This window comes from Cupressus sempervirens, chromosome 9 (assembly GCF_028749045.1).
Source record: "Cupressus sempervirens isolate cs-2001-9-10 chromosome 9, ASM2874904v1, whole genome shotgun sequence".
In the NCBI taxonomy this organism is placed as follows: Eukaryota; Viridiplantae; Streptophyta; class Pinopsida; order Cupressales; family Cupressaceae; genus Cupressus; species Cupressus sempervirens.
Genome location: NC_143126.1, coordinates 341,861,503 through 342,005,681, shown reverse-complemented (window position 1 = coordinate 342,005,681; position 144,179 = coordinate 341,861,503).

Genomic DNA, 144,179 nt, shown 5'->3' with positions numbered 1-144,179 from the left:
TAATGGTGGCTCCATTTGTCATACAGATAGCCTGCTCATTTGATCAATGGTGACTAAGTGCCAATCAATGCTATCAAGTACAGGGACCCAATTTATAGTTTGATATAATTTGAAAAGGTTAACATTTTAACTGGTGGCAAAAAGAATGTTTGCCACAACAAATACACCCTATGCAATTTTAAACTTTACAATATCAATGTCATGCCTTGCCGAGTTTGTGAGGAGGTTTGGTATATAACATGAAGGATTCACAATATGAGGGATATTAAAAAGCAAGAGTGAGCCTATCCTTTTGGAAATGAAAATATAATGGCAACGATATACACGTTAGGGCTCCACCATCCCATAGATAGGGAAATTATGCAACAATATCTTATAATAGATGATTTAACCATGTGTTTCGAGGAAATGGCTACTTGATAAGATGGAACGCTCACATGAGTATGATCTCTAATGCTTGATTCTCTCCTTTATTTCTTTATTGCATATGAGGCAACATTTCTTGAAATTAGAGGAAACACTTACATATCAAACATCTAATGATTGAAATTAACAAAACAACTTTAAAATGAAACCAATCCTCAAATATCTTATCAACTTGCCAGAATCAGTCGGGCCCCAAAGTGGGTTCGACTAAAAAAAATCATTTTCGAACAACTAACACTTCAAACTGGCTTGTTGAATATCTGGTATAGATCAAAATTGAACTTGATCATTGAATTATCAATTTACAAGTCATTTTGCCTCTTTTTGCAAATTGGCAACTTCGTGCCAAGTAGTCCTTTGATTGGCTTTAAAAACTGAACAAAACACTTAATCGGGCTCTAAAATCAAAACTCAATGATTCTTTGTTCTGAATTCTTGCACCCTATTGGATCTCATCTCATGATTAATTCTCAATAAAAATATATTAACTATTGAAGTTTCTCATTTAAAATTGTGTGCAATCAAACATATTAGAAAACAATAAATTGTGTTCAAATTTGGCTTTGAAAACAGGTCAAACTGGCACTTGGGGGAATAAAAATTGGGGAATTGGTTAATTTTCATGAGGACAATATAAATCTAGGATTTTGGCTCATGAAAAATAACTAGGCATGTTTGAAGAGCCATCAAAATGGGCTACTTAGATTTGCAGAACGAAAAATACTGGCAGAAAAGTGGTTTTTGCAAACAGAATGAACCTGGGAAAGTGTGTAGACAAATTCATCAAGACTTGCAAACTGACAGACTTAAATAATTTTGAGAGTAAAACACAATGGTACAATCCATTTAATCTCACTAATCATGGATTTAGAGATATGACATCATGAACAGGGGTACCAACCAATCTACATTTTATGGCACCAGTAAAACTTTACAACTTGCATTTGGAATCACGTCCAAAAATTAATCAAATGGATTTATCATAAGCTCAAAATTGAAACACACCAAGTCTCTAACCTCTAGAATGTAATGCAAAAGGAATTTAATCATTATGGTCAACTAGGTCAAAGTTATAATAAGTCAAATAGGACCTCCTAGAATTTTGAACAATTTGTATCAATACAACAACAATAAATGACCAACTTTGAGGGATTCGAAACCTAATAAAAAATTATCAAAATGACTCAAAATATAAAACATAGGTTCTCTGATATGGATACTAAACACTCCCAAACTGGTGAGTCATGAAACATAGTTGGGTGCAAGATATTCAATTGCAAACAAGGCCTCCTATCACTATTTGACCCTAAGGCAAAAATGTAGATTTGGACATTACTCAAAACGAAATTTCACAAAATGACTCAGAATGTCAATTTATCTTCATGGGATGAGTAGATATACTAAATGAAATATGTTAGAAACATTAAACACCAATAGATAACCAAATACACATGCATCAAAAAGCGCTTATAGGGCTTGGTTTTTTGAATGGTACTCAAAATCAAGGCTTCAATTTTGAGCCCCAACAAAACGTAAATGACCCACTCCCACCATGCTAAGGAGATAGTCTCAAGTCCCATATGAATATCAATGCCAAAAGTCAAACCAACATTGAGGACAAGGAAAACCTGATAGCAATCTATCTCGAAGGTACCAAAACATAAATGACATCTAAAACCAGAGGCAACAAAGACACGTAGGAAATCTACTATGTAAGTGGACAAGTGTCATCGCATGAGTCAACTCTAAGGTTACCTTGGTAGCTTTGTTGGACTTTGGCCCCCTAGTGAATCTATGCAGCATCAGTATCCTTTTGTACAAACAAGGCATACTAATGAGGCAAGGTCACAACCAAGCATCCTAACTTATGCTAGCACTCGAGACATGGGTGAGAAAAAACACTAACTCTATTTAATTCATTTTAAACTCATTTAATGAAATGTTATCACTTATTAAAATAACCTAAAATGAGTTACCAAGGTAGCCTCTTTAGGGCTCCGGCCTCCATTGTAAGCCACTTTTCAATAAACATAAAGACAACCTACCCTAAGCTTAAAATAGTAGAAGGTCTCATAAGATCATAATAACACACATTAGTTCTTAAAAAAAAAATTGGAAAGCACCAAAAGATAATTGATCGAAACTCATAGATTTCACCAATACAATCACCATATATAAAAAGTGATCCATAACTCAAAGATCACAATACAAAACCATGACATCACAAAATAATAACTCCCAGGACTTTGGTAGAAAACCAAAATTGGTTACCACTCTAAGTCAACCTAAGCCCAAAACAAAGTAAAACATACATCATAGCAAGTGTAGTTTCATAATTTCGTTTGGTTTTGAAAACATGTGATTTTGATTTAAAACAAAGTTCCCATTTTTGTTCTTCAAGTAACAGATTTGTTAAGTTTTTCGAATGAATACATAAATATTTCTTTTGAAATAAAATAAATAAATAACACTTTATAAAACAAAAACATAAATTTAAATATTTTATTAATAATTTAATAATGTGGGTCCTGAGATGCTTCGTGATGGAGCAACACATTGTGCACATTTGTGAGCACGTGTCTACAACACATGATAGACAGAAGAAGTATGTTGATGCTTAGAGGATGGATAAAAAAAATTTAGTGGGTGAGAAATTTTTCTTGAGAGTGTCTCCACAAAAGAGTCTGATCCATCATGGAAAGGGTCTGAAGCTAGCACCTTGTTTTGTAAGGCCATTTGAGATTTTGGAGAGGATAGGTCTAGGTGCCTACTGTCTTGCATTATTGCCCAACTTAACTCATGTTCATGATGTTTTCCATGTTTCTATTCATAGACAATATATTCTTAATGTGATACATGTTCTTGATTAGAATGTGTTACAGGTGGAGGATAGGAAACTAGCTTTGGAGCCGATGTGCATTCTATAGTAGTGGGATTTGACCCTCAAGGGTCAAACCATAGAGTAGATAAGGGTCCAATGGGACCATATTGATGAGTGATTAGCTACTTGGGAGGATGCATCTAGTTTATAGGATTTATACCCCTATTTGTTTATAGGCTTCCAGAAGTAAGCTTAAGTCTAGGTAGGGTGGATATAGTGCCTACCCCTAGCTTACTTTTCATATTATATTGCTGAATTCTTTTAGGCTAGCTTTATGGTTATGTTTGATGATTAGTGGTACTTGATTACTCAATTTATTGGATATTATTTCATACTCAATTGATTTATGTGATGAGTTACTTGGTACTCATTTATTCATGTATACATGATTATTATTTCGATGATGATTCTTGCATACAGTGATTTTAGTTATTTCATGATGATAGTTAGATGGATGATTTATATGCAGTTTCTATGGATATTTACCCCATACTTGCATGTGTATGGTGTACATGTACGTTTTACTTTATGTATGATGTTTTTGATATGGTTGAGGGAGGGAGTTGTAGTCACCTACTAGTTGGGATCTACACGATGCATCACTCCCTATCATTGCTTGTTTAAATTAAGTTATATGTGTATGTACATGCTCAAATTTTATGCAGATTGTAGGTACCAGGCATCGACTTCCTTGAATTGCTAGGATGAGTGTGACCTGTCGCAGTATCTAAATGGTAAAAGAGGGGAGATAATTCTTGAGTCCAAATTCTAACTTTAATCCAATTGTCCTAGAAAGTAGGACAAGTATGTGAGTTTAACCCTTCCAAATTCATCAAGTGATGTGAATTTGTGATTTTGACCCTTGAGTTTGATCTAGTACTTCATTCTTTATAATGGGTTTTCTTATTTAGTTTTGTGGGTCTGTTGTGATTTTTAGTAACAATTAAATCAAATTAAAAGAGTATTAAATGATTTAATTTAATGAAAATTTTATAAAAAAAATTCAATATTTAATTAATTGAGAAATTAATTAAATAAAAGAATTAAATTTAAAGATTTAATTAAAGTTCTAATTTTGGTGTAATTATATTTATTTAATTTAATAATAATTTATTTATGAGTCTCATTTTTATAATAAACTCTAAATATTATTATTAATTAAATTAATAAATATTCTATTCAAGATGTCTTATGATTTAATAAGAGAGAGAATAAATTAATTTTTATATAGTTTATTTTAATTAAAATGTAAAAGTTTGCACATGAAATTAAAATAAGATAAAATAATTAAGAAAAAGGTTTTGTGTGATTGCAAAACTGAAACCCTAAAGGGAGAAAGCTCTTTATTAAAAAATTAGAGCTCATTTCTCCACACGCAAGTTTGGAGGAGCCAATTTCTGAGAAAGAGGATTTTCGAAAGGATGTGATTTTTTCTTGCGAGCTCTGAGCTTCCAATCATTTAGGATCAAATCAAGGTAGGATCTTGTTGAGTTTTATGCAATAAATTCCTCTTTGAAATCGTTCTGTCTTCTCGATGTTTGAATGGATTTTTTTTTAGAATTTTAAGTTGGGTTGAAACCCTTGTGTTGAACTTTATCATTTTTGGAAACATTTTTGAATAAATTTGATATAGAAAATCCTTGTTTGATTGTTTGGATTTGAGATGGGGTTTGAAAAGGAATATAAAAAATTAAATCTTACAATTTGATAGTTTTGTATTCGTTTTTCGATTAGATCTATGTTGAAAAAGTTGTAAAAATATATATTAATAAAAATTACCATAGTAAATAATTACAGTGATAAATTTTATCATAATATAGAATTTACACTGTCAGGTAATTGGAATTTTTGTATGAAATGGGGAGCTTCATTTTTATTTTTTTTATATTATAAAAAAATAATATTAAAAATAGGGGGCTAGTTTTTTTTATGTTAAAAACAATATTGTGAAGAGGGAGATTGGGGCCATAACCTCCCTGTCCCCTCTCCCATGCTACTCCACAACTCGGGTGCGAAGGTAGCCAAGACTGCCAACAATCGTAGCTACTATGACAACAAAGATGATGGGCTATAAATGTATGAAGTTAAATTTTTTTTAATTATTAATTAAATTTTAATATAATTTGTTTTATTTATAGTCATTAATTAAAATAAAATGATATAAGTAATATTAAATAATTAGTATTATATTATTAAGTAGTAATTATTATTAATAAATTAATATTATTTTATGAATAATTAATAGTTACTATTTTAATAATTAATAATGGTTATTTAATTCTAATAATACTTATTAATCATACTTAGTTTAAATAATTATAAGCTTTGGAAATTGATTATAGTTTTAATTCAATTTAGCATAATTTATTATTTATTTTAAATCTAAAATTGATTTACTTAAATGATCTTTCATCTTAGAGGGAACTTGTAAACATCTGTAAATGAACTTTTAGGGGTATATTTTAAAATGAAGTATGAAAACTAAAAACCAATTGTGAAAATTGAACCTTTGAGTTTTTTTTTCAAAACCACGCGAATTATGAAACTACATTTGTTGTGATGTACGTTATTAATTTGTGTTGGATTTGGGTTTGACTTAGTATGTTGACTAGTCAGGATGTTTACCAAAGGCCTAGGAGTTATTATTTTATGATGTCATGTGATGTTATGGTTTTGTGATGTGATATTTGAGTTATGGATCAAGTTCTATATGGTATTATGGTTATTATTTGGTCACAATCTTTTATACCCAACCATGGTGATGTATTCATGTATTTGTAAGATGAGCTTTGATCAATTGTTTGTTAGTGTTTTCAATTGTTTGTTAGTGTTTTCCAGTTGCTTGTATAGAATTGAGGTGAATGTTATGTTTTTCTTCGTGTAACCTTTAAGTTTTCAATCAATTATCTTTTGATGCTTTCCAATTGCTCATATAGAACTGAGGTGTTTATTGTGACTTTCTTGTTGTAACCTTTGAGTTTTTGATTGGTTAATTTTTTGGTGCTTTCCAATTGCTTGTATAGGACTAAGGTGATTATTGTGATTTATCTATAGGTGCTTTCCAGTCATTGCATAGGACTAAGGTGAATATTGTGATTTGTCCTTAGGTGTTTTCTAGTTTCTTATAAAGGACTAAGGTGAAATCATGATTTTATGAGTTGTACTTTTTATGAGCTTAGGGTAGGTAACCTATGTGTATGCTGGGAAGTGGCTTGCAATGGAGGTTGGAGCCCTAAAGAGGTTGCCTGGGTAACCTATTGCAAGTTATTTTAATAAGTGATCAAATTTCATTAAATGCATTTAAAATGAATTAATAAGAGTCGGTGTATTTCCTCACCCATGCCTTGAGTGCTAGTACAAGCTAGGATGGGAGTAGAGAGGATACTTGGTTGTGATCTTGCTTCATTGGTACACCTTGTCTATATGAAAGGATATTGATGTCACATAGAGAAACTAGGAGGCCAGAGTCTAGAGAGGCTACCAAGGTTACCTTACAGTTGTCTCATGTGATGACACTTTCCCACTTACATAGTAGAATTCCTACGTGTCTTTGTTGCCTCTGGGTTTAGATGTTTTTGTGTCTTGGTTCCTTTGAGATATATTGCTATTAGGTTTTCCTTGACCTAGATGTTGGTTATGACTTGTGAATTGATATCCATTTGGGACTTGAGACTATCTCATTAACATTGTGGGAGTGGGCCATTTAAGGTCCACGAGGTCAAGTGGTAGTGTTTGAGATCCAACAACTAGATTTCATTGCTAGACGTACTTGTGCATTTGTTCCTTTCATTTTGATCTTGTGCTTTTGATGGATGGTAATATTCTATTATACTATACTTTATTATCAGAGATCTTATGAGATGATGCATTTGCTTATGTTGTATATTCTTTAAGCTTTTCATATCCTATGACTTGTATAGTGGATGATTATGCATTCTAGTTATGAGAGTAATGTTTCTAGATTAGATTGTGTGAGTTTGTTTTAGCATCAACGTTTTGGATCATACTACATGATCCATCATCAGGATGAGAGAACATCACTTTTCATATTCTGATATTGTAGGTGATGCAAAAATTGGTTCTTTTGGTAGTATTGAGCTATAAGGGATTATAGATTGTAATCAGGTTGTAATCACTGGATCATAATAATATTGGACTTGCTGTTTGGTAGGCATAGCCTAGGGATTAGGTGAACCACATTAAATCTTGGTTTCTTGTGTTCCTTTGTATGTGATCTATTATTTTCTAATATTGGTTATATTTGCATGTAATTGTTATTTATGTCCATGGTTTAATCCTATCATCTACATCTACCCATCTAACATTGTAGTGAAAGGAAATAACTAAAAGCAACATCATAGTGTACTAAAACAACATCGTAATGAACTAAACAACCAAACTAAGTACGTGGTTCCTCCCAAATGTAATAGCATCATAAGACCATTGTGGGTCCTAGCCATCCCCCACATGTAACATTCCAAACTATTGACCAAATCATCGAAGCTATCTTATGAGGACACCACTTCTAAAATAAGGAAATCTAACATGTTAGAAGTAAAGCATAATATAATCCTACAAATCAAACTCATCATCTAACATATGCTAAATATCATAAAGTAGGAATGTGTTGATTAAAACTATCATCATCTCATCTAACATGATAACTAAGCATTCCAATGAAAGCATAAATCACAAGAAAGCATACTCCAGAACTAGAAGTACTAAGTGAAAACATCTAGCAATGTCATACTGGAATAAAAAACTATCTTTGTACACTGGTCCTGAGCAGTGGTGAAGGTAGCTAAACCTCCCAACCATGTGGAACCTGTAGGTCCACTCCCATTGTACTGATAAATATAATAAAATTTGGGTTTGGACATCATATACAAAAAAAAACCAACATAACAATGTGAAACCCCGAACCCACATCCTAAAATAGGGAAAATGTTCATACCCAACCAACTGGGCATAACTAGGAAACAAAAATGGAGGGGAACACTAGTTCACAACCTCCTAACAAATTGCTACCACAAATAAAAGCTAAAATGAAGTAGAAACAAAAAATGGGAAAGCCTTACCTAATAGCCAAAAGGGCTAAAATAGAAAACAACTAGGTAAAATAAATAACCCACAGATAGTGTCAAAAATGATGGCAAAGCAAGGTCTTCCTGAGCTGGATCCAATGAGTCTGTCATCATGAAGATCCCACACCTATAGCTCTCATAATGAACAAAAGACCAATCCTTTAGAAAAGGATTTCAGAAAAAGTTATCCAATTTCTAAATTGAAAAATTGAAAAGTGAGGAATTAAATTACTCTTTTCATACTTATTCACTTTTTGAGTGAATAATCGATAAGGACAAATAGCCAATTAGACTAGCTAAACTCTGAATCCACCCAAAGAAAAATAGGCTATTCCTAGAAATAGGAATTCATCTATGGTAAAGCTACTCATCTACTACCTGCAAAGCATCCCAATCAAGAACATGCATCACATCCAGAATATACTACCTCAAAATATAAATATGAAAAATATCATGGATGCATGATAGGATAGGTGGCAATGCTAGTCGATAAGAAATAGGATCAATCCTCTCAAGGATCTCAAATGGTCTAACAAAATGTGGTGCCAACTTAGAGCCTTTCCCATAACGGATGGGGTTCTTCCTTGGCCGCACTCTCAAAAAAACCCTAACACCAATAGAAAAGTAATGATCCAACCAATGGGCATCTGTATACTTCTTCCTATCCTGAGCAGTAACCAAATGCTCCCTAATATGAACAACCTGCTGCTCCATATCTTAAAGTATCTCTGGACCCAAAAGAACTTGGTCCTCTAAATGATCCCAACTCAAAGGGGTATTGTTAGGAATAAGGTGCCTCAACCTTGGATAATTCCTATTCTTATTATTTGTTTTGTAATATGTATTTCTTGCAAATAATGTTGATGTGTCGGCATCTTGAATTGTGTATAAGGAGATCATTGCTAAAACAGTTATGACATATTCCTATGACACGTAAGAGCCATGTTAGGAAGATTCAATGATAGGTGAAGATATGTGGCAACTGGTAAATTTGAGTACTATACACTCTACCCAAATAGTAAAACCCTAATACGATTACCTTTGGGAGTAACCCTAAAGTGAAGTGCATGTTATAAGAATTTTTAGGGTTGCAAAGAGGATGTATGCAAAAAAGTGTATTGTTGGTACTGTGAGTTGCTACTGGAGTCTTCTGTTGTCGCTCTTGAACTTGCATTGCAAGTGTATTGTAACCTTGTGTTGAAGATAATACATTGTGCAAGTTTTGGAGGGGTGGGGTTGTTTTACCGAAAGGTTTTTCCCACTGGAAAATCTTTGTGTTATGTGTTTCTTTCTCTATCTATTTTCTTTATGCTTGGTTTGCTGAAATATTATTGTTTACATGATATTGAATCTATAAGTGTAAAATATTTTAATAGGATTTGCACCATACTTCTCTTAAGAGATTAGTGTAGGAAGCTATTTTCGCACCTAAGTTTCCTTACAAGTGGTATCAGCGCCTGATCAACTTTTGATCCTATTTTTTGGGTAGGGTTTTTTGAGCTAATCTCAAGTTGAGTGGGAGTCTTGTGCAAAGCATCCCGAATCTTATTTGCAGATTGAGATGGCGAGTTCATCATATGGAAGAATGGAGGTGGAGAAATTTAATGGCACTAATTTCGAGTTGTGGAAACTCAAGATGGAAGACATGTTGGAAGATCATGACCTATGGGAAGTGACTTCAAATGCTACAAGACCAGCAACTATAGCTCAAGTAGATTGGGATATCAAAGACCATAAAGCCAAGGGTCTCATAAGACTCTGTTTAACTGATGTAGTTCTTCTGAATATTCTAGATGAGAAAACCACATACAGTTTGTGGGAAAGACTTGGGGCCATGTATTAGGCCAAATATTTGGTGAACAAGTTGTTCCTAAGGAATATGTTGTACTCTCTACGAATGGAGGAAGGTGGATCCTTAACAGATCATTTAAATGCATTTAATCAGTTGGCTACACAGTTGACATCAGTTGGTGTCAAGTTAGAGGAGGAGGATCGTTGCTACACACTTTTGTGTTCTTTATCGGATTCATGGGACCATCTTGTGATGGCTCTTGGATGCACATTAGTCACTTTCAAAATGGATGATGTGGTGTCTTAGCTGCTATCAGAGGAGATGTAGAGAAATGCTTCCATTTTAGAAAAAGAAGCCCTTGCTATTCGTGGGAGATCCATGGAAAGAGGGAAGAAAAATGACAATAAGTCTAACAATGAGGGTAGATCCAAATCTCATGGGAAGTCAAAGACTTCCAATAAGTCTAAGGAAAAATGTTGGAACTATGATAAACCTGGGCACTTCCATAAAGATTACAAAGAGCCAAAGAAGAAGAAGAAGAAAGGTTCAGATTTAGCTTCAGAAAGATCTCAAGAAGATGGTGATGCATTCATCATAGCTTTGGCAACCCATGCATTTGATAATGTGTGGTTGGTTGACTCAGGTGAATATTTTCACATGACCTCTCATTGAAACTGGTTCTCAAAATATGAAGAGTTCGATGGTGGAAAGGTGTACTTGGGTGATGATTCTCACCTAAAGATAGTTGGACGCAAAAGGGTCACTATCAAATTTCCTGATGGACGAGTAAAGGGAATCAATGGAGTTATGCACATTCTAGGTTTGGCATGAAACCTATTATCTATAAGTATGCTGAATGATGTAGGTGTGCAAGTTATTTTTTTGAAAGAAGGATGCAAGATGATGGGAGGATTGATAGTGCTTGCAAGGGGTACTAGGAGAGGTACCTTATTTCAGCTAGATGCATGTATTCCTCTATGTAATAGTTTTTCATCCTCACCATCTGAATGAGTAGTGAAGAATACTATGGTTATTGGTTATGATGGCAATGCAAACACTTTGGAAGGTAAGCTTCCTGCAGAAAAGACAATGTTGTGACATTTCAGATTTGGTCACATTGGTGAAAAGGGTCTCAGAATCCTAAAAAATAAAAATCTCGTTGAGGGGTTAAATGATTGCAATCTTGAGTTCAACTTTTGTGAACACTGTGTCTATGGTAAACAAAATCGTGTTCAGTTTTACTCTAGTTCTCACAAATCTTCTAATGTTTTGGATCTTATTCATTCTGATGTATTTGGTCCTCTAAAAGTTCCTTCAATCTTCAAGTCTATATTTTTTGTATCTTTTATAGATGATTACAGTAGAAGGACATGGATTTATTTCCTTAAAAGTAAGACACAAATATTTAGTCAATTTGAGGAATTTAAAGCCCTTGTAGAGAATTAGACTAGTAAGAAGATTAAGTGTGTGAGAACTGACAATGGTGGTGAGTTTTGCTCAGCAAAGTTTGAACAATTTTTTTAAAAATAAGGTATCAAGAGGCATAAGACAACTCCTTATACCCTAGAGTAGAATGGAGTTGCAGAGAGAATGAATAGGACACTGATGGAGAAGGCTAGGAGTATGCTTAGTCGAGCTGGTTTAGAACAAAATTTTTGGGCCGAAGCTGTGGCCACTGCTTGTTATCTGGTTAACAGATCTCCTACATCAACCCTTGTTGGTAAGACACCCATGGAGGTGTGGTCTAGTAAGAAGCCTTGAATTAGACATCTTCATGTTTTTGGTTGTGAAGCTTATGCACATGTTCCAAAGGAGAAAAGATCTAAGTTGGAAAACAAAGCTGTTAAATGTATTTTTATCGGATACAGTGCTAGTGTGAAAGGATACAAGCTTTGTGATCCTGTGATTAGTAAGGTGTTGTATAGTAGAAATGTTATTTTTAGAGAGCTAAAATCTTCTCCTATTGTGCTACAACCAAATGAAAAAGAAAAGAAAAAAGATGTTGTTCAGTTGCCTCCTACCCCTGAGAAGACTGAACAGAGAGACCATGTTGGGTCTAATGATGAGGAGAGCTCTAGCAGCTCTGATAGTTTAGAAGAAGAGGAAGAACAACCTCAACCACAGCCCTTGAGGAGATCCATGAGAGAAAGAAAGCAACCAAAAAGGTTTGGTTATTCTATGTTAGATTCTAGTTGTGCTTTTGCTTTGATTACTAACACTAATGAGCCTAGATCTGTGAAAGAGACTTTGGGGATGGAAGATGCAGGATCCTGGATTGAGGCTATGGATGATGAGATGGTCTCATTAGAGAAAAACAAAACTTGGGACCTTGTACCTTTTCCTAAAGGGAGGAAATCTATTGGCTGTAAATGGGTGTTCAAGAAGAAATTTTGTGCAAATGGCAGTGTTGAAAGGTACAAAGCTAGATTGGTTGCAAAGGGGTATTCACAGGTAGAGGGAATAGATTATGGTGAAATATTCTCTCCTGTTGTAAAGTTGACATCCATTAGATTTCTATTATCCCTTGCTGCATTATATGATTTAGAGATAGAACAGATGGATGTGAAGAAAACTTTCCTTCATGGTGATTTGGAGGAAGAGATTTTTATGTCACAGCCTGAGCACTACATTGTTAAAGGTAAAGAATCCTTTGTTTGCAGATTAAAGAAATATCTATATGGTTTGAAGCAATCTCCTAGGATGTGGTACCTTAAGTTTTATTCCTTTGTGTTGTCAATTGGATTTGTAAGATCGAAATTAGATCATTGTGTTTATTTCATAGTTGAAAATGATCACCTTCTTATTGTTGCATTATATGTTGATGATATGTTGCTGTTTGGGAAGGGTAAGGGTATGATTTCTGATTTTAAATCTCAGTTGTCAGCACAGTTTGAGATGAAAGATCTTGGGGCAGCTAGCTACATCTTAGGTATGGAAATCAGTAGAGATAGGTCTAACATAAAACTTTGGTTGAGTTAGAATAAGTATGTGAAGTCTGTGTTGGACAGGTTCAACATGGCAGATTGTAGCCCACTATGTGTTCTTATTTTCGTGGGAACAAAGTTATCTATAGATGATTGTCCAAAATCTCCTAGTGAGGTGGAGGACATGAGTAGAGTACCTTATGTGAGTGCAATTGGCAGTCTTATGTATGCTATGGTCTGTACTAGACAAGACATTGCCCAAGCAATGGGAGTCCTGAGTTGGTTTATGGCTAATCTTGGACGGGTACATTGGGATGTAGTTAAGTGTGTATTTAGATATTTGAGGGGTACATCAGATTACTCCATATGTTATAATGGTAACTCTTCTGGATTTCCGCATTCAGTTTGTATTCATGGGTTTGTTGATTTAGATTGGGCAGGTGATATTGATCGTAGGAGATCCACCAATGCTTATGTGTTCACTATGTTTGGTGGTGCCATCAGTTGGATGAGCAAGTGACAACCTGTGGTTGCTTTATCCACTATAGAAGTTGAGTACATGGATGTTACTCATGCTTTTAAGAAAGCCATTTGGCTTAAGAGATTGTGTTTTGATGTTGGTGTTGATGTAGAACAAATTACTATTTGGTGTGATAGTCAGAGTGCTATTTTCCTTGTAAAGAATCCAACTTTCCATGCTAGAACAAAGAACATTGATGTGCAGTTTCACTTTGTGAGAGATATGGTGGAAGATGGAAAGGTAAATTTGGAGAAGGTAGATACTGCGAAGAATGTTGCAGATGCATTAATGAAACCAGTGAGCACTAAGAAGTTCAGATGGTGTTTAGAGTCTATGGGTCTTTTGGCCTATTGCGGTTAGTTCCTGTTATGTTCTTGTTGCTCTTACAAGGTGTTCGACAAGTGGGAGAATGTTAGGAATAAGGTGTCTCAACCTTGGATAATTCCTATTCTTATTATTTGTTTTGTAATATGTATTTTTTGCAAATAATGTTGATGTGTCAGCATCTTGAATTGTGTATAAGGAGATCATTGCTAAAACGGTTATGATGGATTCCTATGACATGTAAGAGCTATGTTAAGAAGATTCAATGATAGGTGAAGACATGTGGCAACTGATAAATTCAAGTAAAAACCTAATACAGTTGCCTTTGGGAGTAACCCTAAAGTGAAGCACATGTTATAAGCATTTTTAGGGTTGCGAAGAGGATCTATGCGAAAAAGTGTATTGTTGGTACTGTGAGTTGCTACTGGAGTCTTCTATTTCCAGTGTTGAAATTGCATTGCAAGTGTATTGTAACCTTGTGTTGAAGATAATACATTGTGTAGGTTTTGGAGGGGTGGGGTTGTTTTACTGAAAGGTTTTTCCCACCGGAAAATCTTTGTGTTATGTGTTTCTTTCTCTATCTATTTTCTTTATGCTTGGTTTGCTGAAATATTGTTGTTTACAAGACATTGAATCTGTAAGTGTAAAAGATTTTAATAGGATTTGCACCATACTTCTCTTAAGATATTAGTGTAGGAAGCTATTTCCGCACCTGAGTTTCCTTACAGGTATATTACTGTCTACTGTACAAGGCTTGAAAAGATGAAATGCCAAGAGAACTATGATACTTATTATTGTATGCAAACTCAAAAAGGTATAGATAGTCCTCCCACTTCACCTACCTATCCATAACATGCATGCAAAGCATGTCCTCTAGAACTTGATTCACTCTCTTAGTCTAACCATTGGTCTCTGGGTGATAAGTCAAACTAAAATTGAGTTGTGTGCATGAAGCATGCTAGAGAGATGTCCACAGTACAGAAGTAAACACTAGATCTCTATCCAAAATAATCTGATGTGGAATCCCATACAAAGATACAATATCCTCCAGGAATACATGCACTATAGAAGAAGTTGTATAGGATGCTCTCATGGGTGAAAAATGTGCTACCTTGGACAACTTTTCTACTACCACCATGATAAAATCATGCCTCCATGATGACATAGGCAACCCTGTGATAAAATCAATAGATATCATATCCTACTTCCACTTAGGAATGGTATGCGGTTGCAAAAGACCTGCTAGATGCTGATGCTCTACCTTCACTCTCTAGCACTCAAGACATTAAGCAACAAAATCAACATCATCATGCCTCATCCCTATCCAAAAGTATAGTTGTTTAAGATCAACATGCATCTTCTTGACACCCGGATGTGAAAAATATGGTACATGATGTGCTTCCAAAAAAACCAAGATATGAAGATCACCAGATGTGGGTACATAGATACACCCCATGTGTCACAGTAGCCCATTAGACTCAAGCATATAACTTGAAAATCTCCCCTCAAGGGTACATCTAGACTTGATCTCTACCCTCACCTCCTGATACCAAGTGTCACTAGGAAAAGCCTCCAAGATACAGCCTTGCAAATCCACTCCTAATGACATCATTGATACCTCATGTCATCTCCTACTCAAGGCATCTACGATGATGTTCTCCTTCCTTTTAATGTAATGAACATTAAAGTCATATTCACAGAAGAACTCCATCCAACAACATTTACGTGCATTCAGGTTTGGTAGAGTAAAGATATACTACAAGCTCCTATGATCACTATGTAACTCAAACTTGTGTCCCAAAAGAAAATGCATCTAATGGAAAATGGCATGCACCACGACTGCGAGTTCCAAATCATGAGTGGGGTAGTTAAGCTCATGGTCCTTGAGTTTCCTAGACTCATATGCAATCACTCAACCATCTTGCATCAACACCACACCCATGACTTCCAAAAAAGTATTTGTGCAAACCATGAAATCATCTACAGGATTGGGCATTGCAAGGACTGGTGCACTAGTCAAACATTATTTAAGAGCATTAAATGTTGGCTCACAATTATCCAAACAAACATACTTCTTCCCTTTCTATTGAAGAGAAGTGATGGGATGCACTACTCATGAGAAGTCCTTCAGAAAGCGATGATAGTAACCTACCAATCGCATAAAACTATGAACTTCTTAGACACTAGTGGGTACCAACCAATTCATAATAGCTCAAATTTTCTTTGGACCCACTACAATACCATTGCCAGTGATGATATGTCCCAAATACTTCACCTTTGACTGGTAGAATCCACACTTACTCAAGTTGCCATACAACTGATGGTCTCTCAAGCACTACAAGACCTGACATAAATGGACTTCATGCTCCTCCATAGTCTTTGAATAGATCAATATTTTATCCAAGAAAATAATGACACACTGATCAAGGTAAGTGAAAAATACTCCATTCATCAAACTCATAAATATTGATGGCACATTGGTCAACCCAAAGGGTACAAACATATAATACCCATAACATGTATGAAAAGTTGTTCAATGAATGCCAGCCTCCTGGATATGAAGCTAATGGTATCTTGAATTAAGATCAATCTTTGAGAATAATCATACTCCCTTTATCTAATTGAACAAGTCATCTATCCTTGGCAAAGTATATTAGTTCTTCAATGTTACCTTATTCAATTATCGGTAGTCAATACATAAACGCAAAGATCCATCCTTCTTCTTTATGAAGATGACTGGTGCACCCCATGGGGATACACTAGGATGAATATGGCCCTTCGCCAACAATTCCTCTAACTACAATCTGAGCTCACTCAACTCCTTAGTAGTCATGTGGTAAGTAGCTTGTGAAATCAGCTCCCCTCGTGGTACAAGATTAATCCAAAAATCAATGTCACGTTGCATTGGCATACAGGTATCTCATTAGGAAACACATCTGCATAGTCACGAAGGAGTGGGTGATCATCAAGTGTCATTATATGGCTCTCAACTTCCTTAAGATCACTGACACATACAAGAAATAACTAAAAACCCTTCCATACACTATGCTTCAGCTGATTAGCTAAGATCATTTGAAGTGAGACTGGTCTCTAAACTCCCAAAAGTTCCACCAGCCCACTTATGTCACCAACACATTATATTGACTAATGGTGGCAATCTATGTTTTCCTAATGGCTGGCCAACCAATCCATGCCCAACATAATGCCATACAATCCTAGAGGTAGGATACGAAGATCCATTGTGTTGGTGAAGGTTCCTAGATTCAAACTATAATAGTTAACCAAAGAATCTACAACCACTTTGGAACTCGTGGCTAACTCAACCTGCCACCTATCGACCTAATGTGTTGCCACTAGCCCACATTACTAAACAAGAGATGGTAAAATAAAAGAATTTTAAGCACTAGAGTCAAACGAAACTAAAGTTGAAATTCCATGCAATGTACTTGTAGCCTCGACTATCATACGTTGATGCTCAACTTGATGATTATCAACCACTGCAAAGACTCGATGATTCCTTCTAGCATCTCCTACTATAGGTTCAAATCTAGCTGCACTCTTACTAGGTCATGTAGATGGTTCAACAACACACTCAAAATATCTACGGCTGGGATGACCAAAAGAATAATAGTTTTCCATGAAGCTGGAACCTATTCCATGATCACCTTGAGTAGCACTAGGATAAGATGCACTACCCTTGCTAGAGTTTTACAAAACACTCTAAGGAGGATGATCCTACTAAGATTTTTGTCCTTGGTTCTGGTCACCTCCCTTCTTCCCTAAGTCACCTGAAGATTGTCCACCCTTGGGCCAATATCTTGTTTGATTAGCCTGACATTTACCACCCTAAGAAGTTGTTGATTGGCTCTAGCCCTTCCTTGAGGACTAAGAATACTGTGCATCCTACCCTAAAGGTCATGCACTTTGGTTTTGAGAACTAGATTTACTATTGAACCTCGTGGTCATATTTCTCTCTATGATCTATTCCTTCTCCATGGAAAGTTCAAGTGTCCTTGGTTAATTAGCACATACATCCCCAATGATAGAGTCCCTAAGGCCCCTAAAAAAATGTTGAGTGATGAGCACCTCATCATGCCTATAGTTGGAGTACCACTTCAACCCAAGGAACTTCTTCTCACATTGATCTACTATCATAAAGCCTTGCTTAAGTTGATGAAGTTCATCAATGCGAGCCTCATGGTATTGTGGCAATAGGAATTTCTCCCTAAACCTCTCCTCAAAGATCTCCCAGGTGAGATCTACAACATCAATATGAATCATATCACTCTTTGAATCCCACCAAATAGAACAATGTTCTCTTAGCTACATGATAGTGCAATGGGCCTTTACATTGCTCCTATAAGGTAGTAAGGAGAAACAATGCCCCAAATCAAGTAACCAGGTCTTTGCCTTGAGTCCTATCCCCTAGCCATCAAATTGTGATGGTTTTGACCTCTAAAGTTCTCATATCATTTTAATCTAAGTGAAATAATCATTGTCATTATGACCCCAGATTATCCATCGATGCCTTCTACCACCAGGTAGCATATGAGAACATTCCCTTTCATTCTCTTCCTCTCTATGCTCTAAATAATGGGAGTCTCCATGATGAGATCCCTCTTCCTGATTATGATTTGTTGGTGCCCCTCTACACTAGGGCCAAACCAAGCAAGAATCTCCTGAAGCACTAGAATTAATGCCCCAGTGCCATTCTAATAGTTATCATTACCCTATTCTCCCTCTCCACCCTGACATTCCTCTTCCTAATGTTCTTCTTGAACAAATCATTAGCTACCACCCTGACTACCAGGACTTCGTGCAAGAGGCATCACTGTGAAAGCAATAAGGTAAGGTCAGAACAAATGAGTCACAAGCATAAGAGTCACAACAAGACATCAAAATAATAAATAGTAACTAACAATATGCATACAAAAAATAAAACCATACTAGAAGAATAACACAAAGATCCCAATGTTGCAACATGGGCTCTGATACCAGATGTAATGCCTCACCTAGAGATCCCTAGAACAAGGATACAATGCAAGACAAGATTTAAAAAATGATAATTTACAAGTATGAGTATACACAACAATGTCATATAGGGATTACAAAGATCACAATGGAAGACTTAATGACAATCCTGGCAACCAACGAATCTCCAAATGGCACTACCCAAACTGACACACACACAAATAAAAAATAAAAACCCAAAACAATAACAACACAAAGAATCTAAGATCTATCAAAGAATGGAAAATTTAGTAAACCCAAAGGGTACTTAAAACACCAACATTTGATCCCTAAAAACTAGAGGAGATACCCCCTATTTTTTGTGTGAGGACCAACAATAGATAGAAATCTTGCATAAGGAAGTGCAATAAGCCATGTGAGAACATACCTTTTGCATGAGGAAGTACTTGGCCTAGCAGCCAAAGTACCCTAACATTGGTGTGGGGTTTCATCAAGAAAGTGCCAAAAGCCACATGGGAAAACCCAACACACCACACAAACTTTCACATTCTCACGGGACAATGTACAATTTTGTGCGAGAATCCAAAAATAGCACACCAAAAGACAAAAAGGTAAAAAGCTAAGAAATAAAGTTCCTCAACATGGGGGAGTACTAAATCCATATTTTGAGGCATAGACACTTGAAAATAGTAACTATTTAACAGATATGCATCTAACCATCTAACATCGTAGTGAAGGGAAATAACTAAAAGCAACATCACAGTGTACTAAAACAACATCAGAATAAACTAAACAACCAAACTAAGTACATAGTTCCTCCTAACCATAATAGCATCATAAGACCATTGTGGGTCCTAGTCATCCCCCCATGTAACATCCCAAACTACTGACCAGATCATCGAAGCTATTTTATGAGGATGTCACTACTAAATGTGGAACAACATAAGAATAAGGAAATCTAACATGCTACAAGTAAAGCATAAGATAATCCTACAAATCAGACTCATCATCTAATATATGATAAATATCATAAAGTAAGAATGCATCAATTAAAACTATCATCATCTAACATGATAACCAAGCATTCCAATGAAAGCATAAATCACAAGGAATCATACTTCAGAACCTAAAGTACCAAGTGAAAACATCTAGCAATGGTCATACTGGAATAAAGAACCATCCCTATACACTAGTCCCCAGTAGTGGTAAAGGTAGTTGCACCTCCCAATCACGTAGAACTTGTAGGTCCACTCTCATCATACTAATGGAGATAATGATATAACCACAAACACACATAAAGAAAACATCCATGACTAACACTCATGCTAGACAGTATGATGACCAAAACCAAGAACATAGACAATGCATAAACTACAGGTCGTAGTTAGACACTCAAAGTGCTACTATGTAGGGACTGACATCATGAAGAGTCACTTGGCATCCAAATGCCCAAGCTTGGAACTATGAGGATTCAACTTCCTAATGAAAGGCTCTCACACTGAAGCATTTTATTATCTCAAGTTTTATTACTACCCAATGTTTTATTTAGTTATCACTTACTTAAAACTTTCTCTGTCAACCCTTTGGGAAATGGTCACTAGGCTGTGAAATAGAATTCCCCTCCATATGCTACCCTACCCTACCCATGCTCATCTAATGATGAGTGCACATAAGAATGCATATTCCTAACCCAACCCCAAATGATCATAACTCCATCAAAGTATAAATGAGAGATTAGGCCTCATAAGTTACTTGATAGTGTACGCGTGTGTACCCATGTGTGGTACACCACCATCATGAAGATCATAACATAAGGACTAGATGAGAACACAAGAAAAATATCACTCAATTGAAATAGCTTGGGAGGATGAATGTGGCATGCATCCCAATGCAACATAAAAGTGTAATAATGGTCCAACTAACATCCGAATGGATGATCTAGGTCCATGACCAACATCATGCCAAGGAAACTTGAGAAATTAGGATAGCAAATAAAATGAGGTAAAAACCCACAAAACTAGAAAAATATGAAACTAAAACCCATTTGGTCTTAGGGCACAAAAGCCTCAAAAATCCAATAAAATTTGGGTTTGGACACCGTATGCAAAAATGGCCAACATAATGACATGAAACCCCAAACCAACATCTTGAAAACATGGAAAATATTCATACCCGACCAACTGGGTAGAACCAACAACCAAAAATGAAGGGGAACACTAGTTCTCAGCCTCTTAGCAAACTACTACTAGAAATAGAAGCTAAGACAAAGCAAAAACAAGAAAAGGGGAAAGCCCTACTTGATAGCCAAAAGGGCTAAAATAGAAAACAATAAGGTAAAATAAATATTTTGCAAATACTGCTAAAAATGATGGCAAAGCAAGGTCTCCCTGAACTGGATCAAATGAGTCCATCCTCGAGAAGATCTCATGCCTATAGCTCTCACAACAAGTAGAAGACCAATCCTTGAGAAAAGGATTTCAGAAAAAGTTTTCCAATTTCTAAATTACAAAATTGAAAAGTGAGGAATTAAATTCCTCTTTCCATACTTATTCACTTTTCAAGTGAATAATCGATTAGGGAAAATAGCTAGTTAGACTAGCTAAACTCTAAATCCACCCCAAAAAAAAAAAAAGTTATTCGTAGAAATAGGAATTCATCTATGGTTGAGCTACTAGAAATTAAATTAAATAAATATTAAATCCCAAAAACCCAAAATCACAGAAATTTCCTTAACAACTTTCGCGATAATGCAAACCTCTAAATGCACAGATATGCTCACTAGTCTAATTGCATAATGTAGATGAGTTCAGATTTAATAATCACTGAAAGGTTTAATTTAAATAATTAATTAAGGATACATCAACCATACAAGGATGACATTGGTAAAATATGAATAGCTAAATCACTAACTCTATGTGCCACTACTAGGGATATAAATCCTGCATAGTAAAACACACAATCAAATGCAATTCCATATAATATCATAATCGAATTAATAAATGCATTAAACACTTAATGAACCATTTATTCAATTTATACCTAAATAATCAATTTTACATCACTCACGTTTGCATAAAGCATAATGAAACACAAATGAAGTAAATCACCATAGCATAAATCCACATAAAACTAAAATACCAGATAACTAGATATCATCATAATCCTACTATTATCTCCAAATGACATCAACATGAAAATATAATAAATTGAACAACATAGTAGTATGGCCTCTATCATACTGAAATCAAAGTATAGCATCTAACCATTAGGTCATCTCAAAGTAAAAATAATAAGAGTATCAAGTATCTCACAAATCAAAATAACAAGGTACAAACTACAAACACGAGAGGCTCTACAGGTCATCATACTTGTATGCCATATGATATGCAATTTTCCTCAACCTCACTTATGAGAGCTAAAGTTGAAGTCTAGAATTAACTAGACTAATTTTTATAGCTTGTCAATATCAAGCAACATGTTTTTAAGGGAAATTCAAAAATAAAAAGTGATTTAAAAATCTTAACAAGATGTCCAATTCTCTAAAGAGTAGTTTCAAATGGTCAAGCACACTACAATATTTCCACGAACACTTCCTTTATCTGCACCAAATGGTACTATGCAATGAAGAAGTTTCCATAAACTTTTGCAAGCTATATCATATCCTAAGAATTCCTAAATCTAGTCCTCTATGGTTAATACTTGAATGTTCAATACTTATATCATCATATCATTAGCATCACATTCAAAATTGTTCCTATAGATAAAATTTGATGTTTGTAACTAGTAATTAGAAAAATCCACTCATAAGGAGAAACACATCAAATTCATAACATACTAAGGAAAATCCAACCCATAAGGTGAAACCCAATTGATCTCATAAGACACTAAACAATCAAGACAACTTTATAGTCCAATACATAGTTGAGATGGATTATGAAAGCTCCAATTGAACCCAAATTCGGTGAGAAAGATTCCTAGGCATAGAATTATAATCTTGAATGAATTAAAGAGTTTATAAATAAGGTAATTCTTTGAAAAATTAAAAGAATCTATAAAAGTATATTAAAAAAGGGGAAACAAGTAATACATACTTGAAAATATCAAACCTGTAATATAAAAATCCATTTATGGGATTAACAAGGAGTGATAAAGGTAGCACGACATTTCTCACACTAAAAAACTCATTTGTGGTCTAGAGTCAAGCATGTTAATGTGTTCACAATCCACAAGTATCAATGCATATATCTTGTCGAGTCTAAATAGCTAATGCATCACCAGTTCTTATATTATCTGTACACATGATCTCTGCATGCAAGGGCTTGTCTGACTATTGACAATTTCATCCTCAAATGGATGAATCATCATAAGCATAGCAATTTTTGAATGCAAAAGGAAAAGAGATAGGTGGATGAAAGGGGGTGGTATAGTAGTTATAGTGGTACATATATTGTAATGTCAAAATATACAAGTTTGTTGTATTTGTTCATTTATTACTAACCAAAGTAAAAAAAAAGAAATTAGCACTATAACCTTATACCTATAGAAATACACAATACAAACTTATTAGTAGCTATCAAGTGGGGAACAATATTTTTCTTATTATTTTATTTTGGGATTGATTGTGTAGTAGTATTTTAACATCAACATTTCAAATCATATTACATGATCCATCATTAGGATGCATGAGAGAAAAGGAGCTGAAAATACATATTACAGACCAATAGATGACTAAATGACAAGGAGCGAGAGAGAAAGAGATAGATAAAGTGGACACAAAGACCAAGGTAGACAAGAGAATTTTTTAAAAAATTATAAAACTGAAGAAAAAAACACATGACATAAACTAGCCCCAAAAAAAAACTAAAAACAACCCAAAAGATATAAATAATAATAACTAAAAGAGAAACAAAACCTAAAATGATGTATTCCTTTATATATATATATATATATATATATATATATATATATATATATATATATATAACAAACATTCTCTAGTTTAGTGCTTTCATCTCCAATTTCAGGGCATTCACAGGCAAGATTCTTCTTTACAATTTTGCATATAATCCCTCATTTCTCTATGTGTGTAGAGTTTGAAGACTATGTTTTAGACAAGCTAGCTATAGTCACATCATGTTTACTCTCACCTACATTGATAAATCATTTTTTTTTAAAGAAAATAATTCCATGTGTGATCATCTTATAATTAAGTTGGGGAAATGTCCTAAGTTCATACAATGTAGCACAAGACTTACCACAAAAGTTGTAATCACCAAGACCAAGACCATCACCTATATATTTTTCTAATCCTCTATTTTTTAATACACTGACTAGAATAAGAAGCAATTGTATTTAGAAAACCAAGGTTACTACTACCTCATAGAATAATTTTGATGAGACATAGAGAGATCCATGTTGCTCTGTAAATTTTCCATTTGCGCTCCTTTCTCCTTTAAGTAGAAATTATAAAGCATTAATTAGAAGATTAACAGGGCCTAAAGTAAATTAATGGTGGATCCAACACAACCATCAACACTTAAGCTAATTCACTATACTTGCCCATCTAGACTAGACTTATGAGATGATGATATCTAAACTCTAGTTAATATAAAAGAAGCTAGATTCATCTTGAGTGTCCCTTAAGATTGTATCATTCACAATGATACAAAGCTTGAAAATATTCTCCTAGACAATGAATTTTCCCCAAAACTGGCTGATTTTGGGATGACAAAGCCATTGGTAGAGATTTTAGTTAGCTCCTTACAATAATGAGAGTGATAAGGGATTACTTGGCTCTAGAGTGGCTATCAAGTCTTCTAATCACTCCCAAGGTTGATGTGTATAATTACAGTAGGACTCTCTTGGAAATTAATTTTGGTTGTAGAAATATGGACATGAGTGTTCAAGATTCAAAAAAAGTGTTATTTTCCCTCATGGAATGCAACTCAACTTTACTAGGGAAATATAGTAAACATTATGGAGGAGGTTATTGTACTTGCAAAGGAGGTAGTTATAGAAGAGGAGAGAAGAGCTACTATTGTAGGGTTACTATGCATTGAGGAGGATATGATTAGTAGGGCCACCTTTTCACATGAATATTAGGAGCCCCTATTTTAACTAGATGCTCGGACCAAAAAATAAAGCATGCTCCACTATCAAAAAATAAGTAGGTGATAGCAATGAGCAGCCCCTTTTTTCTAACAATCTAAGTTGTTAAAGTTTCTATAAAATTATAAAATAAATGACAATTATAGAACTAGTAAAAAGAAAATAAGCACACTCTAGTTATCCACCCATACTAACCTCATGAAAAAACTTATGGCTATTGACATCATAAAATTCATGTGTTTTGTATATCTATAGCTCATATGCTCTTTGTATTCTGCATAAGGAAAAGTATTCATAGATGGGTTTGTGTGAATACATTTCCTTTTTCAACAATCCTAGTGATTAAGATGCATGGACAAAGCTACACAGGCAACACATCTCACTTGCATGGAGGAGAAGTAGCCCTAATCACCAACTAACATATTTGTACTTCTCATAGGAATGATAAACCCAATGCTTTAGTAGTCTCCCACATCATGCCAAAAGACACTAGAAACAACTCTAACCTAAACACTGCTTCTTTGGTTTTTGCCTCTTCTCCTATATTGAATATGATGAAATTGTTGTTCTAGCCAGAAGAGATGTGTTAGGGTTCAAATTGAATTGTCTCATGATAAAAAATGTGTATCTTCTTCCATTTAAAAAGAAGAGAGATTAAAAGTGGATATTGCAAGAGGACATTGAAGTTATCGAACTAATCACTAAGCAGAAGATTAATCATTGGCTATGTTGAATCCCTAAGCAAGAGTTATATGCTATGAGAGAAACTCAAAAAAAAGTTAAAGCCACTATTAAATCAAGATTTCAACATAGATTAGCTACATGAGAGGCCCAATACCACTATATAAAATAAAAGTAAGGGGGTTCAATAAACAACCTAATTTTCCTAGTGTCATTTTTCAACAAGAATCATTTGTATTTGGTCCAAGTACATGGTATTAATTGTCTATTCTTGAGTTCTCACAAGCTAGCATAATATTTGTATCTTGCATAAGACTAGACATGTCTATAAACCTGTATGTTTGATCATTTCTTGATACCATAAAATCAATAAGGTTATTGCTATAGACATAGTAATTGAAAAATATTAACACTGGATTTATAACTATTCTCTACCAGTGAGCTTCATCCAGGAAGATTTAGTAATTAATGAGCTAACAATACACTTTTACTCAGTGCTCTAATGCACACAAAACCTTAGGGCTCATTTGACTACAAGTATATGAATACTTATTTTGGGTTTATTATTCTGGGAATAGAAAATGGAATACATATTCCTCTTCTCTGTTTGGTTCACCCAGAATTTGATAGGGAATATGTTTATTCTATGTTTGGTTGTGCAAAATGTGAATTAGAATAAGATTGTTTTTTTTTTTTTTTTTTTAAATATTTTTTCCATTTTACATTTTAATGAGTTGGTTTTTTTAAAAAATTAAGTTTTTTTTTTTTCATTTTTTTGAGTAAAGTTAAATTATGGGGATTTTGCTTTTTAAATTAGACATAATCATGAACAGGAATAGAAATTAAAATAGCCATGAAACTGGTAGAATTTATTCATCATTTTATATAGAATTAGTCACCACAATATGATCATAAACAAGTTCCAAACAACAAATTAGTCAAATCATTATTAAATATGTCTACAATTTCTATACAAAATCATAATTTAAATTACAGTGTACAATAGTTGCTTTGAATTTTAACTGTAATTATGCATATGGTCCCAATAGACTAGTAAGATTAAAACAATTATAATGCACAACACACCTAGAAGAAACATGTTTTCACTCTCCCAAACCTTGCACAACTTGCAATCATTACTTTCATGTGCTCTAGATTTAGCTATGGTAGATGTGGTTGGGACATCATCAATCCACTAAAAGAAACTACAACCACTATACCCTGCAATACCAAATCTAAATCAGTGATTTCGGTAATAATTAGTTGTTACATAAAATGTAACCATACAAAAAAAAATTAGTAATAACCTTTCTTCTATTTGGACAATAGAAGAATTTACGTTCTAGATTATTTGTTGTGTGTGAGGTCTTCATTACTACAAGGCCAACACCACACTCACACATTGGTAAATTTAAATCCATCAACCCATTGACATAATATATAGATGGAGCATGAAAAATATACAAAGTGAACATTTCAATAGATGCAGAGAAGAATTATAAAAGAATACGTGTACAAGCCATGCATTTATTTTGTGGTCTTCTATAATAACTTGATAGTATTAGGGGTAGGAGTTTGCATTGGCAATAAAAAGTTACAATCAATTGAAACTTGAAATATGTAGTTCATAGAATACTATCTCAAAAAGTGTGCTTTCTAATTTAAACCATGTTTAGAAAGGAAGATATAAATACTATGTCATAATGATATGTTTGAATCATGTTGTATTGATATATTTAAACCATGTTTAGAAAGAAAGATATAAATACTATTATTCTCAATAACCACAAAACTTGATATAAATTCCAAAATCTCTTGTTAATGTAGTTAAATTTTTTCCTTATATGATATCTTGTAGTAAAATCTATCACACCAATAATAACAACCAAATCAAGAATAATTGAAACATAAAGAATAACTAAACCTAGTCCCCTAAATAGGGGAACTAATCTAATAAAATTACTTCTTAAAGCCACTTTGTGCTCATCACTTTGCTTCAAAGGGTTCAAGAGAAAGGTATAGAGCTAAACCCTCCAATGCAAACCTCAGACTTCAAACCAACGTGAACCCAAAATAATATCAAAATGATGTCTTACTCTTCACCAAATTTCATTGCACTACTCCACCTCGCTTCACTCACACAACTCCAGTTCTTTTTTCTAAGATCCCATTTCTACTACCTTACTTTCTTTCACATCAAACTCACCTAAAATCCTTATAAACACTTTCCTCCAATCCAAGATAGATTTTGACATCTATTTCACACATTCAAGAAATTAAGCATAACGTTATGGTGATATGTTGGGTTTGCTGAAGCCTTTTACATTGTATGAGAAATTTGATATTGCTTTGAAGAATTACAACATTAGACTATTGTAAAAGGTATTACATTTTCTACTATATTTATCACCATGTTTCCACCCCATTGATTCAAAAACTATTTGGTCTCAGATAGAAGGTGGCACACAAGTCTCCATATTCATATAGCATGTCAACTAGTAGACACAATAATACACTCTGCTCCATTAGGTACAACTATGGAAGACTACAGTGAGAATTTTTATATACTCTTCTAAGAATTTACCCACCACTAGTTGGGAAGGATATATAAAAAGAAACATCTTCATTACTAACTCAACTTGAGACTCACAACCGTACATCTTATCTAGGAACTTTTTAAAAAATTGCATTGGATTTAAATATCAGATAGTCAAATTAACTCTTCTGATCCATTCAATAGAATCTTTTGAAATGAAATTTAACTTCAAAAAATGCCCTTTTCATCCAACTTAATTCATAGAAAGTTGACTACCTTGACTTGAAATAAATAATGACTAGTTGGTCAGTGTCTATCTAATTTTGCATAGAAGAAATAGATAGGTTGGATCTCTTTACTAACGTTTGCTAGTGATGGGACACTATTTATTCCCAAATTTGGATAGATCCCATAGTAAAAAAGGAGACAAGGAATTAATTGGAGTTTATATATAGGTTATATGCCCAAGATAAGCTAATAAGACCTTGCATATTTTTAGAGAAAGCAACTAATAGTATATTTAGTGTTTAAGTTTAGCCACCTATCAACTCTACTTTCGTATTTAGACAATATTAATACCATTTTTTTTTCCTATGGGTATGATAAATTTTATTCATAATCTTGGGAGAGAAGTAGTGAGCTTGTGAAGCTTGAATAGCCAGAATCTAGGGGTTGTACAAATAAATGCATAAAATCAAAATGAGAATAAAAATGACATAATACATGCATAATATCAAAGTTCACCATATCATCCACAAAAATTTTGGTTTACAATTGATGAATCATATACAACTTCAAAGATAGATGTTCAAATAGAGTAACCAACAATTTACTTAATGAAAGGAAAATCCAACAATAAAAATTGTCAATGCAAGTAAAAATAACAAATATTGTCAAAATATATAGTCCTCCCAAACCCTTCATGCTATTTCATCTCAAAAACTTCTCCAATCATCTCTATCTCACTGGGTCATCCTATAAGTGTCAAGAATTGGCACATTTATCACATTACGATCATCTTCCTCTTCAATTTTCACATTAGGTTGAACATTATCCTCTATCATAATGAAATTGTGTAGTATGCAAAATGCTAACATGATCTATATTTATAGTATAAGATGTCACATGTCTCAAGATAGGAAAATGTTGCTTCAAAATACCAAATGTGCACTCAATCACATTCCTAAGAGAGGAGTGTCAGTGGTTAAATACCTCATGTGAATTGTTGATTAGGTTTTCTCTAGAAAAATCTTTTAAGTGGTATCACACACATCGATAAAGGACAAGAAATCTAGGAACATTTGGATAGCCAACATCAACTAAATAGAATTTTTTATGCAAAGGAAAAATAAGTTATAGATTGGAAATAACATAAAACTATCATTTACAATAATGACTATATAATCATAAAAGAACATGATTTAATATACCAGAGAGAACTAGTAGTGGATCTTCTCTTGACAAATTTGAAGCAATAACATAACTATCTACAAATTACCATTTCCAACCAGCAATGTATTGAAGCTTGTAGTCAAACAAATAGACATCCATTACATTATGTGATAGGTTTCCTTTTCTATCACAATATTTTTCTTGGTTGTCCACATCAATGGTAACTGGTATATGGGTTCCATCGATTGCTCCAATACAATCCCAATATAAGAGATATTATTGTCAAATGCTTAGCAATAGACTAAAGCAACAAAATACATTTCATTATGATATTTACCTTGAAGTATGGATCAAAACGGTCCTTCCCAATAATTTCTAGAGGAGTAGCTCGAGAAGGGGGAACAAAGTATCTGGTATGGAGTGATACAATAGCCTTCAAGACCTTGTGGAAGTAGTGACTAAGTGTCTCTCGTAAGTGACCAAAGCTATGACCAATCTTACGATTTCTTAGATTATGGCCAAGGGTATGGAGGAACATGACTAGTTGTTCTTCCAGTTTCATGTTTGTATCTTTAATGCTCCCTTTCTCCCTTAAAATATTGGCAAGTTTGAAGAAAGATCCTCTACTCATGCATATTTGGTCATGGAAATTAGTCTCACTAGAACATATAATACATTTATAGAAAGGACATGCGTCTCTTTTTCTCTTATGTCTATGTATTCTAGTATCTTTAGTTGATGCTACTATGAATATTGCTTGGGTGACAAGCAAAATAGCAAGTGCACACAAGAGCGTGATCTTCATAACAATGTTGCTTTGAACTTCTATATCATTAACAAGATACATTGAATGATCAAGGAGGAAAAATGGTGTTGTCACTACTATCAAGAATCAAGGAGACATTGGTCAATTTTTCAATTTTCTTTACTTTCTTGTTTCTTACAATTTCTTTATAGTTTTAATTTCTTAAAAAGTATAGAAAAAATTAGGTACCATTTAATTTTTTTGAATGTTTGGTAATGATTGATATTTACATAGAATCTTCAAGCAAAATATCAAAGAAAAACATAGCGGAAAGGAGTGGCTCTGGTGGTGAGAAGACCTAAGCCAATGTAAAGACTAATAGGGCCAAATTTCTGGAAAAAATGACATTTCAATATGATTGGTATATTCTTAGCCTAGGTGAGTGTCAATATCATGTATGCTATTTCTTGCTAAAAAGTCAATGTTTATCACCTCATTTGGGTTCTTGTGTTCTTGAATAGCAACAAGATTGAAATCTAAATGAACATATGTAAAAGATTGAAACTTCACAAAAAGACACTATTTCTTATCATACATTTGATTTCCCTTACCACTCATTATACTTGTATGATACTAATATGTAAAGGAAAATTCTCATACAATTTATTTCCCTTGTGTATTCCATTTCTAGATGGATGATATTAGATATTTCACTAGTCTTTTCCATTTCTCGTATTGGAGATATTAGACATTCAAACCCACAAAAAAACATTTGATAAACCATAGGGAGTGGGCACATTACCATCATCTAAGTGTGGGGTGGGTGATAGAACTTTTTCTTATTGCATATTTATGTCATGTTGTGAATTTATTTGTATCATATATTATTCTTTCCCTCTTGGTGGGTTATAAACTTTTCTCCTTACCTCTTTATGTCATGTTGTACATGAATTTTTTGTATTTTTATACTATTCTCTCCCAATGCATGGTTTTAGTTTGATTGTGTGATACATCTGATCAATATGTATGGATAAGCATTCATAGGAAAAGTTCTCCAAATAAATCCAACCAGAAAAGGAAAGCAAAGATGGATATAACTCAATAATGTATCGACAATGGATCTGGCCAAGCAAGTAGGCACCTTTTTAGTGTTGATAATTTATTCCACTACGATGTAGGAGAAAGGCAAAGAATGCCAAGAAAAGATAAAGAGATATGTTTCCATAATCTAGATCTCCATTTTCCCCTTTTATATTATGTTGTACACTAACTTTGATTCTTAGTTTTCTATCATCACTAAATAATTATGGAAAGTCCATTGTTGAAGCATACATGAATTCCTTGACCTCTCCCTTAAGATCCTAATAGTATTTATTAATTTTACTATTAATGTTTCAACAATTATAATTACCTCATTATCATAGGAGCCTCTATTATGTATCTCCTAGAGTTTTTCTTCAAGTTTATCCCTCAACCTTTTGTTCTTGAATAGCAATAAGATTCTTTGAATGGGTAATCTAGAATTTTACTAACTAGACCATCAAGCTAGTAAACCTCTTTTGAAGTACTCTATATAACAAAAAGTGAAACCTTAAAAGCTCGATTTCAATAGGAGAAATGAAAGTAAAGGAACATTGTTAGTTGAGCCATATACTAATGATTAGACATATTCAAGAATTAGAGCACACCTCTGCTACACTTAATAAGGATTTCAAATATTATCAAATCCTCTATGACTTTTCCTTCTAAAATATAGTGTCTTTGTTCATGTATACATAATAGGACTTTCACACACACACACACACACACACACACACACACACACACACACACACACACACACACACACACACACACATATGCAATTTATTTCTTGATTATTGTTGCATAAGATTTATAGTCATGGACTAAAGTAAAGCTTTACAAATCACTATAGGATTCAGATCTAATGTGAGGTCTTCTAAACCATGTTGGAAAGTAAAGTCCACCACTATAAATGAGAGGGGGGTGAATCAGTTATAAAACTATTATAACAATTATCAATCTTATTAATCCTTAACCATATGAGAAATATAATCAACAACCATAGCAAGATACTCATACACAATAACACTAGATATGTTAACTAGGGAAACCCTTGATCAAAGGAAAACCTTGGTGGGGATGGTACCCACAAAATGATGTATTAATATAAATGTTCCTTGTTAGAGGATGGACCCTATTAGGAGTCAATGAAATACATTCAGTACATATTAATCCCTATTAGGAGACTTTGAATCCCTGCTAGGAGTTGTAGAAGGCAGATAGACCCACTGTCCAAACAACTTTAGGGGCAAGATCACTGAACTCATTGTCCAACTAATCTTCATATTATTCCTTATAGAATAATATAAATGAATTGTACTTGTACTTCCTCTTCCTATATCCTATCAATTAGACTTCTCTTCTCCTTTTGATCTTGATATTAGATCACTAACTTCACATCCAATAATCCCTTAGACTACATACTCGCATTTACCAAATACTCTACTCTTGTTTGCACAATCTGCATACTTGATCCTTATCAAATCCATGCCTTACCAAAAGGAAAATAACATTCCTTTATACTTTTTCCTCAAAAAAATTCCTTGATTTGGCCTTGAGGCTTGCCAAATTAATTATAATAGGACCTCATTAAGATGAATAATTAATTTATAATTACACAACATCATCGGTTCATAGTCTTTACAATTTCTCACATTTGCGACACTAGACCTTGCACACTCATTAATGTCATCATTAGACTATCTTCTATTACTATCTATCCTTGCATATCATGATTCCATCTCAATAAAGAGATGCAAATCAATCATTAGAAACTACTTCTTAGATACCTTCTCTGTATACTACTCTCTGTAAAACAAGCATATCTTTTGCATGTCTTCAATTACTTCATGTGCACTTAACCTCATCATCAGGACATAGTGTAGAACATGTCCTTAACTGTGCTTGACCTAATCATCAATTATTTGTCTATACGACCTCATTCTCTATCTGCTACTTAGCCAATCTTTACAAAAATACTGCTATGTTGACATCAATGACAAACATAGTCATGGATGCAACATGTTAATCACATTAAAAATATCCCACGTGCTCTTAAAATTCTTAGGATACTCCCCCAAAGGAATACCATCAGTATTCACACTAACAAACCAATCTTCACTTTAATAGGCCATTACATATCTCTTGAAAAAATAATGCATGTATATAAAATACTTGTTTATAATGTCCCTTGTTCTTCTCTAAACAAGAAAGAAAGTAAAAACACACAAAGCTCTTATCAATCTTGTTACAGAAATGACATTGGTGGCCAGGTTAACAAAACCAGATAATCAACCGAGAAAATTTTGACATTTCTCAGCTACAATGTTGATATGGTATCAACCCAATTCCTAAGTTAGTTTATAGATATGAAATCTCCCACCATTAATGGAGTGGAAGATATAATGGGCATGAAATCTTCCATTAATTGAGCAATGGAAGGAAAATGGGTATGAAATGCAAAGAAAACTTACTTTATCTGAAGGTGTATAAGGCTATGAAAGGAGCAAAAATAATCCTTTGGGATGGCCTAACCAAAGCAAAGAGAGGGTTAAAGTAGAGCACGAGAGGTCTTTAATTATAAACTTTTGGAAGAAGCAAGGACTAGAAAAATTAAATATATTAAAGACCTTATTTGGTGGCAAATTAGAGTTTAACATGTAAGGAGAGCTTCTTTAACCATTTTAATTCACATAAAATGTTACATGCATTTCCTTGAATTGCTCCTACTAAATTCAATGTTAAAAAATAAATTAATGGTTCAAGATTCTCCTCAAATCACCTCAAATAAATTATTGATTTGTGAATGTACAACCCATACAAAGCCAGATTTAAAGCTCACAAAAAGATTGGCCTTGTTCATAATCCAGAGGAAGTGAAGAGAGTACAACAAGAGTTGGATGGAATAGTTGGTTTGGATCAAAAGGTGGAAGATTTTTTTTTTTAATCATTTTTCGTATTAGACATGATACACAAAATTACCTCACATGATAAAACTTCTAATATGAAAAATAAATTAAAATTTGGTAGATTGAATTAGTGAAAATAACACAACCCTAAATGGAAATTTTAGTTGCAAAAATGAACTGGTACAATGGATATGAATAGTACAAACAAAAATAACAATACAATTGGCATTGCCTACAATAACAATTGACCCTAGACGCGAACTCTACGGGGCTAGGTACTACGATAAAAACTCTTGCTCCTCTTGCAATTTCTCCTACTCAAGCTTCTAGGTCTATCATGTTGACTTATGCGATAGCTTTGGCTTCAGCTAAGGCTACTCATGCCCAAGCTACTTCATCCCATGCTTCTTAGGCTTCCACTCTTAGTGCCCTTTGCCCTCCTGTTGTGGTTGTTGTAGCTTGGGTGGTTGGTCCTACGCCCAGTGCTCTAGTTGTTTGTGTTGTGGAGGTTTCTCCTAATCAATCTGCCCTCTCTTATGCTATTATTTTTTATTTTAGGGGTTTTGGCCCTCTCTTTTAGATTTTCATTCTTGGATTTTCAAATATTGGGAACCAATCATTTTGGATGTAGTTTAGATTTACCCTATTGCAAGGGGTTTTTTTATTGTGAAATTTTGTAATGCTAATGACAAAAATGCCATCTTGTGTCATATTTTATCTTGGGATCAAAGGTTCCCCCTAATGGCCAAACCTTGGTTTCTGACATTTCATTTGATTACTAAAACATTTAATAAGATTATGCTTTGGGTGTGGTTGCTAAATCTTCCCCTTCACTTTTGGCTGGATTCAGACCTAGAGGCAACTGGGGATTCCCTTGGAGATTTCTTATTGGTTGATTTAGTTTCTTCCAATGTCTATAGGATAAAATATTCTCACATCTTGGTGGAGATGGATACTTCCAAGGGGCTCCTAGCAATGTTGAAGTTGGCTTCGCCAAATGGTTCTTGGACTTAGCTTCTTGATTATGAGGGCATTACTTTCAGATGTAGGAAATACCATAAGACCAACCATCTTGTTGTGTGATGCTCCTCTAACAAGATTAGATCGAAGAAATCACCTTCTTGGTGGTTGGGGGTTTTGGATGATCACTATATGGTTTAGAAATTATCCACAAAGGTGGATGGATCGGATAGCTCTTCTCATATTGATCTCACTTTGGCTGAGGATTTTGTTGTTATTTTTGATGATCTGAATGTTGTCCCTACAATAGATTTAAATTAGAATGTTGTTTTTGACTCATTGTCTATTGATGTCTCTATTGATTTGACTACTATCCCTTTGACAGCTTTGGTTCATAATGTTGATGTTGTCCCTTTTTCTGTTGTTGACTCTATCCAAAATATTGTTGCTGCTGCTTCTCCTATTGTAGGGGTTTTTGGGGTTAGTGGGGATTGGCAAAAGGATACTGGGAAGGTGGACGATGATTGCACATTAGTTAAAGGAAAAAAAGGCAAATCCTCTAAACCTTCATTTGATATGTCTTTACATTCTCAAAAGACTGAACCAAAATGTAAATATTGATGGTATGTGGCTTCTTGGGCTATTTACCCTCTTGTTGGAAACTTTGGTGTGTCCCTCTTTTTTGTTGGGTAGTTTTCCATGGTTTTTTTAAGATCCTTATTGATATATCTTTCTTGTCCTTTGTAAAAGGTCTCAGGTCCTTTCAAAACCTATTTTTTATTTAATCAAAAAAATAAAAACAAAAATGTTGCAACAAAATTTACATCCAAATGGCTTAAAACAATAATAGTCTACCTTTGTCTTTACCCCACCTCTAAATATCTGCCTCTACTTTAACACTATAATAAAAGTAGAACCCTACACCAAAAAAGTAGAATGAAAGTGGCAATGTATATATGAACACTACAATGAAGTGTAGAATGAAAGCAACAATGATATCTTTTTGGAACCCTACACCAAAAAATATTTCTAAAACCCTACATCAAAAAAGAAAAATGAAAGTGACAATGATATATCAGAGCACTGCAATGAAATAAGGAACCCTACAATCAATTAAGATGTGACTACTCCACACTTGGTAAACTTGGAGGATGAAAGCAAATTTCCTTCACATGCTACCAAAGAATGGACGTGATAATACAATGAGCAGCAAACATAAACTTGAGGACATGGACTCAATATTTTATTTTTTGTAACAAAGCAAAAGTGGAATAAGAATAAGTGTTCCAATTCCACCTATTTAGGTGGAATTGCATATGCTCATTTTTGGGAAAAATTGGAATACTTATTCCTATTATATTCCTATTCACAATTCAAAGTTGTTACACCCAAAAAAATAATAAGGATGCCTATTCCAATGGTATTTCCATTTCCAAATGTGCCCTTAATTGATCCAACTGATATTTTTTGCATTTATACGATCATGAAAAAATTCCAAAATCTACATTATGGTGTTTGAATAAAATGGGAAGAGATTGGTAGAGAGAAATTTCATGTTCCTCTATTCCAAATAAAAATACACTATAAATCACTATTTTATTAACACCTTGATTCATAATAATCACGTGGTATCCTAATGTTTGTATTGGTACAAACTAAAAGTAAAACAATTTAGCAACAATCTACAATTCAAGTAATAGTTCCCACACAAGAAGATCTTAATTTGTTTCATGATGACACTAGTAAAATTTAACCATCTCAGCATTTTCATGAGTCAACACAACGCTAGACTTTTTTATGAAACACTTAACATGTGAAGATAGCTAAGGGAAAAATAAATTTGAGCTATGCTAGCATGGCCTACTGGTCAGATTATTGTAGAAAATGAATATGCATAGCAGTGTGAACTATGAAGAAGAATGGAGCTTTAAGTGTGCACTAATTGCTATTGTCTTTAAGGAGTGTAGCTCGTGAGTTTTAATTTTCCTTTGTTCATGGTTTCTAATTTTGAGACTAAAACTTCCAAAGACAGAGAGAAACTTGATTCTTTGGTCAAACACTCAATAATATTTAAGGGAGTGACATATTCTAAAAGGAAAACATTTGCAACCAATAGGTAGAAACAACATACTCATTTTTTCATGAAACAATCACTACCTCATCAAAAAGTAACATCTAAAAATATCATTCTTAAATGCAACACAATGGAATGAAAGAGGACAAGAACACAATAGGAAATAACCTAGAAAACTTGCTAGCAAACAACCTGTGTAGATCTTGACTTTGCCTGTGATTCCAACTTCCAATTTTCCAACCCCCAACTCCCAATTTTCCAATATTTTTCCTAAAATTATCCAAAATAGAATTCTTAAAAGAAAATTATTCTTCCTTCTACATTCTTAGAAGTTTCAAACTACCCCTAAAAGGCATGTGAGAAATGGAGTTAAAATTTCCTATTAAAAGGCTACTATTCCATCTCCTAACCATTTCTTCATTGAGATTAAAGTGAAAATTGTTTTTCATAATGGTCTTTCATGTGCAAGATATAGAAAAAGACACCTATCATTTTCTTTATAAAATAATAGTGATGTGCTTTCATCTATTTCAATTATTAGATTTGTATACCATTTCATAGTATCTACTACCATTAGCAATCAGATGAAAATAATTAATTGTTCTTGGGACTAGTTTATCATTCACATTTGTATATGTAGTATTTTGCATTCATTTTTTCTAGATACTTTAATTAAATTTCACAATCCACCTTATGAACTAGATCATCAATATACTTTAAATGATAATTTGTACATTTGCATTAAAAACAAGGCTCAACTATCATTAAATCAAACTTGATATGCAAGTGAGTGGTGTATGTAACCAAATCATCCAAGTCCAACCTTATTGAGAAGCTAGTCATCTCTTCCTTAGTCACACTCTTGTATTCAACCCTATGAAAAAACTCAAACACTCAACAACATTTCACAAAGTCAATATTTGTATAATGTCATGATCTATCAAATATAATATCACATGTACAAATTAATAACATCATATATCAATGAAACATCAACATAACCATCATAACATGCATCAAATTATCATGTCATCATATCATTGTGTCAGATAGTCCAACTCAAGATTAATTTACATCATTAGTATCATTTAACAATAATCCTCAAATAAATTCAAATTTCCTAACATATCAACTCAAAGTTAAACCATAAGCACTAGCACAAAAGTAGTCAGTTGTTGCAAAATCCTAAAAATAAAAATGTCCAAGGTTGAGACATGAAATCCTTCCCCACTAGGAAAAGACATCAACCTGATGTTGAATAAACACAACAAAAAAGAGCTCATCTTCATAATATATACATATTAGTAAAACATGATAAAAATATCTATGTAAAAAAATGTGAGATGGATTGATACATATCATCTGCATCCTCCCAAGTGGCATTGTTGATAGAGAACTAGTCCCACTAGACCTTGTACTACAAAACCTCCCTATAGCATATCTAGATGGTGTGCTAATTAATGAGGTGGTTAGGTTGCACCAACACTACCCCTCTATCCTAAAGGAAAATCATGAAAATCAAAGATGTGAGACATCAAGATGATAGGGTTTATTATTGATACATGAAAGACATTATAGATATGGACCAAAGCAGGTGGTAGATCAAGTTGATAAGCCAGAAAATTATGTCATCCTCATGTCACTATCAAATATAATGGTCTTAGGTACACCATGTGATATTAAAATCTCCTGTACAAATTTCTTGGCTAAGGGAAAGGATCCATCTTGCAAACTACCAATAATGAAATTTACGATTTTGTTAACTTATCAACCACTACTAGAATAACATCATGTATTTTTTTATTAAGAGGTAACCCCTAGATGAAATCCATAATGATGAATTCCCATTTTTATGCTCATATGTCATGTGGGTAGAGTAATCTGGCTAGGTGAACATGCTTAACATTGACTTGTTGGCATTCTAAACATTGGGCTATGTAAGTTGAGACATCACACTTCAACCTTGGCCAAAAATACAGTGGTTTCATATCGACAATCATTTTGGTTACCCCTAGATGACTTGAAAAGGGGAGTATGATGTATCTCCATGATTACTAACTTCCTCAGCCCTTCTTAGTTGGAAATATATATTTGTCCCTAGTCTCTTAAAAGGCCATCAATATCAAAGTTATAACTATTATAATGGCAGTCTAGTGGGTCAGTGTGCAAACTTGCGTTGGCCATCTTGAAATGGTCATCACTTGTAAGTGTTGATCTCAGATTGGTTTTGACTAGTGAGTGTCTATACACTTAAGTCATTCTCTTAGTTCATGTCAAACAAGTAGTAGATGTCAAGCACAACATGTATAAGATAGAGCATGTCGAGTCCACAATGAGTATCGAGTCACTCATGTGCCAAGTTACTCAAATGCCAAGAAAATAGTATATGTCGAGTGATGCAGAAGCTAAGTAAGAAGTGCATGTTGAGTCATTCAGATGTTCAGTCATTCAGATGTTGAGTCATAGTATATGCCAAGCATCAGAGACAAAGTATACCCACAAGCAAAAATCAAGAAAAAATGCCCCATGCCCCCAGTCTTCTAGTCAATGACATCCTTGAAAGACTATTAGGGATGGAACATATAGTAGAGAAATCATCATAGACAACACACAAAGTAGAGAAAGATCAACATAGCTCAGTCGTTTAAATGTTTAGGTGTGTGTGTGTGTGAGTCACTTGGCCATTTCTTCAAGACTTGATCCTGATAGTGAAAAATATTGTGACATCGAAGATCGTAGGTAAACTATCTGAAAAGTGTTGAAAAACATTTGATGTCAAGGTGGGGGAAGTGTTGAGAAACACTATTTTGTGAGTTGTCAAAAAAACCCTAATGCACAAGAATACCTCAATAGGCTAAGTAGCTATGCCCCTGAGACAAGGATAAGAAACAATTCCAAGCTAGGAAATGTGTAGTGAAATGGATGATTGAGACTGATAGACATAGCTACAAGGGTTTCAAGTAGTGCACGTTTCTAGGTTTTCACCACTTGAAAGATTTTTTTCAGGACTTTTTTCAATTTTTTTATATTTTTTTTATTTTTGATTTTTTTGGTGATACATCAAAGCGCCTATTGCTATGTTTTCACTAAGATGATCATTTTTTCAGGACATTTTTTGATTTTTAGGATTTTTTTAGCATCATATATGATTTTTTTTGGATTTTTTAGAATAATTTAGAGATCACTAGTTCTCAAGCAATATCACATCATTTTCTCCCAATGTCTAGCAAGGTATAGGACACGATGGAGAAACAAGATGATGGATAAGTAAAGATTCATAAGAAAGGAACATGAAGCAAGTGAAAGTGATCCTCAAGAACTGACTCCTCAAGAGTACCCAAGCTAGGGAAAGAGGTGAAATAGTCATATGAAGCATGTTTTGGATAGGCAGTGAAAGTAATGAGAAAGATAGCAATGAAGCCAACAAGTGAGATAGCATGAAGTGTGTAGTCCAAAAGAGTAGCCATGTCAATAGACCTATGAGAACCATGTTTTATTTATTATGATCAAGACCAAGGGGTCAACTAGATAGCATAGTGATGGGATAGAGCAATAAAAGTAAAGCTCAAGATGGAGGCTATGAGGGAATGAGAAAGCACAAATAGAGAATCTCATGGATAAAATAGCCAATCTGCAAAGATAGCTTAACATTGTGAAGATCAAAGAGAGAAGAGGGGATAGATGGATGATGGAAGAATTACGCATGATGACTTTTTGCCAGGTTTTCATCATGGTACTTATCCAAGGTGCCAAAAGAAGTAGTTTTCACTATAGGATAAATTTATTTCTCTTTACTTTTGCTACCAAGGTGCCACAAGAAGTAGTTTTCACCAAGGCACATTTTCACTTTTTTGTTTTTGTTTTTTCTCTTTTTCTTTTTCTTTTTTGAATTTTTAGAAAGAGCTCAAGTTTTTTAAATGTACATAGTGCTCCTATAGGAAAGATAATTCATGATAAGCCAAGACCATAGAAAGGTATGCTCAAAGATGTTGATAGGGTGATGAAAGAGAAATGGTAGTAGGAAGAGTATATGGAGGATAAGAGTTCATGTATAGAAAGTAAGTGTAAGCTTTAGAGGATTTCATGAGGGTAGCTAAAATATTGGACAAGATCAACATTGACACACACCTTGAAGGGTATTGGAACAATTAAGGAATCATGGATGAAATAGCTTGAGATTTAGATGTATGAGGTGGTAGAAGAGATTTGGAAAAAAGTGGAGTGGAAGGCTTTGGAATATTTTTAGGAAGATTTTTGGAAGAAGATGGAATCGAAGCCTTTGGAAGCTTGAATGTCAACTTTGAAGTATTTTCAATATTCAAGTCTTCTAAAAGAGACTTGGGAATCCTTATAGCTTTAGATTTTCCTTTGGATACTTCAAAACACATTTCTTCAATAATGGGTTTAGGAACCCATATTTTCTTTGATTTAGCTTTTTTAATAGTGGACCTTTGTAGTCTCTTTTGTGCATTCTCCTTCTTAGCATTCACATGTCGATTAGATGGGACATAGTGATCTTTATGTTTCAATGGATTCTTATGTTTATTCTCACTTCCAAAGGAATTGGGATTTGTGGATGAATAAGGATGATATGATTGGTTTAGATGTATAGATGGGTCAATAGTCATCAAAGATGAGTGTCTTTGTTGATCTTGAGGTATTATAGGAGAGCTAGGGAATGAGCTAGGAGTGAATGTAGGAGACGGAGGAACATAAGGCCCCATTATGGATGGAAGGTTTGAATGATTTAGCTTAGATGGATAAGGACAAAGGATAGATTTAGAAGATGCAAAGGGATAGTGGGAAGGGATATCAACATCTTTAGAGTGAGCAACATGGTCAAAGCCATCAATAGACTCATGAGTACCTTTGATAGGAACAATAGTTTTAATAGAAGCACTTGAAGTTTGAGCACAATTTTGAAGTGGATGTGGAGAAGTAGAACATGAGGGGATACTTTGATCTTGACAAGTAGCTTTGGATAGCATATGAAGAGAACTTTTCTCTTAATTTTCAGTAAGCTGAAGGGAGATAATGGAAGTGTTATCTTCATTATACTTAGGAGGTGGACAAGATATAGGATATGGAGGGGAAAAATATTGAAAGAGATGAAAGGGTGCTTGATCTTGATCTTTCTTGACATTTATAGCTTTTTCTTTTTGAGAGTCCTCTTGAAATGGAGCCACTTCTAAGGAAAAGGGAGAATGAAGAGTGAATGGAATATTGCTTGGATTATGCATAGTAGTGCATGAAGGTTGAGGATGTTTAGGATTAGTAGCATGGAAAAGGTTTGCAGCCAAGTGAAGGTTAGCTTGAGTTTCTTTTAGAGGTAGCCCTTGAGGATACACGTAGTCAATGTGGAAAGCATTAGGTTCTTTATTTGATGGAGGCATGTTGGAAAGCTTTGAAGTGTTAGGAGATGCATGAGTGTTGGAAGAAGTGGAGGTATCAAGGAAACCATCACTAGACATAGGTTCATTAATATGATCTTTCTCAAGAAAAGTATCCTCATCACATGAATCATTAGAGGTATCAATAATTCCATTATCAATAAGATCTTGGATTTTATGTTTTAGCTTAATGCAATCTGAAGTACTATTCTCATTATGTTGATGATAAGCACAATAGATATCCAAGAATGGGTTTCCATATGAGCTAGACTTAGGTAACATGATGACCTTATTGCCAAGAAGTTTTTGCAAAGTGTCATCATAAGAATGTTCCAAGGGAGTAAAAGTCCTCTCAAAAATATGTCTAGGATTTTGTTGTTGTTTCTCAAGTGAATAACATGCATCCATGTCTTCATCATATTGGTCAAAGATAGGTTCTTCATGAAAACTTGGCATAGGATCAAAGGAGGTATCACTTTCTTTCTCTCTACGGAGGTATTTAGATCTAGAAGATGAAGACATTTGATGGCTTGGAGTAGAATATGCAGACCTAGAAGAAGAGGATGACCTTAAAGAAGGTGACTCGCATGTAAAGACCTTAAGGAAGATTCATGTAGTGATGCAATCTTCTCCTCTAACCTTTTCTCAAGTTTAAACTTCATTTATGTCATGTGCTTAGAGAGATGAAGGGAAGAAAGATCATTTGTCTCTTCTAGTTCTTTGTATTACACATATAGATCTTGAAACTCTTTAGTGACATGGAGGATATCATGATCATCTAGATTTGTTTTAAGTTTGGTAGCACAAGGTTTAGATCCCATAGTTTTAGATGCAAAGCCAAGCATAAAAGAGCCTAGGAGATAACTTGATGTTGAAACTATAGGAGGTAGAGTGTTCACTTGCCAAGATAGTAGAGAGAGATTAAAGTGACTTGTCAAAAAATATGTCCAAGAAACTTACAACATGAATGACTCAAGTCAATAGCTAGGCAAGATGCCCAAATAGCCAAATAGATAGAGCAAGCAGGGTCACAAGTGAACAACTTTCCCAACCCAAGAGTGTAGTCAAGAAATCAAGGTAACCATTTTAGCAAAAGGATAACTAGCAAGCATGCATAGACCATGAAGACAAAAAAACCAAGAGCACTAAGACCAAAGAGCCACTTTAAGCATGTTTAAGAACTAAAGACATAACAAATCACAGCCAAATGATGAAATCCCCCTTAGTAAGTAACACAAGAAAATGGTTGCACTTGAAATTTTGACTTGGTCGACAAAGTTTGACCATAATTGATAGCATAGAAAATTTGATGTTCAAAAGCAATTTATTTCCAAGCAAGATAATGACACATGGAGTATTCTTCAAACAATCAAGCAAGGGACAAAGCAACCTTGCATGATACAAGCATATGTGAGGTCTCAAAAGAAATCTCTAGAGCAATCATCATGTGTATGTTCAAAATATTTTCATAGGTCTAGCACATTTGAGAACACATCAAGCAATATCTACCTAAAGGACATGGTTCATTACTCAACAACTTGGCCCACGCTTGATGCTCCTTTGCCTCACACCAAGTGGTTGCCCACAAGAGATATTGGCTTTATCATAGAAATGCAATAAGCACAACCAAGGGAACACATATGGTGAGTTTAAATCTTGGGGTGATTCGGGTAGTCCACTAGGATCGATCCTTGCACTAAGAAGTTGAGCAGCTAAAAAAGGTAGTTACTAACTTAGGGTGTTTAGATAGGGCTTCCATTCATAGTTTCCTATTGCTCCCAATTATGAGACACCTCACCTTACAATGAGTAACCAATCTTGTGACCACAAGAGTACCTTAAGCATTCTTGCCTAGCGATCTCCCTATGGTCAAAATCCCATAAGCGATCACACTAGGAAAAGAAAAACACTACATCTATCAAAGTTTTGTGTCCTTGGTAGCCTTGATTTTATAGTGGGTTGGAAGAGCCAAGTAATCAGCTTGTCCCCACTTGGGTTGTTCCTCTCAGGTTGTCCGAGAGCAGGCCCGCTAAAGGATCCTAACTACACAAAGAGTGGATCAAATTTTGGAAGTCAAGATTTCTGATTCACCACAAGGGTGAAGAGCATACTCTCCTATTCCAATCATTTTCTCCCAAACACACCAAGAAGATTCAGTTGCCTCTTACTCTTGAAACCAAATGGTAAGTCAAGATTTCTGATTCACCACAAGGGTGAAGAGCATACTCTCCTATCACCAAAAGATCCCAATTGTAAGTTTTAATGTGCCTAAAAATAAACAAGTAGTATGTGTCACACATGTAAAAGTAAAGAACAAGAAAAATTGAATTTTTATGCATTGTGCAGCCCTACAAACAATCATTAGTAGCCCTTGTGCATTTGAAGCTTTGACATGCACTTTTTTTATGCAATGTTTCAAAAAAATTTCACAAGGATGGCAACTTGCAATCACAACTTGTTAGCACCACAATTTAGTATGAAATAACATAAAATACTGCAATAAAAAGTGGTTAGTTGCCTCAAATATCCAAGTTATCTTCCAATCAAGTGTATGCAAAGAAAGTGCAAACTAATCACAAATGCTCTCATTTTTACTCTTTGCTTTTGACCTAGTCAACAAGATTAGAATTTTTTGCTATGATTTTTGATCCAAAAATAGAAATGAAAAGAAGAGACCCCTACTAAAAATCTGAGACATTTCCAAAAAATGCAAGAAATTCAAAAAAATCTTTTCATTTGTGCCCTAGGGACCCATTTTGTCAAAATAGGTCAGATTTATCAAAGCGGGTTTTTGATCCCTAATACAACCTCAAAAGTCAAAACACAAAGAAAGTACCCTCCTTAGAATTAAAAAAAAATTCTGAAAATGTAAGTTTTTCTGAAAAATACATTGATTTGCGATCATAAATGACTTTTTATAAAAAAAATAAAGAAAAAATCATAAGTTTTGCAAATCACGTCAAAATGCTCTGAAAATTGGACTGAGACATGTTGGACACATACCCAACCTACAAAAAAATTTCAAAACCAAACTCCAAGTGGTTTAAAAGATATGATCAAATCTTTAAACCAACTAGATTTTTGGCCTTCAAACCAATCTACTTATGGGTTGGCCTTAAAACTAAAGTGATAATTCTACAAAAGCTCTTGATTAGATCCAATATTCTACTGTAAAAAAACTAGAGATAAGAAATGAAAGAAAATGGAGATAGAAACTTGATTCATGCCCCATGGTGGGCACCAAAAATGTACACTAGAAATGTGTCACACTCTAAACCATTCTATCCCAACAATTCCATGAGTTGGAATGCTTGGATGCCGGCTTAGAGCTCCCTATCCACAGAGTGCAAGAGGCTAGTATTCAAGCATGAAGGCTCTTAGCTAAGCCTTAGAAATGTGCTTCTTGCTAGTAAACCATGCAACGAGAGGTTCTTTGAGACAAGAGAAAGAGTACAAATATCTCAAGGAATCCCTCAAGTATGCAATGCAAGATGAAAGACTAAACTAGAATGGAGATGCAAGATGCAGCTATGCTAGAATATGAATGAGAGTGTTACAATACCATTATATAAACTATGTGAAATAGATTATTGCAAGAAAATAACTAAACTAGCATGTAAGTATGAATCTAAACTAATGTGCAATGGTAATGAGAGAATGAGATCATAAATGAGAAGTTCTCCACAAAGCTCCAAAGAAACTTGTTAGAAAACCTACAACATAGCAATACTCAAAAGATGGATGCTTTGAGGGGGAAAGCTCTCTCCCTTTTAAAGTCGTACAGATGGTAGAGATCAAGATGGAGATGGTGGATGATCAATAGTGGAATTTGAAAAGAGGAGTGATCCATGTGCACACACAAGTCAACCAATAGAATATAAGTTGACTTGTCATATAAGACAAAAGTCACAAAGCCTTTTCTTTTAATTGCAAAATAGAAAAAGGACTTTATGTGTGCACTTTAAGTGGGTTAGAAGAATGGGGTGTTTTATTTAATTAAAAGGGGACATGTTCTTTTAATCAAATAATGAACTTAGGATAGCATATTCAAACTATAGGTTATAATCAAATAAATTGATTATTAGCAATTTGGTCTAGGCAAATGATTAAATTAATTTAGCCAAAATGTTGAAAAGGGGGCTAATAGTCTATTTCACATAGTTTAAATAATGGTATTATAATACTCTCATTCATATTCTAGCATAGCTACATTTTACATTCTCATCTTAGCTTAGTTTCCATACTTGCATTGCATTCTTGAGGAACTCCTTGAGACATTTGCATTCTTGCATCTTGTCTTTGGAACCTCCCATTGCATGGTTTACTAGCAAGAAGAGTATTCCTAAGGCTTAGCTTAGAGCCCTTGAACTTGAAATACACTCTCTTGCACTCCGTGGATAGGGAGCTCTAAGTCGGCATCCATGCATTCCAAACTCATAGAATTGTTTGGATAGAAGGGTTTAGAGTGGGACACTTTTGAGTGTATATTTTTGATGCCCACCGTGGGGCATGAATCAAGTTTCTAGCTCTGTTTGCTTTCATTTCTTATCTCTGGTTTTTTTACAGCAGAATATTGGATCTAATCAAGTGCTTTTGTAGAATTGCATTACAAAATTAGTTAAAGGAGAATAGAGGAAGGAAATAGTAAACAAAAAAGAGACATTTGATCAAGAAGGATTAAGAATACATCAGTTTAGAGGTGATCTGTCATCAAGCAACAAAGTGCTAACTGTAGGATCAATGTTGAGACATTCTAATAGGTGAATCAGTTAAATCTCATAATAGAGTAGTCCTAACAAGCTATATTGAAATCCTCTAACAAGTTGCTTACTTTATTGTGAGTCAAAGTCCTTTAACAAGGTACACTTTTAACAGGGTGTTGAAATCCTTTAACAGGGTGAGACCTAACAGTCTTTGTAAGCCTTTAATAGGGCAAACCTTTCATAGGGTAGATCATGTCTCATGATAAAATATTGTAATCTTCATTGGATACACTTTATTACTGTAGTAGTGAAGATTTGTGGGTGTCATCCCCACCCCCGTTTTACCTTCTCATTGGAGGGTTTCTAGGTAATCATATCTAGTGTCATACATGTGTGAATGCTTACTTGTTTACATGAATTAGATGTACATGATTTACATGGTATTTTAGTTTACTTATTGAGTGTATGAGATGGATGTGTGGTGAATGTTTTAAGGGTCAAAGTTTAAAATACTAATTCACCCCCCCGCAGAAGTTTACCTTTCTTATTGTAATTCCAACAATTGTTATTAGAGCTTTGTTCTCTAAAAGAGAAGCTTTGCAACTTTGAGGAAAGATCTTGAAAATGGAATTCTACAATTTCAAAAATATCATTGAGAATTAGGGAATTGAAATACAACTCATTCTACATCAATTGAATGAAGCAAGAGAAGACTTTAAAAAATCTTTAAAGAGAAGGAAATTGCTATTGAGGAGAATGACACACAATACAGAGAGATGGACACTACTAAGCTATTTGCTAATGGAGACTCAAATGAATTTGATGCAGTAGTTGCAAATCTAATGGAAAAGAATAGAGCCCGAGCTAAAGAAATAAGAAATCTCTAGTTAGAGTAAGAATCACAAGCCATACTACTATGTGAGGTGACTAAACAGAAAAAGAAAGCAATGGAAGACAAAGCCATGATTGAAGATGACAAAATAATTTTCACCAATAGACTAGAAGATAAATCATCAAAGCTAATTAGGATTGCTAATATGCAATTGGATACTTTGAGTCAAATGATGTATGGCAACTATGAATTGAATGTCAAGGACATTGAGATAACAACATTGAAGTTGTAGAATGAGCAATTGAATAATGACCTAAAAAGGGAAAAGGAAGTTATTGAAAGTCTTAACAAACCAAATGAAGCCATCAAATACATTGAACAATTAATGACATCCCCAATACCTAATAATGATACATCTAGACTAGGATACACAAGTACCGAAGAAGGAGAGTCATCCAAAAGTGCTAAAGAAAGGAGAAACAAAGGTAAGAATTCTAAACCTACTTGTCATAATTTTTGTAAGAAAGGACGTACTACTAATATGTGTAGCAGCAAGATTGCAAATTAGAATGTTAAGCATAAGAGCATGTCACTATCATAAGTGCAACAAACAAGGTCATCAAACACATGAATGTAGAACTAAGATCATGCACACTCAAAGATTTGAAGGATATTGTTATAACTATCAAAATTATGGGCATAGAGCTTTTAAGTGCAAATCCAAACTCATGTGGTCATCAGATAGGCAAACAAAGATAAAGAATAATGGAAACTCAACTAGGATTATAATACAAGGTACAATTGTCACTATTGTCAAGAGTATGGACATGTTCCTAAGAATTGTATTAGAAGACACTTCAAAAGTGACTACAAAAGGTTGTTGAGTCAAACCACATGTTTTAGTTGTTTGAAGATTGGTCACATCAGTCGATATTGTCCAATAAGGTCAAAGGCACCAAGTTGTGAGTTCAATAAAGGTAAAGGAAAAGGCAAGGAATATATTGAAAATGTTAGAAATGAAATGAACAAGACATGAAAGAAAAAGGAGGATTGTAGCACATTAAGTGGAGAAGCGATCACTTCACCCAATGGGTCAGGTGATCACACCTCATCAAACTAAGCAATCAAGAGGTATGTGGGATTGATTTCCAAAAGTTATATCGTACATTAGTTCCAAAGAATTTAGTTCTAAAAAGTTTACATAAGCATGAACAAAGATGCAAGATGTTATTAGGAATCAAAGAAAAACCTTTAAGTTTTTCATGTTATTGCCGAGCATGAAAAGTTTCCTATGAATTCTAAGTGAAACGCTAGAGGATGCCGAGCTAACACACTGACTAGTTGCTGTCGAGATTGTAATGGTTTCTAAATGACTAATGGATGCTGAGTGAGCCAAAAATTAGTTGATGCCGAGCTTACAGCTGTGTAAGCACTCAAAATTCATTGTAGTACTTCAAAGGGTTATTTGATCAATTTCTACTCATTTAACATCATTCAAAATTGAGAGAGAGCAAGAAGAGCTAGGGGCAATCTAGAAATCCATCTGAAGCATTTGTAGGAGATCTGAAAAATGATTTGACACCATTTCATCAAATTTTGCAAGGTATTTATCATGTGCTAAGCTACACTGTTTCTAATTTTGTAAACCTTAGTTTTGTAAAATGGTGTCTAGTTTTTTGAAGGCAAAAGAAGTAGAAGGAAAAGAGGTTTTGAATGTTCAATTGGTTAGCAACAAAGTAAAATAATCTATTTTCAAAGCCATACTAGACATTACATACAAACAAGATCCCTTTGGTGCGCTATTTATGATACCACCAAAAATTTTAATGATTCAAGATGTCAGAAAGTGTTACAATTGTAAAATTGGCAGTATTGGTGACATGGAAATAAGAGAAGCATATAGAAAACTTTTTGAAAATGGTGTGTTAAGGGAAGAATTTAAGATTGTAGAAAAGAAAGGGTTAAATTGTGCCCCAGATTTTGCTAATGTTTTCAAAACTAAATGGATCGGGATTGTTTTGGGTAGGATTCATGATAGTTCACTGTGGTTAGATAATGGGCCAATCATAATTACAAAGAGAATAATCCATAGGGTGATAGGGTATCCAACCCTAGATCAGCCAAAGACTATGAGGAGTGAGTCTAAAGAAGTTATTGAGAAGAATATAGGGGCTATGTGGAATAAGAGAGGAATGACCATAGACACCATCATCGATCCTCTAATAAGTTTTGTAGTAAGGGTAATTGGACATTAGTTTTACCAATCAAATAGATTGAATAGTGTGCCCTATATTGTAGTGGATGTGGGCTACAAGATTGTAAAGAAGGATCATACATATGATCTTGCCAAGCTGTAACTACAAAAATTGATTGAAAACCTAGGAGCAATAAGAAAAACAAAGAGTGCTCAGTGCAAATTTGGATCTATTTTGATATGTATCTTCTTTTACATTCAAAACACATTTCCTACATTTGGCACTGTGGCATGGAAGACAAATAGGTCTATTGTAGTTTAAATAGGAAATTTCATTGAACAATTAGGTGAAAATTTTGAGTTAGTAATGACTAGTTATTTTGAGGACTTCAATAAATCTAAGAAGACAAGATTGAGGATTCTAGTTTCATTAGTGGAAAAACATTATGATGATGTTTGTTTCCTAGTTGATGCTGATTTTACATTTGTTCAAGTAGCAACTCCAACAGTAAGATGGCTAAGGTCATTAGGTTATGAAATTAATGTAGATGAGGCCTCTATATCAATAATAACATTACTTGTAGAAGAAATAGGCAAAGATGCCAAAGCATTTGGTAATTATAAGATGGCCAAATCTAAGATTACTATGGAATTAAAGACTACCTCTATCATAAAAAAGAAGGAGAAATTAGTAAAGAAATTGAAAGCAAAATTTGGTGAAGGTGTAAAGCAAGAAGAGGATGAAGAGGAAGAAGACACACAGACTCAAATACCACTTGCATTGACACAAGGAAAGGGTGAAGATTAGCAAGAGGAAGAAATAGAAATTGTAGAAAGTGTTGAGGAAGAAGATGCCAAGGAAGCACCTATTCCTATTGATCAAAAGAAGAGAAAGGCTAAGGCACAAGCAGTGACAAGACCCAAGAAGGTTGCCCAGCCCAAATCTACAATACCTACTAATGACATGAAGAAATAGAAGTCTTTTTGGCCCTTTTTGTGAACATTTGTCTATAACATATTGAACTTTATCATCTTTTAGTATAAATGTTTTGAACTTTTGATGTATAAAGTATGGACATAGGGCATAAAAATGATAATTGGAGTTATATCTAAAGAGGGGTTCATTTTGTGGTAAAAATCTTTCTTCATGAATGTTTGATATGGTTAGATCTTCTTGCATTTGAAGAGATTGCAAAAAATGTTAGTTGAATAAATAATGCCTTTTCTTTATAAACTAATAAATGTAAATAAATATTTGCGAGAAGTCTTGTTTGTATTAAATGTTGATCATAGGAATACAAGCTGAGCGGGAGTTAATAAAAAACAAACTGCAAAGGAATAGTGCTAATTCATTTATGGTATTAAAGAGAAGAATTATGACATCATTGTAGCTGGAAACTTGGCGGCAAAGTTAGAAGGGACTTGTTTTAATGAATAACAAAGAAAGACCTGATAAAGAAACTGAGCAAGGAAGCGAGCATCAAAGCGATTGGTTAAACAAGCAAGCACGATACCTGGATTCCTGGAAGCTATTTAAAGTTAGATAAAAGAGCAGATCTAGCATTTGCTATGATCTATATTTGTGGGGAATTTAAGGGATAACTAATGTCTTTACAATTGCATGCTTGCAGCCTTAAGTTGTAACTGAATTTCCTTCATGAGGAAGTCATAATTATAGGATTTTTTTTTTTCCTTCCTTTTAAATAAGACCTCATCTGTATCTATGAGTTTAAGTAGTGAGTAGACAGACAGAGTTGATAGACATCTTGTTGTTTTTTCCAAGTTATTGTAATACTGCATATTTGAATGAATACATGACTTTGCTAAGTTTCTACACTTTTATCTGAGCTTATCTTTCCTTCATTCTTTTGTGGGGGCCCACGTGAAAGGTGGAGTTTACTTTAATAAGTAGGAGTTAGACTTAGTTTTCTAAGTTAAGATTCGAACTATTGTTCCTACAGCCACTAGAAACAGAACCAGTCACTGTTCCTGTAGTAGTAGGTGCATAGATGTATGGTTAAATAATTAGAATTTCCTTCCAAGTACTTGATAGTTTTCTTTCCTTTGGATAAACTAGATTTCCATAATGGTTATTGCATTCAAGGTAGTAGTGACTTTTGGCAAAAACTAGAGCATATACTTTGCAGACATCATCTCAAGCTCACGCTTCCGAATTGACATTTAATGAAAATCAGCATAGTAATTTGGTAGTAAGGGATGTCCAATCCTGTAACTAAAAAGGTGTTATATTGATTAGACACCTACCACAAGGGCTAGTGCACATGTTACTACACAAAAGGCTAAAGAGAAAGCCAAACCTATAGAGCAAGAAGGAGGAGCACTAAAAAGACCAAGGAGAAAGTACATTTCTCATGTTGAATCTAATGAGGAAAGAATTGAATCTGATGATAATAACCAATTCCAAGTGGTGAGTCATAATCCATCTTCAGATTTAGACAACCTATGTGAGAATGTTAAAAATAATGCAAATTTATCAAGATTTTCTCACATTGATTTTGGAAACCTTGGAAAAGTTGAAAAGAATCAAGTAGAGGAGGCAATATATGCCATGATGGCCCAAATTTTAAGAAAGCCCCTCTAGAGATTGCCAACTCCATACCTAAAAGCCTATATGAAAGAGTTGATAAAAAATGGCACTATTGTTTGAACTTAGAAAGGAAAATTAGGGAGATGTCACTTGTTCAAGTTATGCCTGAAGTTAGCAAGGCACAAATTGCCAAAGCCATAAAGAAATATGATGTTAGATTTATCCCTAAATATAAAGCTTTCAGTGTATTATAAAATAACATAGAAGATGTTGTAAAGAAGACTACATAGATGTGGAAAGTAACATATGGGCTAGCTATAGTCAAAGCAAGAGAGCAAGAGCCTATTGAAGTTAAAGATGATGAAGAAGATGACAATGATGAAGGCACAGTTGAGGGAGGAACTAAAATGTATGTAGATGATCAGGCAACAACTGAGAAAGAGCAGCAAGAAGAACAAAGTGTACAAGATACACAATTGCCAAATGTTAGCCCTCAAATAACAAGTGTGAGTACTAAAACTATCATAATAAAGGATTTTTTTGATCTTACTAATCAAAAAATCAATCCCCTAATAGAGGAAGACTTGAAAAAGATACTTGATCAAACTACACTACAGGCTAAATTGTGTGATAACTGTATATTGGTGTGTGTAGATGAAATTTAGAAATTAGTGACTAACACTACAAGGGAAGAGTTGAAAACATAAGAACCACCTACTATAACCCCTCAGGTCACTAGTATACAACCTTTAGATAAAGTACCAGAAGTTACACCTACAAAGGTTGACACAATTGGAAAAGATAAAGTGGAAACTCAAGACACTACTAAAACATAGAGTCAAACAAGTCAGATAGATTTATCTACACCTCTAGCACAAGTTCAAGGTGCAATTCAAGGCATTGTGGTAGAAAAGGACAAGCCTAAAGAGAGTGAGTTGACACCCAAGTTGAAGGAGTGAGTATCAATTCAAGCACTAGTAAGTTTACTAGAATCTAGCACTCCTTCCAGTCACACTCTTAAGATGTCGAGCATAGATGCAACACCTTTGCAATTCTCAGTGTCGAGTCCAAGTTCATCAAAGGTAGAAGAGGTAATAACATATGGAGATGTAAGCCTAGATGAATAAATTATTTTGCTAAAATATTATTATGCCACAATGACATTAGAGTAGATGGGTATACTTCAGGAAGCCCTAGCTAGAAAGAAATGTCAAGAACTACTTAGAAGAGAGCATAGGAAAAAGAAAGCTTTGCTTGATGCTAAAGACAAATTTCTAGATGCATTCAGTTTGCCTACTCTAGATGAAATAAAGCAACTTATTGAATAATTGAAAAATATAGTGGAAAAGGTAAGTGATTCAGATCTTGATACTAATGCAAAATTATTAGAATGGTTTGAAAAGAAATTTCAAAACAAAGTGAATGAGAAAATATTCAATGATATAAAACTTACACAAGTTGCATTGGCAACTAAGGTAGAGAGTGTGAAGAAGGTACTTGAGAATATTTTCTCTCTATACACCAAATAGTGTAATCCTACACTCTTCACCCAAGAAACAAGGAATCACATTTTGAGCTTGGAAATTCAAATAAATTCATCAAGTGCAAAATTGCCCATGAGTCCAACTCAAAGTGAAAACCATTTCAGCACTTTATTGCAAACCTAGAGTCAGTTAGTAGCATTATCTATAGATGAAGCCAACATAAGGGCCAAACTAATAAGCATCCAAACAACATTGACTCCTCAAATAGAGATTTTGCACAAGGAGTTAGGCTATGCAGAAACTCTTATAAAGAAAGACCCCAATATTTCTATGTTAGATGGCCTAGTTCACCTTGTTGTCAAGCTGGCCATCCAAATTAAGTCTTTGGATGTAGCTTGTGACAATTGGGATGCTTCTCTTAAAATTATTTGTGAGGTCTATAAATATTTCTTGGACAATCATATTATTAGTGTATAGCCCATTGACATTAGTGTCAAAATGGAGAGAAAGAGAGCTAAGCTAAGCAAGAATAAGAGCATGGGGGAGCAGGCATAGATAACAAGCAAGTAAAAGAGTATTAGTTGAGGCACATTTACTCAGTAGGAGTAACATTTTGAATACAGAACTAGATCTAACAACTTAGGGGGAGTGCTTAGATTTTGAGGTATAAGTTGTTGAAATTTTTTGATATTTTAAAACTTTGTACAAAAGTCAAATAAGAGATATGTTATGCTCGTAAGAATAATAGTATTAATGCATGACCAAGTGTTTTTGACACTCATGTCAAAGGGGGAGATTGTTGATCTCAGATTAGTTTTGACTATTAATTTTTCATACACTTAAGTCATTTACTTAGTTCATGTCAAAAAAGTAGTATATGTCGAGCACAACATGTATAAGATAGAGCATGCAGAGTCCACAATGAGCACTGAGTCACTCAAGTATTGAGAAAATAGTGTATGCTGAGTGATGCAAAAGCTGAGTAAGTAGTGCATGCCAAGTCATTCAAATGTTGAGTCATAGTATAGAAATTAGTATATGCCGAGAATCCGAGACTTTAGATGCTGAGTAACACAATTTTGTCATAGTTGTTTGTATTGGCATAAATCACTATGTAAATTGTTTTTTAGCTGACTTACAAATTGAATTACAATATTTTGGTGATAACGACGAATCTTAAGTTGGAATCCCTATGAATTACATGCATCCAATCAAGTAAAGGAAAGTTTTAAGTGGAAAAATGGATGAATCATGGCCGTTGATTCATACCTAACCCTAAGTCACCTAGGTCTTCTTAAGGAGGACAAACCTTAAACTTTCTAGAGTATGTGGAAGAAGATAAGAGAGAAGTTTGCATGTGCAAATAGAGTATTCATGGTGAATAAGGTATTGTGATATGAAATTGCATTATAGAATTAGTTAAAGGAGAAAAGAAGAAGGAAATAGTAAATAGTAGAGAGACATTAGATCAAGAAGGATCAAGAATACATCAGTTTAGAGGTGATATGTCATCATGCAAAAAATTGCTAATCGCAGGATCAATACTGAGACATTCTAACAAGTGAATCAGTTAAATCTCTTAATAGAGTAGTCCTAACAAGCTATATTGAAATCCTCTAACAAGGTACTTACTTTATTGTGAGTTAAAGTCCTTTAACAAGGCATACTTTTAACAGGGTGTTGAAATCCTTTAACAAGGTGACACCTAATAGTCTTTGTAAGCCTTTAACAAAGCAGACCTTTCATAGGGTAGATCATGTCTCATGATCAAACATTGTAACCTTCATAAGATACACTTTATTACTATAGTAGTAAAGATTTGTGGGTTCATCCCCACCCCAGTTTTACCTTTTCATTAGAGGGTTTCTAGGTAATCATATCTAGTTTCATACATGTGTGAATGCTTACTTGTTTACATGATTTAGATGTACATTCTTTACATGGTATTTTAGTTTACTTATTGAATGTATGAGATGGATGTGTGTTGAACATTTTATGGGTCAAAGTTTAAACTATTGATTCACTCCCCCCCCAAAGAAGTTTACCTTTCCTATTGTAATTCTAATAGCAAGGTTCTACAACACCTTCTCTCTCAGGTGTGTCCTTGCACTCAAAAGGTGTCACACTCTAAACCCTTATATTCAAGTGATTCCATGAGATTGGAATGCTTGAATATCAGCTTAGAGCTCCCTATCCATGGAGTGCAAGAAGTGTATTTTAAGTATATAATGGGCTCTTAGCTAAGCCATAGGAATACATTCCTTGCTAGTTTACCATGCAATGGGAGCTTCTTTGAGACAAGAGCAAGAATTCAAGTCTCCACAATGAGTTCCTCAAATATGCAGTGCAAATATGGATTAAACTAACATGAATATGCAAAATGTGGCTATGCTAACAAGAATGAGAGTGTTATAAGATCCAAACCAATTATTATGTGAACTAGATTATTGAAAAATGAAAGCTAAACTACATACGTCTACACTGAAATGCCATGATATCAGAGAATTTAGATAAGAAGATTGAAGTTCTTGACAAAGCTCTTCAATGATTCAAACGATAAACCTATAGCATAACAATACTCAAGAGTGTGGATCCTAACAGGGGGAGAGCTCTTTCTTTTAAATATGTATGGACAGTGGAGATCGAGATCAAATGATGAATGATCAAGGGTGGAGTTTGAAAATGGGAGTGATCCATGTGCACAAACAAGTCAACCAATAAACAAAGAGTTGACTTTGCATGTGAGACAAAAAGAGCCTTTTCTTTTAATTTTGAAATAGGAATAATTCTTTATGTGGGCACATTGAGTGGGTTAGAATAATGGGGTCTTTTATTTAATTAAAAGGGGACATGTTATTTTAATCAAATAATGAACTTAGGATAGCATAGCCAAACTATAGGTTATAATCAAATTGTTTATTTTTAGCAATTTGGTCCAGGCAAATGATTAATTAGTTTACTCAAAATGATGAGAAGAGGGCTAATTGTTTAGATGACCATTTTTAGGTGATTAAATTTTCCTCTCTTTGACTAATGTGTGATCAATTTGGGAACACATTATGTCAAAGAAAATAGAAGCCAAGTAGGCAGCAATAGATAGAGATGTTTGATTTCAAAGAATAGAATGCAGAAAGAGATAGAAAATCCTGAATGTATAGCCTGATAGAGGTAGTAATGAACACTAGGAAAGAGATGATGTCAAAAATCAAGAAGAATACTAGCACCAAGTAAAGTAGATAGGCTAAGAGAAAATGAAAAGGTCAAACATATGCTCCTAAGAAATAAATAGTTGTAGTAAGCGATGATAGAGTATTTCTACCCCCTCAGGATCAAAATTGAAATGAGGTAAAGGGGATGCAAAAATGAGCTAGATATGAGCAAATCGAGATGTAGAAAAGTCCATGATGATAGATATATGATTAGAACCAAAGAGTGACTATAAGGAAATGGTAGAATGCCCCAGTTTGACCAGAGTTGACCACAAAGGATAAAGCATGAAAATTAGGTCAAATCAAGTAGGAAGATGATTTAGATATAAAGATGTGAATTAAAGTAGATAGGAAGTGTATAAATAGTGAAGACATGGAGAAATGAAGATGCCCCAACAAAAATTTGAAGATTTAGACCTCAAAAGATCAGCTAACTACATAGAAGAAGGTGGAATTTTTAAATGTGACTTTGACTATCAAGATGAACTCAGATTTCACTTTTGATCTTGAAAATGAATTGAGGATGTTGAAATTAGCTATGGGTGTGATTTTTGCAGAATTCCAAGGAGTTTGAAAAATGAGCCAAAATGAGGTCAGGAGGCTATATAAGGGGTCCAAGTATCATTTTCAATTCATTTATCTTTTGTGATTTTGAGAACTTTAGATTTCTTTGGAGAGAGAGGAAATGGCATTAGCAAACATTCTAACCCAACGATACCATTTCGAGTGCAATCGGCTGCACAACTAGCTAGCAACTACGAGGCGTCAGTAAGTCATCCACTTTTTCTCATTTTTTGTGTGTATTAATGACCTTTTTTGCATGTTTTAGGGGTTAAACATGTAATATCATGTGATATTTTAAAAAGTATCACACGGGTACTTTAAGAAATATTGCACGATATTTGACATGAAAAGTTGTATCGCACCATGTGTTAAAGTCTATCATATGAGCCATACCCAAATGTCGCATGAGCCTATATGAAATATCCCCTAGGCAAAAAGTATCACCCAAGTAGTGTAAAAAGTATCATACGATACTGCATCAACAAAAAGTATCACCTGCATATAGCAAGCAGTATCGCACAAACTATTTTTTGAGCATTTTGAGTGGTATTTTGCATGTTTGATTATTTTTCAATATGACTAGTATTTGCTTGACCTTGTTTTGAAGATTGTGTTTTTGACACTTTACATTAGGGCCTACAAAGTGGTGGGGTTGTGTGTTTTAGGGTGTCTTACTAATGACAAGAACGTTTCCATATTGAGTATAGGGTTGAAGTAGGTTACAAAAATGCTCATATATGGGCAAACCATGGGTTGTTGACTACCCTAGCTAAGCGATGGCATAGCGAGCACAACACCTTTCACCTGCCTACTGGAGAGGCACTTATTAGAGATTACTTTAGTGATGAATCTTTTCCATTTGGTTATTTCATCTCATGGGTCGATCGTCATTTGGCAAATAGTGCATGAATGTAGGTCAACCATGTCGCCAAATATTTATCAATTTTGGGTCCAACGCCCATGGTAGTCACCCATTAGTTATCACATGATTGGTCAAAAATATCAATCCAATCACCAATATAGTTTATTTTTTAGATACATTTATTTTAAACATTTCACCATCCTTTGCATGTTGTTTCTTATTGGCCCACGTTCTTTTGCCATTACTACAACCAAATAATTTCCCCTTGGGTTAGGCATCGCTTACCATTTTCCTAATGTGTGTTGACCACCAACCCCATTTAGAAAATTATTTTTTATTGTGGGCTTGCATAGGAAGGTGTGTTTTGCCTACATTTGACATTCCCTCTTGTTAATCCCACATAATTCACTAACCTAGTTTGGACTATAAGATAATATTATTCTACACAATTTGCTTCTTTCTAGTCTGGAGACTGGCATTTCTTATTGTTGTCAAAGCTTCAGAGTGTTGAGTGCATTTCCCATTGACTCATGGACCATGGTTTTCATAAAAGGCAAGTAATTTTTAATTTATTTTTTATGTTGATAGTGATATTGGTTATTCTTTTAGTTTTATTATCCAATGTCCATTGGTGACTGGACATCTCACATTCTATAATAACCTATAGGTTTGTGAATTATATTGGGTAGTACCATAGACTATAGTACTGTAGCAGTAGTACCCTATTTTTTAGAATGAATCATATCATTGCTATTATATGTAGTCTAAGTAGTCTACTGTCATTGTTCATAGTCTTTGACTCATCACTGTTTGAGTCTTTTGTTCAACAACTAAGTTGATTTATTTTTTATAGCCTTTATCAATTTGCAATGTCAAACAAGAGGGATAACAAGGATTTAGGTAGGATCCCTAAAATCCAAGAGAGGCCACCATTACCAAAACACAGAACCATATCAACATATTTTGGAGGTGGAAATGTTGGCAACCTACAATATTCATAAGTTAGATCTCTAGTGCTTATTGAAAAAGGAGATTCATCACAAGTTGGAGACTCAGATCATATTGAAGAAGTTCAAGTTGGTGAACCTAATATCTCAGTCGAGGATGAACTTGAACATGATTTGGAGGTACTTCCCCTAAGTAGGGAGTCACAAATTGATATTATAGAGTTGGAGTCAGTTTCAAACCAATCAAGTGAGGAAACCAAAAGTGATTCCATGAATCATGTTCATGCACAAAATGAGAAAAGAAAATTGGAATCAAAGAAATGATTGATCTCACTAGGATCTATCCAAAAGGAATTTTCAATTAGAATGGGTGGAAAAGTACTGGTTCATTGAACCAGTGTCCAATCCAATTGATGGTGAGCCTTCTATAAAATGAAAATGTAAGATTTACACAAAGATAACAAAAGATAAGAGGTTGCAACTTAAACTTGACACCATAGAAAAGCATGTCGATAAAGTTTACAAAAAGGAAACTATAGATGGAGTTGAAAAATCTGTGCTAACTTGGAAAATAAAGGACAACTAATTGCATATCAGGAATGTTGAAATATATGAGTTACACCAGCAATTATGGGAGAAATGTTCTACAGTAAAAGGTTCCATTGAAGATTTCATTGGGAAAGTAGTGGAAGTGCAAAATATGGGAAAAGTAGTTCACTTAAGTGTGGTCTTTTATATTTTGAGTAGAGACTCTTCAATTACTACCTTATTGTGTTTTTTCAAAGTTCAGAACTATCTAAACAATCACTGGTTAGTAAACAACGGGTGGGAATGGGCTAGATGTCTTGCATAGGTTGATAAAGAAGATATGAAGGAAAAACTAAAACACTCAAATTTCATTGCATTGTCTCTAGATGAAGTTACAACAATTGATAATACTTCCTAGGTGTGCATACATGTTTATACTATAAACAATCTTTGTCGTCAACACTTTCTACTATCTGTTGCTAAATTGAATTGTAGTGCGAAAGCTGAAAATTTATATAATTTATTAAAGAGTACTCTAGTTGAATGTGGAGGTTTGGATAACATGGATATTGCAAAAAAATTGGTGTGTGTTGGAGTGGATGAAGCTTCAATTATGAAAGGTCATAAAGGCAGTCTTTACAAAAAGATCAAGAATGACTTGGCACCCTACGCTATTCTCATTCATTGCATGGCCCATAAAATGACTCTATCTTTTGCAATTGTCAACGATTTTGGTTGTGTAAGTAAACTAGAATCTCTAATCAAATAAATTTACCAATACTTTTGTCAAAGTCCAAAATGAGTCAAGGAATTTCAACACTTTGCTCAAGGACTTACTGATGAGAGGAAGCTTCTTAAAGACAATGATACCAAGTGGATCTCTTAGGATGGACCAGTGCATTGAGTAATCTTTGAATTTTTTTATTGCTTGGACTAATCCACTCTGTGTGAGATAGCTTCCCTCAGCTATATTCAAGTCTAACTAATGTCAAGATACTCTTAACTTTAGCAGTTATTCTTCCTATGCTACAAGACATGAGAAATATTATAAAAAAGGTTCAACAAAGAGTTATGTACATTGCAAAATATAATAAGTTGCATAAAATGACATGTAATAGCCTGGATACTCTGTATTGATTACTACCATTAGATGAATCAAAGTTTGCAAAGTGGATAGAAATCCAAATGATAAGGTATGTGCTAGGGTACGTGGAGTTGATATACCAATGCCCGCATCAACCCCAACTCCAACCCCAACAAAGCAGCAAGTGAAGTAGAACTAGAACCAGAGAAGGTACTTTCATGTGTTACAAGTGAATACTTCAAGAAGATCAAAGACTCAGTGCTTGACTCTGTCAAGTGAGTTTGCTACAATCTTTCATCAAAAATTAGATTCAGATTCCCTCTAGAGGAACTGCTCGAAGCAATATCAATTATTTTTCCTCAATATTGGTCTCTAAATTATCTGACTGATTTTTGAAGAAGGATGACAACTATGATTTAGCATTTTTGCAAGCCTAAATTAATCAATGAAGTAACTATAAATGGAATTTTATATGAATCTTGACTGAGAGATCAATCATATTCTTTTGTAAATATAATGAGGGAACAATGTGATCTTATGGAGAATCTAAATGAAGAAGGAGCGATAACAAAGCTTTGGAAAAACCTTGGTGAGAGAAATCAGTTGAGAGAGTCAATACTAAAATATTTCAAGCTTATTGATTTATGTTTTCAGTGGAGGATGAGAGAGTTTTTAGTACTTTAGGCTTCCTGAAGTCAAAGGTTAGAAACAAATTAGACAAAAATTTGGATAATTGTTTGAGGCTCTATAATTCTAGGTATGAGGTAGATAGTTTCCCTTATGATAGGGCTCTCAATATTTGGAGAAAAAAATGTCAAAGAAGAGGGGTGGCCAACATTTCAAACCCAAGTGGCAGTGGCAATGGTGGTGGCAATAGTAGTGGTTGTGGCAGTGGTTCATGTCCTAATATTGGAAGCAATGAAGATGATGTTGACTTTGGCATGCATACTGACACTGACAATAAATCTAAAAAAAACACAATGAACAATGAAATGTCATATGCAATAAATGAGGAGGATTCTGATGATAGTGATGTAGAGCCAGTCCAGGTGGAGTGGAAACTATAGCAACTTCTCAACTTCAAGTTCTAACTTCTGCGTGAGTCAAGTAGTAGGCTAGTAACTCTAATCTAAGACTTTATCTACTAATCAACTATGTTTGTAGAAGTTAATTTATAGCCTTCATTCACTATCCTTTTATAGATGCTTAAATTATTTTTTAAACATGTTGATGTTAGAAACTTACATGTTGAGATTTTCATTGAAACTAGTTTTTACTTTAAGAGTCTACACATGTTGAGATTTTCATTTATTGTATTTTCTAAACATGTTGAGATTTTAATTTATTCTAGTTTTAATACAATAGTACATGTTGAACTTGAGATTTTCATTCATTTTAATTTTTAGAAATTTTTACTTTTAGATGTTCATTGATTCTAGTTCTTTAGCATTTAATAGAATAACCTCTATTTTTAAAATTTGTATTATAATTTATAATTATAAATCAGCCTATACAATAATACATTTAACAATTACAACCTTTTGAGACTCAATGTCAAATTGAAATGACCCTGAATTCTCTTTTATAGATGCAAGGGAGCAACAATAGTTGTAGGTTAGTTTGTAATTATACATATAATCATATTATTACTACATAATACATTATGTGTGTACAATCACATTGCTAATTGTACATTTTTTTCAAGTAGGAGTAGGGAAATTTTTTCCATCTGCTATGTCTAGTAATAGTATGCCAATGCCTGGTTGTCCAATTATTCTGATATACTGGCTCTTGATTCATGTAACAATTAACATTAAACAAAGTTGAAATTAAATCCAAAATTTGCAATTAAAGAGAAACAAGTAACAAAATGATTATAGTACTGTACACTCGAAAGTGTCCCACTCTAAACCCTTCTATCCAGATGATTCCATGAGTTTGGAATGCTTGGATGTCGGCTTAGAGCTCCCTATCCATAGAGTGCAAGAGAGCATATTTCAAGAATAAGAAGGCTCTCAGATGAGCTTTAGAGATACTCTTCTTGCTATTAAACCATGTAATGGGAGGTTCCAAAGACAAGATGCAAGAATGCAAATGTCCCAAGGAGTTCCTCAAGGATGCAATGCAACTAAAGATTAAGCTAGAATGAATATGAAAAGTGCAGCTATTCTAAGCATGGATGAGAATAGTACAATCCAACTATTAATATATGTGAGATAGATTATTGCAAAATAGAAGCTAAACTAACATGCAACATGAATCTAAGCTAAAATGCTATGGTATGAGAGAATGTAGACAAGAAATAGAAGTTCTCCACAAAGCTCCAAAGAAACCTGTTAAAAAAACCTACAGCATAACAATATTCAAAATGAGGACCGATCCTTTGAGGCGGAAAGCACTCTCCCTTTTGAAGTTGTACAGATGGTAGAGATCAAGATGAAGATGGTGGATGATCAACGGTGCAATTTGAAAAGAGGAGTGATCCATGTGCACACACAAGTCAACCAATAGAATATAAGTTGACTTGTCAAATAAGACAAAAGTCACAAAGCCTTTTCTTTTAATTGCAAAATAGAAAAAGGACTTTATGTGTGCACTTTAAGTGGGTTAGAAGAATGGGGTCTTTTATTTAATTAAAAGGGGACATGTTCATTTAATCAAATAATGAACTTAGGATAGCATAGTCAAACTATAGGTTATAATCAAATAAATTGATTATTAGCAATTTGGTCTAGGTAAATGATTAAATTAATTTAGCCAAAATGTTGAAAAGGGGGCTAATAGTCTAGATGACCATTTTTAGGTGATTACATTTGCTCCTCTTTGACTAATGTGCAATCGATCTGGGAACACATTATGTCAAAGAAAATAGAAACCCAAGTAGGCGGTGATAGATATAGATATCTGATTTTAAAGAACGAAATGTAGAAAAAGATAGCAAGTCCTAAATGTACATCCTAATAGTGGTAGTACTGAACACTAGGAAAAGATGATGTCAAAATTCAAGAAGAATGCTAAAACTTAGCAAAGTAGATAGATCAAGAACAAGTGAGAAGATCAAACAAATGCTCCTAAGTAGTGATAGAGTATTTCTACCCCCTCGGGATCGAAATCGAAATGAGGTAAGGTGATGTAGAAACAAGCTAAACATGAAAAAATTAGAATATAGCAATGTCCAAGATGAAAGATAGATGATTAGAACCCAAGAATGACTATAAGAAACTGATAAAATGCCCTAGTTTGACTAGAGTTGACCTTGAAGGATATAGCATAAAAATTAGGTTGAAACGAGTAGAAAGGTGATTTTAGACATGAAATAGTGAATTGAAGTAGATATGAAGTATGGAAATGATGAAGACATGAAGAAATGAAGATGCCCCAGTGATGATTCAGAGATTAGACCTCAAAAGGTTAGCTAATTGCTCAGAAGAAAGTAGAATTTTAAAAGACAATTTTGACCATCAAGATGAACTCGAATTTGGATTTCGATCTCGAAAATGAATTTAGGACGTTGAAATTGTTTAAGAGGTCAAAACTTTATATAATGTGATGATAAGATAGAAAAGAGATGAAGCGAAAGATTAAGAAGGTGAAAAGACATGAACAAGAAGAAAGTAAAGAAATATATGAAAGGAGTTAGCTGATATGTCTATAAAAAATGAAGAGAGAGCTCTCCCCATATGCAAGAATGCAAGACTAAGCTAGAAAATGAACCTAAAATGCAAGCTAATATGCAAAGTGGTTTACCAGCAAGAAGCGCATAACATTTAGACTCTTAATTTCATCATTGAGCATTTATTAGGGACATCATGAGATCATACAACCATCACTAGTATAACTATGAGGATATGAATATGATCGATATCATATAGGTATGTGGAAATCCAATCTAAGCATCAAAGACATGTAAGTCAAGATAACTACATGATTAGATTCCCTAAGTTTAATTTAGCAAGATTACACCTATATCAAGGCATAAGCGCCAAGATAAACCCCAAGTGTGGTCTTGCGAAACAGTCAAGGATGATACATTTGCAAGTCAAAATGTTGAATAGGTCAAGCATAAATGCTTACAACACTATAGACAAACAAAGTATACCCACAAGAAAAAATCAAGAAAACATGCCCCATGCCCCCAGTCTTCTAGTGAATGACATCCTTGAAAGACTATTAGGGATGGAACATATAGTGAAGAAATCATCGTAGACATCACACAAAGTAGATAAAGATCAGCATAGCTTAGTCGTTTAAGTGTTAAAGTGTGTGTGTGTAAGTCACTTAGCCATTTCTTCAAGACTTGATTCTGATAGTGAGAAATATCACGACATCAGAGACTATAGGTAAACTATCTGAAAAAGTGTTGAAAAACACTAGATGTCGAGGTGGGGGAAGTGTTGAGAAACACTATTTTGTGAGTTGTCAAAGAAATCCTAATGCACAAGAATACCTCAAAAGGATAAATAGCTATGCCCCCAAGACAAGGACAAGAACAATTCCAAGCCAGGAAAATTGTAGTGAAGTAGGTGATTAAGACTGATAGAAATAGGTGCAAGGGTTTCAAGTAGTGCCTGTTTCTAGGTTTTCACCACTTGACAGATTTTGTTTTTCAGGGCTTTTTTTTTTTGTATTTTTGAATTTTTCTGATTTTTTTGGTGATACATAAAAGAACCTATTGCTAGGTTTTCAATAAGATGATCATTTTTTCAGGGAATATTCTGATTTTTAGGATTTTTTTTCAGCATCATTTATGATTTTTTGGATGTTTTATAAGGTTTTAGAGATCACTAGTTCTCAAGCAAGATCACATCATTTTCTCCCAATGTCTAGCAAGGTATAGGACACAATGGAGAAACAAGTCAATGGATAAGCAAAGATGCATAAGAAAGGAATGTGAAGCAAGTGAAAGTGATCCTCAAGAACTGACTCCTCAAGAGTACCCAAGCTAGGGAAAGCGGTGAAATAGTCATATGAAGCATGTTTTGGATAAGCAATGGAAGTAATGAGAAAGATAGCATGTAGGATAAGAAATGAAGCCAACAAGTGAGATAGCATATAAGAAGCGATGGAAGCCACTGAGTAAGATAGCATGAAAGCGTGCAATCCAAGAGAGTAGACATGTCAAGAGGCCTATGAGAATCATGTTTCATTTATTATGATCAAGACTCAGGGGTCAACTACATAGGATAGTAATGGGATAGAGCAATAATAATAAAGCTCAAGATAGAGGCTATGAGTGAATGGGACAGCACAATAGAAAATCTCGTGGATAAGATAGCGAATATGCAAAGATAGCTCAACATTGTCAAGATCAAAGAGAGAAGAGGGGATAGATGGATGATGGAAGAATTACACATGATGCCTATTTACTAGGTTTTCATCATGGTACTTATCCAAGGTACCACAAGATGTAGTTTTCACCATAGGACGTATTTATTTCTCTTTACTTTTGCTACCAAGGTGCCACAAGAAGTAGTTTTCACCAAGGCACATTTTCATTTTTTTTTTTTTTGCTTTTTTTTTTTTTTCTATTTTTTGAATGTAGATAGTGCTCCTATAGGAAAGATAAGTCATGATAAGCCAAGACCATAGAAAGGTATGCTCAAAGATGTTTATAGGGTGATGAAAGAGAAATGGTAGGAGGAATAATATATTGAGGATAAGAGTTCATGTATAGAAAGTAAGTGTAAGCTTTAGAGGATTTCATGAGGGTAGCTGAAATATTGGACAAGATCAACATTGACACACACCTTGAAGGGTATTGGAACAATGGAGGAATCATGGATGAAATAGCTTGAGATTTAGATGTATGAGGTGGTAGAAGAGATTTGGAAAAAAGTGGAGTGGAAAGCTTTGTAATATTTTTAGAAATATTTTTGGAAGAAGATGGAATGGAAGCCTTTGAAAGCTTGAATGTCAACTTTGAAGTATTTTCAATATTCAAGTCTTTTAAAAGAGACTTGGGAATCCATATAGCTTTAGATTTTCCTTTGGATACTTCAAAACACATTTCTTCAATAATGGGTTTAGGAACCCATACTTTCTTTGATTTAGCTTTTTTAATAGTGGACCTTTGCAGTCTCTTTTGTGCTTTCTCCTTCTTAGCATTCACATGTCGATTAGATGGGACATAGTGATCTTTCTTTTTCAATGGATTCTTATGTTTATTCTCACTTCCAAAGGACTTGGGATTTTTGGATGAATAAGGATGATATGACTGGTTTAGATGTATAGATGGGTGAAAATTCATCGAGGATGAGTGTCTTTGTTGATCTTTAGGTATTATAGGAGAGCTAGGGAATGAGCTAGGAGTGAATGTAGGAGATGGAGGAACATAAGGCCCCAATATGGATGGAAGGTTTGAGGGCTTTAGCTTTGATGGATGAGGACCAAGGATAGATTTAGAAGATGCAAAGGGATAGTGGGAAGGGATATCAACATCTTTAGAATGAGCAACATGGTCAAAGCCATCAATAGACTCATGAGTACCTTTGATAGGAACAACATTTTTAATAGAAGAACTGGAAGCTTGAGCACAATTTTGAAGTGGATATGGAGAAGTATAACATGAGGGGATGCTTTGATCTTGACAAGTAGCCTTGGATAGCATATGAAGAGAACTTTTCTCATAATTTTCAGTAAGCTCAAGGGAGATAATGGAAGTGGTATCTTCATCATACTTAGGAGGTGGACAAGATTTAGGATATGGAGGAGAAAAATCTTGAAAGAGATGAAAGGGTGCTTGATCTTGATCTTTCTTGACATTTATAGATTTTTCTTTTTAAGATTCCTCTTGACATGGAGCCACTTCTAAGGACAAGGGAGAATGAAGAGTGAATGGAGTAGTGTTTGGATTAGGAATAGTAGTGCATGAAGGTTGAGGATGTTTAGGATTAGTAGCATGAAAAAGGTTTGCAGCCAAGTGAAGGTTAGCTTGAGTTTCTTTTAGAGGTAGCCCTTGAGGGTACACATATTGCATATGGAAAGCACTAGGTTTTTTGTTTAATGGAGGCATGTTGGAAAGCTTTGAAGTGTTGGGAGATGCATGAGTGTTGGAAGAAGTGGAGGTATCAAGGAAACCATCACTAGACATAGGTTCATTAATATGATCTTGCTCAGGAGAAGTATCCTCAGCACATGAGTCACTAGAGGTTCCAATAATTCCATTATCAATAAGATCTTGGATTTTATGTTTTAGCTCAATGCAATCTGAAGTACTATGCTCATTATGTTGATGATAATCACAATAGATATCCAAGAATGGGTTTCCATATGAGCTAGACTTGGGTAACATGATGATCTTATTGCCAAGAAGTTTTTGCAAAGTGTCATCTGAAGAATCTTCCAAGGGAGAAAATATTCTATTAGAAGTATGTCTAGAGTCCTTCTATTGTTTCTCAAGTGAATGGTATGCATCCATGTCTTCATCATTATCTTGGTCAAAGATAGGTCCATCATGAAATTTTGGCATAGGCTCAAAGGAGGTATCACTTGCTTGTTCTCTAAAGAGGTCTTTACATCTAGAAGATGAAGACATTTGATGTCTTGAAGTAGAGCATGTAGACCTAGAAGAAGATGATGGCCTCAAAGAAGGTGACTCACATGCATGTAAAGATCTTAAAGAAGATTCATGTAATGATGCAATCTTATCCTCTAATTTTTTTTCAAGTTTAGATTTCATTTCTGTCATGTGCTTAGAGAGTTGAAGGTAAGAAATATCATTTGTCTCTTCTAGTTCTTTGTATTGTGCATATAGATCTTGAAACTCTTTAGTGACATGGAGGATATCATGATCATCTAGATTCAGTTGAAGTTTGGTAGCACAAGTTTTAGATCCCATAGTTTTAGATGCAAAGCCAAGCATAAAAGAGCCTAGAAGATAACTTGATGTTGAAACTATAGGAGGTACAGTGTTCACTTGCCAAGATAGTAGAGAGAGATTAAAGTGACTTGTCAAACAATATGTCTAAGAAACTTATGACAGGAATGACTCAAGTCAATAGATAGAGCAAGCAGGGTGACAAGTGAACAACTTTCCCAACCCAAGAGTGTAGTCAAGAAATCAAGGTAACCATTTTAGCAAAAGGATAACTAGCAAACATGCACAGACCATGAAGACAAAAAGACCAAGAGCACTAAGACCAAAGAGCCACTTTAAGCATGTTTAAGTGCTAGAGACATAGAAAATAAAAATCAAATGATGAGAGTCCCCTTAGCAAGAAACACAAGAAAAATGTTAAGACTTGATGCTTTGACTTGGTTGACAAAGTTTGACAATAATTGATAGCATAGCAAGTTTGATGTTCAAAAAAAATTTCTTTCCAAGCAAGATAGTGACACATGGAGTAGTCTTCAAACAATCAAGCAAGGGACAAAGCAACCTTGCACGATACAAGCATATGTGAGGTCTTAAAAGAAATCCCTAGAATTATCGTCATGTGTATGTTCAAAGGATTTTCACAGGTATACCACATTCGAGAACACATCAAGCAATATCTACCTAAAGGACATGGTTCATTACTCAACAACTTGGCCCATGCTTGATGCTCCTTCACCTCACACCAAGTGGTTTCCCACAAGAGATATTGGCTTTGTCATGGAAATTCCATAATCATAACCAAGGAAACACAGATGGTGAGTGTAAAATCTTGGGGTGATTCGGGTAGTCCACTAGGATCGATCCTTGCACCAAGAAGTTGAGCGGCTAAAAAAAGTAGTTACTAACTTAGGGTGTTTAGATAGGGCTTCCATTCATAGTGTTCTTATTTCTCCCAATTACGTGACACCTCACCTTGTGATGAGTAACCGATCTCGCAACCACAAGAGTACCTTAAGCATTCTTGCCTAGTGATCTGCCTATGGTTGAAATCTTATAAGCAATCACACTAGGCGAAGACAAACACTACGTCTACCAAGGTTTTGTGTCCTTGATAGCCTTGAGTTTATAGTGGGTTGGAAGAGCCAGATAATCTGCTTGTCTCCACTTGGGTCGTTCCTCTCAGGTTGTCCGAGAGCAGGCCCTCTAAAGGATTCTAAACTACACAAAAAGTGGATCAACTTTTGGAAGTCAAGATTTTTGATTCACCACAAGGGTGAAGAGCATACTCTCCTAGTCCAATCGTTTTCTCCCAAACATGCCAAAAAGATTCAATTGCCTCTTACTCTTGAAACCAAATGGTAAGTCAAGATTTTTGATTCACCACAAGGGTGAAGAGCATACTCTCCTATCACCAAAAGATCCCAATCGTAAGTTTTAATGTTCCTAAAAAAAATAACTAGTATATGCCACATTTTTAAAATGTAAAGAACAATAAAAATTGGGTTTTAATGCATTGGGCAGCCCTGCAAACAATCGTTAGTAGCCCTTGTGCATTTGAAGCTTTGACATGCGTTCTTTTTATGCAATGTTTCAATTTTTTCACAAGGATGGAAACTTGAAATCACAACTTGTTAGCACCAAAAGTTAGTGTGAAATGACATAAAAAAATGCAATAAAAAGGGGTTATTTTCCTCAAAAATCGAATTTATCTTCCAATCAAGTGTATGCAAAAAAAGTGCAAACTAATCACAAATGCTCTCATTTTTACTTTTTATTTTTGACCTAGTCAACATGATTAGATTTTTTTGCTATGATTTTTTATCTAAAAATAGAAATAAAAAGAAGAGACCCCTAATAAAAATTAGAGAGCTTTCCAAAAATGCAAGAAATTCAAAAAAATCTCTTCATTTGTGCCCTAGGGACCCATTTTACCAAAACAGGTCAGATTTATCAAATTGGGTTTTTGATCTCTAATACGACCTCAAAAGTCAAAACACAAAGAAAGTACCCCCCTTAGAATTCAAAAAAAATTCTGAAAATGTAAGATTTTACAAAAAATAAGCTGATTTGTGATAAAGAATGACTTTTTATGAAAAATAAAGAAAAAATCATAACTTCTGTAAATAATGTCAAAATTCTTTGAAAATTAGACTGAGACATGTTGGACACATACCCAACTTGAAAAAAAAAATTCAGAACCAAACTCCAAGCAGTTTAAAAGATATGATCAAATCTTTAAACCAACTAGATGTTTGGCCTTCAAACCAATCTCCTTATGGGTTGGCCTTAAAACCAAAGTGATAATTATACAAAATCACTTGATTAGATCCAATATGCTGCTATAAAAAAAACCAGAGATAAAAAATAAAAGCAAATGGAGCTAGACACTTGATTCAAGCCCCACAGTGGGTGCCAAAAATGTACACTCGAGAGTGTCCCACTCTAAACCCTTCTATCCAAATGATTCCATGAGTTTGGAATGCTTGGATGTTGGCTTAGAGCTCCCTATCCACAGAGTGCAAGAGAGTATATTTCAAGAATAAGAAGGCTCTTAGATGAGCTTTAGAGATACTCTTCTTGCTAATAAACCATGCAATGGGAGGTTCCAAAGACAAGATGCAAGAATGCAAATGTCCCAAGGAGTTCCTCAAGGATGCAATGCAACTAAAGATTAAGCTAGAATGAATATGAAAAGTGCAGCTATTCTAAGCATGGATGAGAGTGTTACAATCCAACTATTAAGCTATGTGAGATAGATTATTGCAAAATAGAAGCTAAACTAACATGCAACATGAATCTAAGCTAAAATGCTATGGTATGAGAGAATGTAGACAAGAAATAGAAGTTCTCCACAAAGCTCCAAAGAAACCTGTTAAAAAAATTTGCAGCATAAAAATATTCAAAATGAGGACCGATCCTTTGAGGGGGAAAGCTCTCTCCCTTTTAAAGATGTATGGATGGTAGAGATCAAGATGAAGATGGTGGATGATCAATGGTGGAATTTGAAAAGAGGAGTGATCCATGTGTACACACAAGTCAACCAGTAGAATATAAGTTGACTTGTCATATAAGACAAAAGTCACAAAGCCTTTTCTTTTAATTGCAAAATAGAAAAAGGATTTTATGTGTGCACTTTAAGTGGGTTAGAAGAATGGGTTCTTTTATTTAATTAAAAGGGGACATGTTCTTTTAATCAAATAATGAACTTAGGATAGCATAGTCAAACTATAGGTTATAATCAAATAAATTAATTATTACCAATTTGGTCTAGGTAAATGATTAAATTAATTTAGCCAAAATGTTGAAAAGCGGGCTAATAGTCTAGATGACCATTTTTAGGTGATTACAAGTACTATCACTTACAAATTTGTTACTTCTTAGTGCTATCAACTATGATTGTCACTGATAGTAACAATAACAGTTTGAGAAGATGACCCAACTCCAATGAAGTTCTTTAGGGTGCTCCGTTCTACATCATTTGGAAGCTCTATTTGTTTGAGATTGTAGCTAAATAGTTGTAACCTCGTCAACAATGAATACTTCAAAGAGATAATTTTACATGAATCAAAGAACTTATATATAACTGCATTCATTGTTGATAGTGGTTTGATGCAACTTGCAATTCTTTCTGAAGTGGTTTCCTTAGGCAAGTTGCCTAATCAGAATTCATGGTGTTGTACAAATTTTTCATGTAATCTTCTTTTCCAATGAATTTTTCGCCTAAGTAAGTTGGATTTGGTAATCCAACATTTAGCAAGTTTAGTATGCTATGATTCATCTGCATCAAGTGTTTGGAAGTAAATTTGAGAGCTTCATCTATTTCCATTACTTGTTCACAATTGTGACCAATGACAAAGGTCATTATAGAGGCATCCAAGAGGTTTTTTATTCCATGGTTTTCCAAATCCCTATCACGAGATCTCTGCACATTATTCAAAATTTATTTGACAAGATTTTTTAAGGAATTGGTGAAGATTCCTCTTTTACCCTCAACATCTTTTTTTTTAAATTTTCAAAGAAAAGTCTGAGATTTCTATTTAAATCAAGCCATTCAAACAAACTATCATTGCTCTTCATTATTTTGTCCCAATTTTCTTGTTTGATAAGCTTAACCATGTTTATTATAGTTTTTGGAAGATGTCATTCTATTTTGTGCAATTACATTCTCCATCTTTTTCTTCATTTCAAAAATCTCTATTTCACTCTTTTTCTATATTTCCTCTAGTTGCCCTTGCTAATTAGTTGCTCTTTTCCTCTCATCCTCCAATTTGTTTTTCAAATCTTGGATTGTCTTTACAGCAGTTACCTCTTTTTTCTTCTCATCCTTGAGTTCCCTTTTCAAATCAGGGATTTTCTTCATAGTGGACTCCTTCTTTTTCTTTGCATTGTCCAATTCCTTCTTCAAATCATGGAGTGTTTGAGTAAACTCATCTTTCTTCACGTTCTCCAATTCCTTCATCAAATCCAAGATTTTTTTTGTAGTTGACTACTCTTTTTTCTTTGCATTCTCCAATTCCTTCTTCATATGGTGAATTGTTTTACTATTTTTAGTAGAATTAGACTCTATTTTCTTTGCATTCTCAAATTCTTTCTTCAAATCAAGGATTGTTTTTGCAATTGGCTCCTCTTTTTTCTTCATATTTTCCAATTGCTTCTTCAAATTGTGGATTGTGTTTACACTAGACTCCTCTTTTTTCTTCTCATTCCCTAATTCCTTCTGCAAATTATCAATTATCTTTTCATTCTCCAATTCAATCTTCAAATTATTATTGTCCTTGATAGTAGAGTCTAGGTTAGTTTTCAATTTATTGTTAACTTGTGCACTAGATTCTACAAACTTGAACAACTATGTAGTAGAGGCTTTTTCATGTTGAATTGTTTTTTTGCACTCATCAAATTGTTTAGTCAAATTTTGCACTTGTTGATTCATATTTTCTTGTTGGACAATTGCCTCTATAGGAGAAGAATTCTTTATCCTATTTTGCAATTCTTTGAACCTATTGTCTATTTCTTTCTCCTTGGCCTTCACATTATCAAGGTCTGCTTGTAACTTTTCTATTTTCTTTGTAAGCCTTTCGTTTTTCCTCTTTGCTTCTAAAAGTTTAGAGTGGACCATTTTGTTTCTCTCTTCTAATATATTTATTTTGTCAATATTTTTCACTTTTGACAAATCCATTTGAAGATTGGTAACTTGTACATTGTTACGATTTATTACATTTTCTGGTAGATTATTATCTCTAGCTAGGGGCATAATAGTCATGAAGTTCATCATTTCATTGTTTGGATTATATGTTATAAATATTCTATTAGTAGATAAAACTGCATCACTTTTCAAAGTCTTCATAATTTTCCTATTTCTTTTGCTTATCTGATCAAACTTTGATGCAAACTCATTCAAACTAAAATCTAGGTTTGCTTACATAATTGAGTGTTTGAAAGGTGAATTATTAGTTGTATTGTTGTATGCTCCTCCAACTCCAATTAAAATTAATCTACTTACAATTTTATTTTGAGGATTTCCAACATACTAAAGATGGCTCATTCCAAATCCTGGCATTTTAGGACTATTTTCAAAGTTTTGTACAGAAGTTATTGGTGCATACATTGGTGAAGTAACTACTGACATTGCTTGTGGTTTAATTGTCATAACTTTCTATCTTTTTGCACAAGGTTCATCCATGCTAGTGCCAATGCCAATGCCAATGGGATCTACTACAACTAGATTTGAAAATTTAACAAATAATGCCAAATCTAAGCCTTTAGCTTTTGCAATGACCATTTTTGATACTTTTGTTCAATCTTCAGTCCCCCTAGAAGCATAAAAAGAAGAACAAACAATCAAGGATTGAATATATCAAGAAGAGGAAGATATAGAGGAAGTCACGGTCACTACTCCCATCTCTCCTAAGCATTACAACAAAGAGTATAAACTTTTGACAAACATGGGCTATTAGGGCCATGAGTCCTTAACTAGTAACAAAAAAGCTCTAGTAGAACCCTTAAGTCATACTAAAGGTTGCAACACTTGAGATACTACTAGCTTAGGTTTTGGGCTAGAAGATGAAATACCTACATTTGATAGAAGAGCTCCCATGTCTAGTGAACCAGAGGATGATGATCCACCCTTTGTTGCTACCACTCTACAAGATGAGGATTTCATTCCTCTCACTTCTCTCCTTTGGGGAGAAGAATCAATTATTACCCATAATGATGTTGAAGCTTCTACTTCTAGACGACATGAACAAGATGAATTTAACCATGAAGACTTAAATATAGGAAGGGTTAGAAAAAATATTGCTCAGTTAATTGCTAGGAACCAAGGTACAAATTTTGGTAAGTATGAATGGGAAAGTCTCTTAGATGCATCTTGCAAATTAGGGGTGGATATCATTCACACTTATGCTACCCAACAAAATTTAGTTAAAGAGTCTAGTGTAGGGTTAGATGAGTTTAGTTCACAAACTACTTTAGTGGACCACGTTGGTCACTCTAGGTTTATTTTTTATCTAGATTCCTTTGCATTATTCACTATAGGCTCAACTTCTCATGTCACTAGAGATGACTCCTTTTGTATCAACAACCTTGAAGCTTCCAAATCTCTCTCCTTGATTCACCTTGATCTCATAGATTGGTTAGTTCAACATCAAAGACCTAAAATACCATCTTTTTAGAAATTATGAGATCACTTGCTACCTTAACACCATTAAGACTGTGACTTCTTCGACAAGTGAGCCCATGGTTAACATGATAGAAGTAGATATTAAATACTTTAGTCACAAAATTAAAAGAAAAAATAAGTCAAATGGAAAAAACCACTTTGTGGCAATATCTGAAACCAAAAAGAGTAAAAATAAAGACATATCCAATGGTGAAAACCTCCTTGGGGCACCTACGGATGATGTACTTGGTAGTCTACCAAGCTATTTCCAAGATAGATCTTTGGTTCCCATTTAACCTACACAACCTATCAACTTGGGTATATAAGAATCTCCTAAAATTCTCCATGTGGCTTAGTCATTATCAACTAAAGAAAAGGGGAGTTTTTCTAAGTTATTTCAAGAAAAGAAGATCAATTTTGCATTGAATTACTTAGATATGCTAGGACTTGACATAGATCTCATTACGCATCATTTATATATCTCTCTTGGTGGAAAACTTATTAAGAAAAGACTGAGAAAGATACATCCATATGTAGCCCTCGTAGTCAAAGTAGAATTGGAAAAATTCCTAAGTGCAAACTTCATTAGAGCTATTGATTATGTGGAGTGGATTTCCAATATTGTACCTATGTCTAAGTATGAAAAATCAATTTGAGTCTACGCTAATTTTAGAGATTTAAACTAGGCATAGCCTAAGGATGACTTTCCACTACCCAACATAGACATGATAGTGGATATGACGATAGGCTATGAAATATACTCCTTAATGGATGACTTCTTTGGGTATAAGCAAATTAAAATTTCTCGTGCTGATCAAGAAAAGATAGTCTTTACATGTGCATGGGGTACCTTCTATTGGAATGTCATGCCCTTTGGGCTCAAGAATGTTGGTGCTACCTATTAATGTTCAATGATCACTATCTTCCACAATATGATGCATAAGAATATGGAAGATCATGTTGATGACACACTAGAAAAATCTAAAAAAGAGACATGCATCTTGATGACCTTAGTTTAATATTGGATTGTATGGAACAATTTCAACTTAGGCTAAATCCAAAAAAGCGTGCCTTTGGTGTCACATCTAGAAAATTTCTAGGCTACATTATATCAACAAAAGGCATTGAGGTTGATCTAGAAAAAGTACAAGCCATCACAAAAATGCCTCCTCCAAGGAATATCAGTCAACTCAGAAGTCTTCAAGGACATCTGCAATAAATTAGAAGATTCATTTCTCAATTGGCTGATAAGGCTCAATCTTTCAATAAAAATTTACGTAAAGGCTCTACCTATATTTGGAATGAATTATCAACAAAGCCTAGATCAAATCAAAGGATACTTGGCTAAACCTCCATTTTTGATGCCACCCATTCCAATAAAAACTTTGATTTTATATATCTCAACTACAAATTCCTCTCTAGGAGCATTATTGGCACAAGATGATGAGATTGGAAAAGAATGTGTTATATACTACATTAGTCACACTTTGGTGACCTATGATATTAACTACAAAAACATTGAGAAAGTTTTCCTTGCATGCCTCTCAAAAAATTAGACATTATATGTTGGTATATACAATTCACCTGATTGCTAAAATTTATCCCCTAAAATACTTGTTAAGCAAAGCTATGCGTACTGACCACTTGGTTAAATGGATGATGATTCTTTATGAATTTGACATTCAATGTGTCAAATGCAAAGCTATCAAGGGATAAGTCATAGTTGATCAATTGGCTGATTTTCCATTTAAAGATACAACACCTACACAGATTGAGTTTCTTGATGCTTCAATTATGTACATCACTAGGAGAACTTAGAAAATGTTCTTTGATGGTTCTCATACACAAAATGGAGCTGGGCTAGGCATCTTTTTTATTTCACGTCATGGTTACACAATCCCAAAATCTTACAAACTCTTATTCCCTTGCACTAATAATATTGTGGAATCTGAGGCTTGAATAAATGGGATCAAAATGGCTCCTGAATGGATAATCATAGAATTGCACATCTATGGTTATTCTCAACTTGTCATAAATCAAGTCAACAATGAATATCAAACTAAAGATGACAAGTTGGTACCTTACAAAAAATTGATTGATGATTTAAGGAACTATTTCACTTTTGTGACATTCCAACAAATTCCTAGAGCAAAAAACAAGGTCGTAGATGCTATGGCCACCCTAGCATCTATACTCTAGTTATAAGAAAATGAATCATGATTTGAGTTCTTGGTAGAAGAACTATGTCATCCTGCCTATGATTCCTCTTATAATCATGTGATCTGTAATGTTGTCAGTCATGACTCATCTCGCTATGCTACCATTTTCTCCTACCTATGTGATCAAGTTATTTCTAAAATGCTCATGCACAACCAAAAATGCCAACTCCTTTGCAATGCTTCATATTACACTTTGGTCTCTGGTGACTTGTATAGGAAGGGTTTAGATGCAATGTTGTTTAGGTGTTTAGAGCTAGAAGAGTCCAAAAAGACACTAGTCAAAGTCCACAATAACATTTGTGGGGCACATTCCAATGGCCTTGCACTTGCTCAGGAATTGCTCAAGGTGGGTTATTACTAGCCAACCATGGAAGATGACATTGTTTGTTATGCTAAGTCTTATAAGAAATGTCAACTTCATAGCAACTTGATTCATGATCCTAGATGTGAGCTTATACCCTCTATTATATACTGGCCATTTCAAAAATGGGCCTTTGGCTTGGTAGGGAAAATTCATCCAAGTTCATCTAGTGGCCATAAGTTCATTATCGCAATGACTAAGTATTTTACCTAATGGGTTCAGGTTATGCCATTATTTGTGGCTTTAGGTAAACATGTTGCCTTGTTTATACTCAACTACATCATTTTTTGCTATGGCATTTCTTCCTCCATCGTTACTGATAATGGAGGACAATTCAAGAACAAGGACCTAAAACAATTATGTAAGAAATTCATAATCAAACAACATTAGTCCTCAATCTACTATCCCTAAGGGAACAACCAAGTTGAGGCCTCTAACAAGACATTTCTCAAGATCTTGTACATAAAAATCCACAAATTAGGGAAAGACTAGCACTTACAGATCAATCCAACACTATGGGCTTACAGAACCACCATATGTACTCCTACATGGGCCACACCCTTTTCTTTAGTCTATGGCTATGTGGTTGTCCTCCCCTTAGAAGTTGAGATCCCCTCATTGTGAGTCTCCTTACATGGATTGATAACAGAAGAAGACCATAGGGCTATGAGAGTACAAGAGCAAGAAACCCTTGATGAATGTTGCAAGGCCTCTTTTGACCATATGAGAGCTTATTAAAACCACATACAACAAAAAAGTTCATCCCCATGAGTTTCAAGTGGGTGAGCTTGTGCTTAGAGAAAATCCCAAAACTTAGCAGAACAAGATCAGAAAGGGAAATTTGAACCTAACTAGTTGGGCCCTTACATTATCATAGCAACATTTGGTTATGGTGCTTATCAACTTTCTACTCTTAAAGGGGAACAACTTGTGGAGCCTATCAATGTCCTAAATCTGAAAAAGTTCTATGCTTAAAGGCTCACAACTCAACTATTTGTGCATATCTATTGATCCTAAAAAAATCCTAAAAATCAGAAAATGTCCTAAAAAAATGATCATCTTAGTGAAAACCTAGCAATAGGCAATTTGATGTATCACCAAAAAAATTTAAAAAATTAATTTTTTTTTTGAAAAAAGTCTTGAAAAAATGTACCAAGTGGTGAAAACCTAGAAACAAGTGCCACTTGAGACCTTCACACCTATGTCTATTAGTCTCAATCACTCACTCTACAGCACATTTCCTAGTTTGGAATTATGTCTCGAGGGCACCACTGCTTAGCCTATTGAGGTCTCCTTGTGCATTAGGGTTTCTTTGGCAACTCATAAAATAGTGTTTCTCAACACTACCCCCTTTTGACATCAAGTATTTCTCAACACTTTTTAGATAGTCTACCTATAGTCCCTAATGTTACAATATTTCTCACTATTAGAATCAAGTCTTGAAGAAATGGCCAAGTGACTTACATACACACACTTGAACATTTAAACTATTGAGCTATAATGAACTTTATCTTTCTTTGTGTGTTATTTATGATGATTTCTTTTCTATGTGTTCCATCCCTAATTTTTTTTGAGGATATCATGGACTAGAAGACTAGGGGCATGGGGCATGTTTACTTGTTGTCTGCTTGTGGGCATACTTTTCTAGTCTATAGTGTTTAGAGCATTCATGCTTGTCCTACTTGACACTTTGACTTATAACCTATCATCCTTGACTATTTTCACAAGACCACACTTGGGGGTTATCCTAGTGCTTATTCCTTGATGTAGGTGTAATATTTAAATATTAAACTTATGGAACCTAATCATGTAGCCATATTGATTTACATGTCTTTGATGCTTAGATTGGATTTCCACATTCTTATCTGATATCAATCATATTCATATCCTTGTAGTTATACTAATGATGGTTGTAAAATCTTATGATGTCCCTAATAAATGCTCAATAATGAAATTAGAGTCTAAATGTTATGCATTCCTTGCTAGTAAACCACTTTGCATATTAGTTTGCATTATAGGCTCATTTTCTAGCTTAGTCTTACATTTTTGCATATGGGGAGAGCTCTCTCTTCATCTTTTCTCAAACATATAGACTAACTACTTTCATACCTTCTTTTCTTTCTTCTTGATCATATCTTTTCATCTTCTTGATCTTTCACTTCAACTCTTTGCTATCCTGTCATCACAAGGGGTTAATCTACATATCACATTCCATCTATTCAAGTGTCACATTTTCAAAACATATGTCTATATCATACACATGAGAAGCTAAAAACTATACATGAGAGAGATCCATGAGCATATCAACATGATCATAAAACAATGCATACATAAGTAGGAAATTGAAACATCAATAAACATCCACAAAATGAGACAAGTACATAAGGCTATCAATCAAATCCAGTATCTCATATACATCAAAATGTGTCACAATACATATACAATGTGAGATCCAAAATTTGGAAATCCATCTCAAAAGACATGGGGTACAGTAAAAAACTTTCATGAAACATCAAGCCTAGACCTAAGACTGACTCCCACCCTCTACAGCTGGCAGTGGCCCTGGTGGAGGAGCTTGTCTCCTATCTAGCAGTTGTACCATACCCTCTATTCTATTGGCCTACTCTAAGTAGTCAAGAAGTCCCTATCCTAGCAATACCACACCCCTATATGCTACATAGTAGTATGTTGCTTAGGCCCCATGATGTGCTAACTCTCCCCTAGCAGCATCTCAATCCCTACGAAACTCCTCTCCTTGTGCATGCTCATCTATGAGTTGTTGGTCCCGTACAATGATGGTTGCCTACACTACCTACAACTCTGCCTCCATGGCCCAAAACCTAGCATCTCAATCCTCATCTCTTGTAGCAAGATGCTCTACCAATACCTCCACTCACTCATCTCTCATGTATCTTCATGGATGCCTATCATGTCCCCAATTTTTGCCCCTCCTTACTGACAACATTTCTAGCAAGATTGGTCTATTATCTGGTTCCCATAAGCCAACAGAGCATAGAGGGAACCAACCCAAGGGCTTTGAGAGTCATGCATGAGATTCCCAAGTACTTTGGAGTAGTAGACAACAGTTTCCCTACAATTTAGGAGGGATTGCTAATTTTAGGGATTGACTAGGAGTGGTCTAGGAGGCATTTGGAGACCTCGGCAAATGTTTTGGAGACTTAGAGTACATCTCCTATTTTTTAGGAGGCATTCCTATTTTTAGGGATGGATTGCCAGTTGACCCATCTTGTTCGACATCAGTCACAGACAGGTGACAAGGTCAGATTCATGTTTGATTGGTCATTTTGGGCCTTTTGAGACCATTTGGGAAATATTTTAATATATTTAAATATTTCCTAAGTTGGTGATTAAATAAATTAAATAAGGTTAAGTTTTAGCCATTTTGGAGTAATAAGGGGTTTTTTGGCCTCATCTGGATGTGCATCCTATGATGTGATAGCTCATTGGAAAGGTCTCAAAATTCTCTAAATCTTTCTCTTTGGTCTCAGGGCATTTCAGTGAATGGAATTCTATCTATGAGGAAAAAGGTCATTTTCTAGTAACATGACCACTTTAAAATTAGAAATTATAACATTTTCACTACACAATGCCACTTGGAGACACTTAGGGTTCAATTTGCAATTGAGAGGGGGTTATAAGGAGATGGAAGCTTCATTCTAAGATTATCTTTTGCATATTAAAAAACTTCTTTTTGTGAATTGGCTCTGAGAGAGCAATTCTTCATCTGGGACGCAAACCCCAGGTTCTGGATTGGTTGGGACGTAGCCCTCAGTAGTTATTGGCATTGGATTCTTCAGACAGTGTGCGTTGCTATCAAGGATAGAGTACACCATTCTTTATTATGGATTCAGGTTGCAGATTTATGGTTTCAGTGTTACAGATTGATTCTTTTAGCTGGGATGTGATTCCTTGCAGTCTTACGGCTGCCATTTGCAATAGTTTGGCATCATTGTTGGATGTAAGCTCCTTGAAACTGCATTGGATTTATTATTTGGCTTTATAAATCAGAAATCTACCTGGTACGATTTATAGCAATTCTGATTTGGTCCTATGTTCTTATTTATTTTCAGTCTCCTCTCATGTTTATTGTTCATTATTCATTACTATTGTGAAAACTATCAAAAAACACAAAACTAAAACAAAACCTTCTACAACTTCTGTCTATTCTTAAAGACCATCAAAAAAATCATAGGAAAATATAGTTTATTAATTTAAAAACTACAGCAGATCAGCAAGGGCATCTATCAGGGATCTTTCAGTGGTATTAGAGCCTACATGCTGCCAGCCTATAGGTTTTGTGAGAAATTGTCACAACAGATTTTGGCATCTGGGTATTGGATAAAAATTTTTGATAATTCATTTCAACATCTGAGTACTGGCTAAAAAGTTTTGATAATTCATTTTGGCATCTGGGTATTGGATAAAAGGTTTTGGTAATTCACTTCAGCATCTAGGTATTGGCTAAAAAAAAATTTGATAATTCATTTTGGCATCTGGGTACTAGATCAAAAGTTTTGATAATTCATATTAGCAGTACAGGGTCAATTTTTGCTCTAGCATGTTAGATTTAGTTGGTAAGTGTGGTAGTTCATTATGGCAAAATTGTTAAGAGATATAACCCTATCGAAAGAATGGGAATAGTCACAACAAAAATTCAAGCTTCAATTGCAGCAGTTCAATAATTCTATGTCAAGGAAATTTGGACATGCTAGTGGATCATCATCTTCTTCTAGAAAGGATCCATTGCCACTAGACAGGAAAACGGAAGTAATTAGCATACTTGAGGAGTATAATACTCTTCCTCAATATGTTAGGGAGAACTTTCATTTCAAAGATTACATTGACATGCATCCAAAAATTTGTCATAAGGTTAAGCTTGCAAAAAAGGAATACCATGCCATAGTTGATGATATGTTTTCATGTGAGAAAGAAGATTTGTGTCAACCTATCCATGTTCATGATAAAAAAACCATAATGGATCAGTCACTTGCAGGGTATGCAGAAGAAAGGCATGAAGATGTGTTATTATTTGAGTTGCAGCTATGAAAAACAAAAATCAGTCATCATGTGGGATTCCTAAAGAAGAAATAACTCTAGATCAGGAGGAGACACATAGCACACCATTGATTCATCAAGTTGATCACAAAATGGAAGAGATTACAATCATGGATCAGTCCATTAGGGATGCTAAAAGCATGTCTCCAAGGTCTGATACCTATTCTAATTTTTGCAATAGTAGCTCTAGTCATGTGGTGTCATCCATTTCACATAAAGGTAATGAGGTTGTTGAGTCTTCCTATGATGATACTCAGGTTAAGTGTGTTGCACATGAGATTTATATTGTGGATTCAGACCACAAAGGTTTTGATTGTGTTTACCCCACCTTGGAAGATGTGAAAAAGGCTCAAGAGACGTGCAATGGATGGTCACATAGAGCTAAGAAGGCCAAGATGCTTGTTGCTCAAGCAAGACAACACTTACAAGAGGTCAAGGAAAGATGATCAGCTTGATAATGCAAGAAGACAAAGAGAGTCATACATTAGATCCTTATTTCTTCCAAGGGAAGAAAGTGAGGATGTTGAGCATACAAGGGAAGAGCTTCTTGAGGTAAGTCCACAAGAAGAGCATGTTGAGATGTGTGAAGAGGAAAAGAGTTATGATTTAGAAAATTCAGTTTGGTCTAGTTTGCATCATGAAGTTTGTGATGTTCCTCTTTTAAAGAGCCCCTTAAAGGCTCCAAACAATGATGATATTAGTTTCACACTTGATGGACCAGCCGCAAGTGTTATTTTCATTTGTGTGGAATGGAACATTATTGATTCTGATTTGGTTAGTCATGCATCATCTACAATGGAAGGACAATTGTTAAGATCATATAAAACATCTTGTCTTAAAGAGATAATTAGGGAGACTAAGAGGCTGCTTACTAAGAAGATATTGCATTTTGATAATGTTTGGTTTGTTTGGCATACTACACCTTGGAGTTTGTTAGTAATGGAAAACATATCAGTTATGGAGATAGAGGTATGGATCAGATTTTGGGCAGCTAAGGCAGTTAATGGGACATGTTATATTCATTTGAACACACCCCATGGACCAGCACCTTTAGAGGAGTCACCTACCTTGGAAGGAGAGGCAAGAGAAGATTGCAAAAACATTGTGGAAAGGTATGAACATACTTCTAATTTTCTGACTTTGAACAGCAATTTTCTTTCATCTCATGAGTCAAACTTTGAACCTTGGGTTGGTTACATTCAAGTTGAGGTGTTCAAGTGTGAATTTGATCCTTCCCTACCAAGAGTTGATGATATATTAAGTTGCATACCTAGTGGACCAGCCACAAAGAGCCTGTCTTTGTTGAGAATTAGAAACATCTCTCATTCATCAATGGGTTTATCATCTCTTCCATATGATAGGGCAGCGATGTACCTTTTGATTGAAGATTCAGATTTTTTAAATATTACATTGGGCTTTCAAGATCAAAATATAAGGGACTTCGTTGGTTACATGGTTAAAAAAAACATTAATTTAACAACCTTTAATGAAGGCGCACTAATTTGTGGAAATATAAGTAAAGTTGTAGCAGCTATTTGGAAGACCTGGAAAAGTATTCAACAAACTTTCCTTGCTGATGATTGGCTCATTTGTGAATTCCTAACAGCATTGGTTGTTGGTAGTAATTGTGGCTTCATTTGGAGTGAAATTCTTAGTTGGTTAGATGAGGTACAATTTCACAACAGCAACATAATGAGTATCAACATGCCGGAAGGATGTGTTAGTGCAAAGATTTGGGATCTTGGTATCAACATGTGTTGGGCATTTCTTTAGTGGATTCATGTTGAGTTGCTTCACTTTTGGTATACAGATGTTTACATCAGAGTAGCGCAGTGGTTGGGTGGAGCAATATTTCTCAGATCGATATGGGATTCAAGAATTGATAATCCTACAATGTTGGGTACAAATGACACATGCTTTGGTTTTTCTCATGATGCCATACATACTTCATCTTCGATTTTGTCATCTACATCCCTTGATATGGCAGTGGTATCCTTGTTTTTTGGTGATTCCATAGTCTTCGATTCCTTATGGACTAGTGGCTGTCCAAGCTGGAATCATTTACTACTTGACTTGGCATTGACCACATCCATGATTCAGTATGAGGGCATTAAGGAGTGTTTCTTTGGGACATTTATTGTTTGGCATTGGTATGATGACGTCTATGATATTATTCGAGTTGCTGGTCAGAATTATAGCAGCATTGTTAGGTGGTCATGTGGGTTGGAATACTGATTTATGGGAGTTCACTTTCACACCTTGTTGGTCTGCTTCATTGTATGTATGTTTCATGGAGTGCGGTTGAGATACTTCTTCATCTCATTCAGCACATTTGGTATTTTGGTTTGGGATCCGAGCCTTGGTCTCATTGATACATTGGTGCTTCAGGGTCCTAATGAATTGCTTCACAACTTGTGGTTCACTAATATTTATATCAGAGTGATGAAGCTTCAGCATGGTGGTTCCCTTTTGAGGCAGATTTGGAATCCTGGAATCACTTGGATTTGTAGTTCAATAGTTGAGGATGTGGAAGCCAATGTAGGCTTATTAGAGTTTCTTCCTTTAGTGTTCCAATTTGGTTCTTTCAGAGAGAAATTCATTGAGGAGTTGATAGAGTTGGTACAGTATTTGATTGCTCTTCCTTCAGGGGGTTTTCATGAGGTTACTTGTTTGGGTGCAGTGCAGGACAGTGTTTCTAGAAGATGGAACTACAAACCTGCCAAGATGGCTTGGGACCCTGGAATCATTCTTGGTTATGGTATGGACTTTCCTAATGTTTGTGGAGTTGGATTGACATTGCTTGAGGACAAGTAATCTTTGGGAAGGGAGGACTGTCATGTCCCCAATTTTTGCCCCTCCTTACTGACAACATTTCTAGCAAGATTGGTCTATTATCTGGTTCCCATAGGCCAGCAGAGCATAGAGGGAACCAACCCAAGGGCTTTGAGAGTCATGCATGAGATTCCCAAGTACTTTGGAGTAGTAGACAACAGTTTCCTACAATTCAAGAGGGATTCCTAATTTGTAGGGATTGACTAGGAGTGGTCTAGGAGGCATTTGGAGACCTCGACGAACATTTTGGAAACTTAGAGTGCATCTCCTATTTTTTAGGAGGCATTCCTATTTTTAAGGATGGACTGCCAGTTGACCCATCTTGTTCGGCATCAGTCATAGACAGGTGACAAGGTCAAATTCATGTTTGATTGGTCATTTTTGGCCTTTTGAGACCATTTGGGAAATATTTTAATATGTTTAAATATTTCCTAAGTTGGTGATTAAATAAATTAAATAAGGTTAAGTTTTAGCCATTTTGGAGTAATAAGGGGTTTTTTGGTTTCATCTGGATGCGCATCCTACGGTGTGATAGCTTATTGGAAAGGTCTCAAAATTCTCTAAATCTTTCTCTTTAGTCTCAGGGCATTTCAGTGAATGGAATTCTATCTATGAGGAAAAAGGTCATTTTCTAGTAACATGACCACTTTAAAATAAGAAATTATAAAATTTTCACTACACAATGCCACTTGGAGACACTTAGGGTTCAATTTGCAATTGAGAGGGGGTTATAAGGAGATGGAAGCTTCATTCTAAGATTATCTTTTGCATATTGAAAAACTTCTTTTTGTGAATTGGCTCTAAGAGAGCAATTCTTCATCTAGGATGCAAACCCCAGGTTCTGGATTCGCTGGGACGTAGCCCTCAACAGTTATTGGCATTGGATTCTTCAGACAGTGTGCGTTGCTATCAGGGATAGAGTACACCATTCTTTATTGTGGATTCAGGTTGCAAATTTATGGTTTCAGCATTACAGATTGATTCTTTCAGCTGGGACGTCATTCCTTGCAGTCTTACGGCTGCCATTTGCAATAGTTTGGCATCATTGTTGGATGTAAGCTCCTTGGAACTGCATTAGATTTATTATTTGGCTTTATAAATTAGAAATCTACCTGGTACGATTTATAGCAATTCTGATTTGGTTCTATGTTCTTATTTATTTTCAGTCTCCTCTCATGTTTATTGTTCATTATTCATTACTATTGTGAAAACTATCAAAAAACACAAAACAAAAACAAAACCTTCTGCAACTTCTGTCTATTCTCAAAGACCATCAAAGAAATCATAGGAAAATATAGTTTATTAATTTAAAAACTATAGCAGATCAGCAAGGGCATCTATTAGGGATCTTTCAATGCTCCTCTTCCTCCTCCTCCCCCCTTGTGGCTTGGGCCCTTTTTTTCCTCCTCCCTGCTTGAGAACTGCCCTTAACTTCCATTTATCTATTGTCTCTTCCTCTGCTATCACTGCTATCTCCCTTTTCTCTCCCCTATCCTACTACTGTGAGTAGGGCATCTAGTTGTGTGAACCTATGAAATTGATGCCTCTGCATCTCATATAAATATGCTAGGTTTACTCCTACATTTGCCACCTTTGAATGATAGTCCCACAACTCACACATCAAGGTTGTTGTCTCTTATAGAGTTGTCTAATAGTAGAGCATAGGCAACCAACCCTGTATCTCCTCTCCATGGTACCATGCATACATAGTTGTCTCCACTAAGACCACCCATTGCTTAGTAAACTATTACCACACTCGATTAATCACAAAGTGCTCCACTATATATGAGTGCCTCCCAATGAGTGGCTAACTGTAGCACATGTACTTCAACTCCTAAGATCCAGACCATCTATGGCACTATTAGTACATCTACCACACAAATAATGTAAGCTCATCCAAGAGCTATTGATAGGAGGTCACATCCCCACTATGACTCTAGGGTACAAATCCTATATATATGAAAATGAATGGCTAGCTGCACTCTCATGGCTAAACTCGTGGTTGAATGACTAAAATGTGCTCTGAAGCCCATATCTAAGCCAAACTACCCCACATGCCCAAGACTATCCACTATGATATACTACCTCGTGTAGCTCATGATACATATTTGCTAACATGGCTAGTCTCCAAGGCCACCCAATCAAATCTGCCACTAATTTGGCCCATCCCAGTGGGAAGCCCTTCTAGCTCCTATCAGTAACTAGAGCCTAGGCAACCAATAAACATAGCAAGTACTATAATGGGTACTTATCAATGGTCACTCCTAACTCAAATGGTGGTCTAGGATAGTGACATTCGAAAACATGCCCTACACAATTGCTCTCCGCTCCATCAGGGTCTAATCATAGTAAACCTATGACATGTAAACAACCTCGCATCAGTATGACTTACATGGATATCGGGAACTTAAAATGCAAAAGAGCAATCAAACATTAACACACCATATCACTATAATAGGGTACTTGAATGATGTGATAAACATCCTCTAGTGTGATAAGCGCCAATTATAACTTTAAGAAACCCCTCCCGAAAAAATGCCTAAAATGCTGGCAAATCCAACATTTTGTGGGCAGGAAAATTTTAATGTCAAGGGCAATTTTTGTGTTCCATATAGGGAAATAAAATATTATATGTTGGTAATTTTTTTCTTGTCCCAACAAAAATCATTTTACATGTGTTTCAAATTAATGTTTTTTCTTGTTGACAGATAAATAAATGATGGCTATTTTTTCCCTTTCTGAAAATTAATTAATAATGTCATGGGCAAATTACTTGTTTTGTAGGAAAATGAATAATAATGGTCTTGACCAATCTTTAGTGGTAAAATAAAAAATTGTTTGATTTGAAAGCAAATTTGCACATGTATTGGCTGGTGACTGCACTGACTACTGAGTAGTCACTTCAAGTTTCAATTTGTGTAATATCTTAGGTCTATTATTAATAATGTCATAACATTTTATGTCAATGTCACTATTACCAAGTTGACTACTATCACTTTCAAGTTTCGTATTGTTAATACAATAGTTTTATCGACTGTTGATTAATTAGAGATCAATGACAAAAGATGCATTTTATGGCCACTTGCTTGAAAATACCTGGAATCGCATGAAATTCTCCAAAATGGAGATACGTGGAAAGTTTTGCACAAAAACCATTAACTAGAATGTACTCAATGTCAAGCACTTTCGACTGTCTGACATTAATATGAGTACATTTTGCACACTTGAAAATTCATAGGAATATGAAAAAAATAAGATATGAAAGATTGTGAACGCCAAACAATTTAGTGAAATTGCCATTAAATAGCCTCTTCAATTCCTCTTTCATTATCATTTCTTAAATTCTTCAATCCAAATTCAATTTGCAGAGTTTCTTGAATCTTAGTCATGGATATGCCAATTCGCCTGAAATACACTACAATAGCTCTGCAAAAGCCCTTCTTGAGCAAGATTCCTGAAGATGTCCTCGCCATGGTTTGCAAGCCAGATGCCCAAGTCCTTTTATCCGCCATGCTTTATTCATGGTCATTGGCCATGAATTCTTAAGAAATGATAAGAGGTATCGTGTGTCCATGGATATTACATCCTACTTCCTCATGTCTCTTCTTGACCTTGGAGGTAGTCAAGTAGACATTTTGATGCTTTTGCATAATGTTTTTAAGGAAACATTTTTAGAAGATGATGTTAAAATTATTGTATTGGTCGAGAAGGTACCAAGGCTAGGCATTGGCATCCCTTTTGCAGACGTAGCAAATAAGTGTTGGGAGCAAGGCATAGGGAGCATTATACATAATCATCCCTTCCTACTCAGCATGAATGAATGACAATTGAATCGCCATTGGAAGTGGGCGCAACTCGGAAGAGATTTTCTACGTAAGTGGTTGTTATTGGATGATGTCAGTGAGACTCAATTTACATGGTTGGATGAGTTTAGCAACATCATCTTCTCTAATAGATTCCTTGAGGAGGGACTTGAAGACCTTTCTAATTAAAGGCTTCAAGCCATTGGCCCCTCAACCTGCTGATGCTTCTAGCCACCCTGTTCCCTATTTCTTGAATCCTATTTCCTTAACCCTTGCCCTTTGGGCAAAAATATGTTTTTAAGATGTCTATTTTTTCTTTGGATTGGCCTTTCCCTTTAATGTAAATTACGAAATAGTAAAATGAGTTACCAGGCTAATTTAATCGGCTATTTTGAATATATATGCTATAAATCAATATTTTGTACATTGTACACTCTAAAATATTATCAATAAAAATAATAGTTTTTGGCTTCTCAAATTGTTGTTCCTGTTAGTCTAAGACTTTTTTTTTGGCATCTCAATGCACTATTGAAATGCTAGTCTGCATCTTTGTTATCAAAATTAACTGTTAATAGTTATAAAGTTAGAAACAAAAAAAAGGGTTTCAACAATCCCTTTATGGTTTCATATTTGATTAACGATCTATAGTAAAAAATTATTCAATTGAAAATTATCCAATGAAAATTTATAAATTTTTAATATGTATATGTATTTCCTTTAAATTCAAAACCTTTAAAATTTGATAATATATGTACACAGGGGCCAGGGCCATGCAAGTTAATAGTTATTAGTTATAATAGTCTTAACTATTGTTAATTTATTTTAAAATATTAAATAAATAAAAAATAGTTTGTTAAAGTTAAACTTATAATACATGTAACATCATGAATTATAAATCATGAATCTTGAATCCTGATCAACGATCATGCAATTTAAATTGTATAGATAATATTGGAATTTGATTTGAAAATAAAAAGTTCAAATTATAACTTATATATAAATGTTCATATAAAATATTGAATATTTATTTATTTATTCATTTCTTCCTATTTTGAAATATAAATAAATTTAAATATCATGATCATCATAATATTTTTAACTTTTTATAATATTTTGAATTAAGTGAAAAATGCCACAATTATTTAAATTTAAACTAAGATATCACTTATCACTTTTATATAGAACACAAAATGAAAAATACTTCAACAACAAAAAATTATTTGTTGTTATAAAAATAACACATTATTATATAAAAAAAGGATGGCAAGCAGGAGCAGGAGTAGTGTGAAGGGTTTTGGTGGGAATGTGATTTTGAATTTTGCACGATCTATGTCAGGTTTGCGATCACTATCAGTAGCGGGTGACTCCTCTATTTCAGGAGATGCTATGGATGGAGGTACGTTGGAGGACCCAGGAGGAGGCAAGCTTTTGGAGGACTTGGGAGGGGGGCCCAAGCCAATTAAAAAAGGGTCAAGCCTTTTTGGAGTATGCCCCACTGGAAAATCTAGCTTTCCGTTGGTTAAAGATACTTCAGCAAAGGATAAAGGTAAGTTTTCCATTGAAATCCTTGACCAGATTATTGATAAAAACATTTTGAGCATGGATTCAACTCCACTTGGAAGGTTTATTGGGGCTAGACCCAACATTGATGATGTGAGGAGTTTTGTGCGCAAGAAATGGAGCTTGAAAGGTAAACTTGATGTTTCAGCAATGGCTAAAGGTTGTCTCCCATTTTGTTTTTCCTATGATGAGAATAAAAAGGATATCCTTTGCAGTAGTCCTTGGGTGATGGGGAGGCATACCTTGATCATCCAAAAATGGTCTCCCAATCTTTACACTATGGATGACTCTGATATTCAAGCCCTAGTATGGGTTTGGTTACTTGGCCTCCCCCTTGAGTTTTGGATGGAAGATGTTTTTCAGGGCATAGCCAACACCTTTGGTGAGCTCCTTTCCTTAGATCTAGTAACTATGTGTCAGAAAAGGATGAACTATGCAAGATTTTGTGTTGGAGTTTCACAAGGAGTGGATATGCCTGAATCTATCTCCTTAAAATCCAAATTGGGCATATGGGACCAATGTATTGAATATGAATCTTTCCCCTTTGTCTTCTTTCATTGCAAGAAAGTTGTGCATTGGGCCAAAATATGTCCCTCCTTAAGAGATAAGCTAAAAAATATTCAAAAAGTATGGATGAGGAAGGATTTGATTAGGGCTAGTGGATCTATGAAGGGTGATGGGGTGAGTTCAGGCAGGACTACTTCTTCAAAGGATCAACATAAGGATGAAGAGATTGTGAAGACTAATGGGATGGTTACAGGTGATAACTCTATTTTGAAGGAATAGAGTTCTGAACAAAATAATGATGTAGGTAATGATGGAGTTGAGAAGGTTAGGCCATCTCTCCAAGAGCAACAAAATAGTTTAGTGTGGGATGTGGAGGATGGTTAGTCCAAGATGGATTCATCAGAGCTGGTGGAAAGAAGTTCGGAGATTAATGCTCAGAACATGAAGGAGATCTCTAATTGAGATAGCTTGTAGATGACCCCAAAAGATAAGAATGTTAGTCCTAAGGAGGGGATGGGCCCTGCAGATGATGGGACCCAAATGGAGTCTTTTCTGCCTTTGGGTCTTGCTGTCAAGGCTTCTTTAAAGATAGGAAACTTTGTTAGAGGTGTAGTTGAGGACTTGTTGTCTATTTCTCAAGGTGAGGATGCTCAATGGGAAGAGGAGGGCTTTTTTGCTGATTGGATTCTAGTTAGCAAAAAAGGTAAGGGTAAAAATAAGGGCAGGAATTATGAGGGGGAGAATGTGCCTTCTAACAACATGAAGAAAGGTCCCAAGTCTAAAGGGGAGATCCTAAAGAGTCAGTCAGATGGCCTCTCATCTAAGTCTTGTGGGGCTACTCTTAAGAATGGGGATGTTGGGTCTTCCCCCTCACCGGTGGGCAAACCTTCCAATTAGTAGAAGAGAATAGTTGAGACCATTAGGAGCATTGCCGATGGTAGTCAGAGAACCATCCTTGAAGGCAAAAAAATTCCATAAATTATGAAGCTAATTTCGTGGAATATTCGAGGGTTGAATAAGCCACATAAATAGGATATTTTGAAGAATATGATAAGAGATAATAGGCCAGATATTTTGGTTATTCAAGAAACAAAGATGCTTAAGAATAAGGTGGAATTTCTTCCAATTTTCAAGGGTGGAAGGATTATTGGAAATGATTTAGAGGGAGCTTTAGGTGGTATGGCTATTTTTTGGAATAATTGTTGGATTCAAGGGGAGATTATCTCCCAAAACTCAAATATGATGAATATTAGATTCAAAAATTCTAAAGATGACTTTAGCTAGGTCCTCACTAATGTCTATGCTCCCAACTCTAAGTGGGGTAGGAAGGCTTTATGGGCTGAAATATTTAACCAAAGGAATCTTTTTGCTGATGAGAATTGGATTGTTATGGGGGACTTCAATACTCCACTAAAAGAAAATGAGAAATGGGGGGGAGGCCAGACTAATTTGGACAATAGAATTGATTTAATGGAGTTTATTGATCAACATCTTCTTCATGATATTGATTTTCATGGGTTAGAGTACACTTGGTCTAATAGAAGGTCTAGTAAGGATCTAATACAGGTCAGGCTAGATTGTGCTCTCATTAGTGGTGACTGGCTCCTAAAGTATAAATGCAATCTTAGTGCCCAAGTAAGGGTGGGATTAGATCATTTCCCAATTTTTTTGGTTGCTGAAAAGATTAATTTCATAAAAATTTCCCTTTTAGGTTTGAAAAAATGTGGACTCTTCATCTTGGCCTGGAGTCTCTCATTAAGGAGTGGTGAGGTATTCAAGTTGAAGGCACAACAATGTTTAGAGTCACTGCAAAACTGAAAAATGTTAAGAAAAATATTAAGATTTGCAATAAAAATACTTTTTGTAACATTTTTGAGAACAAAAAAAAGATTTTGGAGGAACTTAAGGACATTCAAGATAGGATTCAGAATGAGGGTAATGTGACTTTTTCTAGGGAAGAGGAAAGTGGCAAATTGGTTGAACTTCATGACATCATCTCTAAAGAGGAAACATTTTGGAGATAATGCTCTAGAAAGATCTTTTTGAAGGATTGTGATCATAATACTAAGTACTTTCATGTGACTACTCTCAAGTACAAGATGGAAAATATAATTTGTAGACTCAATACGGATGAAGGTCCTACAAATAATGAAGAGACTATCAAAAGGGACGCAGTGGATTTTTTTTAAAATCTGCTACAAAGTTCCAATCTAGACTTGGAGAAGTAGGAAGTGTTCCTTGAATGCATCCCTTCTTATATCTCTAAGGATCAAAATAGGTTTATTTCCTCTATCCCGTTGTTAGATGAGATTTAAGGCCTATTTTTCCTTTGAAGGAGATAAAGCCCCTAGTCCTCATGGATTCCTATTCCTATTTTTTCATAAGTACTGGCATATTATTGGGGAGGATGTTTGTAATGGTGTGAAGGAATTTTGTGGGTCTAGGAATATCCTTAAAGATCTGAATGGCACCTTCCTTGCATTTATACCTAAAAAGCCAGGTGTAGACATAATGGATTTGTTTAGGCTTATCAGTCTGTGTAATTTTTTTATAAGATTTTTTCTAAGGTTCTGACCCTAAGGATTCTATCTCTTCTTCCTCTTATTATTTCGAGTCAATAGAATGGTTTTATTCCTAGTAGACAAATTGTGGACTTTATTATTACCGTGCATGAAAATCTTCATTCATCTCGGTATCTAAAAGGAAGCTTTTTTGCTCAAGCTTGATCTATCTAAAGCTTATGACAAAGTGGACTGGTACTTTCTTCTCTATGTCCTTGAAGCTTTTGGCTTTAATAAGAGATTTTAGGATCTAATCTTTATGCTAGTTTCATCGACGTCTTTCTTAGTACTTGTGAATGGTTCCCCTTCCTCTTTTTTCAAGGCTTCCAGGGGCCTTAGACAAGGTGATCCTATTTCTCCAACTCTTTTTATCATTTTGGCATAATGTTTGGGGAGATTTATAGATAATATGGTTTGTAAAGGGGACTTTGGAGGCCTTAATCCTTCCTCGTCAGCTCTAGTGTGTTCTAACCAAAAATTTGTTGATGACTCTATTGTTATGGGAGAAGCTTCAGTGAAGAATGCTAGAAATATTAAGAAGGCTCCAGTGGACTATGGTAATGCAACTAGTCAAATTATTAATTGGAATAAACGTCTGATTTATTTTATGAATGTCAATGTTGAAAGACAATTGAAGATAAAAAAGATTATTGGCTGCGAGATTGGATCTTTGCCTGGTTCTTATCTGGGTTTACCTTTGGGCTTATCCCCTCCTAATAGTTTTTGGAACTCATTGATTGATAAAATCTAGTCAAAACTTGCAGGCTAGAAAGGATCCCTTCTTAGTCAGGCAGGTAAGGTGGTTGTTTTGAAATCTATTTTGCAAAGTATTCTACTTTATGCTTTAAGTCTTTTCAAAATTCCTAGAAAATATGCTCTTGCTATTGAAAAGATCCAGAAAACTTTTTTATGGATGGGTATGGAGAATAAAAAAAGACTCCCTCTCATTGCTTGGGAAAGTGTTTGTATGCCTCTAAAGAAGGGAGGGCTTGGTTTACAAAGGGTTACTTGCATGAATGATTTTTTATTGGCTAAACTTTTATGGAGATGGCACAAAGAGGTTGGGGAATGGAAGAATATTTGGAATGGTAAATATAACATAGATAACTCTGATTTTGACCACTTCCTTAATTGTAATATGGAGCAAGGGGGATCTATGATTTGGAAGAATGTTCAAAAACTCAAACATATAATTAGAGAAGGGGTAAAATGGAAGGTTGCTAATGGTAGGAGAGTTCTTTTTTGGGAAGATATTTGGATTTTGGATCACCCTTTGTGTGATGATCCAAGATGGAACAAGTATATGGAGCTTTGTAAGTCTCAGATTGGAACTCTTGTTGTGGATTATTGGAAAGAGGGAGAATGGGTGGACCTCAATAGAGTGGATCCCAATTTGGTCAAACTCAAAAAGTGTCTGAATGCTTTCTTCCTTAACAAAAATAAGGATGAGCTGATTTGAAAAAATGATCCTAGTGGTGTTTTTTCTATTGCTTTAGCCTATGCTAATTCCTTTGATGTTGTTGAAGAACCATGTTGGGCTAAGGCTTGGATGAAGGGTATGACACCTAAAGTCAATATTTTGTTTTGGATCCTTTTGCAGAATAAAATTTTCAGTCTAGATAATCTTAAAAAGAGAGGAATTATTATTATTAATAGATGTGTTCTCTGCAAGAATAATGGGGAATCGGTTGACCATATATTTTTGCATTGTCCTTTCTCTAAGATGATTTGGGATAAAATTTGTTGCTTATTGAATGTTGAATGGTTGTTCCCCTCCTTTATTCAACTTTTCTTCACTAGTTGGAAGGCTCCCTCAATGAATACTCTGATTATTAAACTATGGGACTTCATTCTTCTGTATGTGTGTTGGGGTATTTGGAAGGAGTGTAATGATAGGATCTTTAGAGATGTGGAATCTAGTCTGACTCAGGTTTTCCATAAGATAAAGATTCTTATGATAGAGAATATTAAAACTTTGGGATCAGAAAAACAACCTTGTAATGATTAGGAAGCTAGTGTTCTTCATAATTAGAATTTGATAAGTATGAGTAAGGATGTTCATAGACCTAATCCTAGGGAACACACAAGATGGTATTGTCCTTCTGACAATTGGTTTAAGATAAACTTTGATGGAGCCTCAAAACAAAACTTAGGTAAAGCAGGGTGTGGTATTGTGATTAGGAATTCCAATGGAGATATTATGAGAAGTATAGCTATACCAATTGGAATTCAAACCAATCACGTTGTTGAAGCCTCAGTTGCTCTTCATGGTATGATTTATGCTAAGAAAATGAACTTGAATAGTATTTGGGTGGAGGGGGATTCACTCAATATTATTAATTGTCTTAACAAAGTAACAATACCTTCATGGACAATTAGTAATATTATTGATGAGGCTATCCATATCATAAATTCCTTTGACACTTGCATTATTTCTCATAATTTTAGAGAAGCTAATGGTGTTGTTGATTGGGCAGCGAATGTGGCATATAGAAATGATCACACTATTGTTTGGGGAATTCACGATCCCTTACCTTTGGATGGTCACCAACTTTTTAATCATGATAAATGGAGGTCTTTGTAAAAGGTTTTTTAATTATGATAGGGCCATTATAGGATTATCATGTGGAGTTCAGTGGCTGTGGGATTTGGGCTTTTAATTCTAATTATTTGTGCTTTGTTTTGCACAGATTCTGGGCCTTTTGTCCTATTTTTCTTTTAGTTTTTTGGAAGACTCTTTGCTTTTGGGAATTGCATATGATGAAGCTTTGGTTATTTAGTGATAGAGATATGGGAGGAAAGAGGAAAAGGGTTGAACTAGTGAGTTGTATGGAGTGGATGAAGATGGAGGAGGTGTGGAATATCTTGAGGCGAGGTAATTTTACTAACTATATGGAGAGGCTTAATGGCAATAACCCGACCATCACACAGCAGTTTATCAGAACATGGAAAGAGGGCTCTATTATGGTTGGCAACCAATGTATGGAGATTTTAGAGGAGGTTATTGTGGAGGCCACAAGCTTGGAGCTTGAGGGTATCAATTTCTACAAGGAGCGAAAATTGTCAGACAGAGCTATTGAGGAATTTGTGGAATCTGAATAAGAGAAGAGTCGACTGGTCAAAATTGGTAAGTCTTATATCAACCCAACTTCTATTTCACACCCATGGCACTTTTTTTTGTTTGTGATTATGGAGTATTTGACCCTAGATGGGAGGTTTACAAAATGTTATGGGTATCGCTTTATGTTGGCCAACCACTTTAGGCACAGTGTGAAGATTAATTTCCCTTATTATTTGAAGCAGTCTCTTAGCATTTATGTTCAAGCCATTCAAAAGGACCCAAATGGCGAACATGTTTGTCATGAGGGCCTCATGGTCCTCATCATGATTTTTTTAAAATCCAAGAGGATAGTAAGGAGCAGAGGCTGCAAGAAGGATGTTGTTATGATACGGAGGGGAGCATCTAGGAGAAGGGTTATGACTCTGAAACCCAAGATGAAGCCGAAGAGGGTGAGAAGAATGTGAACAAGGGCAGTGGGGGTAGTTCAAGGAAGAAGAAAAAAGGGGTTGGTCACTCTGATTCTAAGAAGGGGAGTGATTTTGTAGAAGAATTGGTGAGTGATTATAAATCAAAAAGTGAGATTAAGGGTAAGCGGATTAAGGGAAATTCGGTTGGGAGGGCTTGTTCCCCCTCTAATGATGAGACCTTAGCTCATAGGTTGGAAAGGAAAAGATTTCCTTCAATATTTCTTGAGAAGAATTTGGGACATAAAGGAGACTCAAGAGATGAGGATTCTCAGGAACAGGGGACCCTCCCTGATTCTGGTGAGAAGTATGGTGGTACTCCAGGGGCTTTGAAAGGGATGTATGGTACCCCTGACGCTATTCTGAAAGAAATTGGGGTAATGAAAAATCAAATTCAAACGCTTGGTAGGGAGATGGGAGCTTTAAGGAAGGAAGTTGGATATGCTTGCAAGATTTCCCATGGAGAATGCACTCTTGGGCAACATATTGACAGATTTATGGAGGTGGTCGGGAGTGTTGAGGATGTCAAAAGCCTAATGTAGAAGATCCTACAATTGGAGGCTAAGAATAGGGCAATGTACAAAGATTTTACTACCAACTAGGGAAAGATCACAAAAATGGAATCCAAGATGAGCAACCTTGAAAAACTGATTAAACAAATGGCTAACAATGTCACTACTCTATTGAAGAAATTAGAGATGGAGAAAGTTTAGGATTCTCCTCAGGTTGTGGAAAGTCAAGGTCCCAACAAGCATACCAGGGCTTACTCCAAGAAGATTGAAGACACGGGCAAAAAGGATGAGGTGAAGGCAGTGGCTGAAAACATGCGGATTCTGGTGGACCAGGCATTGGACCTGATCAAGGCTACTTAGTTGGTTCTTTGTTGTCTCATTTGCTATCTTTTTGCTAGCTTTTTGCTATCTTTTTTAGAAGATCTCTTTTTGACCTCTTTTTTATTCTCCTTGGAGGTCTATTTTGTGTTTGCTCTTAATTGCTATATCGGTTTCTAGCTAGACTTTTTGTATTTTGTAAAAAGGTTTCGGGTCCATTAAAACCTGCTTTTACTTAATCAAAACACATTATTATATAAAATACAACCTATAACCAACACAAAGGTTTAAGGGACCATTAGTTGAACACTAAAAGTTCAGGACAATCTCACACATTTCATAAGAAAATACAAAACATTTATTAGTATTCACCTTTTATATTTGTGAGACATATTATTGATATGATATACTCTATGGATATACATTCCTACCCCAATAGTTGTACACATAAGAGTAGTATTTGTACACTATTACTAAGATATCAATGTTTATTTAATTAAGCATATTATGTTTTGAGTGACACACATATATGAAATAGCTATGATGTTTTAATTTTTATTTGAGACAAAAAGTTATTTATTTTTTCTATAACATTTATAAGTTTTCATGTGTTCAAGTATTGGTGTATTTTTTTTATCAACGTTTGGATTTTTTTATATGTACAATTAGTTCAATTAATTACAATATATAGTATAATAGTAAAAATGTGTTTGAAGATTGAACTCTATGTTCACGATAGGGTGATCATAATTAGTTCGTGTCATAGGTTATAGAACTATAGTCATCAACTTTTTTTAAACTATTGATTAAACTATTGAACATCAACCAATCAATTTTCATAATTTTTCTTCTACATATCAAATTTTAATATTTGGTAAAGTAAAATACACAATTTAAAAGTTTTGTAATTTTTAAAACTATTTTTCTTTAATCTGATTGGTCAAAACAAATGGAGTGATAAGAGCGGATTTCAAGGAAAACTAAAGATTATAACCTTAACAAAGTTAAATAAAATTTTGATAATTTATGTGTCAATTTTTTTATTTCATACCTATCTTATCGCTTAAATTTTTTTCATTATGAAATATTTTAAATGATGAAGAATAGTTTATAAACAATTATCACAGTTTTCAATATATGTTAATAATTTATAGATAATAAAACTTTATTACATTTTAATTTTGACACTAAATAATAAAAATGAATAAAAATATAGCATTTGTAATTATATTTTTTAAATTTTAATTATTTTATTTAAATTAAACTATTGTCATTATTTTTTTAAATTTTAATTATTTTATTTAGATTAATTATTATTATTTTTGAAATTAATTATTATTATATGTTAAGCAAAGGTAGATTTGAACCCAAGACCTCCCACATTAGAGGGTTGCAAGTTATCGTTGTGTTGTAGGCTCTTGCCTAAACTATTGTCATTATTATTTCATATCTTGCACCAATTTTATTTTATAAAATTTAATATATCTTAATTGAATTTTTCATATCATCTTTACAATAAAAAGTTTATGATAGAAAAGTAAATAATTTCTATAATAGAAAAGAAAATCCTTTATTTATATTATATTATAACTATTATAAATTATATTTTATACATAAAATATTTTGTATAAATAATTAAATTAACATCATGATTTTGACATGCTCAAACCTAAAAATGAAATAATAATAATTACTAACAATTTCTTTAACAATATTTATTTCTATATTTTTCTCTATATTAATTAAGATGCTATTTAAATTCTTTTCATGCTAATATTTTTTTAAATCAATTTTTTACTAATTCTATCATTTTTTTGCCACAAAATTAGTTGCTATGGAACCTTGTTTAAATAATCAATATTGGTTATTCGAAAGGTTTAAGTTTTAATAGATCAACGACTGTGGCTCTATTTTGGGCCCAATTTTAAAATATTGAAGTTAAATTCTATTTCTACCTAAAATCGAGACACGTGTACTCAAAGATTCTACTCGAAATCTCAATCGTTGACTAAAAGAAAGATCGATGGCCCAAGAAGAATTTCGGGCCAATTTGGGGAATGTTTTCCCATGTGCTTAGATTCATCCAGAATCGTAACACGTGTCTGGTCATTGCAAAGCTTAATTAAGTGTCAAGACTCGGTTAATATTAATAATAATTACATTTAGTCTTTTTTTAAAATTATTACTTAATCCCAACTTGACGATGCCACAGTTGTTAGGTAAAAGGCAAATCAACACCAACGACAATAGCCCTGAATGAATTTTAAGTAAATTTAGGGTCCGCTATTGTTGTTGTCAAGAAACATCTAAAATTGTGACACGTGGCCTTGACAAGTGTCATGATTTTGGATGACTCTTGACAACAGCGTTAGCATTCCACAAATTGACCCGAAAATCATATCGATAATTAAGTTCAATTTTTATTTATTTATTTATTTAAAATGAACAAATTTAAAAATTCAAATGTATATTAATGTAATAATTTTTTAATTTTTATTATTATAGTTATGTACATTACTACATCATTAAGTCTTTATGTTGTTTACATGTACATTGTACATACTATTAGTAAAGTACCTAAAACCATTAATTACTTAATACTTTCATTTTAACTTTTAACTATTTACCTTTTATGTTTTTAGAGTATGAAATTGGAAGTTCTCCAAGTCGAGAGTCTGATATGATAGGGTTTTCAAATTTCCATTTTTCAAAGACTGACTGAATTCCATTTTGTGTTCTAAAGACTACAAGTGTGAAACTTGGGTATCACAGGACAACACCAATTATCGAATCTCAATTCTGGGTATTTAAATTTTTTTTTTAAAATTCATTACAATTTAGAAATCTTGATTTTTATTGTCTTAGGTTTACACTTTACAATTTTTTTTTAAATAGGGTTTGAAGAAGAATTTTGTGTAATAACTAGTAGCAAGCGTGGGCAAAACAAAGTCCAAAACCTCCAGTACGAGTTCAAGCATAAAGGAAAAGAAAGACATTATAGAACTCAGGCAAGTGCTACAAACCCCAGGTTTCGCCAATGAATGCCATGATATTTTTTATCCTATTATCCATGAAGATTTTGAAATCATGGGAATTAGACATTCATTGTTTAATAAGTGGAAAGATCCACAAAAGGGGAGAAATTATTACAAATATAACAACAGTATTCGTGCACATACAAATAAACTAGCTGCTTTGGTTACTGGATTAGCAAACCTCGCTATATCCAAAGTATTCCCTTACCCTAAAATTGTAATGCTATGCACTTAGAACTATGATGAAAATAGTAAGACAATTGTAAACCAAAACACTCAAGGGGAAATTTTATCCATAACTAGGAGTGAATATTTCTCTCTGTTAGACCTAGGGCTAGGGTTTAAACAAGAAAGCTTTAACAAGCACATTGACTTAGATAAACTAGCACAGGCTTATGACAAACTAGAAAGATTTTTTCAAGATTCATATATTAAGGGTTTAATAAACTCAAAGTCATCTACTAGTGTTACACTGGACATAGACCATAAGCGTCCTTATCAGTATGATATTTTTGTGCCATGGGTTCAAAATACTATTTCTTTGTTATCATTTTGTCTGGGACTAGATAGTAACAAGGAAGTGGGGTTCAGTGTTCTTGAAATGATTTATAATATCGATTGTCGAGGTCAATCAGTTGAGAAGGTAGATGTAAGATATAACTTTGTTCAACACATTGTTGAGTCTATGCAACAACATTTACTAATGATTAAATAAAGTACAACTACATGCAAGAAGAAGACATTTAGGTTCACAAGTTACTTGTTCTACCTTCTTTTAGCAAAGCATCACCCAATATTTGAGACAGAACAATAAGCTTCATATTGAGGTCTATAAATTTGATGAGAAAACCTAGAAGAAATTAGAGACTCCAAGTCTAGTATATGAGTGGACACATAAGATGAGGATGACTACTAACAATAATAACTACAACTATTTTGTAAACTTCTTTTTGGCACCTATTTACTGAAAAATCATAGGCACTTTGTTGCCTAGATTGCTTTTGTCTTGTATAGATTGCATTCAACTAGGAAGTCAAATTCAATTGGTTGATTGGTTCTTCATGGAAGAGTACACTATCTTAAGGTTTTACGATTTAGTGGTTGAACCATGCAAACTTCCAATGCATATTACAGAAAGGGTTTTTGCACTAAAATATGTATGGCAGATGGAGAATGCAAATGAACTTTTCATTGGACAAGAAAAGAAAACGATATTTCCTTCCTTTCCTTTCATAATTGGAGGCCTCACATTTGAGAGAAAGACTTTCAAAGTAGCAAATGAATTGGTAACTTTTTTTTATTTTGATTTTGTCAGTCACTGGAATTATGATCCACTAAACATAATAAAAAATAAGAATTATTTCTAATGGAAACTGTGCAAGAAAATATCAACATTAAGAGATGTCATTGATAGAAAAGTTTAAAAACAAGGATTTGTGGGATGAGGTTAAGAAATAGATGGAGAACCATGTAATAGAGAATAATATTTCAATGCAAGAATTGTCATCCCAAATTATGACATTGCACATATTAGAGACACACAAATCAAATCCTTTGACATACTTAAATTTCTATAATAAAGCATCTCAACCTTCTAAAAGGTCTATGTCAAAAGAAATTAAAGAGGCATGTGCATCTGAATTGTGGTGTCAAACCAAGATGACTATTTTTTGGAAATGAGGCAAAATTTGGGTGAACCAAAGACATCAACAGGTTTTGAGGAAATTAAGGAGGATGAACTTTTCAGCAATTATTAGAATAAAGAGCATCCAACTATACTATATGATTTTGGTAGTTGCAGTGATAGTGATATTCAAAGACAGAAGGACCTCGAGTCTTATGGCAACATTCAAGGTATTTAGGATTTTGGGTCAACCAGGGGCAGAATTATTATTAATCTTCAAATGAGTGATTCTATTAAAGAAACATATAGTAAAGGGGCAACTATGATATAGAAAATGGGTTATGTATGTATAGGGCCCATTGGTGAAGGTGGTGAAGGGATTTGGAATCTAGTTCTAGTACCAAACCTACCCAAAAGAAGAAGTAAACTAATCATTGGACTCTCCGATGAGATTGAAGATGATTCATCTAGAAGGGCAAAAAACATTATAATTCTTCTTCTGAAGGTCATCCCAACACAGAAGGTTTCCTATAAGATTGAGGGAAAATAGGTAAGAAAATAATAGAATCCATAGTGTATTCACCCATGCCTAGGCTCATCATTTTTAGTTTATGTTCGCACTCTATAAAAGATGGTGTTAGCTCATGAGAAGAGCAATTATGAGGAACCAATGTTTCTATAGCAGATAACATGTTTATAAACATTGAGTTTTCTTTAGGGACAACTATCTTAGTATTGTTGAAAGGGAACTTAATGCACTAATGGTATGTAGAAGGTACTACTTGCATGTCATGGATCCAGGGCCTTCCTAGTAACAAATTGTATGCGAGTGGTATGTCTAGGACTTGGAAAGCAACATCTTTTTTAACTAGACCAACTTAGATTGGAAGCACAATGAGACCTTTAGAAGGTCTTTTGACCTCATCATAGGCTTTGATAGTGATCTTACACCTAGGGTTGATGAAAAATTTAGAAATGCCTAATTGTTGAATAACATTGAACAAGATGATGTTCATCCCTGCACCATTGTCTATAAGGACTCGGCAAATGCAAGTATGAAAGATGTGGACTTCAACATGGAGGGCAAGATTATGGGGCTGACTTAGAGCTCTGTCATCTTCTTCAAAAAAGGTGAGATGATGAGGTGAAAAAATGTGGTTCACCATAGGTTGGAATCATTCTGTGTCAATATCGGTGGGGACGTTGGAAAAATGCAAGGCTTTTTCGAGGATGTTCTTGTGCAAAGAGTATTATTTTAACAACTCAAATATGGATATTTTAGTCAAGTTTTGTTGTAGATGGCTGACAAGGTCATAATTGGAGATTGCTGAGGTAGTTTCTTGTTTAGATGATGAAGCATTTTTAGGATTGTTAGCAACTTTAAGAACAACTTTGGCTTGCCCCCTAGTGGCAGTGTTAAGTGGCTCACTTTGTGAGGAGCAAGATTTTGACACTCAAAGGACCACCTTAGATTGGGTATTCCTATGTTTTTGGGAAGCATTTCACATTTTGAGAACAACCTTGAGTCTTTCATCCTCAACATCATAGTTGGGTTGTTTATCAAAATTGGAATTTATCATGCAAAGATATTCAACAGGCTCAATCATGTTTATAACATTATTAGTGTTAATGTACACATAGTTGATCTTAGCATCATGATTTTTCTTAGGAGCCTTGAAGGATTCATCTTTCTCATATTTGGGAAAAGGTTGTTTAAAATCTTTGTGGTCATAATTTTTTATGAGGCCATCCATGACCACCTTACCAGCCTCTATGAGATTTTGAATAACATCTTTGAGCTTAAAATAATGTTCAATATTGTGGCCTTTGCTTTTGTGATAACTGCAAATATGATCCTCTTGCCACTAAGGGGGTTTGATAGGTGGGTCATAGGGGCAAGATTTTCTAGCAGCATAACCATTTTTTTTTACAATTAAGGTCTTCAAGACCACTTTCTAAGGTTCAACCATTAGCATATAAACACGTCTTTTTTTAGCAAACTTGGTGTTCTTGTCAGATGTTTGTGGTGCTCTTGCTATTTTGCAATGTAAATGACATTGGAAAGGTTGAATGCATGACCCTTGGTCTTAGGAGTGTCCACTACTCTATCATTGACAACACATTTTTTTTTTCTTCAAGGCCTGTTCTTGTCCTTAACATTTATGTTGCCATTCTTGTCTTTGCTCACAACAATGTCACCTTTCTTGATAGCAACATCCTCAATACTATATGCACTTTCAACCATGGCATTGAACGATGTGAACAATTATTTTCTTAGATCAAAGTAAAGCTTTGGTACAAGTGTATTGATAAATATGTCAATTTTCTCAACCTTAGGAACTTTCCGAGGGTACCTAGAGTGTAGAGATCTCCATCTCTGAAGGTATGTTGCAAAATTTTATCCATATTTTTGTTTGATGTTTCACAAGTCCAACATAGTTATGTGATTTTGAATGTTATAGGAGTATTTTTGGATAAAACATTGTGCAAGTTCATCGAATATTTTGAGAGGGGGAGTCAATTTTGTGAACCACTCCATAGCTTGCGCTCTTAGACTCCTAGGAAACAATCACATTAGATATGTGTCTTCCTACATGAAATTCATGCTAATAGCATAAAAATGCCTCACATGATCATGAGAGTCACCATTTCCATCAGATTTTTCATACTTAGTAACCTCTATATCCTTAGAAAATGGAAGCATGTATAAACTCTTATTAAAGGGAGAGCACATATTGATTCGACAAATGAAGTTTTAAGTTTATCTTTAGAAGTTTGTAATTGTGTAAGTTGTTTCCTAAGTTCTTGCATTTCTTCTCTCAAGATTTAAGCTTTAGTAGGCTCTCACTTTTTTATTATTCTTTGCACATCAAAATCTTGAGGGAGTTTCCATCCTTTTGTTGCCACATATTGAAAGTATTGGTCCCCATTTTTTTCCAAAGCTTTGAGCATCAATTTTTGAGCGACCTTGTCTTGTTGAAATCTTATGACATCTTCACTAGTGATCTCATCATCACTTTCACGATGTGATTGTGATTGTCTAGTTGGTGATGGGCATGCTCCTGCATTGACTCTAGGGGTCCTTGGAGATGTGTTGTTTTCATCATTACCACCAAGAGGAATGTGATCAAATGGATTGTGATAATAGCCTCTTCTATTTTCCTCATTGTGTGTATGAGTATTAGGATCAACTTTTTGATAAGTTCTTTCTCTAGTGCATATTGCTTCTTTGAGTCTCTCATTTTCTCACGCTTATTCTTCTAAGAGATGTTTGATCTCTTCAAGATGCATGTTGGTAAAGATGTTGTCTTCACCCATAGGCATGTCAAAGGGTGTACAAAACAAGTTTTCAAAGCTACAAAGAGGATTATGTTAGATGTTGGTTGTTTACATTTGATTGGAGTCAAGATCTTCCACACAAGGTTGTCTATGAGGGCGTCTAGGTGGAGTTTCCAATTGTGCAAAAATGAAAGAGGGATGAGTACCATTACCAACTTCAAACCTAGTTGTGATTGGCATGTAAGGATATGTCTTTGCTTAATAGGACGAGAGAAGTGTTTCAGATTTGAAGCTCATATAATCAAGAATAATCACTTGTCAAAGTAAAATAGATGATTTGTCAAGAGTGTTCAAGAATTTACAACACTAGTAACTCAAGCTAAGAGAGTGATCAAGAAGCTCAATAGAAAATAGCTAGCATAGAATAATAACAAAATTTTGACAAGTGATCATCAATGACATTTTGAGACTTACATCTGATGGACTAGACTCATCTTTTTAACTTAGGACAATACCTAACATACAAATTTCAGACTAGATTTGGGAAGGAATGAAGCGACAAGACCCTAGATCAGTTATAATCCACTTCAAACTCTATTTTCAAAGCAAAATAACCCACGCGATATTTTTCCAAGAGATAGGCAACAGTAGGATAGCAATTTGTATCATGCGATAAAATTCATATTAACTAGGTGACACTTTTCTCTTGAGTGACAATTTCTCTTAAGCAAGCCAATAAAGTTTAGTATAACCAGGCAATATAAGTCAAAATAAGCAGGCGATATTTTTTTGGACAAAAAGTATCATATGATATTTCTCTAGAGATAGTATGATAATGTGCTAGTGAATTATGAAAAAGGACAATTTTGACTCAAAATTTTGCATTTTAGTTTGACAATCGAGTAGTTTTCATATTAGACAGTTTAGAACTTCAGTTTGTGTCAAAGAATAGTATGGTTTGCAAATAGTAGAGGTATTTAGCATGTCTCAAACAATTGAACAAGGATCAAAACAACCTTGCCAATACACATTTGTGATATCAAAACAACATTCCTAAAAAATTTACCAAGATGTTTGATTTGTGAGAATGTTTACACAGGTCAATACACTCAAAAAACTTGCCAAGCATATCTTCCTAAAAGTCATGGTTCATTAGTCGACAACTTGGCCCACACTAAGTGCTCCTTTTCCTCACACCAAATGATTTCTCATAAGAGATATTGACTTTTTCATAGAAATTTCATAAGCATAACCAAGGGAATACAGATGGTGAGTGTAAAATCTTGTGGTGGTCCAGGTAGTCCACTAGGATCGATCCTTGCACCAAGAAGTTGAGCGACAAAATAGGGTAATTACTAACGTAGAGTGTTTAGAAAGGGCTTTTGTTTTTAATGTTCCTCTTGCACCCAATTATGGGACACCCCATCTTGCAGTAGGTAACAGACCTCACGGTCACAAGAGTAGCTTAAGCGTTCTTTCTTAATATTTCCCTCATGGTCCCAATCCCACAAGTACTCACACCTAGTGAAGACAAACACTACGTCTACCAAGATTTTTTTTCCTTGATAGCCTTGAGTTTATAGTGGGTTGGAATAGTCAGGTTCTCTTGTCCCCACTTGGGTTATTCCTCTTGGTTGCCCAAGAGTAGGCCCTTTAAAGGATTCTCACTAAGATAAATTGGATCCACTTTCAAGAGTCAAGATTTTTGATTCACCGTGAGGGTGAAGAGCATACTCTCCTATCTTGATTATTTCTCCCAAACATGCCAAAAAGTTTCAATTAGTCCCCTTTCTTTTGATATCCAAAGGTGAGTCAAGATTTTGGATTCACCAAAAGGGTGAAGAGCATACTCTCCTATCACCAAGGAATCTCAATCACAAATTTAATGTGCCTATGAAATAAAAACAAGTAGTAGAGTGTTAGAAATAGAATAAAAGAAATATATAAGCAATTTTTTTGTTTTTATGCTTTGGGAAACCCTACAAATAAGTGTTAGTAGCCCTTGCGCATTTCAAGCTTTGATATGAATTCTTTTTCAAAGGTCATTATGCAAGAGTTTCAAGGAAACAACCTACAAGTACAAGCATTAGTCCTCCAAAAATAAATCTTTGTCAGGCTATAATGGAACTATAAAAATTGAACAAACAACAAGCATCAACTAAAAAATTAACCAAATCACCTAAACAGCAAGCAGTTTAGAGTAGGGCGATATTTTTTTGCTGAAAGAATATCGTGCGATACTTCTCAGTATACTTGTGTGATAGTTTTTATTGGTGCCCTAATTCATGTGATTAAACTTACTATATTGAGACAATAAAGTTCAGTAAGTGTGTGCGATACTTTTACTAGAAAAGTATCGCCCAAGAGTACAAATAAATGTCGCACGATGCTAGAAAAGTATCACCCAATACGTGCAACTATAAAAGTAAATAAAGTGTAGATAGAGTGCGGGAAATATAGAAAGACAAGGAGCAGAACTAGAGTATTATACCCCATAGGGGGGTGCCAAAAATGTACACTCAAAAGATGTCACACTCTGAACCCTTCTATTCAAGTGATTCCATGAGATTGGAATGCTTGAATGTTGACTTAGAGCTCTCTATCCATGGAGTGCAAGAAGTGTGTTTTAAGAAAATAATGGGCTCTCAGTTGAGCCTTAGGAAAACATTCCTTGCTAGTAAACCATGCAATGGAAGGTTCTTTGAGACAACGAAAACAATGCAAGTGCCCACAATGAGTTCCTCAAATATGCAATGCAAATATGGATAAAACTAACATGAATATGCAAAATGTAGCTATGCTAAAAATAATGAGAGTGTTACAAGATCCAAACTAATTACTATGTAAGCTAGATTATTTAAAAATAAAATCTAAACTGCATGCATCTACATTAAAATGTCATGATATCAGAGCATGTAGACAAGAAGATGGAAGTTCTTGACAAGGCTCTTCAAAGATTTGAATGATAAATGTGCAACATAACAATACTCAAGAGTGTGGATCCTTTGATAAGGGGAGAGATATTTATTTTAAAGATGTACGAATAGTGGAGATCAAGATCAAATGATGAATGATCAAGGGCGAAGTTTGAAAATGGGAGTGATCCATGTGCACAAACAAGTCAACCAATAAACAAAGAGTCGACTTTGCATGTGAGACAAAAAGAGCCTTTTCTTTTAATTTTGAAATAGGAATAATGCTTTATGTGTGCACATTGAGTGGGTTAGAAGAATGGGGTCTTTTATTTAATTAAAAGGGGACATGTTATTTTAATCAAATAATGAACTTAGGATAGTATAGTCAAACTATAGGTTATAATCAAATTAATTAATTTTTACCAATTTGGTCTAGGCAAATGATTAATTAATCTAGCCAAAATGTTGAGAAGGGGGCTAATAGTCTAGATGACCATTTTCAGGTGATTAAATGTCCTAATGGTAGAAATAGAAGTAATGTGCCTTCTTCTATGAAGAGTTTCAATTACTCTATTTTCCTTCCCTTTGATATACTCAATACCAAAATCATACTCCTTGAGTAGTTCTAGCCAACATCTATGTTTGGAATTTAAGTTATAGTTGTAAAAATGTATGTTAGCCCCATATGACCTATTTTTAGCTCAAATGAATTACCTATTAGATAGTGCCTCCACACATGTAAGGCATGAACTATCACATCCAACTCAAGATTGTGAGGTGCATAGTTAACCTTGTATTGCTTTAGCTTTTGGGGTTCATAAGCTATTACTATACATTCCTATATTAATACACCACCCAAACCATCACCAAAAGCATCCTTGATAACTGTGAATCCTCCATTCAGATCTGGAATAACTAGGGTAGAAGCATATGTTGTTTTTTGTTTCAACAACTAGAAAACATGCTCACATTCTTATGTTGGATTGAATCTTTTCCCTTTTATTTGAAGGGATGTTGGGGGGCTACTATTTTAGAGAAATCATCTATGGATTTCCTATAATAGCCTAACAAACCCATGAATCTCCTAAACTCACTTACATTCTATGGGGATGGCCATTAAAGAATAGCTTTAAACTTAGTAGGATCGACTGCAACTCTATCTACAAAAATATTGTGCCCCAAATAGTGAATCTTCTTCAAAGAGAAGGAACACTTTGATAGCTTCCCATACAGTTCTATATCACAAAGACACTACAATACTATACATAAGTATTTATTCCATGTTCTTATATGGTTTTTAATAGATTAGGATGTTAGCTATGAAGATCTCCACAAGCGTATCTAAGTAGTCCATAAATACATTTTTCATTAAATTCATAAAGGATGCATGTGCATTCATTGGTTCAAATGGTAGGACAAGAAACTCAAAATGTATGTGCCAAGTTCTATAAGTAGATTTTGCTATATCCTCATCCTTGACATGTAGTTGATGATAACTAGATCAAAGGTCAAACTTTGAGAAAATAGTTTCTCCCTTTAGTTGGTCAAAAAACTCATCTATACATGGGAGAAGATACCCCCTTTTGTGGTTACTTTGTTTGACATCTTGTAATCAATATATAACTACAAAGTACCATCTTTCTTTTCAACAAATATCATCAGAGCTCCCCATGGTGACACACTGGGGTGAATAAAACCCTTATATTGTACTGTAAGCTCATATATTTTTGTAATTGAGATCATGCATGGTCCTTTGGATTATCACTCTACACTTAGAATTATATCAATAGGAAAATTAACCTCCTCTTAGGAGGTAGTTCTAGTAAGTCTTGGGAAAGACATCATGGAACTCTTTCAATATTGGATAATCATTAAAACAAGGGGTAGGATCTTCAAGATCTTTCATCTAAGCAAGATATAAAAAACATCCTTTCCTCTTATAACTTTTGAGATTCATAGATGAAATTTACCTTAATTCCATAGGTTTTTTTTACTTTGTTTACCAATATAGGATTATTGATATCATCCAACCATTCAACTGAATTCTCTTTGTAATTCACAATTTCCTAATGCTTAGTGAGTCAATTAATGTCTAAAATAACATCATAAGACCCAAGGGGAGATACATATATATTTACTTGCATGTAGAAACTAGGAAGTTCTAACTCACTACATGAAATATATTATTCTACTCTTTGTGTTGCATGGTTCACTTATTCAACTACCCAAGGGTTACCCATATCCTCTAACCAAAAGTTTAGATACTACTTTAGGATCAATAAAGGATTATGTAGGACTAGTGTCAATTAATATAGAAACATTATAACCAAATATATTATCAGTCAATTATATAGGTGTTGTCTAATAATCTGCCTCCCTATGCTCTACATCTATGTGGATATTATGTTGTGCCATTTTTCCATCTTTGGATACATATGATAGTGTAATGATCACCACCACATAAAAAGCACAAATCACATGGTGCATGTTCACTCTTTATCTTATCCTTCATGTTCCCCTTTTATTTAATTTCCACCTTTGTTTCTATTTTTCCCCTAATAGTTCATGTTATTTTTCCTTCCTAAATTATCCTTCCCATTACCTTTCATGTTCCTGATTTGCAAACGACCACTGTCAAGCTCTATTTTTATTGTGATATTTCCTTTTGTAACCTTGAGAAGAATTAGGTATCTAATTTGGATTTTTGTGGACATACTCTATAATATATTTTCTCCTACCAAAGAGCCTTCCAAAGAGAAAGATCCATGGTCTCAGCTTCATGCATTTCTACCTCTATATAAATCTCAAGAGGAATCACCGACGAACTTCTGGGTTTTGAACTACTTATTGATATTATGACATGTATTTGACTAGATGAAAAAAAATTCCATGGTATTGTGCCACTATCATGTTTCCCTGTACCAAATGCTAAAACTTAGATACCTTTTGATCATAAAATAACTATGGAAGCTACCTTTTTTGGAACAACTAGAGAAATTTCTCCCATGATGTTTCACCTAGTTGTATTTTCTTTTCTAACATAATGTTATCCCACTAAGTACTTGGTTTACTAGCTAAGTGAGAAGTTGGCCACATAGTCCTTGATGCACGTGAAAATTTCCTAGCTTGAAATATATTTCCATGATAATAATATAGGCTTATGCATCCTCACCATAAGTTGTACCACTAAAATGGGGAGGTATGACCCTTTTAAGGTTCTTGATCTATTCCTCAACTATCTTAATCTGAGTGTTTTCCATTTTGTAACTCTAAGGTCAACTTCTCTCTTACATTACTACTCTACTCATCTATCTTCCTCCAAATTTCTCTGATTCTCAACTCTCTAATCCTCCTCCTTTCTTCTCTACTCTTTGTTAGTACAATTTTAATTCCACCTACCTATTATATCATTCTCAATGTAATTCAAGCAGGCCCCTTTTTTTTGTAAGAGATTTCCTTGGTGAGTCAAGAGAGTAATAATCTAGTCCAACCTTTGATTCTTAAGCTCTTTATGCAAACCATTATTTCTTCCATCCCTATTACCACTTCTAGTGTTCATGGTATCCGATTAACCTTGTGTCAATCAGAATCACACATATTGAAGCATTAATGAGACTAAAAGGCCCTTGAGTTAAACAAAACTCTAATACCACATGTAAAGATTGCAATTACTACAACATTGCTACATATGCATAAATCATAGAATGTAGAGAGAGAATTTTAAAAGTCAAATTCCATTCCAAAATCACACAATTAGAAAAAAAAAAAAAAACATACAAGTTCAACCTTATGTTAAATAGTAAACTTCTCATAATGTAACTACACATTGTTTCCACCATTGTCAACATAAGTATGACATAATCTAATCATGATAAAGTATGTCATCAAATTGCAGTGGAAAAATGACCAAATTATCAAATCTAATTAAAATAAGTACATCAAGTTTATTTACAATAGGTATATACATAAGATATCAACCTATACATGAAACATTTTTAAATACAATATAGTTACATGTTTGATATCCTTTAATAGAGTCAAGGTTCATTAGACCATAGTCCATCTACAAGCTCTTGTCTAACCAAGACCTCATATTTGAGTTGATGATTTATCATACTCTGTTAGGATTAAACCACCAACATAAATAACAATTACATGCAAGTGTAAACAATATCAAAAAATAATAGATCACACATAAAAGAACACAAGACACCAAGATTTAACATGGTTCACCCAATCCCTGGGCTATGTCCACCAAACAACAAGCCTGATATTATTACAATCTAGTGATTACAACCTAATTACAATTCATAATCCCTTATAGCTCAATACCACTGCAAGAACCAATTTTTGAATCACATCACTGAAACAATCCATAACCCTAAGCCCTTTTATACAAGTATTTTTACCACTTTAGGGTTATAATTAACAATTACATGTCAACCCAAAATCTCGATAAAATAGGGCCTAATTTTTTTTTGAATTTATGAAGTATGTACAGTACTTTCCTTATTAGTCACAAAAAGCTAACAATCTCCCACTTGGGGACTGATTAGACTCCACACTAGACAACAATCTCCCACTTGTAGATTGATCCTGTAGCAATACCACTACCACATGGGGCTCCCACTAGATCAAACCACCCTAGGCTTTGTTGTTCTATTATTCCTATTTAGTCTAGAAGACCAACTGAAGTTGAAGAGGAATTCAACTTCTCCCATGTCACTACCTTGGTAAACATATCCACTACATTATCATATGTATGTATCTTTTCTAGCTTTAACTATCTATCATCCAAAACTAACCAAATAAAATGGTACCACAAGTGCATGTGTTTTGTCTTTGAACATAGAGCAGAATTCTTTGCAAGATGAATGACACTCTTTCTATCTATAAAAAAATAATTATCCCTTTGAGGGTGTCCCAATTCTTCCAAGAAGAACTGAAGCCATATCATCTCCTTAGTTGCCTCTGTAGTAGCAAGATACTCTGTCTTTGTAGTGGATAAAGCACTAAGTTTTTGTAAAATAGAAACCCAGCCCATGGCTACCCCACCAATAGTAAGTACATAACCTATAGTACTCCACTTGGTATCAATATCCCTACCAAATCTGAGTCAACATAGCCCTGTAAATTAGTAGTAGAGTCCCCAAAGTGTAAACACTTACTAGACGTTCCTCTCAAATATTGGAGAATCCATTTGACTGCATTCCAATGCTCAATTTTAGGATGACTCATATACCTGCTAATGACTCTGACTGCATGTGCAATATCTAGCCTTGTACATACCATAGCCTACAGCTAAAGTATAGGATACCTTAAACATCTTATCCTCCTCTTCTTGTGTCTTGGGAAACATCTCCTTAGTCAACTTCAGATGACCAGGTAAAGGTGTGCTGATAGCTTCTGCATTCTCCATAGAAAAATGTTGCAACACCTTCTCAACATAATCAGCCTAAGATAGCATCAATTTCCTATTCTTCCTATCTCTACAAATCTCCATACCAAGTATTTGTTTTTCTGCCTCCAAATCCTTCATAAAAAATGCATGTGTGAACTGGCATTTTAGCCCCTTAATGTGATCCATGTTAAAGACATCCACAAGTATATCATCAACATATAAACATAAAATAATGTAGCTATCATCATCCAACCTCTTAAAATAAACACAATGATCTGAATGACACCTACTATATCCATTCTCATGCATAAAACTGTCAAATTTTATATGGAATTACCAAGGTGCTTGCTTCAAGCCATATAAACTTTTCTTCAATTTGCACACTAAGTTCTCCTTACCTTTGACCATAAATCCCTATGGATGAACCATATATATCTCTTCATCCAAATTGCCATGAAGGAAGGTTGTTTTAACATCAAGCTACTCCAAATGCAAATCTTCAATAGCCACAATACTTATAATAGTATGGATAGATGTCATTTTAACAATAGGAGAAAATATCTCATCAAAATCAATGCCCTTTTTCTGTGCAAATCCTTTTACAACTAACTTGACTTTAAATCTTGTCTTACCTCCATCTGCTTCTTTTAACCTATAAACCCACTTATATTGTAAAGCTCTTTTACCTGCAGGCAACTTGCATAAATCCCATGTCTTATTTTTTAGCAAAGAGTCCATTTCATCTTTCATTGTAGACTCCCACTGAATCTTAGTATCCACATGTACAACTTCATCATAACATTTAGGTTCACCAGCATCTATTAGTCAAATAGAATACAAAGAGGGAGAAAATCTTTCTAGAGGTCTAATTTGCCTTGTTGACCATCTAACATTCACTGGTGTGTGTGGTATTTTTTGTTTTAGTTGTTGTACATCATGAGGAATTGCTGAAATATCATTTTTTGGAGTATCATCCAGCACTACATAATCATCTTCTTTCTTCTCATGTTGTTGCAACAGATCTTTGTATAACACTTTCTCGTTGAATATGACATTCTTGCTTCTTACAATTTTATAATTTTCAAAATCCCAAAACCTATAACCAAATTCATTAATGCCATATCCAAAAAATACACATTTCTTTGACTTAGCTTCTAGCTTGGTTCTATTTTCAGAATTTGTATGAGAAAATGCTTTGCAACCAAAGGTTTTAAGAAAAGAATAACTCACCTTCTTACCAGTCCATGCTTCCTCTGGAATACCACAACCCAAAGGAGTAGATGGATCTCTATTAATAAAAAAATATAGTAGTATTGACAGCCTCTACCCACATGTGTAAGGGCAACCCAATATGCAACCTCATGCTCCTTGCATGCTCCATTATAGTCCTGTTCATGCGTTCAGCCACTCCATTTTTTTGTGGAGTCCTTGGAATAATTTTCTATCTACAAATACATTAGTGGAGCAATAATCTTAAAATTCATGATTGTAATACTCACCACCATTATTAGATTTGAGACATTTTAATTTCTCACCAATCTCATTTTTAACCAAGCATTTCCATTTCTTAAAAGTTTGAAATACATCAGATTTATGTCTAAGGAAATAAACCCATACTTTTCTAGTTGTATCGTCAATGAATGTAACATAATCATGAGAGCCACCAAGGGAAGATACCTGAGCCAGTCCCCATACATCATTGATATGCACAAGCTCTAATTTCTCCTTTTTATTTTCCTTCCCAGTCTTCACAAAACTCACTCTCTTTTGTTTTCCATAGACAACTTTCACAAAAATCCATATTAACACATTTCAGACCTGGTAAAAATTTCTTTGAATGCAGTAATTTCATACCTTTCTCAATCATGTTCTTAAGTCTATTATGCCATAGTGTTGTATTAGAATTTATAGCAACTATTTGTTCTCCCTGCTCAACTGCAGCAACTATTCTTGAACATTCATTTTTCTCTAAAACAATTAAAGTAGAGGAACAATATGACCTGTACAAAGATATAAGGTGCCTACTTTCACACCTTTTTTTAATACAAGGGAACCTTTTGAAACCTTCGATTTTTTATCATTAAAAGTAACTACACAACCCTCATCATTGAGCTGCCCTGCTAAAATTAAATTCCTACTCAGCCTTGGAACATGTCTTACCTCATGTAGTAGCCAATGATTCCCATTCATCAACTTAATCTTAACTTTTTCTTTTCCAACAATCTGACAGTTTTCATTATCCCCCAAATAAACAAGTCCAAAATCCCCTTGGAAATAATCAATGAAATAACCTCTATGAGGTCTAGCATGAAATGAAGCACCAAAATCTAAAACCCATGAATCATCAACACTTTCTAAAGACAAAATCAAAGCATCCTCTTCAAATTTTGTATTTACCACATTGCCTCCTTGTCTCCATCTGGTTTATCTCCTTTAGATTTCTTTCGAGTCCAATAATCTTTCTTTTTATGCCTTGGTTTCCCACAGTACCAACAATCATTTGGTCCTTTCGATTGAGACCTCCTCCCCTTTGACTTTCCTCTTGATTTCTCATGATTTATGGAATTACTTCCTCTCTTAGTCATTCTGCCTAAACTTTGTGCATTCAAAGCACTTCCTAATGTAGATCCACTTGAGGATTTCTTATGATTTTTCTCGCTCAAAATAACACCAATCACATCATCATATTTTAGGGTACTAGACCCAGGAATAGAATTACTCACAACTATTACCGAGCCATTCTAGCTTTTAGGAAAAGAACACAAAATCAAGAGAGCCCTAATTTCTTCATCAAAATTGATACCCACAAAAGATAACTGACTAGTAATAGTATTAAAATCATTTAAATGAACTGCAACAGATCCACCTTCTGTCATTTTTATATTAAATAAATGCTTCATTAGAAATACCTTGTTTGAAGCAGAGGGCTTTTCATACAGTTTTGCTAGGATTTGCATCAACCCTTTTTTTGTCTTTTCTTTTGTAATATTAAATGCCACTGATGGTGCCAGGCATAATCGAATGCTTCCAAGTGATTTTTGGTCCAAAAGATCTCAGTCATTATTTGACATAGATCCCTAATTCTTGGTTTTGTCTTTCAACAGCTTCCATAAATCCTTCTGATAAAGATAGTCTTCCATTTGCATCTTCCATAACTGAAATTTTTGCCCATTAAACCTATCAACCCTCAGCTTACCCTCATCTGCCACCACTCCCACTCAACAGTGAGACTTTCCTGCAAAGGATTACTAAAAAAACAACCTCGCTCTAATACCACTTGTTAGGATTAAACCATGGATAGAAATAAAAATTACATGCAAGTATAAACAATATCAAAAAATAATAGATCAGACAGAAAAGAACATAAGACACTAAGATTTAACATGGTTCACCCAATCCCTGGGCTACATCCACCAAATAGCAAGTTTGATATTATTACAATCCAGCGATTACAACCTAATTACAATCTGTAATCCCTTACAGCTCAATACCACCACAAGAACCAATTTTCGCATCACAACAATGAAACAATCCCTAACGCTAAGCCCTTTTATACAAATATTTTTACCACTTTAGGGTTATAATTAATAATAACATGTCGGCCCAAAATAACGATAAAATAGAGCCCAATTTTTTTTTTGAAGGGGTGATGCCCTGAGCCCCAAAGAATTTATGAAGTATGTATAGTACTTTCCTGATTAGTCACCATAAACTAACGTACTCAAAGCTCATATTTTATGTACCCGTAACAAAAAAAATAACCAATCATTTCTACATGATCTAGAATTGTAATGTTTGCAAGTTAAAGGCCAATAACCACTACTAGAAATTAGAAAATCAAGACTGATTTCTCTCTCATTTCTCATAGTTCTCAAAGTCTCAATGCCTAAGCCAACAATTATATTCTTAGATTCCCCAACTCTAAAACCATGCATTAATGCCTTTAGCACAATATGTCCACCCTTGTGAGTAAACTCCAACTCCATCTTATTGAAGTCTTGGGCATACCTTCCAAGTGCTCTCAAACATTATACCTCAAGTACATATTTAGACCTCCATCATTTCTAGCCAATTACTAATCATTTGTGGAGTAATTACACAAAGTAATGAATATAAATGGTACCCTCATAGTGCATCTCATTCTAGAACCATCCACTAACATAAAAATCAATCCATAAAATTCTCTACTTTTAGGCCCATACTAACCACATTCTCTTATTAATGAAACTATGAGTGCCACCACTATCCATAATGCATAATACTTTTTAATTCTTGAAAAAAAATTCCATAATGAATGGTTGATATTTCTAGAAACACCAATTACAGTATTAAGGGTACCATCTTCCATTACTTGATCCTCAACCTCATCACTATCATCACCCTCATAATCTATATCTGCAATCTACTCATCATCTATAGCTAAATGAATCTTGATAAGATGTGTTCTTTATTTCATAAGGCACTTGTATCTTAGCTCCCACATATCCTTACAAGTAAAGAACAACTTACTCCTCCTCAACTAATTCTCTGAATCCTAATCTAAGTTGGCAGGTGAATGTGGCATGGTCTTGGCCTATATAAAAGACCTCTATAATGACTTTGCACTCCTAAATGGACTCTTATCCTATCAATAAGAAGATGTAAATGATGATTTATCAAGTCTAAGTATGCTCTTAATGGCCTCATTAATGATCCTAGGTCAAGATACATGGAACAACCCCTTAAGTCTCTCTTACAACCCTTCTATAAAAAGCATCACAACATACTTATGAGGCATCTTTGTTATAATAAACATGTTATTTTAGAACTCATTGATATATAACCCCACATGTTTAGTCTATCTCATCAATTTAAGCTCCTTATAATATACTTTGTATTCTTCCTAATTAATCGAGGAATAAGTCTCTCAATAAAGTCTACATAAGAGTAGGCAAGAGCCTAGAACACAACAGTAAATCATGAGCCTCTCATGTGAGAGGTATTGAGTTCACATCTAATCAATGTTAACACATAATAATAATTAATCTCAACAAATAATAAACCTTTCAACAACAAAAAAGAGGTGCATGAGAGTGAACAATACCATGATCTTGGGTTGTTAAACCATGGTGTCACCAATCAGAAGAAACCCCTTTGACATTTAAAACTATAAACTACATATACTCCCTCTTAGGCATGGGTCTAAGTGATAGATATCTGACTTTTGCACCCATGCTCGTATCATACTTACACTACCATCAGAAGGAGATAAGGTGAGCTTTCCAAAAGCTCACTTGAGGCCCCCATTATGTTGGGGCCTAGGACATCTATCACCTCTAGATATCATGTCACACAATAAGGGTTTTGCAGGTAAATCTCAAGCTTTTCACCTTATGTTATAAATTTGAATGATTTTAGATTTTAGGTGTATTGATTTCATGGACAATCCATGTAGTTCAAGTACTTCAATTCAAAAATTTCTTGGAATTTTTAGGATGAGAATTTTTTTTTCCAAACTTAGAAATGCTAAGATTGAACTATTAAAATACTTTAAACAAAATAGAAAATGTTTGAGTAAAAAATGTATTTCTTTCTTTGCAAAAGAATATTTTTTATGTAAATGTGTGCATAAGTAAATTATTAGTTATTTTTAATGGGGAAAAATTCACAATAAGTAAAAATAGACTAATAAAGTTTTATTTTTATGGCATGTTTTTAAATTATTTTTTTCTAATTATGTTATATGCAGAAAATTTCTACTCAGATCTAATGAAAATTGCAATGACCACAATGAGTTCCAAAATCCTTGCTTAGGATGAATAACATTTTGTAGTGTTGGTTGTTGATGTTGTAATACAACTTAAGATACTCATCTTCTTTTAATTGTTGGTGTATTTCTAATTGTGAAGGAATAAATGCTTTAAAGAGATATTTATCATTAATAAAATGAACTATTGCCAATATTTATTCATATAGGTTACTACTCATGCTTGTTTCATTTTGCAATAAACTTCGGTTTGAACCAATTCATAGCTTTACATGTGATCTTATGTTTATATGATCCCAACTTGTTTATTTATGTCTCTTACATTAACTACTATCTTGTACCAATTGCTTCCAAGGTAGCAAAAATTAGATGAAATACAAACTATTTAAAATGTAGGAGGGTCATGAAAGGATTCATTTTTGGATGAAGGGTTTTTTTTTTGCATTTTATGTTTCTCTTTACGATTATTTAGAGGAGTTATATATATTGTTGCTTATAATTATATTCTAAAAATTTATGTCTACATGACCTTTGACAATAATACGATTAGGAAAGGTTATAATATAATCTTGGAAATTTTTAATGCTATATCTCTCTTAGATTTCATCTTCCAATCTTATATGTTACTTTAAAAATAGAATATGATGAGAAGGGGACTCTCATTTCATAATTTAAAAAAAAAACATGGAGGGACCCAGTCTTGCATGAAAGTTGAATTCATCTATCTTTAAACCCAACAAGTTAAAATATGCTAAAAGCATTTGACTCAAGCAACATGTTTTTCAAATTTTACTTGGAATAAAGAACAATGAAGTATAATATCATTATTATTTTCATTAATACATGAAAATAATTTAAAATGATAATTTCATATATAAAATAATAATTAAGCCGATAGGCTTCTTCTATGGAGCAAACACTCCAAAATAGATTAATTCTTTGTCTCACGCCCAGTCACCTATCTCATGAGAATAAGGAATTTAATTATTTTTTAAACTACTATGTAACATAATCAATAAAATGTGGACAAAAGATTGAAGATTGAAGAAGATGTGGAAATCAAATGAAGGAATGTGGAGTATAATGAAAAACAAAATTTAGGAAACATGCTAAAGTTCAAGTTAATTTATTGCAGAAGTCGAGTGGAGAAATTACTCCAATCTAACAAAACTCCATTACAGCTAATCAACTCCTTTCTTCCTAGGTCAAAATAATGCACCACAATAGTGCTTTACTCTAGTGTTCATGCTTAAATAATGACTATCTTTACATCTGTATCTTTGCTCCAATTACTGGTCTATGTTAGTCCACATGTCCATTACTTATGTTCTGGTGTCAAATCCTCCTACTCTCCTGTTAAACATTGTTGCTTTATTGTCAATCTCCTTTGTAATCTTTTAGGTATGTACTTTTTTCATTCTACTATATAAAAATGCTTCCAGTTTTCAATACCATCAAGTTTCATTGTTTCCCAATTATTTGTCAAATAGCAGCACAGATCAAAAGCATCAACCTTCAAACGAAAAAGCAAGATTGATGAAATATGAGAGGAATTTCCCTCCTATGATGAGAAAATAATTTGTACTAGTTAAAGCTTCCCTAATTTTAGCCAAGAGGGGTTGTCATACAAGTCATACCGATGCCAAATCCTCCAAACACTCTACCCACAATCAGAACTATTGGATTGGGTGTAGACACCATGAAAATCACTCCCACAAAGAACAAAAAGTTTGTAATCAACATAGTAGTTTGTTGTCCATACCGATCATTCAACCAACCTCCCCCACAGCTCCAATGATTGCACCTATGATGTCCATACTCAATATGAGCTCCTGTTACACATTGCTCCATTAGTTTTATAACATTGGTAAAACTAGACAACCATCAATTATTAATTGTTTGAGATTTTTTCATCCATACTTTTGGATTACGATATGATCATGAGAGAGAGATTAGAATCAATTGAATCAAAATTACCAGGAGAGATGTGTTGCGATCAACACTCTAGAAATCATCTTGAATGTACAAAATTGCTCCAGATATAAAACCTGCATAGACATGAAATGAATTATATGATCTATATAAAAATCTCTTACAATGAACTTAGAGAACACTCCACTTCTTATTTAATAACAATATCTTACAACACATTTTTCCTTCATATTCAATGAATTCTTACTTCTAAATGCTTAAAAATTTAGAGCTTTTGATGCCCACATCTAGAAGAGCCATAACTTGATTTAAATAACCAAAATTGTCACAGTTCATAGTAATAGCTTCGGTGTATTTGAATCTAAGAGTGTAAATTTTTAATATCAGTATGTTGGATCACATTCTTTAAAGTTCTTTTCAAATCACAATTTATAAACCATGTAAACAAATTCATGCAATCAAAATGAAACAGACTTTTATAGAATGTGATTTAAAATAAAATTACACACTCTAAAGTAAGTTAGCTTTATTCACCTAATCACTGAAAGAGAAGACTATGTCTTGTTAACACTAACACGCTAAAATTGTAATCACAATCCTAAATATTTATGTAAACAAATTCATGCAATCAAATTCAAAAGCGCTAAGAAAAGCACAAACTTTATCAATCTAATCATTGTTCAATACTAATAGCTTGTCAAACTAAACTTCACATACACTGTTATTAGAAAGAAAGAAGAATCTCAATTGTTCTTTCTCTCACTTTGATTGAGTACGTCTTTCATTTTCACTCCCTCCCTTCAATACACTTTTCCTTTCTTCACTTACCTAAGCTAAGAAACCCATTTTTTTGTTGTTAATTTTATCTTCTTCTCTTTTATAGGTTCACTCATTACAGCAAGAACAGGAACAAAGTCAATTTGACTTGTCATATACATGATTTACTAAAGAACTCCAATAAATTGCACTGCTCAAATTGTATGGGAAATCATGTACATTTTACCCATACAAAAATATTGTACTATCAAATTTGGCACACTTACTTTTACTTACATACAATTTTGTTATCATACATTATGCATTCTTGTAATTATAGTTTACAATCCAATTGATAAACTAATATTCAACTAAAAAACAAGAAATTTTACCTTCATTACTTTGTGTTCCTATCTACATTTCTTAACCTACCTTTCTCTATTTAAAGTCTCTAATACACTATTTAATTACATTCCTATCGGTGCATCCCTACACCTCCTATTGGTGCAAGTGCTAGTATTATAAGTATTTGGACAGCAAAACCTAAAGCTAATTGGATGGGAAGAGACGACACAACGCAAAAAGTATATTCACAGAACTTTTCTCTCTACTATGTCCCATATTTTTTCAAACTTAGGAAGGAAAATTAATCAAGCTCAAATGGGAAAAATCATGGTGGAGATGAATCAAACTAGATAACAAGTGCATATTTCCAAAATTGAAAGTGAGGATCAGAATCATAAGAAAGAAAATTCATCAAGTGATACCAATATTTTCAAGTGCAACCATTATTGTAATATCATTCCAAAAATAAATACTTTTTTATCATATATATTAAAGATGTATTTTTAATAGTTTTATTTGAGTGAAATACTTGAGGAGTTCATGAATGCAATTCACAGTTTTAAATTCTTTTAACAAAAATGTTCATACAAAGATCTTCAAGATGAAACTATGATTAAATTAAGCATTGAAGGGTTTAAAATTTTTGAACAATCACAAATCATGTTAATATATAAAGGTATTTGGAGTATATTATGAAGCTATTTAGATGCATGGAGTTAGATGAAACATCAAAGTTGATATACAATAGATCACACTAAGTCCATAACGTAAATTTCTTGCATAAAATTGGAGCTGGTCAAGTCTGGAACATATATTATTATCACTCGTCTAAGCCTAAATTACTACCTCAACCTACCATCATTGGATTGAAGTCTACTACAACTCTAGGAATACCATGAAGATCATGAAACATTAGGAAAATTTTAAGTCCTTCGATAAGTATCAAAACTGAGTCAAAAGTCAAAGTTTGATACGCCTGACTCGGATTAAACCTAATCCAAAAGGCAACAACTTTTATCCAATTCACAATGCATGGCACTCCAACTTAATTGAATTGCATGCACACCATTCTATGCTCAAAAAATAGAATGCCAAATACACGTGGGACTACTTGGATATTTTAGTTTTTCTAAGTGTGACACTAGAATATGAACCTTCCAAGGTTTGTTCAAAAAATGGTGAGCTCTATATCTCATGTGAAAAAAGAAAACATAAACCTTGCACCACATACAAATAAAGCCTCAAAAAAATATTGAAACCCTAATTTTTGAAAAAAAAAGAAGCGAAGATAGGAAATCTAGAAATCTCAAATCCTTTTGTCATTCTACAAACTACAGATGGAAATGGCAAGCTCTCGAATAATGGACAGATAGCTTAGGAACATACTATCATAGTAGTTGATTCATCTTATACTCAAATAATGTGAAAGGTTTTTAATAAAAAATAATATGCAAAAGTGATAAAAATTGCTTAAATAGGGGATTTGGGAGAAAGTATTGACCATCCAGTAATATTAAACCTCAAGATCATTCAAATCGTTTCAAGTCTACCAAGGTACGAGCTCTACATCAACATCTTCAGAGTTAGAATAATTCCAGCCCTTATATGTTGATCTCTAAGCCCAAGTTGCCTATTAGTGTCATACACTTAGTCATTTACAAGGTAGTGTTGGTCGCTCATCACTGTGACCGAGCCATCTAGACAAGGCTAAGCTGCAAAGGACTTGTATTTATATCACTAGATGACGAGCAAGTGAAAGGTTGTCGAGCACCTCAATAGAGACATAGCCAACATACATGCTGAGAAAAATAATTAAGACCAAGAAAAGGTTAACTTATGTTGAGTGAGTCAATATATGTCGAGCCTATAGAAGTCGAGTGTTAGCATGAATGTTAGTTATGACCAAGCGTCAGAACATTCAATTGCCAAGTAAACTAGTTTTGGAAAATGAGTTTGAAAGACACAAACACTTATGTAAATCATTTTTAGCCAACTTCTACATGAAATTTAATGAGTGTAGAGACAAATAAGGAGAAAATTACATGTTTTGGTAGAAGAAATTAATCCTAAGAAAAGCAGATTAACCAATTAGAAAATCAAAAGGGTAAAATGACAAAAGGATGAAATATGGATCGTAGATTAAGATCTATAACTTCATGTGATTATCTATTTAAGGGATATAACCCTAAATCATGATGATGTGAATGAGAACAATGATGGTGAAAATGTGAAGGAGTGAACAAGCTAAGTACAGAGCAAGGAGGCTAAGTCAGATAAAAGATCAAATAGAGAAACCTAGTAGTAAAGGACATAACAGATGACATAGCATATCAAATACGGAGATCAGATTGAGACATTGAAGAGAGGAGATCTATAAACAACTTGTAGATAAAATGGAAGGATTTGGTACCAAATCAATTTTGATAATTTTAATCAAATAAAATCTCTTAATAGAGTGGTTTTAACATACCTTATTTAAATCTCCTAATAGAATCCTTACTTCATTGTAAGTGTAAAATACTTTAATCAAGGTGAGACCTAATAGCCTTGTAAATATTTTAACAGAGCAGACCCCTAACATGGTAGATCATTAGAAGTGATCAAATTGTAGCCCTAATAGAAAAACTTTGTTATTGCAGCAGTAAAGATTTGTGGGTTTCATTTCCACCATAGTTTTACTTTCACCTTGGAGGGTTTCTAGGTTAATAAAATCTTTGTGTTATGTGTTTATGTTTAGATAGATTTCAATTTAACCATTACAAGTTTATGATTATATGGAATGAGATCTAAGATATGAGATGAATTAAGAGTGAATGCAATTAACTTGATATATTTTTTTAATATTGAAACATTTAATTGATCCTAATTCACCACCCCCTCCCCCCTTCTCTAAGTATCTTATTTCCTAATAAGACTTCCAACAATTGATATCATAGCTCAGTTCTCTTGAAAGAAGTCTAATGACTTGAGAGATCAGATATTGGAAATGGAGGAATACAAACTAGGAAATATCATTGAGAATCAAATGATTGAAATCCATATCATATTGCAGCAACTTGAAGGAGAAAAAGAAGAGTTAAGGAAATCCCTAAAGAAGAGAAAAGATATGGCTATTTGGTAGAATGACACACTATACAAGGAAGTTGATTTTGAGAACTTGCTTAACAGTAGATATACCAATGACAAAGATGCAACAATAGTAGATCTAGTGGAGAAGAACAACATTGTATGTAAAGAAGTTAGAGGACTCAATAGAGAACAAGAAATTAAATAAGTGAGATTGTGTAAGGTAACTGAACAAAAGAAGAAAGCTAAAGAAGATAAGATCATGGCTGAAGAAGATAAAAGATAAATGGCTACCACACTTGAAGAAATATCATTTGATATGATGAAGCTTACAAATAATCTATTGGACATGTTTTTGATTAAGTAAAATAGGTTTTATAGGGATCCTAAAACCCAAAAGTTTTTACATAATATCTAAAATAGAAATAATAAGTAAAGTCCAGCTACTATGCATCTACTTATAAAAAGTGAAAACCAAAAGACACACCTGTGGCCAGGAAACAAAAGCCAGCAACCCTAGATAAGGACAAAATAAAAAATGGAAACTGAAACTATTAGTTCTCCTTATCTAGAACCTGTAGAGTCTTTGTAGCTTCATTGGCCCTTCGATTGTCCAAGCCCACTTGGTCCTAGTTTTGATCATCGGCCACTCCCCTGGTCTCTTTCATTCCTCCCTCAGCTTGCCCAAAGTCCATACTGGCCTTATCTTCTTTTTCCCCACCAAATCCAGCATTCTTTAGTGATTCACACATACTATTGATATTCTCATTCAGGGTGTTCAAAGTTGCAATCACCTGATTAGCTAGGTTCTGATTAGAAATCTCCATTCTTACAACTCTTTTTTCAACCTTTGAGATTTGATCTTCCTAATCAACATGGTATCCTTGGTCACTGCTTCTCATATGGTCATCCTTCTAGCTCCTTTTCTCCTTGAGCTCTTCTATCTCATGAAACAACCACTTAATAGAGCGAAAGTTATCTATCACATTGTTTTTAGTGTTATTGAGTACACTGAGCCCATATTCTCTCACAAAGTTAGAAATTGTAACCAAAGCTAAGTCAATAAGTTCATCAAAATGGATTTTTCCATCTTTATCTTGCATCACTTGGGGGTTCATTGTCTCCCTGACAATCCCCATCGTCACCATTTTAGTGTTGAAATTTCTCCACAACATCCTCCTACCTTTCAAGACCATCTCCCCACTGTCTTCCACCAGAAATTTTATCTTCCCCTGTGGTGAAGAAATAGAAGGAACAGGGCCCAAAATCTCAAGAGTCTAGTCTTTTGTTTCTTCTAGCAGCGAAGCCTCCTCGGCCTTCCTTTTCTTGGGGTTCCTTGGCATAATTTTCATAGCCTCCTCAAACTTCTCACTATCCTCCCCCTTCATCTCTTCCTTTGACTATGTTTCCTCTTCTTCAGTGTTATGCTCCTCCTCCTCCTATTCCTTAGACTTGGGGGATTGGGGGTTAAGCCCCAAGGGCTCTTTTTGCTAGGAACAATGCTAGCAGAGGGAGAAATTTTCTCCCCTTCCTTTGACTTCTTTCCTTTAGAGGGGATATTATCCTCATCTTCTGAATTTATGCTTTGAACTTCCTTAGATACATCCCTCGTTTCCTCAAATACATCCCCAATTTCACTGAGCGATTTGCCTCTGGTCTGAGTCTTTAGGTACTCATAGACTAGAAGGAGCAAACCCTCATGAAGGGTTGGGTTTGCAATAGGTTTCTTTTTAAAACCCTCAATACCCTTGCTCATTGAAGTGAAAAGATAAAAAGGAAAGAAAATATTTATGCCATGCCTAAAATGATTTAACAGAATGAAGTGATGTGTTCTGACCCTATCGAATCTAGTATCCAAAGATATATATTTTATAATAACCCTTAAGACATACCTCCAAAGCTTTTTAATCAACTCTATTTCATAGTATGTCCCATTCTTCACGAGTTTCTTCCTTTCATCATCATCCTTCACAAATTCTTTGATTGCATTAGCCAACATTTTCTTGTTTCTAAAAAAGTTTATCCCCTCTAAGGGAATCTCTATAACTTGGGCAATCAATTCCATATTAACCTGATGAGTGACCCCATCAATTTTTACATGCCCATCCTTCCATGATTTCACTAGAATCTTAGTGATCTCCTTATTGAAACCATGGAGTTTTTCCATGAATCTTGTAATACCACCCTTCTCCAGCTTATGCTAGACCTTCAAGCTTTTCCTCCAATTTTTTGCCTCCCCTATTGGCTCCTTCCTACTTCTCTCCCTTATCAACTAGACATGTTCAATTAGTTGTTACTTATAAATTATGACTTTAACATAAAGAACATGGAGATCTCAAATTTGAGATCATAAAGTGACCAACTAAGAATTGAGTTAAGAACTGAGAAAGAACTTATCAAAAGAATGAATAAAACAAGTGAAGTTATCAAACACTTTGAAGAACTGATGAGATCACGAAGGTCATCTAATGATACTTTTGTTCTAGGACATATCAAGCACTCTTCATCTATTGAAGTAGGAAATTCATCAAAGAGTGGAGAGAAAAGAAATAAAAAAACCAAAGGCAAACCTACATGTCATCATTGTGGTAAATTTGGACACACATCAAACATTTGGAGAAGCAAAAATGGTATGAAAAACCCTAAACCTAAGTTTACTAGTAATTATTTTAATTGCAAGAAACAAGGACACCAAGCACATGAATATAGGCCAAAAAAAAGTAATACAACTACTACACCTAGATTTGAAGGACATTGTAACAACTATCAAAAATATGGACATAGAGCTCAAGAATGTAGATATAAAGCAAAATCCAACTAACAATCTAACGGGAAAATACATGCACCTAAACAAGGTAACTCTTATAATTGGGATTATAACACATGGTATAATTGTCATTATAGTGGAGAGTATGGACACATTCTAGAAAATTGTGTTAAGACACATTTCTGAGGTAACTATAAGAAATCGTTGAATGCAAACCTAGTGTGCTTTAGTTGTCTCAAGGTTGGAAATGTTAGTAAGAATTGCAAGACCTAAGCACCAACACCAAACAATGAAAGCAATAAAGGAAAGGAGAAAGTTGAGATGAATAAATCATGGAAAGAGGTAGTAGAAGCTGGAAGTAGTGAAGAAAGAAAAGTTGAGATTACCTAATCTAATGGATCAGGTGATCACACCACATCCAACCAAGCAAAAAGTATGTAAGGGGTTGTATACTTGAATGTTATATCATACATCAATTCCTAACAAGAAATATGATTAAAAGTCCATATCAACATGAATTAACATGCATTAGGACATATCTAAGAAAAGAATTGGGCAATGGAATAAGTTATACTATCAAGTGTCGAGTATTAGTAATACTATCTATATTGACCAAGCATTGTAATATAGACTGAGTGCTTACATCGATCGAGTTGATGTATTTGATTGAATGAAATGATATTGGCCAAGTCAAGTAATAGTGATTGAGTACTTGAATGAAAAGAAGCATGAACAAAATATGAAGGCCGAGACAACTATAATGTACCTACCAAAGTGAAAACACATTTATTGTAGACCTAAATGAATAGATTGAAGGTATATATCAAATTTTGATATACATTTTCATTTTACCAAGCAATTTTTAGTACACAGGCGATTCAAAGGTGATTTCAACGATATAACAAGCGAATCACAATGTACCATTGGCAAAATTAAAAGAGCTCAATAAGTAAAGTTTCAATGCTGAGATAAGTTATTTTTCAAATTTATTGAAGCAAATTTGATAAAACCCTAGTTTAGAGATGGCATCTCTGGCACTTGCATCTGCAAAGAAAATATTGAGGAAGAGCAATGCACAAATTATGAGGAACAATCAGTGTCCTCCACCAAAATTCAAGGCATACCCTAATGTTGTATTGACTGGTAATGAATTTGGGGCCTTGTCATCAATTCCACCAAGAGTATTGATGATTCATGATGTGAGATCGTGATAAATGTGCAAAGTGGCAAAAATTAGAGATTATGAACTTTGAGCAACATATGACAAATTGTGTGACAATGGAGTGTTGAGGGATGAAAACATAATTATTTTTTAGAAGTTGACCCGTGCCCTAGCTTTTCTGAAGTATTTTAAGGTCAAATATATGGTTGGAAGGTAGACCAATTAAGATTAACAAAGCTATCATTCGTTGAGTTATAGGTTACCCTACTTTGGACAAACCAAAGACAATGTGTATTGCAAAAGAAAATGTTGAACAATTAACAAAGGAAAAGTGGAATGACAGTGGTATGTTGAGCGATGATATCAAAGATCCAGTTATTGAGTTTATAGTGCATGTGATTGCACACAAATTCTATCAGTCGACTTGACTAAATAGTGCACCTTACATTGCAATGGACCTAGGATATAAAATTGTAAAGAAAGATCATGGTTATGACCTTGTCAAGTTGCAACTAAAATAGCTATCAAAGAATCTTTGAGAGATAAGGAAAGCAAAGAATACTTCATATAAGTTTGGTTCTTTACTTTTTTTTTTATTCTTCTATATGCAAAATTCATTCCCCACCGTCAGCACTATAGCATGAGAGAGAAGTAGACCAACAATTGAGTAGATAAGTAACCTAATCAATCAATTGGGAGAAAATTTTGAGGTAATAATGGATAATTATTTTCAAGAATAAGATTAAAAAATAGGATGAGGATACCTAAGTCAGTAGTAGATAACTATTTTGATGATATATGCTTTATGGTAGATACAGGTTTCATCTATGCATAAGCAATACTACCAAGGGTTGGATGACTAAGGCCAATGCAATATGAAGTTAATGTCGATGAAGTTACAACAATAGTGATTGCATTATTATCTAAAGAAATTGATAAGAATTTCAAGTCATTTGGTAATTATGAGACAACCAATATTAAGATGGTAATGGAAACAAAAGTGCCTAAATTAGATAGGAAAAGAAAGAAGATGATTAAAGATCTTGAGGATAAACTTGGCAAAGGTCAAATACAAATAACTGAAGGCAAAGGAGAGGATGAGGAATCCAATGGAGAAGCTAAAGAAAAAGATTCAAAGGGCAAAGAGCTAGTTGTTTCCAAGTCCAGGGAAAAAAAATAGAAGAAGGTGGTGACTATTGATCCAAAGGTAAAAGAGGATCTAAAGAAAGATGTGAAAAAGGTTGTCACACAACAAGAGCTAGAGCTGAAGAGAATAGTAATCACAAGATCAAAGCCAACTTAGTCCCTGGCTACAAATGGCAAAGGAAGCCTAACAAAGAGGAAGTCAACCAAAGCACACAAAAAAAGCTTACCTAAGAGGTCAAGGAAAAAATTGGTTGTAACACCTGACGAGGAGGAAGATGAAGAAGAAATCAAGTCTAACAATTTGAGAAAACTTTAAAATTTTCACAAACTACCTCCAATCACTGTTGACTAGGTATGTGAGGATATTAGGGACTCAACTAGTTTTACAGGTTTTAAGAATATTAATTTTGATTCTTTAAATAAAGATGATAAAGATAAGCTTGAAAAAGCTATGGTATCTATATGATGATTAAGTTTAGGTATGCACCTATCAAATTAGGTGAAGGTATTCCTGAAGATTTGTATTATAAAATTGATACTAAGTGGAATGGGCATTATCTACTGAAAGACAAATAAGGGATAACACTTTAGTAGAAACAATGCTTTATTTTGGAGAGACACGTATATCTATAATCTTGAAACATTTTGTAAAGAAAATTACACCAAAAGAAAAAGCATATAAAATTTTGAAGCATGAAGTGGAGAAAGAGAGCATAATTATAAGGAATAAAGCACTTGGATTACTTGTTCCATCGATTGATGAAGAAGAAGAAGAGAAAGATGGAAGAGATGTAGTAGAACTAGAAGAATAGGATGATGAAGAGGAAGTTGCAAAGCTAGAAGAATAAATAAGGCAATTTGTATAAGGAGGTGAATAACAAGATGTTGTCACAATTGAGGACATTCATGATTTATCTCCAATAAATCAAAATGTAATAACTAAGGAACACTTGAAAAATGCTAAATCAGATGCCTCAAAAGCTGCTCTACCATGCACCAATCTAGTTTTGTTGGCAATTCAAGATTATCCAAGGATTGAAAGTGCAAAGACTGATGATTTCAAGTTACATCAGTTACGGTAGTTTTTCACATGAGTTTTGAGTAGTAGGGAAAGGAAATAATTATGTTCCCACAATTTACCCATGTCACAGGTGACACCACAGAAGAATGAAAGGAGGAGAAGAAATTAGATTTAGCAAAGTTAGAGAAACCAAAAGAATAAGAGGCTATCCAAGCTCTTATACAATTGTTGAGTGCTATGCAAATAGAGACAATAATTTTTATACCTATGCAATAGGTTAGATCATCTCCACAGGAGCTGAGACAGACATCTGGATTGAGTGCTAAGGGAAAGCAACTACAAGTATCACTACCTAGTGATATCACCCCTCGATTTTAGATAGTGGAATAAAAAGATGAAACACCAGAGGAGACAATGAGTTTAGATGAGGTCATCACATTGCCTTTTTATGACTTGAATAATATGACTCTAGAATGGATGCAACATTTGCAAACCTTGCTAAGTCGCAAGACAAAGCAAGAATAGTTGAGAAGAGAACACAAGAAGAAATAGGTACTACATAATGTCAAGGATTTTTTTGTCGATGCTTTTGAGATTTCTAATGTTAATGAGCACATTAAATTTTAGATCAAATTGTGTATATAGTTGACAAGATTTAGATGGATGATATAGAGACCAATGATAAATTGATGAGATGGTCTAAAAAAAAATTTTGAGGACAATTTTTTGGAGAAAATCTCAACTAAACTTCCAATCAGGTAGGTTGAGCTTTCTACTCTCGTAACGAATGTGGAAGAAATTTTAACAATCATTCATTCTTTGTATATGAAACTTTATGATGTGATTTTTTCACATTGGAGAATCAACATCTTATTGATAAATTTTAAGTAGATATGAAGGCTTTTACAATTTCATTGAGCAAGACTGCAAGTTCAAAATCATGTTCTTTCAATGAAAAGGCATATGATCAAGGGAGATTAGCCAAACTAATGGCTAGAGATAATAACATTAGACAAACATTGATTTATATTCAATTTATGTTATAACCCCGTTTGGAGATAGTTCAAAAGGAATTATCAGTGGCTTGGAATTTATCAAGGAAAGATCCCCATCTTTCAATATAAGAGGGCCTAATTGATCTAGCTACTCAACTAGAGATTTAAATTCAAGTCAAGGAATCAATGAGAGAAAGATAGGATGAAGGACTTAAAGATATTTTTGCTTTTCACAAAATATCCTTGGATAAATATCAGCTTATGCCTACAAACCCCAAGCCATAAGTGTCAAAAATAAGGGGGAAATGTTCTCATGACATAAATAAAGTAAAGGACAGAAAATAAAAGGGGGTAATGTTAGAATAAACAAAGGGAAAATGAAAGATCAAATGAGTGAGCATCATAGTGTAGACATGTATATATTGTATAGCAACTTTTATTTTTTAAAGACTAAATCACAGTCTCATGAGGAGTGCTACATTTTTTATATTTTTTGTTAAGTCATGACAAAGTATTTTTTCCACTAATGTCAAAGGGGGAGATTTTTTAATCTCTAAGAAAAAGTTTCCTATTAGTGTCTAACACTTAGTCATTTCCAAGGTAGCATTGGTCGGTCATCATTACAACTGAGCTAGCCAAAGAAGGTCGAGCTACAAAGGACTTGTCTTTATATCACTAGATGCTAAGCAAGTCAAAGGTTGTCAAGCACCCCAGTAGAGACCAAGCCAGTATACATGCCAAGCAAAATAATGAAGACCAAGTGAAGTAAATTTTAACTTATTATGAGTGAGACAGTATATGTTGAGCCTATAGAAGCTGAGTGTCAACATGAATGTTAGTTATGAATGAGCATCAAAACATTCAATTATTGACTAAACCAGTTTTGACATATGAGTTTGTAATGACACAAACACTTATGTAAATAATTTTAGCTAACTCCTATGTGACATTTAATTATTGTAGAGATAGTTAAGGAGTAGATTAAATATTTTGGTAGAAGGCATTAATCCTAAGAAAAGCATATTAACCAATCAAAGTATCATAAGGGTAAAATGATAAAAGGATGAAATATGGATTGTTGATTAAGATCTAGAACTTTCTACGATTATCTATTTAAGGAAGGGATCTAAACCTAAATTGTGATGATGTGAATGAGAATGATGATGGTGAAAATGTGAGGAGAAAACAAGATAAGTGTAGACTAAGGAGGTTGAGTCAAATATAAGATCAGACAAAGAAACCTAGTAGTGAAGGACATAACATAGAATAGAGAATATCAGATAAGGAGATCAGATTGAGAAATTGGAGAGAGAAGATCGATAAATATCTTGTTAAGAAAATCAAAGGATCTGGTACAGAATTAGTTTTAATAGATTGATTCAGGGAAAATATCTTAACATAGTGGTTTTAACAAACCTTATTTAAATCTCTTAATAGAGTCCTTACTTCATTATAATTATAAAATCATTTAATCAAGGTGAGACCTAACAATATTGTAAAGCTTTTATTGGAGTAGACCCCTCATGGGGTAGATCATTAGAAGTGATCAAATTATAGCCCTAATAGGCAAACTTTGTTGTTTTGATTACGTAAAAATAGATTTTAAAGGACTTGAAAGCTTTAACAAAGTATCAAAGAAATACAAACATAAAAGTATAGATAACAAACGACCTCAGAGAAAAAATAAAAAACCATAGAAATAGGAGGCCAAAGTATAGCTATGTACTAAAAGAAAACAAAAGAAAAGAAAAAGAATAGCTCCTAGATAGCTACAGAGTCTTCAACAGGTCTGTAGCTTGATCTACCAAAATGTTCATATTTTCTACAGAAGCTTTCATTTCATCCAACTTTTTTGCTTCCACTCCTTCAGTCTTCTTGGAATTGGCCCTTGTATGCTTGCTCTGGCCCTATTCCTCATTCACAATAGGGGATTCTTGGCCTTTGCTCTCTTTCATCTTGTTCAACAAGGTATTGAAATTATCGGCCATAGTCTTTAAAATACTGCAATTTATTTCTTGACTATTTTTTCCATGTTACTCACTCTAGCATCCAGACTATCCATCCTTTTTTTAATATCTTTGCTTAACTAATCAAGGTTCCTATTTTTGGTTTCAATTATTGGCACATGCTTCATCAAGTTTTTTACCTCTTCTGCATTGCCAATAACCTCAAAGAGCCTATCAATGTACTGACCCAACATTCGCTCTCCCCTTGTTGTCTTGTTGAGCTGATCAAAGTCCTTTGAAATATCCTGCATTTTTTGTTTAAGGGTACCAATATCTTTCATAATTAACCCTAGGTGACCCATGATTCCCTTTAGGAACTCCTATTCATCCTCTTCCCTGTTATGTTCAAAGTAGTCCTCCAACTCCCTGTGTTTGTTTCGATCTAGTTCTTGCTCCTCGAGATCATTATCACCACCCGCATCCTGAGCAAATGCCTTTTTATTTTTCTTTCCATCCTCTTAATTAAGGGTTCATCATTAGATGGGATATAACTCCTTTTTACATTCTTTCTTCTATTTCTCAAAACCTTTCCTATGGTTCCTCTCTTCTGAAAACCCTTTATCTTCTCCTCCTCATAAACACTATCTTCTTCTGACTTACTCTCCTTTCCCTTCCTTTTCTTCTTGGAAGAGGTTCCCAGATCACCACCCTTATTCTTCTTTAAATCAACCTCATCCACCTCATCCTCGGTATCCTTATCAAAATCCTCCTAAGAATCATTGCCTTTAGTCTCATAATCAAGTGATTTCTTACTCTGCCTGGGCCTATCCATCCTTTTTGACTTCAGTAGGTTCATTATTAAAACCATTAACCCCTCATGATAGATGTGATCTCCCTCAGGATCATTTTGAAGGGCTAGAATAGAATTACCTAGAGATTGTCTGAGGTAAAAAGGGAAATTAATTCCAACCCCATGCCTAAAATGGTTGACTAACATGAAATGGTGACTGTATATCTTAGTGAAGCGCCCATCTAGAGTAAGATACTCAATAACCAGAAACATAAAAAATCTCCAAGGGTACGAAATGGAAGTGGGGCTAAAGTAGGAATTACTTATTTTCACTAATCTGTTGTGTTCCTTAGCTAAATCCGCAAACTCTTTGACCTCTCGATCTAAGAGCTTCCTGTCATGGTAGAAATTAATCCCCTCCATATCCAGCCCTATAGCTTCAGCTATGATATCTTCAAATACCTCCATCCTTTGATTTCCCACCAACACACTCTTATCTTTCCAAGTATTTATGGAATGTCAGGTAACGGCAGGGTTGCTTCCTTTCAATTTTCCATAAAACCAATAAAATTCCCTTGCTCTAGTATGTCCCAGATTTCCCTCTTCTTCCTCCACTCTTTGTAACTTGTTGGTTCAACTCTTTTTCACCTTCCTCCCATCTTCTTGTCTCTAAGATGAAGTTTCTCTCTTCCCAGAAAAACCCTTTGTAACTAAAAACTGTAGTCGATATAACAACTAAGGAAATTTGTGGGAAAAAAGACTTACAATCTGTGTGGTATTGATTGCTAATACATTGTCCTTCTTATAATAGCCTATCACTTCCCAATTCTGCCCATTTAATAATTACTCCTTCCTAGCATATTCATCATTAATGAAACACTTTTGCTTACTTCTAGCTTTATCATGCTTAATCAGTAAACACCCCTCAATAGGCATGACATTATTATGGTTCCAAATTAACTTTTCATCACTCTTGCATGCCACATTAGCCACTGAGTCAACAACTTGATTTGTTTGTCTATAATTGTGAGTGACAACACAAATTTCAAAGGATTTAATAGGATCTATAGCCTTACCTATAATATTATTAATAGTCCAAAAAGAATTGGTAACTTTATTAAGACAATTAATAATATTAAGGGAGTCCCCCTCAAGCCATATCTTGTTCAAATTCAAACTTTTTGCATAGTTAAGACCATAGAGGGTCGCACTAGCTCTTGGCACATGGTTAGTTTGAACTCCAATAGGAATGGCCATTCCACCCACTCTATCCCCATTTGTATTCTTAATGATGATACCACAGCCAACAATTTCTGGGTTTCCCTTTGAGGCCCCATCAAAATTTATCTTATACCAATCCATCGGGGAGCAATCTCATCTAGCTAGATCCCTAAGGTTAGGACCAATTTGCACCAAACTGATATCATTCAAATTCCAATTCTGAAACACTAATTCTTCCCAATCATTCTAGGGTTGGTGCCCTTTCCATAGGATCTGATATTCTCAATCACCATATTCTTAATCTTATAGAATACTTGATCTAGATTAGATTCAACACCCCAAAACACCCTATCATTATGTTCCTTCCAAACACCCCATAAAAGGAATGAGAGAATAAAATCCCACAATCTCATAACCAAGGTTTTAGTAGAGGGTGACGATAGCTCCTATTTTCACTAAGCTTAATTTTCAAATTTTTGGTGAAAATACTAAAAATGTTGTGATTGTTAGGGCTGTCAATTTTTGTTTTCTTCTGTAGAGGAAACCCTAGCATGTTTTTCCCTAATCTGATTATTTTTCATTTTTTTCCCAAGTGTGAAACTTAGTGCTCTAGGGTTTTGATTTTACCCCACATCGCAAAAATATTCATAAAATTAGAGCTTAAGTCTTAACCCTAGGTTTTATAATTGAACAAGATTTCATTTTGTCTTTTACATCGTCTTCTACGATGTTACAACTAAAGGTTAGTGGATTATCATGATGTGGCATTTTCATTGTCCCAATCTTAAGATAAGTGTTGTATCATAGTATTGTGGATGAGAAAGTTAGTGTTCTCGATCATACGATTTCCTTTGTATCATATGATCATATGATAGTTTAAGTGGTTTTTTTTTTGCCTTCTACAAAGTTACAACAAAAAAGGCAATCGTGGCATCAGGGACAATGAAAGAGGGTGTTACGATGTTATGAAGCAATGGGCATCTTAAGATCATAAAGGAAATATTTGGCTGCTACAATGCTACAAGATATTTATGCTCATAAGATTGTAAGGAGATTGAAGACAAGCAAAATTGATAATGTTTTGTTAGATAGGTGTCCAATTCTTATTGGCCAAATTATGGTATGAATACCAGATGTATGCTTAGTTGGAGCAATAAGGCCATAAAAGAGTTTTATATTAAGTTTGAATGACATTTGGTGATCTCTAATCTTACGATATATTGTTCATCGTAAGATCTCAGGATAATAAATAATATGCTCTGATGTTATGAATAAGTCATGATCATAAGATCACAAATAAAAAATACAAAGCCTACGATGCTATGGTAAAAGGGGTTAATGGTCTATCGTAATATAGTAGAAGTATGAAGGGTAACCAGAGATTTTATGAAGTAACAAAAGTAGTCATGATCATAAGATCATATGGTGAAAAAGGTCAAGGTGAGATGTTACACCAATTCAACAAAGTTTTTTTTCGAGAGATCGTAGAAGAATAAATAGTTAGCACTGATGCCACAACAACGAAGGATTTGTAAGATTGCAAGAAGGTTTTGCCATGGTTTCTAACTAGTCAACTAGGGTTTTTCAAAGGGTTTCGTAACATCAGGAGACTATTTTTTCAGCTATAAGATAACACAAGGAGTCTTTTCATTAGTCATGATCGTAGGATCGTAGGCCCTATTTTGACATTAAAAGTGTTAAGTCACTTTTCTAAGATGGAAACAATAATGAACTTCTCGACCAATCAGATTTAAGTACAGTACAAAAAGTGCATTGTTGGATGGTAATGACGACACTCCCCTGAGTTGACAAAATAAGTTGATATTATGTTTCAAGCATGCTAAATATCAATGAAAAGTAAACATTGATTTGCATACATTAAGTTGTAAAGATTTTCCTACTTTACAATTACAGTTTGCCATTTGCAAAGAAAAAGAATTTGAGCAGTTTCAAAGCTTTCAGTGCAATACAAATTGTTATTTCAGAGCATTGAGAATGGTTTCCATACCCTTTTTGCTAGAATATTGTCAAGATGTCTGATAAAGAAGTGGAAGAAATTCAAGCATCAAACATGGGAGTTGCAAAAACTTCTAAAGGTGGAAGATGAGACAGAAGAAACCAAATAGGTTTGTAGAGGAATGGATAAAAAAAATTTCCTGCTTCTTCTAATGACAATGCTATAGATGATCACACCTTTTTCGATCCATATGCTCTTTGTAGAGATGTTGTATGCCTTGGTGTTACTGGTTTAGAGCTTTTCAAGTACTTCTATTATAATAGGGAGAAGAAAATTCCTATGTGTAACCCATGGAAGAAGAATTTAGCCAAGTTGATTTTTCTAGAAGTCTTTGTAGATGTAGACTTGATGAAGGCCCTATTTTGTTGCTACAATCTGGACATTAAATTCTTTCATAGGAGAGATGGAACCATCCTCTACACTCTTGACCATGAATTATTCATTGAGGCTTTTGGGTTGGATGGAGCTATGGGTCAACTTATAGATTTAAAGGATTTGCAAAGGAAATTTGAGGTGAATACCAAGGCCCATACTAGGAAATCTATGCTACAACATATTCCCATGGATTTGAAGAATGAGGCTGATTACCCTAAAAAGGTAGAAAAAATGATGTCACTGGAAAAAATTAAAAATTATTTTGTAAAGACAATATATGGTGTCCATAAGGTGGTTGTAAAGGATGGAATTGATGTAGTATTTAGAGATGAATTCGTAATTGCTAGAGGTGTGCCAAACTCCTACCATGGTGGGGAGTATAATTATGTGAATTACATTTTGGAGGTGATGAAAGAAAATATTGGCAGGGCTCAAAGTGGAGAATTAAAGGATTTCACTTTCCATCATTATTCATTACTGATGCACCTAATCCTCTACAAGAAAGTAGGATATGTAAGCTCTGATTTCATTTACCATACTTCTAATGCAAATGGAGACCTACTAGTTTAGCTATGGACATAGGTATGGGACAAAAATTATCATTTTCCTAATTTAGTTTCATTCTTTAATAATTTTAGTCTTGTAATAATGAGAATGTTAGATCCAGGTTACTTTAGGGCACTTGATATTTTATAAGGCCTTTTGAGACCAACCCTGTTTCCTGAGGGAAAAAGACTTGACCATAACTGGGGGGACATCTTTTTATTTCCAACTTTTTATTTGATGAGAGTTTATGGTTGTCCTCAGCAATCCCATATACTACCAAAGTTTATCCGTCCTAGATTAGGTATAATTGAATTCATTTGGCAATTATTTATGGGTAATAGGGAGTATCTAAGACCTAAAGTGCATAGGAGCACATTCTTATGTAGATGTTTTAAAATTGGAGATTTTACAATTAGAAAAGAGGCCCTGGATTAGATCCATACTTTTCTCCATCATTATAACTTGTCAATGGATCCTTATAGAATGTATGACCCTAACAACTAGATGAAGATTACTCTTAAGGAGATAAGAAATTATGTGCTGCCTAGCACTAAGGAATTGCCCCATGAGGATGTCATTCCAAACATAGTTATAAAGGGTGAGACAACTGATAGGCTAACAAAGCTAGATGATGTCTTGAGGGTGGAGAAAGAGATGAAAACAGTAGATCCCCAATTTTTGGTATTTTACATGGATATCCCCTATCCTTAGAGGATCAAGAAGATGGTCATTGACCATGCTGAGATCATGGCAAAGATGCTAAAGGTCCAACGGGAGAAGAAGATAGGGTTTTCCCTAATAGCCATGAACCTGATGTGACCCTGGAAATAGAAGAAGATGATGTCCCTGAAGCATCATGGGTCACAAAGGGAAACAAGAGACAGAAGATTATCCATATCCCTGTAAAGGTAAAATAGAGGACATTTCAGATCTTACCTGGGAATAGTCAGTATTTTGCTAACTTAAGAAAAAATTACCTCCAAGACAGAATAATTGCAGCTGAGAACACACTCACTGACATGGAATTAGTAGTAGCAAGGTTGGATGATAGGATCATCCAAGCCCAACAGTTCCTTGAAGATGATGAATTCATCAAATTTGGTAAATTCAAAAGCTTTTTATATAAAATAAAATAGAGTGAGCTGGTATTAAAGATGAAACCAAGAGAATTAGATGAGCAAAAGCTAGAACTAGTTGAAAAGTTGCAGGCCTATGATCCTGAAAGCAGAGTTATGACTCTAGAGGAGGCTAGGGATCATGTACAAAGGAGTGGCATGCTATTAGTGCCTGGATGGGACTTGGAACAAGCTTCCATTCTTGATCAGATAAGCAGAAAAGAAAATGCCATTTCATATGAGGCATTTGGTGCAGATGGATTGCAAAGAGGAACTGGTTTTAACATTGATACCAAATCTCTAGCAGTTTGGAGTATGGCTCCTTCATCTAACAAACCAAAGTTAATGGATGTATAGAGTACTAATCAGGGTAACATGATTTCATGGACTCTACAGGGCGCCTCTGACACAGAGATATCTAAAGCCATGAAGCACTTTTCATTTATGAATGAAGCCAAGGTAGAGGAAATGGAGACTAGACTCTCTAAATCCATACATGATTACATAGATGTGAGAAATTTTTGTGGAGATGAGCTCAGAAGTAGCCGTGTGTACAAGGAGAAGATTATGGAGCTTGATGCTAAGCTCCAAGCACTAGAAAATGAATTTGCATCACTCAGGGAGCAACTTGTACAGGCAGAACAGATGGTTGCTGCAGAACAAAGAGAAGAACATGAAGATCAATAGCAGCTAGCTAGGAATATGGCTGAGGCCTTGACATAAATAGAGGATTTGGGAGAAGAATAAGCATCAGAACCTAGGAGGATGAGCATTGATGCTCAATATACTCATCAAGGAGGTGAGATATGGACAGTTGTCCTTAGGAATATGATGAGTCATAGAATTGAAGTTTTGAAAAAAAATGTCATAGCAGGCTCATAGTTTTTATATTGCTTTACAAAGTGCTAAGCAATTTTGCAATGAGGCACTTTCATGGCTATCACCCACATTTATACTTTGGGGGCCATACATTCAGTTTTTGGAGAGGCTAATTATACTAATGGCTAAAAAGCCAGATTTGCTTGACAAAATAATCACAGTGAAGGAAGGCTTGGACCTAGTCAAAGAATTGACTGGTTTCTTCATTGAGAAGTTACAAATTATACAAGAGAAGTTCAAGGTTTTATCTTGGGGAATACAAACCTGCATACCATCAATTTTGGATGCTGCTAGCACGGTGATAGACTGGCAAGAATGGTCCAATTCTTTTGATAACATTTTGACTCAGGGGGTTATAGTATTGATTTTTGAAGATACTTTTGATATCCCATATAATAAGTTAATTAATTCCCTTTTTAAGGCAGAAATAGATTTGAATAAATTTATTGTTGAATCAAAGGCTATCATGGATGCCAAATGGACTAAAGCTACTCAGGATTTGCAAGAGGTCAAAACTACAGAGTGGCCCACAAAAAGGGAAATTTATGTTTGAGAGGTGGTAGGAGAGATTAAGGCTCTATCGACAGGAGGTAGCTG